At 44.2% G+C, this 144,179-nt stretch overlaps 2 protein-coding genes and 1 pseudogene across 2 annotated transcripts; 1 reads left to right on the top strand and 2 right to left on the bottom strand.

The window, feature by feature from the left end:
- Window positions 1-60,051: 60,051 nt before the first annotated feature.
- Window positions 60,052-67,429, bottom strand: Mmp7 (matrix metallopeptidase 7). Its single transcript, XM_036193376.1, has 6 exons — window positions 67,313-67,429; window positions 64,413-64,639; window positions 64,182-64,330; window positions 63,635-63,763; window positions 62,091-62,252; window positions 60,052-60,231 (listed from the first exon to the last, which is right to left on the bottom strand). The coding sequence occupies exons 1-6, from the start codon at window positions 67,427-67,429 to the stop codon at window positions 60,203-60,205; spliced, it is 813 nt and encodes a 270-aa protein (XP_036049269.1). The 3' UTR covers window positions 60,052-60,202.
- Window positions 67,430-70,220: 2,791 nt separating this feature from the next.
- Window positions 70,221-78,108, top strand: LOC118586916 (annotated as a pseudogene).
- An 11,202-nt stretch (window positions 78,109-89,310) lies between these two features.
- Mmp20 (matrix metallopeptidase 20) lies at window positions 89,311-130,143 on the bottom strand. The gene is made up of 10 exons (XM_036194368.1): window positions 130,021-130,143; window positions 119,485-119,732; window positions 115,579-115,727; window positions 113,294-113,419; window positions 112,014-112,175; window positions 110,669-110,810; window positions 104,428-104,564; window positions 103,439-103,595; window positions 90,753-90,856; window positions 89,311-89,411 (listed from the first exon to the last, which is right to left on the bottom strand). Exons 1-10 carry the CDS (start codon window positions 130,141-130,143, stop codon window positions 89,311-89,313), a joined length of 1,449 nt encoding a protein of 482 aa, XP_036050261.1.
- Window positions 130,144-144,179: the final 14,036 nt, after the last annotated feature.

The raw sequence follows: 144,179 nt of genomic DNA, 5'->3' as shown, positions 1-144,179 counted from the left end.
CAGCTTATAGCCTCAGACAAGTCTTCCAAAAGGATCGGTTTACAGTCTGCCTACTGGCAGATCTTCCAAAAGCTGTCCTTTAGCCACCAATCATCAGGAAAAAATTCAGGACACAGAGTAAAATCTGTCTCTTGTTCCTGGCTAAAAGTTAAGTATCTGGAGAGCAAGGCTCCTGACCCCACGGGCAAAAGAGTCATCTGTGGCGTTTAAGGTGTGCCAGGGAAGAGATAAAAGCCTGAAAACAAAATTGCCAAGTGCTGGCACTCGCTGACTCCCGAAAGCTGTTGGGTCCCTGTTTTAAGTGAAAAAGGCCATGGGCTAGCACATCAACAGCCTTGTCCTTGTGCTGCCTAGAAAGACAACCAGTCAGCTGACTGCCCCCAGGCACCAAGACACATGGGTACAGCAAGCTAAGACCTCCAGCAAACCTAGGTTTGGCTACAGACACAGCAGGGAACCCAGAACCCAGCAGGGAAGCGATCAGTTTCATTCCTTCTGGACATCAGAGCCATTGACTCAGTCCTGGGAGTTTTAGGATGTCACTTCTCCTTTCTATTGTCGGGAACAGAGGACAGACAGCCTTATTTACCTCACCAGATTTAATTGTACTTTCAGAGTTACTTAATGAGAAGGATTTCCAACTAAGATAAGAGCTCATTGTCTCACTTTAAAGTTACCGCCTGTGTTTCTCATGTGCATACAGACAGGGCCATGATCTTTGCCTTGTCCCTAATTCAAAAAAATAAGTTCTCTTCCACTCTCAAGCTCCAGAGGACACCAGGATCCACTGTCTTGTCACCAATTCCAGAGGAATAAGGTATCACCCCTTCCTTTCCCAACTAGGGCCACACAGGGCCGGAGGCAAAAGGGACCATCAAAATATCCAGGCAATAAGGATATAACAATCTATCACTGTTCAATACTCAGCAACTGATCCCCTGTGTTTCCTAAATGCTAAACTAACAAAACAATCAGGTGCCTTAAATAAACTACCTCGAATAAGGCTTGTCTCAGGTAAAAATCAAGCAGAGTACTAGAATATCACAACCATCTTTTTAACATGTCTCCATCCAGACAGGCCAGATCTACCTCAGATAAATGTCAACTCCAAAAAATAAAATAATAATGAGTCTTTTCTCTAAGCTTTTATGTCACCAGTGTCTTGTCAGACAGAAAGTTCCCAGCCGCACCATGAAGGATAGACACAGCTGCAGGACTTCATCCCAGGACTTTAGGAGCCAGCTTCCCCATTTCCCAAGAACCAATAGACACCCACCATTCAGCCTGAAGCAGTCTTTGAGAGAAATGGCGCTCCATATCCACTCATCCACATTTTTTTCTTTTTCTTTTTTATATAGAAAAACAAGTCAGGAATGATAGGAAGTCACAACATGCCCACACGGTTGGGCTTGCCTAGTGGACCGCTTAGTTATTTCTGGTTTAAAATAGCCATTTCCAGGTTAAAACATCTTATGTGACTAGGACTCTGTGGCTTTGCATGGTTGAGTAAAGCATGCACGGCCATGTAATCCACGCGCATGCATGGAGTAGCCACATGTGTTCCTGTATGCATGCACAGCCCACTCTTTAAAAAGCCGGCGACATTTTGCACAGGTCTCTTCTCTTCTCTTCTTCTCCTCTCTTCCTTTTCTCTTGACCACGTGTGTGTTTCCCACAGGCCTGTCATGTCTCTTCTATCCTATATTAATAAACAGCTCTTCTGTGGATTTGTCGTGTTTGGGACGTGTTTCTCGCACGCGTGCAGGGGGGGTGGATAAGAGCCCCAAAATAACTAACACAGAGTGTCTACAAAGTATGATAAAATTTCCATCAGTATCTGAAAGAAAAGGAGAAAGAAAGAAAGAAAAGGGAAAAGGGAAGTCATGTTTTTCTGAGCAACCCTGTAAAGTAGATGGAGGCTCTGCCAGTGCTGCCCAGGAGACAGGCCATAGTGTTGCACAGGAGAGGGGCCACAGTGTTGCACAGGAGATGGACCACAGTGTTGCACGGGAGAGGGCCCACAGTGTTGCACGGGAGAGGGGCCACAGTGTTGCACGGGAGATGGACCACAGTGTTGCACGGGAGAGGGGCCACAGTGCTGTGATGGAAGTTCTGCCAGTGTTGCCCAGGAGGGGTTTCTGGGAAGGATATGTGCACTATCTCATTAAGGAGATAATTATTCCTCCCCATATCCTTAGCATGGTGAATCAGTCTTCCTGAGGAGTAGTCTTCTGGCCAAGGAATGGGAGGGGCCTGGATAGAATAACTCTTAATGGAGCAAACAAATATTTAATATTCTCATCTTGGTGCAGATCACCCAAGGCCAGAGGTAGCTTTCACTTATTTGACCCCTCCCTGAATGGGAGTCAGCAGGGCCATAATATCCATCTTCAAGTGCTACTATATTGTGTACTTCCAAAGCCTCTGTAACAATACCACCTCCTGAGATGTAATTATTTTCATCTGCATGCATCAAGGGAGAGCTAAGGAGCCCAGGTTTTTCCCTTAAAATCTCTATTTCTAATATTGTCACAATGTCAGAAAAATAGACATGTTTGTCTTCTTCTTTCTTACCTTAAAAAATTATGATTTATTTATTTTTATTTTATTTTATATGCATTGGTGTTTTGCCTGATTTATGTCTTTGTGAGGGTGTCAGGTTCCCTGGAACTGGAGTTACAGACAGGTATTAGCTGCCATGTGTGTGCTGGTAATTGAACCCAGATCCTCTGGAAGGGCAGCCAGTGCTCTTAACCACTGAGTCATCTCTCTAGACCCTTGTGCATTTATTTCTGCAATGTCAGAATTTATTGAATTACAATAAATTCATAAGCTATGTCCATTTCACTGGCTACAAATTGCCAAGTAGTCTTGACTTCTATTGAGAGCTGGTGTGTGTGGTGGTTTGAATAGGAATGACCCCCATAGGCCCCTATATATTTGCATGCTTGCTCTCCAGTTGATGAGCTGTCAGAGAAGAAGTAGGAGGTGTGGCTTTATTGGAGTAGTTGTGGCCTTGTTGGAGGAAGTGTGTCACTGAAAGTGGGCTTTGAGGTTTCGAAAGCCCAAGCAAGGTCCAGTCTCTCTCTCTCTCTCTTTCTCTCTCTTCCTCTCCCCTCTCCTCCTCTTCCCTGCTCTCCTCCTCTTTCCTCTCTGCCTGTGGACCAGGGTATAAAGATCTCAGATACTGATCCAATGCCTGTCTGCATGCTGTCATGCTCTCCACCATGATGGTAATGGACTAAGACTCTGAAGCTGGAAGCAAGCCCCCAATTAATGCTTCCTTTTATGAGAGTTGCCTTGGTCCTGCTGTCTTCACAGGAACAGAATAGTGACTAAGACAGTTGGTAAGGGTAAATATAGTTTTTTTGTTTATTCTGATCTTAATTACTAATACCAACTCTCAGATTGTGCATTATATACCACACAGTGTGTTTATTATAGATAATCTTAGTTTCTTTTCAAGTTGCTGTGATAAGATACCTGACAAAAACCACTTAAGGGAGAAAGTGTTTATTATGGCCCACAGTTCAAAAGTAAAGTTCACTATGGAGGTGAGGTCAAGGTCAATAGCTTGAAGCAGTTGGTAACAGCACACAATCAGGAAGCAGAGGGAAAAATGCAGATGCCTGCTCCGTTAGAGTTCTGGCCTTATATAGTCCAGGACTGCCTCCACTGCACAGTGCCACAGAGAGTGGGTGGGGCTTCTTACCCCAGTCAGTGTGCCCCTGCACATCCCCCTGGGGCCTGGAGAACTGAATTCATCTTGGTGCAGGTGTCTTTACCCACTGAGCTGTCTCCCAGACCTCAAATGACTTTTTCAAGATTTATTTTTATTTTTACGTGTGTGTGTGTGTGCGTGTGTGTAGGTCTTTATGTGTATGCAAGTGTGTGCAAATTTCTGCAGAGGCCAGAAGAGGATGTCAGATATCCTGGAGTTCCAGGTGATTGTGAGCCACCTGATGTGGGAGCTGGGAATTAAACGAGGGTCCTTTGGAAGAGCAATGACATGTTCTTAACTACTGAGCCATCTCTGTGCCCCTCAAATGACTTTTAAGTTATTTTTGCTTTCTGAACCAAGTTTATCTTCTTTCTTTCTTTTTTAAAAATAAATTATTTAGAGTATGTGAGTGTATGTAAGTGTGCACAAATGTGCACATTTGTTTGAATCTATAGCGCACCTGTGTGAAGGCGAGAGGACAACTTTCCCTATTAGTTCTGCCCACCTCACTGTAGGTGCTAGGATTACAAAGGTGTGCACTGTATCAAGTTTTTTACATGGGTTCTGGGGATGGAGCTCAGGCTAGCAGGCTTGCACAGCTGGTGTTTTGAGCCACTTGGCCGTCTGCCTGGCCCTGAATCATGTTTCTTGGAAACTGAAACTGTCTGAGACCCAGCTCCCCAGGCTCTGTGGCAAGAAGTCAGGAAAACTATCTTGAAGTTCTTTGCTCAGCACTTACTGTCCATGCTCCTGTCTGATTGTCAACTTGACACAAACTGAAGAGGACTCTCAACTGAGGATATGCCTCCATCAGATTGGCCTGTAGCCAAGTCTCAGGGGCATTTTCTTGATTAGTGATTGATGTGGTGGGACCCACCCATTGTGGGTGGTGTCTGGGCAGGTGTCCTGGCCTGTATAAGGAAGCAGGCTGAGAGATGGAGAGATGGCTTAGCTCTTAAATAGGCTCACAACCAAGAAGAAAGCAAGCTAAGCAAGCCAGTGAGCAGCCTTCATCACAGAATCTGCTCCAGCTCCTGATTTGGGTTCTTTCCTGGGTTTTGCTTCAGAGGCTGTAACCTGGAGCCAGGCAAACTCTGTGTTGTGTCCTGTGTCATGCAGCCCACCCCCATGCCCACCGTCACTTTCTGTCATCAACAGAGAGCAAACTAGGATGCTAGGACACTGTGCAGCACCAAAGGAGCAGGGAAGAAGAAACGGGACAGAATTATGAGTAGCCTGCTCTTGAAGCTCTCATGTTTAGATAGACAATGTATTTTCCACAGACAGTCAAACACAGCATCACAAGGGATTGCCACAAGACAAGTGCTCTAGGTAGACGAGAGGGAGAATTAGATGTCTGTGTGCCTTTCTAGGACTCGTCCTTGGCATCAGGGTGAGTGAATTCTGGAGGACCTGACCACTCCCAGGTATGGCAGAGGAAAAGGGTTTTGTTGTAGAGGCATCTGGGAGAGTCCAGTCCATGTGAGGTGGAGGAGAGGGGAGAGCACAGGGCACCTGCCAGAGAAGGGCACGCCCCCATGATGAGGCCCCACCGGCAGTCACACTGCTCCTACGCCCTGTTGGGGGAACTATTGATGATGGGGCTGGAGGAGACATGCCTGCCCTCCAATACTGGCCATTTTCTTCCTCAGATTTATATAATTGGAAGAATAATAACCCACCCTTTTCTGAAGACCCCTCCCGCCTAACTGGACTCCTAGAGTCCATCATGTTTTCCCACCAGCCTACGTGGGACGATTGCCAGCAGCTTCTGGGGGTCCTTTTCACCACAGAAGAAAGGGAACGCATCCTCCTGGAAGCTAGGAAGTTGGTCCCCGGACTGGATGGGCGGCCAACTCAGCTCCCCAATCTCATTGATGAGCGCTTTCCCCTGTGGCGCCCAACGTGGAATCCGAACACTCCGGAAGGTAGGGAGCATCTGTCCCTCTATCGCCAGACTCTAATGGCAGGTCTCCATGCGGCGGCCAGAAGGCCCACTAATTTGGCTAAGGTAGGCGAGGTTCTTCAAGGGCCTGAAGAGACCCCCTCTGCCTTTCTTGAGAGACTCATGGAAGCACATAGAAGGTATACACCCTTTGACCCACAGTCAGAGGAATTGAGGGGAGCAGTGAGCATGGCCTTTATAGGGCAGTCTGCCACAGATATACGGTGGAAGTTGCAAAGATTAGATGGGTTACAAGGGCTGAGCCTGAGGGACCTGGTTAAAGAGGCAGAAAAAGTCTATTATAAGCAGGAGACCACAGAAGAAAAAGAGGCTCGGTTAGAAAAACAAAGAGAGGAAAAAGAAAAAGAGCAGCGAAAACGCCAAAATCAGGATCTAACACGGATTCTTGCAGCCGCGGTAAGAGACGGGCCAGGGCCACGGGGGCGAGGAGGAGGAGGAGGTCGGGGAGGCCGTCCTCCTTTGGGACCAAATCAATGCGCCTACTGCAAAGAGGAAGGTCATTGGATCAGAGAATGCCCGAAGAAGCAGAAAGGGCGGGGCCAGCAGGTCCTCGCCCTTGGGGACTGAGGGAGTCAGGGTTCGGACCCCCTCCCCGAATTCCGGGTAACGTTTGAAGTGGAGGGGACCCCAGTGGACTTTGAGGTGGACACAGGGGCAGTCTATTCAGCCATCAAGCATGCACTAGGCCCTCTGTCTACCCGAAAGTCACTGGTCCAAGGAGCAAATGGAAGCAGAGAGAGACCCTGGACCACCCAGAGAACAGTTAACTTGGGAAAAGGTACTGTGCAACATTCTTTTCTGGTCTTACCTGACTGTCCAGCACCCATATTAGGTAGAGACCTCCTGACAAAACTGGGAGCTCAGATCTCCTTTACCTCTCGGGGCCCAGAATTAAAATTTGCCCACCCAAAAGTAGGGGACCTCCATCTCCTCACGCTAGAACTCCCAGCTGCTGAGGAATACTGGTTGTATGGAGTGGTGGCAAAAGCCTCTGTAGCCACTGTTTCACCGTACAATGAGGAGTGGATTCATAGGTTCCCAAACGCGTGGGCAGAGACAGGGGGCCTCGGACTGGCTAAGGAGCAACCCCCGGTGGTGGTCACCCTCAAACCCACCGTGGTACCTGTGCGAGTAAGACAATACCCACTTAGTCGAGAAGCCTGAGAAGGCATAAAACCCCACATCAAGAGGTTTCTGGAACTGGGCATACTGAAACCATGTCAATCAGAGTGGAATACTCCGCTCCTGCCGGTAAGGAAGCCAGGAACAGATGACTACAGACCAGTCCAGGACCTGAGAGAAGTAAACTCCCGGGTAATAGACATTCACCCTACAGTGCCCAACCCTTACAACCTCTTGAGTACCTTACCTCCAGAGCGCAACTGGTATACTGTACTGGATTTAAAGGATGCCTTTTTTTGCCTCCCCCTCCACCCTGATTCTCAAAAGCTCTTTGCCTTTGAATGGTCAGACCCTGAGGGAGGGGGGACAGGGCAACTGACATGGACCAGACTTCCACAAGGATTTAAGAACTCTCCAACTATCTTCAATGAGGCCCTACACCGAGACCTTCGGGAGTATTGAGAGACCACCCCTGATGTCACCCTCCTCCAGTATGTAGATGATCTACTCCTGGCAGCTGAGACTCGGGACGCCTGCAAACAAGGGACTGAGAAACTTCTGGATACCCTGGCCAGCCTGGGGTACAGGGCATCTGCCAAGAAGGCGCAGATCTGCCAAAACAAAGTCATCTTCCTCGGTTACTCCTTGGAGGGAGGGAGGAGGTGGCTCACCGACGCTCGTAAGCGAACCGTGGCCAGCATACCTGCTCCAACGGACCGCCGGCAGTTACGTGAATTCCTGGGCGCAGCTGGGTACTGCCGGCTTTGGATTCCAGGGTTCGCTGCCATCACAGAGCCCTTCTCTCCCTTGTTAAAAGAAAAGACCCCCTTTGTCTGGCAGGAAGAACACCAGGCTGCATTCGAAAAGTTAAAGAGGGCGCTCTTATCCGCTCCGGCACTAGCTCTCCCAGATGTGAGTAAACCCTTCACTTTGTACTTGCATGAGAAGGGTGGGGTGGCAGTTGGCATCCTAGTACAAGCCCTCGGTCCGTGGAAAAGACCAACTGCTTACCTATCCAAGCGGCTAGATCCTGTGGCCAGGGGATGGCCAATCTGTCTAAGGGCGGTGGCCGCGGCAGCCATGCTGGTGCGGGACGCAGACAAATTAACTTTGGGACAGCATCTGACTGTTATAGCTCCCCATGCATTGGAGAGCATTGTCCGCCAGCCGCCTGACTGATGGCTTAGCAATGCTTGGGCCACATATTATCAGATGACTCTTCTGGACCGGGACCGCATCACCTTTGGGCCCCCAGCTATCTTAAACCCTGCCACGCTCCTCCCAATTGCTGAACAAGGAGAGGAGGGAGTGCCGGTTCATGACTGTGGTGCCATTCTGGTGGAAGAAACCGGGGTCTGGACAGATTTAACGGACCAACCGCTGGCCAACCCTGACCTGATATGGTATACAGATGGCAGCAGTTTCCTAAATGAGGGCCAGCGGAGAGCGGGAGCGGCAGTAGTGGACAAAAATAAGGTCATCTGGTCTAGCAGCCTCCCAGAGGAAACCTCGGCTCAAAAAGCCTAATTGATTGCGCTCACCCAAGCACTTACCATGGCAGCCGGTAAACGGGCTACCATCTACACAGACAGCCGGTATGCATTTGCAACCGTGCATGTGCATGGGGCCATATACAGGGAGAGGGGACTGTTAACTTCAGCCAGAAAAGAAATTAAAAATAAAAGAGAAATTGAGGCCCTATTGGAGGCTGTAATGTTGCCCCGAGAGCTGGCTATCGTACACTGCCCTGGGCACCAAAAAGGGGACTCCCCAGTGGCTGCGGGAAACAGGAAGGCCGATCAAGAGACAAAGGAGGCTGACCTCCAGGATCCAAGGAGCCTGGCCTTTCACGCCTCGACTCCGGAGGATCCAGCCCCTGAAGAGGCTCCACCCCCGGAACTTCTGAAAGACACTCTGGAAAGGATCCACAAATTAACCCATCTGGGCAGCAAAAAATTGATCCAGCTGACTACAGAAGATAAGACTCTCTCCCCATCTGAGAAGAAACAAATGGCAGAGAAGGTGGTAGCTGCTTGCCGGGCCTGCCAGCAGGTAAATGCATATCCTGGGAAACTGGCCCCCGGAAAAAGACTATGAGGAACCCGCCCTGGCCAGCATTGGGAAGTAGACTTCACCGAGGTAAAGCCAGCTAAGTATGGCCTAAAGTACCTGCTAGTGTTTGTAGATACCTTTACAGGATGGGTAGAAGCCTACCCCACCAAAAAGGAGACTGCAGCAATAGTCGCTAAGAAAATCCTGGAAGAAATCTTCCCAAGATTTGAACTGCCTCAGGTAATTGGGTCAGATAATGGCCCAGCGTTCGTGGCCCGGGTAAGGCAGGGACTGACAAAAATACTGGGGATGGACTGGAAGCTGCATTGTGCATACAGACCCCAAAGTTCTGGACAGGTAGAAAGAACCAAAAGAACCATTAAGGAGACCTTAACCAAATTGACCATGGAGACTGGCTCTAGAGATTGGATGATGCTCCTACTGTATGCCCTCTTTAGAGCTATAAATACCCCTTCCTTCATGGGTCTTACCCCCTTTGAACTGCTCTTTGGGTGTGCACCCCCAGTTAAGAACCTAACCCCCCAGCAAGGAGAAATCATGCCTTCCCCTCTGTCTGACAGGCTGCAAGCTTTAGCATCTGTCCAACATACACTGTGGAAGCAGCTGTCTGCGGCATACCAACCCGGCGGGGACAGCGCTGCCCATCAGTTCCATGTGGGGGACTTCGTATACGTCCACAGACACCAGCATCAGACTTTGGAACCCCGGTGGAAGGGACCATACCAAGTCCTGCTGACCACCCCGACGGCAGTCAAGGTGGACGGGATTGCTGCCTGGATTCATGGCTCTCATCTCAAACCTGCCCCTGTCCCTGACCTGGAGGCTGATCTGGACTGGACTGTGGAGCAGACTGAGCATCCCCTCAAGCTCTGCATTAGGTGCCGAAGCCGGCCAGACAAACCCCCACCGGCCACAACCACAAACTTGGCAAGTGATATCTGGGACGGGAAATGTGGTATGGACAGTGTCTAGCTCAAGCCTCCCTTTGGGAGCTTGATGGCCAACTCTCCAACCTGACATTTGCCAATTGGCAGCTGGACTAGATACCTGGGACCTACCAGAACAGGAACCTGGTAGCGTCCTTCCCCTAACAGTTAGAGGGGGAATGTTTAATGATTTGCTGACCAGGGGAAGGATTCAGGGATGTGCCACCCCCCTGAGGAGGTGTCTCCTTAACTATTTACCTTTCTATGTATGCCCCCGAGATGGCAGAAAAAGAGGGGAGATTCATAGGTGCGGGGGACCAGAATCCCTATACTGTAAGGCTTGGGGGTGTGAAACCACTGGAACCACATACTGGAAACCTAGCTCTAGTTGGGATTGGATCTGGGTAGGCCGAAATGTCACTCATCCTGAACCAGCTAGCAGCCCTTTTGGCCCCCACAATCCCTGCCCCCCTGGGAACCTTGAATCGCAGGGTAGACATGTCACTGGATGCCAGAGCACCCCTTTATGCAATGTGCTAAACATAACTTTCACCGCTGAAGGGAAAAAGTCCACATCCTTAGCCGACTGGTATAGGGGCCGAACCTGGGGTCTGAGATTCTATGCCCATGGAGATGATTTTGGGCTCCTCTTTAAGATAAGGTTAAATAAGGATAGTATGCTAACACGCACAGCCGTTGACCCAAACACAGTCCTTATGGACAAAAAGGGATTCCCACCTAAGGTCTATCAACAAATGGTCCGACCTCACACCCCTCCGTCCCAGACCCTCCAACCCGAGGTCCACCCCTCACCACAGGATATCCCAGACCCTCTGGTGAATCTCTCACCCCCGGGGTCAGGAGAGAGACTCGTGGACTTAATAAGAGGAGGATACCAGGCTTTAAATTCGACCTACCCCAATCTCACTAAGTCCTGTTGGCTCTGTCTTCAAGCTAGCCCCCCTTACTATGAGGGAATGGCTATAGGTGCAAAATTCACTTACAATACCTCGAGTAGCTGTAATTGGGGGGCAAAACACATGTTAACTGAAGTGACTGGCTTGGGAACTTGTCTGGGACACCCCACTGCTTCGGAGAGAAATCTCTGCGCCCAAACAGAAAGCATCACCTCCACAGATCAGTCTCTTTTCCTTGTCCCAGCCCCTGGTCTTTACTGGGCATGCAACACAGGACTCACCCCATGTGTCTCGGTTGCTAATTTCAACCAGTCCCGAGACTTTTGCGTCCTTGTCCGAGTCTATCCAAGGCTAGTCTATTACCCAGCTGAAGAGTTCGAGGAACATTTTGCGGGTAGGACTCGGTTCCCCAGAGAACCTGTTAGTGTCACCCTAGCCGTGTTGCTAGGAGCAGGAGCGCTAGCCGGGGTAGGAACCAGAGCAGCAGCATTAATTGAAGGCCCTAGGCAGTTGGGGATCCTAGAAGCGGCAGTCCAACAAGACCTCAGAGCAATCGAGACCTCTGTTACTGCCCTAGAAAAGTCTTTAACTTCGCTATCGGAAGTGGTCCTGCAAAATAGACAAGGACTGGACTTACTGTTCTTAAAGGAAGGTGGTCTGTGCGCTGCCCTGAAGGAAAACTGTTGCTTCTACATGGATCATACAGGTGTGGTAAGGGAATCGATGACCAAACTTAGAGAAAGATTAGATGCCAGAGAAAAGAACTTACTAGGCTCTCAAAGCTGGCTTGAGGGATGGTATAATCAATCCCCATGGCTAACTACATTATTGTCAGCCCTCACAGGACCACTTGTTGTATTAATTCTTATCCTCATGATTGGACCATGTATCCTCAATCGAATCTCGGCTTTCGTACAATCCCAGGTAAATGGGGTTAAGATGATGGTCCTGAGGCAACGGTACCAGCCAGTATCTGGCAGTGGCCTTTAGGATTAAAGGCCGGCACAAGAGAAAGGGAGGAATGAAAGGCCATTGTAAGGGAAACAAGGCCCCCCCCCTACTAGCTCTGCTAATTGCAGATTCAGTGGGAAATACTGCACTCTGCCCCCACGCCCCATATCAGAAAAGTTAGCCCACCATGCTGTGCTAACAGGATGCTTGCCAATTAACCCCTGGGGTTGTGTTTGCAAGATAAATTGCTTGGGAAGAATGCTTGCCAAATAACCCCTTGCTAGATAATCTTGGAATTTGTTTACCTACCCAGACTCTGAGAAAAGACCGTGGAGACATCTGGCGTCGAGGTGTCTACACTCTGGGTGACCCCACTCCCCTGCCCTGGTAGAACTGCCTCATAAAAGGCCTGTGAGCCTCAAACTCGGGGTCACCAGCTACTCCTCGCGCTGGTGTCCCACAAGCTCGTGCCTAAAAAAATAAAGCTTCATTTGTGACCTGATATCGGAGTGAAGCTCTCTGTTTTGTACGCCGACCCTAACAAAGGTATTAAAACAGTGTGTCCTCCAGAGCAGGAAAAAGGCAAACCGTCACATGGTCTAACATGTCTGTTATGGGGGCCAGGGGGAGAGGTCAGCAAATCTGAGTTTGATCTCCAGAAGCCATGGAGGAGAGAACTGAAAACTGACTCCACAAAGTTGTTCTCTGACCTCCACACACATGCTGTGCCATGCATGTGTGTGCTTAGACACACATAGACACACATACAGAGACAGACAGACACACAAATACACACATACTGAGAGACAGACAGACACACAGAGATAGACAGACACACAGATACATTCTGAGAGAGACAGACAGACAGACAAACAGACAAACACACACACACACACACACACACACACACACACACACACACACACACACAGGCAGAGAGGTAGAGTTAAAAAGCATACCTGAAGCCCACACAGGGATGCATGCCTTTAATCCCAGCTCTTGGGTACAGAATACCCAGAGGTCCTAGGGATTTAGCTACATCTGGCGTGGGATATCTGAGAGAGAAAAAAATCTACGTACACTATGTTCTTATGTCTGTTAACTTTATTCCTCTAAGACAAAATTCTATTAACACAGCTACGGCTCCATCAGGCATTCAGGGCAGGAATAACTCTAGACACACTGACATACCAAGCTCTTTATCTGTCTACTTTATTTCTGTGGTCTGAAATTGTTGCTGTAGCGCCCGCTACCACCACCTGTTTACCATGTCCGAGCGAGGGGCTGTGGATCAAAAAACAGAGACAAAAGACAGTGGGTCATTCGTGCTAGGGGGATGCCGAATGCTGTTTATTGAAGAAGGGAGGGAACCTTAAAAACAGGCTTACAGCACAATGGAGGAACCCTGGAGGGCAGAAGTTAGCTACTGAATATTCTACATTTTAGCACCTAAGCTGTTTACACCAAATGCAGGAAACACAAACAAGGAACTTCCCTTAAGCATTCAGGAAGGTGGAGACTGGCAGGGAATCAGTATAGGGAGGACATCAAGGTCAAGGTCAGGCAAGCAGGGCGGCAGTTACCCAGCTTGGGAGTTCCAGGGCCCTACACGAAATCTTGTTTCCACAGCTTCAGTTCTGTCCAGTTCCCCAGCTCATAGACCTGCTAACGATTAAACTCCTATGCTTCCAGCCTCATCTTTGTGCTCTGTTTTCTCAGTCTCCATTTTTACTACTCTCTACTCTTCACACTCAGAAAACTCCACCGAGATCTGCTTACACTCTATAGAACCTCTGTCTCCCTCTCTTCTCTCTCGCCTTGCCGTTTTGTCTCTATAGAAAACGCCCGCCCTTTCTTTCCCTGGGCACATGGTCATCTGCCTCCTCAGGAATGTTGTTCCAACATACACCTTGATATGTAAAAACCTCTTTTGTTCTCAGTCAATTGCTCTGGAGAGGCACTAGGCCTCAAGGTGAGGCCATGGTCTGAGTTTCATTTGCACAAGAAGCAAAGCTATGAGTCTCCTAGGCTGGGGGTGGGGGAGGTTAGTAATCTAGGATTTCAGCAAATCTGGAAATATTTGGGCACTCAAGAATTTCATAGCAGAAGACAGCTGAAGTATTTGTGTCTGTTTTCAGGCAGGCATTGTACAGATTGAGATACATCCCCAGGCCATGTGTCTGTTTTTCTATTATTTCATCTGTAGTATTTGCTATGATATCATGTGCTATAAGCTTAGCACATGGAAGGCAGACAGAAGAGTCAGTTTGAGCACTCACACACACTTGTACACATGACACCCTTCCCCTCACTGCTGAATGAGCCCTTATTTATTTATTTTCTTATTTATTCTTTATTTGGTATCTTGCAGTAGGTCTCAGAACTGCCTACGTCACTGAGGAACTCTACCACCTCCATCCCAAGTGCTGGGATTACAAACTGACACAAGGCCAGTTTGAGCTACTTTGTAAGTTTGAGGCCAGTCTGGGCTTCATGAGATCCTGCCTAACAAAACAAAAACAAAAGTTCTTTTGTTTAGGAGACCAAGGATCTGAGAGGGGCCCAGTGTCCTGTTGACCAAAGGGCTAATGGAATGCATGGGAACTGGATAGTTCCAAATATTCATAATAAATGGCTTGCCTCTTGACAGACCTTTGGCCAGTCAAAGTACAGCTTTAATACACAACTGAATCTCTATCATATATTCTTGCAGCCTGCAAGACTCAGGAGGCAGAGCCAGGCGTGTGAGCTTGAGGCCAGCCTGGTCTACAGAGCGAGATCTAGGATAGGCACCAAAACTACACAGAGAAACCTATCTTGAAAAGTCAAAAAACAAAAGTAATAACAACAACAAAAACCAAAAAAACATGCCTGCAGTGGAAATGAAAGTCCCGAAACTCACTGATGGATTCCAGCTTGATGGTTTCTTCTCTACTTGATTTCTGCAAGATGTTATAAGGACTCAATTTGATGATATTGTCTTTGTTTTCTCACTATGTAAGGCTACTTCAGTCATCTCTGCTTGTGGTTTAAGCGCTTGATTTGATGTTTTTCTATTGCTCTGCTGCTTCTATCTGCTACCTGCTATCTGTTTTTTACTTTTGCTTGCTATGTGCTTAATAAACTGAATGCACAGCTATAGTATCCTTCTAGACTGTATAGAACAAAATTACAAGGGCTTGGGGGTGGGCAAGGGATTGGAAGTTAAAACATAACAGGTAAAAAGCCTTTGTTAGAGCCATGAAAGTTTTTTGGGAATAGAGCTATTGGCGATGGTCAAACACACTGTGACTGTAATTAATTTTATTGAATTAAACTTAAAATAGGCTAAAATGGCAAAATATAATTTCTAATATTTAAAAACAATAAACTGAATAGATTTAATTAGGTACTAAGATATTCTCAAATACCATGAGCAAGGGAGAATGAACATTAGTGAGGAAGGAAGTGGGCAGAAAGACCCTGTGCACTCCTCTATTTCCCAGACACCATCTGGAACATAACATCACCATGTTGACCACTTCCAGCATAAAGAGCCAGCCATACTCCATGTAGATGGCATGGGTGGTGATCGGTCACACCCTTTACAGGCCACACTGTCAGTAGTCAGGAGCACCCTGTAAAGACAGAAACAGGGTTCTACATCAGACCAGAGTGGGGATCTCCTGTGAGAGGAAGTCATGCTTTACAACTGAATAAGTATGGAATGCCACAGTGAAAAACAAGCGGCGCACACCTGAGCATAGAATGAGGAAGTGGAAGGAACAGCTGCCCCACGAGATACACACTCACACACACTTGTACACATGACACCCTTCCCCCACTGCTGAATGAGCCCTTATTTATTTATTTTCTTATTTATTTATTCTTTATTTGGTATCTTGCAGTAGGTCTCAGAACTGCCTACGTCACTGAGGAACTCTCCCACCTCCATCCCAAGTGCTGGGATTACAAACTGACACAAGGCCAGTTTGAACTACTTTGTAAGTTTGAGGCCAGTCTGGGCTTCATGAGATCCTGCCTAAACAAAACAAAAACAAAAATTCTTTTGTTTAGGAGACCAAGGATCTGAGAGGGGCCCAGTGTCTTGTTGACCAAAGGGCTAATGGAATGCATGGGAACTGGCTCAGGTCGGAAGGGTATGTTAGTATTTCTACCCAAGCTCTGTGAATACCCAGTGATATGCTCTATTTGGCTTTGCTCATCAATAGAACAGTTTGGATACTGAAAAATTAGTTGGAACATTAATTCAGAAATCTAAATGTCAGTTACTTTTGGAATTGAAAGATTAGATGGTGCTGGGACTTTGGCACAAGCTTTTGTGTTTTTTTTTTCCCTCTTTTTTCTATTGCAGCATTGGGAAGTCTGAGCCTCATACTTGCAGGTAGGTGTTCTCCCATCAAGCCATACCCCACCCATAGCCCTCTTTTCTCATTACTGTGTAACTTGGCTGTCCTGGAACTCAATCTGTAGACCATGTTGGCTTCAAACTCCTGCCTCTGCCTCCAAGTACTGGGATTAAAGATGTGCATCTTCTTACTGTTTGAAAATGTAATATTTTATGTTTACTCCTTGAGAATTGTATACATGTATGCAGTGTATCTCAATCATATCCGTTCCCTACCTCCAACTCTTCCTAAATCCCCCTCTTATGTGCTCGTGCCAACTTCATGTTTTTTTTTTTTTTTTTTTTAATAACCCACTGAGTCCAATTGATGCTGCCCACATGTGCATTCGGTGGAGCATGGGCAGCTCTATGGACCACACCCCTAAAGAAAGTTGATCCCCCACCCTTCCCAGCCATCTATTACTTACTCTCCATTACCTCATTTATTCTGAAGTTGTATTTGAATTTGCAAGCCCTGTATAGAACTATGATCAGGTAGCTTGCTTCTGAAAGCCTTACTCCTGGCTTCTCAATTGCTTTAATATGCTAGCCACCTCACCCCGAAAAGTTTCTTTCTTACCTCATTTGTAACATGAAAATAATAGTTGCTGCACCAGGGCTCTGAGATTTCTGTGTAACTGGTATGGCCACCTGTGAACAATTTTGTTAGCCCGATGTTCTAAGGAAATCTGAGAGATCCTTCATGCATGCAGTTCCTGAAGATTGCTCTCCATTTTTGGTACTCTGTAAACATTTATATCTACTTTAGTTTTTTCATTCCAAAAGAGTCAAAACTATTATCTTAGTGTTAAAATTTTAAGCATGATACAGAAATATGAAAATTAAATTTTAAAAAGTGCTCTGTGTTTTTCCTCATCATGGTTAGTATTTAGGTGATTTTCTTTGCAAACCTTTTGAAAGACCATTGTAAGAGAAATAAGGAGACCCCCCCCCACTAGCTCTGCTAATTGTAGATTCAGTGGAAAATACTGCACTCTGCCCCCACACCCCATACCAGAAAGTTAGCCTATCATGCTGTGCTAACAGGATGCTTGCAGGATAACCACCTGCGGTTGTGTTTGCAAGATAAATTGCTTGAGAAGAATGCTTGCCAAATAACCCCTTGATAGATAAGCTTGGAATTCGTTTACTCACCCAGACTCTGAGAAAGACCACAGAGACATCTGGCGTCCAGATGTCTGCACTCTGGATGACCCCGCTCCCCTGCCCTGATGGAACCGCCTCATAAAAGGCCTGCGAGCCTTAGACTTCGGGGGTCACCAGCTACTTCTCATGCTGGTGTCCCACGAGCTCGTGCTAATAAAGCTTCTTTTGTGACCCGATATTGGAGTGAAGCTCTCTGTTTTGGACGCCGACCCTAACACTTTCTGTTCCATGTTCCTTGTGCTTACAATTATGTAGGTAGTTGACACTAGAGCTTACAGATGCTTGTGCCTGCTAGCACAATCCCCAGGTCAACCCTAGCACCCCCCTCTAAATGATTATGGTATAGAATCATAGGACACATATGTTCTTTCCCAATACAAAAATTATCTGCCCTTGCTGCCTGGCAAACTCTAAAAACAGAATATCTTGGGCTGGAGAGATGGCTCAGTGGTTAAGAGCACTGGCTTCTCTTCCCAAGGTCCTAGGAGCAGTTCTCAGCACCAACTAAGGCAGCTTACAAATGTCTGCCACTCCAGGTCCAGGAGACCTGATGCCCTCTTCTTGCCTCTGTGGGCACTACACACATGTGGTGCCCAGACATACATGGAGGAAAAATGTGTATACACATGAATTATTTAAAAATAAGAGTATTTTTTATTTATTCTTATTTCACACTTGTAAACTGTGTATCTTGATCATATGTACTCCAACTCCCCAGGAATCCTGACTCTTCCCTCTCTCCCAATGTCCCCAGGCATCCAATTGTTGTAGCCGCATTGTGAGATCCCCAAGCAAGACCATCACAGAGCCAATATTCAATGCAAAACACACAGGGATTTATTGATAGCAAGCAAGTCCAGGCTTGGTCCATGTCCAACTTACTGGCTAGCTAGGTGAAGGAGGACATCCCTGAGCTCTCAGGGTGAGAATTTTTTAAAGGGGAAAACCACAAGCAAGGTGGTACAAGTCTTGGTGTCATATGATTGGGTGAGGGTGTGTAACCTTTGAATTTACTGGTTGGGGGTTATAGTTATCATTTTTGGGCAGGCCTGGACAAGTCTCAGACTTTGTCCTTGAGCTGTCATGGGGACTGGCTGGTCTTGCACGTACTGACTCTGGGGGCTGACTCAGTGGCCCAGGTTCTGTCCTTGAGCTACCATGGAGACTGGCTAGCCTCACATATTCACATTGACCCATGCACGTAGCTCTAAGTTGGTGAGTGGTCCCAGATGGTAAACAACTGGCTGAACCTTGAGCAGTCAGAGTATGTGCAGAAAGGGAGCTACTGCAAGGACTAAGTCATGGCCTTCCCAGAAACTACTTGCTCAAGTCTCAGGAAACTGAAATTGAGGCCTGATCTCTGAGAGAAGACTGAGCAGCCTGTTATGGCATCTACTTGGTCCTTTCACTCCACACTTGAGTTGCATATCATCTCCAATATTGGAGATGTTTCTTTTTGGTTAAAGACTTTATCACCAGGGTAGTAGATTATTTTGGATACTAGTTGGATCAGGACTTAAGAGTTTTCCCATTATCAACGGCAAAACAAGCTTTCCCTTATTCAGTTTTTGACATCTGCAAGTGTGTCATGGGTGTAATTTAGGGGCTGATATTGGGATTCTGGCATCCCCAGTTTAGTGGTACCCAGAGAAGGACCATCATTTAGTTAAGGCATCAGTGACATAAGAGCCAACAGTAATTAGCAGAAGCAGAAGGGTCAAAAGCCCTGTGATGGCTGACAGAGTTCCTAATCCTGAAGGAACTTGGAAATGAGAATGGAGACCAGTTATTACTTTATCTCAGGTTCCCTATGACAAGAAATTCCCTTTTGATCTAACATTCCAGGGGTGGGGGAAAACAAGGGTGATGTTTTGGCTTCTGTAATTACTTCCTGCTGACATTGGGATATTGTTGTCAGGGTCCTATAAAGCCAGAATGTTAGTTAAAGGCAAGGAGGGAATTTTTATTGACCAGCTGAAGAGATGGCATTTATATCTGCTGGATTGGTCCATATCAGCTTTCAGCAAGTTCAGGGCTCATCAGCAAATGATGCTTGGATGTGTCTGTCAGCCAACTAGAAACCTGTTGAGACAGATATAAACTAGGAATAGGAGTTAAATTTATGAACTTATTAGGAACTTTCAGACTCATAGTCTCAGTAATTGTAGTATTATCAATTTGTCTTGAAATCCATACTATGTTTTCTACCTAGAGAGCCAGGTATAGATTGGACTGAAATGTCTTTGGCCCTATGAAAATCATCTCCAAGTCTATATTCAGAACCTATTTCTCTCTCTCTCTCTTTTAAGAAACTTAGTAGCTTTAATTAATTAATGCATTGATCAATCAATTAATAAGGTGGCTGCAACTTTGTGAAAGACTCTGGTTGACTGATGTTACTAAGCTGACAAAGCTATAGCTAGTCCAGTCATCAATGCCAACAAAGATCTGAGAAGGATAAATTTTATCTGAATGCAGACTTTCAAATCTATTAAAAATGACAGAGACTGCCATCATCCCAGGCTCCTGTAGTCTTCATAACATTGGCAGGACAGGTGTCAAGACAGCATCAGTCTTGGCTGCCAGGCCCATAACTTGAAATATTCTCTGTGGAGGAACAACTTGGGAATAACTGATCTTATTTTGTCAGTGTCTCCATTCTGGGACAGATCCCTGGCAGCAGGTGTTGAGTTGGGGCATCTTGCCCAGCGGCCGGTGTTGTCTGCAATTCAGGTGGTGTCTTCTTGTCATTCCATATCTTCTTTGGAGACCTTGGGAGTTAATGCTGGGAGCTGGGAGTCTCTGTTTGTTATAGTAAAGCTAGTAAGCTTTTGATTAAATAATTTAAATGCCATATTAATCAGATCTTTGAAGGGGTTGAGGACCATTATCTATTAAATATATCTGAGCCAAACAAATCTAGGCCTGATCTTGAAAACAACTTTAAGTTCGGTAACAATAACCAGGCCAATTTGTTATCCTTTAGATATATTAGTCAAATAGACCTCTCAGGTTCTGTTTTTTTCTTCTTATTCAAATAGCTTATAATTAAATAAGAGTTAACAGTTTATGCTTTAAACTAGTATCTGGATAGCCAGATGACTAGCATTAACTTGTATTCCTTCACACAGAGGACATGCAAACTTAGACATTCAAAACCAAACACATATTTGGCCACATTTTCATCCATACCTACAGAGCAGACAGACATTTTTAAAACTATGAACCTTTGGAGTCTCAATGTAACAGCAGAATAACAAGAAAAAGGAAATATGAAGCATGTTTTATTCTTTTATACACCTCAAGTCAATTATTTTTATTACTACTTAAGCCTTTTAATCCTCAGGTCTTTATAACTTGCTTTTACACATTCCAATAACTTACATTTTACATACTTTCCTTCTTCCCAAAACATTCTTTTTATATTTTCATACCTAAAACCTTTACATATTAGACGCTATATAAACTTTGTTTATACTCAAACCTCATACCTTATTTAAACTTTAAAGTACTTAAAGTTCCACATTTTTATACCTCAAACTACTTCCTCAGACCCAAAATATCACATACTCAAACCCTCACAACATGCTTAAGCCTTCAAATTTTTACATCTTAAACTGTTTTCTCAAACTGAAAAATCATTTATTCAAACTTTCATCCTCATTTCTCAGGCCTTCATATTCTTATAAAAACACCACTTACTAAAACATCTTTTTTTTCTATTCAATTCATTGCCCTGTCCTCTACTTGAAATTTGATATGGCTTTTTTTTTTCTCTTTATCTTAACCAACAATAATTGTAACCAGTTCTCTTAAATGATGGCAAGTATTTGTAACGCACTGAACTCAAAATGATCAAAACCTATGTATCTTTGACTGTTAATTCAATATTTTTCTTTTCAAGCAATAGCAGGGCAGAGAAGGGTTAACAAGGATAGCTTCCGGTCAGGAGACCTTGAAGTTAGCATTGTGAAGAACTTGGCTTAGGAAGGAAGGGAGGAGGAGCAGTGGGCATAGAGTGTGTCCTTGAATGCCAGTGTTGCTGAAAGAAAGTTTTTGTTAACTCCTCTGACTAAAATCAGATTCTCTGTTCAGTGTTCACACAGTCTTTGTCAATTACAAGCAGTCCCCATCGCCCTGCCCAGAGCTCCCGTCTCTGCCTGCCTGTACCGAGAGCACGCCACCCTCTGAGAGCTGCTGGTGGCTGCAGGCCTCTTCTGTAGACTAATGCCAGCCCCACCCATGCTGCAGGCCTGACAGCAAGAGAGCTAGGGAGGGAGGGAGGTGGCTCTTGCTGAGCCTCTCTCTCCTCCTCTTCCAGGAAAATAAGGGAGGTTAGTAGACAGAAACAAATAACATTGACACAAGCAACCCAAGTACTGGCACATTAGCACTGAGATGACGGCCTCGCTCGCAGCTAGCAGATGGCCCTTCTTACAGTACACAAGCCCCACCTGGCAGGAGCTACCTGCTTATCCCAGTTTAGTCAGGGGGACCCAGTCCCCTCTATTGTGGGACTCGCACATCCTTCCAGTTGGCTAGGCAAAGGTCTAGGAGAGAAGAGGGGGACTGTCCCATAAAGTCCATCATAGTCAACAATGAGAACAGTTAACACGCTACACACAAGACCAAAGGCACAATCGCACCAAAACCATACAGACTCACGGATCTCCACATCCCCATCAATCAGACAGGCATAGGGGGCTTCCACATTCCCATCTCCAGAGCCTGGAATGTCTCAGGAAACTGAAATTGAGGCCTGTTTTCTGAGAGAAGACTGAGCAGCCTGTTATGGCGTCTGCTTGGTCCTTTCACAATCCTACATTCTCCTTTTCAGGTTGATAGCCCACTGAGTCCAGTTAGTGCCTCCTGTTGGAATGCTGTTGGACCTTATTGCTCATGGGTGCAGTGGCCATGTCGTATCCCAAAGACAGAATTTCACAGCACTTCTTCCCATCTTCTGCCTCTTGCATTCTTTCTACTGTTCTTCCAAGATGACCTCTGAACCTTGGTGAAGGGCAGGGTGGATAGAGATGTCTCATTTTGGGCTTAGTACTCAATAGACATTTATTTTTAGCACTTTGAGTTACAAGTCTCTGGCCTTAACTGCTGGCCACTGCAGAGAGAAGTTTCTTTGGCCAAGGTGGAGGCTAGCACTCCTCTGTGGAAGTAAGCATAAATATTTGGAAGGCAGTTTGTCAACATGTGGTTTAGCCAAACAAAGTACGTTTGTCAGCTATGGACTTTTGACCAACTTTACAGTACCAGGTCTGAGTTCCCTCGTAAGGAGCAGGCTTCAAATGCAATGCAAAGCAGCTGGTCATCCCTATAACCTTTATGCCTCAGGTGCACAGTGTGCATATCTATGCCTTACAAACTCTTTATGAGGAAATCTATCACAGCCACTTTCCTGTGTTTTACAGATGGAGTTTTTCATTGTTATGGTTAACCACCATTCACAGTATAGATGTAATGGACTTAGAACTCCTCCTTTTGGCAACTACTTAGGTTATCTCTGATTTCTACAACATAAATTTAATAGTACTGTAGGCATGTGAGAGTCAGAAGGCATACTGCTGAAGAGGAGATTTCTAGGAAAGGGACAGTTCATTCCAGGAACATATGCTTTAAAGTTTAATTTGGCTAGGTACGATGGCTTGTGCCTGTGTGCCCAGGACTTGGCAGGCTGATACAGATTAACATTAGCTCAAGGTCAACCTGGACTACATAGTGAGTTACAGGATAGCCTGGGCTACAGAATAAGACCCTGACTCAAAAGCATTTGGATTCTTATAACAAAGTGTCCATTAAAATTCATACCCTTCTTCCTCTTGCTGACCATGCTGGGCATCTGCCTTTGCCCCTGCCATGGTGACTGCATTGTCTTGTTTAGCAGACAATGTCTCCATTCTTTTTAACTTCGATGGCATGCTCTGTCTGTGTCCCTTGGCCATCTGAATCTCCTCTTCCAAGAGTCACCTGTTTATATTCTCAGTTGTTTGAACTTTCACACTGAGCATGGACATGAAAAGATGTGGTCAGGAGAGCTGTGTGTCTTCAGACTAAGAGAGGTTTCAGCTCTGCCTCCTGTGTTGGAGGGCATGGTTTTGCTCCCAAGTGTGTAAATCTCCTCTTCTTTGGCCCAGCTTAGGCTCAGACTCTCTGTGTAACAAGGATGGATGGACCTAAGCTTCCTATCCTTTTCCCTCTATGCGTGAGTTCATGCATCACTATGCAGTGCTGGGACTCAGGCTTTGTACATGCTAGGAAGGCACTCTCCAACTGAGCTACACCCTCAGCCCCTCTAAGTTTCCTCTTTTGTGAATAATAGACATCCCAATCATCAGATTGTCACCAGCAACAATGCCACAGACAAGAAATTCAGGAATAACGAGAGGGACACAAAGTGAGTTTATTGATCAAGACAAATCTATACACACTCGAGTTTGGGCATTAAGAGAAAAATCCAGCCAGTGTTTGGCACATGCCTGGGATCCCAGTGCTAAGAAGTCTGATGTGGGGGTTGAAGCAAGTTTAAGGCCAGCCAGAGTGGTGTAGCAAGTATTAGCCATCCAAGGCCTCTCTCCAAACAAAATCAAAAGAAGTCTGCATCCGAGAACCTCAGCAGAGTTGTATAAATGATGTGGGGTTTTTGGAGCCAGCTTACTCTGAGGAGGTCGTCAAAATTAAGGATTCAGGAGAGGAAAAATGCAAGGCTTTGCCATTTCCTCATTGACAGACAGTTAACTTTAAAGACCAGGATTTGGGTGAGTTTGTTATCAGGTGTACCCCAACAAGACAGCAATGCCTGGGTCGGCAAAGGGCCCAGAGATGAACCTCTCTGGAGAACATTTCAGGGAACAGCATCTGCTTTATTGTACATGAACAACTATTTATATAGTGGAAGCCTGTCAACTGTGATTGATTAGCATGACCTCCAATTAGACAGTGAGCACTCATACCACCAGGGTCTCTATGCAGGAGAAGCACATAAAAGGAGGCATGGTGAACAGAGCTGGTCAGTTACTCAAGCTACTTCAGACAGAATTCAGGGTTCTGACTTCTGGAATACTCAGGCGCATTGCGCCATGCTTCTTACTTAGAAGCACAGTGTGCTGGGTGGGCTGGTTGCCAGGTCAGGCCTGCATTTCTCCACTGCTGGGGCTCTCATGTAGCTTTCACTTGCAGTGTAGCTGAGGATAATCTTGAATTTCGGATTGTTCTGCTTCTGTGCTGTATCCTGAGCCTGGGAATACAGGCATGTGCTACCATGTCCAGGTTCTGTGGTGAACCTAGGGCTTGATGCGTTCCAGGCATGTTAGAGAAAGGTGGTGTGGCTCTGCTGGTGGGGACACTACATTGAGATCTAATGGAACACTTTATTTAATTGGCTTTTGTCTTATGGTTACTATCTTTGTGATAAAACACCATGACCAAAGTAACTGGGGAAGGAAAGGGTTTATTTGACTTCAGGATGAAGGAAGCTGGGAAGCCCAGTGGTTAAGCGATGTGGTAAGGGTTGAAAGGAAGGGTTTCTGGTTTCATTTCTTCTTTCTATTTGTGAAGCACCACAAGCATAAGAGCTCCAGTGTTCTCTGAACAACATGGAGGGTTCATCCAAAAAAGTGAGTAATTTACATCCCTGGTAACTACCCAAAATAGTAACACCAACTCCAGATCCAACTCAGCAGACATGGTGTGTGCACCCCAGAGATGCATGGCTTCCCACTTTCCTTCCTTCCTCCCTCCCTCCCTTCCTTCCTTCCTTTCTTCCTTCTTTCCTATAAATGCTCTCTCTGCTGCTGCATAGGCTGACCAGATCTGTAAATCTAAGTAAGCCCCTTAACTTCTTGGAAATTCCATTTTGTCAACTGCAAGATGAAGCCAATAGGTTCCTAGGCTGCAGGGACTCTTGTCTGGCACAGCAGGCATCTGCTAACAGCAGACATCGGGTCAACAGCAGGACTTGTTTGGTTTTGTTTGTTGAGATAAGATCTCACTTAGCTAAGGTTATTCCTAAAATCACAGTCATTCTCCTGTCTCAGCCTCCCAAATGTTAGGAATAGATTGCAAGTGTAAGCTACCACACCATAATAGCTTAATGTGACTTCTTTAAACACACTTCTTAGGTCTAGTTTCCCTCAGGCTCATGGCTTTCACAGAATTTCCTCAGATATAGTGGAACAGCCTCTGTGGTGGTTTGGAAACCAAAGACTTGTTATACCAATCACGAGTGCCAGGTAGAAACTAAGATTTTAACAACTTCATTATCATTATAATTTTAATTATATGAACTCTATACCACTCTTAACCATTGGAGAGGCCTATTCTAAGAGTATTATATAAATATAATATTTACTGCTAAGGAGTATTGTTATTATCACTCCCGTTTTATAGACGAGGAAGGTCAAGGCCCAGGACACAGAGCTAGTAACTGACTATCAGTGGTCGAACCCAGGCAGCATGGACCCCAAATTCCTGCTCCTACCTATTCTGCCTTATTAATCAACTTTTGTTTGTTTGTAGATGTGGGTGTGTGGTACAAAAGTGTGCACCCACATATGGATTTGAAAGGTCTACGTCTGGGGTCCTTCCTTGGATGCTCCACCTCTAGTTTTTAAGACAAGATCTCTCACAGAGCCTGAAGCTCACCCATTGGATGAGGCTGTTGGCCAATGAGCTTCAGGCACCTGCTGTCTCTATCCCATCTCACTCCTCAAGGTTGGAGTTACAGGCACACACCACCCAGTCTTTTTTCTTGGGTTCTGGGAATCCTGACTTAATTCCTCATGTCCTGCAGTAGGCACTTAACCCCTGCCGGTCTCTTGCCCTTACTGAGCACTTACAAGACTTGTATATATTTCTGAGTATGTACTTAACCAGAGCTTTGAGCATTGAAATACTTGGAAACTTTAGAAAAGTAACCACAGGACTTAAGAAAAATCAGATAGCTGGCAGTGGTGCACACCTTTAACCCCAACACTTGGGAGGCAGAGCCTGGGGGATCTCTGTGAGTTTGAGGCCAGCCTGGTCTAGAGTGCAAGATCCAGGACAGGCACCAAAACTACAGGAAGAAACCTTGTCTTGAAAAACTTAAAAAAAAAAAAAAAGAAAGAAAGAAAAGAAAAGAAAAGAAAGAAAAATTAGATAAATGAATACATTTAAATATTTTACAAATGCTGAGTGATAGAACATTTGCCTAGCATACATGAGGTCCTAGGTTTAATTCCCCATAGTCTCCCTCCCGCAGTCCACACAAATGAGAATAGAGAGAAAACATTAAATGAAGGAAACAGTTTAAAGACCACATGGAAAGGGACAGGCAGAGCAGCTGCTCCAGCGCCCAGGAGCACCGTGAACAGGAAAAACTCAGCAATGCTGGTGGAGGAACAAAGACAGTTTGGTAGCAAGACATCAGAAAGGTTGGTGAGGAAGTTGGGATTTTTCAGAGGCAAAAAGCTAAGTGAAAGCAGAAATACAGAAATGTCAGTGAAGTTGACATTCACTGCGGGGACATTTGATGACAGGTCAGCCTTTGGCTTTCATAGTCTTTGTTTTTTTATCATGTTTGTTTTTCTAAGAGTTTTGGGTGGCCCAGGCAGGGCTTAAACTTGATATGAAGCCAAGGATGACTGTGGATTTCTAAGAGATATTTATTTTTCATTTAAAAAAGTTCTTGAAGTGAGTTAGATTCTAACCAAGAGACATTTTATTTATTTACTTTTTAATAGGCATTGTTTTTATTTTTATTTATTCTTCTGTCATATGTTACATCCTGACTGGAATTTCTCCTCCTTCCACTTCTCCTAACCCTTACCCCCACCTCTCCTCTTCCCCCATCCTCTCCCCTCCATTTCCTGTCAGAAAAGAACAGGCTTCTCAGCAATATCAACCAAACACGGCATAGCAAGTTACAATATGAGTAGGCTCAAACCCTCATATCCAGACTGGATCCAGTAGGAGGAAAAGGGTCCTGAGAGCAGGTGAAAAAGTCAGAGACACCCCCACTTCCACTGTTAGGAGGAGTCCCACAGGAAGACCAAGCTACACAACTGTAACATACATGTAGAGGACCTAGTTCCGACCCATGCAGGCTGCATGATTGATGTTGTAGTCTCTGTGAGACCCTATGATCCCTGCTTAGTTGATTCTGTGGGCTGTGTTCTGGTGGTGTTCTTGACCCCTCTGGTTCCTATCTACAATTCTTCTTCCCCTTCTTCTGTCACGGTTCCCCAAGTTCTTAATGTTTGGCTGTGGGTCTCTGCATCTGCTCCCATCAGTTTCTGGATGAGGCCTTTCTGATGACAACTGGACTAGGCTCTAGTCTATGAGTATAGCAGAATGTGGATGAAAGTTTCTGTCCTGCCTGATACTGTGGGCTAGACATAGCAGCCGCTCATAAAATAATCACTCAGGGGCTTAATATTAATTACAAACTGTATGGGCTCATTATTAACTAGCTCTTACAACTTAACTCAACCATTTCTATTAATTTATGTTTTGCCACATGGCTTCATTGTGTTACCTGTGTTCCATTACATCTTGTTCCCCTGGCAATGCTCAGCATCTCCTCTGACTTTGCCTTCTTCTCCCTATATCTTTGCTTAGATTTTCCACATGGCTCTATTCTGCCACAGGCCATAGCAGCTTCTTTATTAACTAATGGAAACAATGAATATTCACAGTGTACAGAAAGACCACTCCACAGCACTTCCCCTTTTCTGTCTAATCAAAAAGGAAGGTTTTCATTTTAATACAGTAAAATTACATATAACAAAACAGTTATCAAGCAAGAACTACAGTTACAATATCTAGTCCATTTGTGCTTGGCAGAACTAAAGAAAATATTCTATCATCTATCCTATATTTGTGAATCTAAAGTTTCATATCTAGTGTATTTTTTACCATGACTAAGGAAAACAATAACTATCTAGTTTTCAACTCCATTAAAGATCCCAGAAGGATATAATATTACCCAAGTAAATAGGAAGTGCTTTGTAAGAAACTTGAAAAATTCCAGAAATGACAGAGCTAATTTTTTTAATTTGAGTCACTCAGATGATAATTTGGGATTGTTTGCACTATGGTAGCTGGATTGTGGTTATGCCATGTTTTCTCCCTCTTAAAATAAAAGAGAATATTTTATTTTTGGTATGACAGAAAGACATTCGAGAGATTTTTTTTTTCCAGACAGGGTTTCTCTGTGTAGCTTTGGTGCCTGTCTTGGAACTCACTTGGTAGCCCAGGCTGGCCTCAAACTCACAGAGATCCACCTGGCTCTGCCTCCCGAGTGCTGGGATTAAAGGTGTGCACCTCTGCCCAGCATAAACTTAAATATAAACTTCTAAATATAAACTTAAACTTCTTATTAGGTCAAAGACATCTCTGCTCAATCTATATCTGGCTCTCTCTCTAAAAAAATGTACATACTTTTTAACCCAAATTTATAATTTTTCTAGGACTCAAAGGTATGAGTCTAGATACCCATTATCTACTTTTCTATGCTTTGGATTTCAATACTGATTGGTAATAGTAATATATTTAAAACTTTTATGTTCTTTTATAAAATAAGAATACAGCTTGAGTTTTTCCCATCTGTCTATTCCTAAGGTTGGTCTTATTCTCTCTGGAACTCCTCTCCTTCCCAATGACTAAATCTATGGGTCTAAAAGTTCCAAATAAGTTCATAAATTTTAATTTCTGTTCCTAGTTTGAACTTGTTTTAACAGGTTTCCACTTGGCTGGTGGACACATCCAAGCATCAGTAGCTGACTGCAACCCACTTCAAATGACCACGAGCTCTGGACTTGCTAAAGGCTGATGTGGACCAGCCCAGCCAACGTTATTGTTCCCTGTCTCCACAGCTAGGTCAGATAACATGCTTCTGACAAACGCCCCATTGCCTAAATTTCCCACTTGCCTTTGACTAGCTTTTCAACCTTTCTGGTCTCTGACCATCTACACCCCATATCAGCTTGAATCAGCTATAGGAGAGATTATATAGTCCCTGCCCCTGAAACAGGCTAAAAAGGCTAAGTCAAAGAGAAACTCCCTGGCATAATGGACAAAATGTCTACCTAAAATGTCCATTACTGTAGTAGGAAACTGGGCTCAGAGCTATTAATTGATAGATTTATTGATTAAAATGGCTCCACAATAAGATAAGACACTTGACCTTCTTTATGCAGAATCAAAGAGGTATTAATAAGAAATTATTATTTGCAAGGTGGTGGTGGCACATGCCTTTAATCCCAGCACTTGGGAGGCAGAGGCAGGTGGATCTCTGTGAGTTTGAGGCCAGCCTGGGCTACAGAGCAAGTTCCAGGAAAGGCGCAAAGCTATACAGAGAAACCCTGTCTTGAAAAACCAAAAAAAAAAAAATTATTATTTTTATATAAAACATTTAGGATTATAATCTGGGTATATTCAACAATCAGAACTACAGGACTTTAAGAGTGGCAGTAGATGCAGATGTTGCTGCCCTAGAAAAATCTGTTACACATTTAGAGGAATTGGTCTCCTCTCTAGCTAAAATAGTTCTCCAGGATAGAAAGGGCCTTGACCTAAAATTTGTTCAGTTGATCCTCCTTGTTATCATTCCTTCAACAAGGGGGCCTAAGCCAGGCCTTAGGAGAGCAATGCTGTTTGTACATTAACTGCTCAGGGATCATTAGAAACTCCATGGCCTTGCTGAAAAAGCAGATCCATGACAGAGAAAGGCAGTAGCAACAAGGAAACCACCCCTTAAGGATCTCGCTTCTTTTGAACCTTTTTACAGGGGTAGTCTAGGACCACCTGCATGTCAGATGTTTTTACAGGGGTAGTCTAGGACCACCTGCATGTCAGATGTTTTTACAGGGGTAGTCTAGGACCACCTGCATGTCAGATGTTTATACAGGGGTAGCCTAGGACCACCTGCATGTCTGATGTTTTTACAGGGGCGGCCTAGGACCACCTGCATGTCAGATGTTTTTACAGGGGTAGCCTAGGACCACCTGCATGTCAGATGTTTTTACAGGGGTAGCCTAGGACCACCTGCATGTCTGATGTTTTTACAGGGGTAGTCTAGGACCACCTGCATGTCAGATGTTTTTACAGGGGTAGTCTAGGACCACCTGCATGTCTGATGTTTTTACAGGGGCGGCCTAGGACCACCTGCATGTCAGATATTTTTACAGGGGCGGCCTAGGACCACCTGCATGTCTGATGTTTTTACAGGGTAGTCTAGGACCACCTGCATGTCAGATGTTTTTACAGGGGTAGCCTAGGACCACCTGCATGTCAGATGTTTTTACAGGGGTAGCCTAGGACCACCTGCATGTCTGATGTTTTTACAGGGGTGGTCTAGGACCACCTGCACGTCAGATGTTTGCATTGAGATTGACAGTAATGACAAAACTGTAGTTATGAAATAGTAACAAGTCTCAGATATTTTGGATTGGTTTGGACTCTTTGTATGATGGTAGAACTATAAAGCTATATTTGATTCAACTCTGGTTTATAATATACTCTATATGATAATAGAAATTGAAGTTTATAAAGATCTATTCAGATTAACAACAGCTATCTTAGAGATTCACACCTATGTTTTTGCCAAATGTTTAACACCAAGTCTCTAGAAAATTTCAATAAATGATGTTATATGTTTGATAAATAATAAACAAGATATATATTCTATGATGGAGTTTCTGGTCCCTGAGAGAGTCCTTTCTCAGAATTGGGCCATCCCAGCTCACAAGCCCCTCTTCTCCTGTTCCCATTTGGCCCTGTATCTTTCCCTGTCTCTCTTCTTTGCCTTCTTAGGAGACAGTGAGTCCTAGTATCATGAAAGCTGCTAAGACATTGGAGACTTAGAGAATACTAGGTAAAGTCAGTAATTCATACCTACTGGCCAGACAGTCCACAGATGCTCAGAGATCTGCATAATATGGCATTTAAAATGTTTAATTAAAAAGCTTTTCGTGGCTGGGCGGTGGTGGCGCACGCCTTTAATCCCAGCACTCGGGAGGCAGAGGCAGGCAGATCTCTGTGAGTTCAAGGCCAGCCTGGGCTACCAAGTGAGTTCCAGGAAAGGCGCAAAGCTACCCAGAGAAACCCTGTCTCGAAAAACAACAACAACAACAACAACAACAAAAAAAAAAAAAAAAAAAAAAGGAAAGGAAGAAAAAAGCTTTTTGTGATAGAGAGACATGCTGGCTCCTGGCAGCGCTTTTGTTTCCTTCAAAGAAGATGAATCGGCACAGAAGATCCTCCACTCAGAACCTGCTCCAGAGTGGCAGCACCAGCCACTGAGCAAACCTGCCTTTCACCTCAGATATTGCCTTTTGCCTTGACTGTTGCCAGGGTCTTCTTCAGATCATGGACAACAGGACTCTGGGGAATCCATTGCCTCACTTTTGCCTAGACAAGGTAGGCTGTTCCTCCCCACAAGTCCCTACCGTACAACTGTCAGATCTTCTGAGGTCTGGTAGGCCTTGGCCTGGCAGCCTAAGACTGATGCTGTTGCTCTGAGACCTCTGCCCTCAATGACCATGGAGGACCTGGGGGTGGTTGTCTGGGTAGCCAGCAGGTAAGTCTGTCACTTTCAATCTCTAACTCAGGTAAAATTTATCCTTCTCAGATAAATTTTGATGACTGGGCTTTATCAGTTCAACAGCAGGAACCAAGGCTTCAGCTGACTTTTCAATTGCTTATGTAAAATTCACAGTCCTCACTCTCTTAGAGCTAATACTAAGTCTAGACACAGCTCACCTTGTCACCAGACTCAGAAAAGGCATAGACTCACTTTGCAATGACAGCTCTCAGCATCTCCTGGTGAATTAGACAAAAGAAGATACTTTAAGGTTCGTTTATGTGAAGACAGGAAAGCTATCTCTCTTCTGTTCATTTACTTACCCTTCTCAGATCTAATGGTGTTTGATGACCAGGGTATTAATGGATTTTTGCCAATTAACAACTCTCTCCCCTAACCCCAAGGCTACAAGCACTTTTGTAGCTCATTAATAAGTCTCCTGTTAAAGGTACAGGCAGATATGCCTCATTCACAGACTCCATGGTGCAGAATAAAACTGGTTTCAGATGTGACTTTGGAGGTTCAAAGTTTTAGCATTGATAAATGTGTTTTGATCAACTGATGAGCACTGACTACAGACAATCTTGGGAGTCCTTAAATTTCTGTGGCCTTTACTGGTCCCAGCTTTTAAGATGTTGGAGAGGGTAGGGAAACCTCCCTCCTTCTTCTCCACTCACTCAACCACTTCCATTTACCAAATTTCTTCTGGTTATAGATTTAAAGATATATTTCATTGGGCTGAAACCAGGCCCTAGAGAGTGTTCCATAGCCTTTTGCTATGACACCAAGATGTAAGTCTGTTTCAGTTGTTTTACAAACACAGGTTCCTGCACAGATCCACCCCTCCTGCCAGACTCATGCCAAGGCCAAACCCTCAAAGACCCTCCAGATACACCACCAGCCACTGCACCAACCAAAGACACCAACTGGGTGAACACTGTCAGGTTAACTTCACCCACATGCCCACTCATCAAAACTCTGTTATCTTCTAACTTGTTAATACTTTTACAGGATGGATAGGGCATTTCCTACCTCCATTGAAACAGCAGATGTGATGGCTCCTGTACTCCTAAAGAACACATTATCCCTCAATTCACTCCACCTCTCCAGGCTCAAGTGGGCATCTGCCCAGCAACCAGAACCTGGTTTTCCAAGATGTCCAACGAAGGACATATCTGCTCTTTCGTTTGGCTCATCCACCCTTGCCTCTTCTGCACACCAGGGCATTTCTCCGTCCCATTCTTCCTGGCAGTTATCACTCTTCCCATGGCTAGCCCCGCTCATTGAGCCAATGATATCAATATTTTCTTTTCCTAGCAACCTGCTTTCTCAGCTCCCTCAAGGGGTCTCCAGGATGACAGCTAACTGAATGCTTCTTCACTCACACCTCCTGCTGTGCATGACTCCCAACTTCCCCCTCCCCACTTCACCCCAAAACAGCAGGAAGCAGTCCTGAGAATTTGGTGCCATCATCTCCCCCACTGCTATCCATAACTCACCTTTTTATGATAATCAAAAGGGAGGAATGTTAGGACCTGCTCAGCATCTTTACATCTTATGTAAAGTCCCTTTAAGAGGAAAACATCCCCCCTCCTCTTCTTCCTCTCTCCTTCCCTCTCTTCATGAGGCTGTGCACATCTCTACTTTACTTTCTCTCCTTTTCTGTCTCTTTCCTTCTCATTCTCTCTCTCCTCCTTTAATAAAACTTTCCACGTGGATGCCATGCCTGCATGGTGTGAGTAACTTTCCACCCTGCCCTCTTGGCCGCTGCCCACATGATGTGTCTCCTTGGCTCAAACCCACCAAGACTGCTGCACTCTGTTTTACAACACAGAGCCTATCTGAAAAAATGCAGCTACCAAGAAGCTGCGTTTGACTCCCATTTTTGTGGGTCTAGAAGCCCTCTTTTTTTTTTTTTAATATAAGCTTTTTAGGCTTTATGTGTGTGTATGTGCACCACATGGGTGCCAAATGTAGCCAGATAAATTTTTCTCATCCTCCGGTACCTGACTAACCAGTCAATGGTTTAATAAGTCTATGGCTCAGGCTCATTATTATTTAGCTCTTACAACTTAACTCATTTCTATTAATCTATGTTTTACTACGTGGCTTTGTGGTATTATCTGTGTTCCATTACGTCTTGCTCCCCTGGCAGTACTCAGTGTCTTCTTTGACTCTGCCTTCTTCTCCCTGTCTCTTTGCTTGGATTTTCCACCTTGTCCTATTCTGCCTTGCCACAGGCCATAGCACCTTTTTTACTAATCAATGGTAACAACACATATTCACAGTGTACAGAAAGACCATCCCACAGTAGCAGGACATTATTAGGAATCATTTCATTGACTTCCCTTCTCCTTTTTTTTTTTTTTTTTTTTGAGACAGGGTTTCTCTGTGTAGCTTTGGAGCCTGTCCTGGAACTCACTCTGTAGACCAGGCTGGCCTTGAACTCATGGAGATCCACTTTTCTCTTAGCACCGCTTTCATTGTGTCCCATAAGTTTGGGTGTGTTGTGCATTTTCATTGAATTCTAGGAAGTCTTTAATTTTTTTATTTCTTCCTTGACTCAGTGGTAATTTGGTAGAGAGTTGTTCAGTTTATATGAGTTTGTAGGCTTTGTGTTATTTCTCTTGTTGAAATCTAGCCATGCTGGTCTGATAAAATACAGGGGGTTCTTTCAATTTTTTTGTATCTGTTGAGACTTTCCTTGTGACTGAGTATGTGGTCAGTTTTGGAGAAAGTTCCATGGGTGCTGAGAAGAAGGAATATTCTTTTGTGTTTGGGTGAAATGTTCTGTAGATATCTGTTGGATTTTATGATGTCCGTTAGCTCTATTATTTCTCTGTTTAGTTTTTGTCTAAATGACCAGTCTATTGGTGAGAGTGGGGTTTTGAAGCCTCCTGCTATTAATGTGTGAGGGTCAGTATATAATTTAAGCTTTAGTAAGGCTTCTTTTACAAACATGGGTGCTCTTGCATTTGGAGCATACATGTTAAAAACTGAATGTCATCTTGGTGGATTTTTCCTTGATTAGTATGAAGTGTCCTTCCTCATCTCTTTTGATTAATTTTGGTTTGAAGTCTATTTTGTTAGATTTTAGAATGGCTATACCAGCTTGCTTCTTAGGTCCATTTGCTTGGCAAATCTTTTTCCAGCCCTTTACTCTGAGGTAATGTCTATCTTTGATATTGAGGTGTGTTTCTTGTATGCATCAAAGGATGAATTCTGGTTTTGAATCCATTCTATTAGTTTGTATCTTTTTATGGGGAATTGAATCCATTGATATTGAGAAATATCAATGACCTATGATGGTTAATTCCTGTTATTTTTGTTGTTGTTGGTAATCATGTGTGTGTGTGTGTGTGTGTGTGTGTGTGTGTGTGTGTGTTTCCTTTTTTTTTTTTTTTTTGCTGGAATGAGATTATTTATTTCCTGTGTTTTCATGGGTGTAGTTAACCACCTTGGGTTGGCATTTTCTTTTTAGTATCTCTGTAGGGATCGATAGATAAATATTGTTTGTATTGTTTGAATTTGACTTTATCATAGAATACCTTGTTTTCCCCATCTATGGTGATTGAAAGTTTTTTTGGGCATAGTACTCTGAGCTATGTTCTCTTAGTGTTTGCAGAACATCTGTCCAGGCTCTTCTGGCTTTTAGAGTCTCCATTGAGATGTTGGGTGTAATTCTATTTTTATTTTTTTGGTTTTTAGAGACAGGGTTTCTCTGTGTAGCTTTGCACCTTTCCTGGAACTCACTCTGTAGTCCAGGCTGGCCTCAAACTCACAAAGATCCACCTGGCTCTGCCTCCTGAGTGCTGGGATTAAAGGCGTGCGCCACCACCGACCAGCTGGGTGTAATTCTAATAGGTCTGCCTTTGTATGTTATTTGGCCCTTTTCCTTTGCAATGTTTTAGTAGTCTTCCTTTTTTCTGTGTGTTTAGTGTTTTGATTATTATGTGATGAGTGACTTTTTTTATAAATATTTTTATTTTATAATTAATTTAATTTTACATATCAGCCATGGATTACCCTGTCTTTCCTTCTCCCATCCCCCAGCCTTCCCTCCCTAATCCATCCCCCATTCCCACCTTCTCCAAGGCAAGGTCTCCCCTGGAGAGTCAGCCCAGCCTGGTAGATTCAGTTGAGGCAGGTCCAGTCCTCTCCTGCCTGCACCAAGGCTGAGGAAAGTAAGTGTCTCAGCATAAACCCTAGGTTCCAAAAAGCCAGCTCATGCACCAAGGACAGGTCTGGGTCCCACTGCCTGGGGGCCTCCTAAACAGTTCAGTCTCATCAACTGTCTCATTTATCCAGAGGGCCTGGTCCAATTTCATGGGGGCTCCTCAGTTATTGGTTCACAGTTCACGTGTTTCTGCTAGTTTGGCTATTTGTCCCTGTGCTTTTTCTAATCATGGTCTTGATATCTCTTGCTCATATAATCCCTCCCCTCTCTCACCAGTTGGGCTCCTGGAGGTCCACTTGTGGTTTGGTCATGGATCTCTGCATGTGATGAGAGATTTTTATTTTCTCATTCAATCTATTTGGTGTTCTGTATGCTTCTTGTACTGTAACCTTCTTTAGGTTAGGAAAATTTTCTTCTATGATTTTGTTGAAAATATTTTATGGGCCTTTGAGCTGGGATTTTTCTCCTTCTTTGATTCCTATTATTCTTAGGTTTGGTCTTTTCATAGTGTCCCAGATTTCCTGGATGTTTTATGTCAGGAATTTTTTTCTTTGACTAATATATCTATTTCTTCTATGGTATCTTCAATAACTGAGTTCTCTCTTCCATCTCTTGTATCCTGTTGGTGATACTTCTGTCTGTAGTTCTTGTTCACTTACCTAGATTTTTCATTTCTATAATTCCCTCAGTTCATTTTTCATTTGTTGCTTCTATTTCCATTTTCAGGTCTTGAACAGTTTATTTGTTTCCTCTGCTGTTTTCTTGGCTTTCTTGAAGGGATTTATTAATTTTTCCCCTTTTTTGTATGTTTTTTCCTCACTTTCTTTAAGTGATTTGTTTACTTCTTTAAGGATCTCTATCATATTCATAATGTTGATTTTAAGGTTTTTTTCTTGTGCTTCAGCTGTTTTGGAATACTCAGAGCTTGCTGTAGTAGGATAACTGGGTTCTGGTGGTGACACATTATCTTGGCTGTTGTAGATTGGATCTTACTCTGACATCTAGGCATCTGGGTTTGGGATGATTATAGGTCTAGGTGATAATTTCTGAGTTTGTCTTTGTTGAATGGGTGTTTTGTTCCTTGGCTTCTGTTTGCTCTCTGGTCTTTGGGCCTGTGTGTCCTATGGTTACACATGTCCTATGGTTACCCAAGCTGGTGGCTGGACTTCTGGTGACTGGCATGGCCTCTGGTCCAGCAGAGAGTATTCACCTGAGTTGGGGACTGGGAGCTGGAACAATGTGAAGAGGAGGGGAAGGGGGATCGGGGATAGAGGGGCACACTGAAAGAGTGGAATAGATCTGTGGGCTGGTGGCCTGTCTGGAGTTCTGGCAGCTTCTGGTCCAGCAGGGAGTCTCTGCTGGCACTCACCACTTGTCTACTAGCTGGTGTGGCCTGCACTTGAGCAGGTGACTTCTACCTGAGTTGGGGTTGGGGACAAGGTGGTGGGATTGGAAATGGAGGGATGGTGGAGGATTGTGTCTGTGGGAACTGTGGGAACCAAGGAAATAGGAGAGCTCCAAAGGCAGGTGGCCTACCTACCTACCTATTCTTCTGGCTGACATGGCCTGCCTTTTCTGTTATTTTTAAAGGTTTATTTTTTAAGTGTTTATGTGTGGGTTTGTTGTGCCCTTGGAGGCCAGAAGAGGGTGTCAGACCCCTAGAGCTGGAGCTATAGGCAGTTATAGATGATGGGAACCCAGGTTCTCTGGAAGAACAGCAAGTATGCTTAATCTCTGAGTCACCTCTCTAGTCCCAATATTATTTATTTTCAAACTTTATTTGTGTGTGTTTGTGAGGGTGCACACTAGCACACATGTGCCATGCACATTCATGGAGGTCAGAAGACTGTTTCTGTTGGCTCTTGCCTTCAACTGTGGGTTTTGGATATTGAACTTCATGCTCTGTTCTGAACCTCTGATCCTCCTGCCTCCATTTCCCCAATGCTAGGGTCATCATGATCCAGTGCTGGGGATAATAACCATGGCTGATGCATGCTAGGCAGGTACTCTACAAACTAAGCTACAGCCTCAGCCTTCAATTTCAAATACTTGAGGGGATGAGGGTGCATAATGCTAGGCTCACTCTAGATAAGGGACTAAAGAGTCGAGTTCCATCAAATCCGGAAGACTCAAAGACTAGAAATGTTGACATCCTTCTTAGAGGTCATTACCTCCTCTAAAAGCCAATTATTTACATTGATTCATCTGTTTTCCATGTAACTGTTGCTCAGGAATGTAACCCTTGAAAGCTCTTGACTTTGTTGAGAGTGACCCATAGCAGTTAACAGTTCTTCCTCTAACCAGTCAGTGACTTACAGTCCCTCTCCGTATTCACTCTTGTCTCCCTCTGCCATTTTAGATGGATGGACTCACCTGTGTCTCTTGGACTGAGATTCCATGGTGCATGTGCCCTGACTGTGATGGCCACAATACACCTTCAGGTTCCCCTAGACACCACCTCTTCCACAATACTTCCTCTTACTTCAATTGTTTATCCTTCTTTGTTTGTAGTTTTGAGACAGGAACTTGCTCTGTAGCCCAGCTAACCTCTGTGACACTAAAGCCTGCAACATCATTGAATTGTTAAGTACTGTGCTATTGTTAACAAGGATTGTGGTCAGAGCCTGGGCCTTCCGCAGCCAGACAAGCTAAGCTCAGTCACCCATCCTCAGTGTGCCAATTAAAGAGTCAAGTAATAGGGAAAAGCAGAGAAGGGTAAGAGGCATGTGAAGCTGAAGAGTCCTTCCTGGTCAAGGTGTGGGCCTGCTTGCCTGTCCTGCAAGGTGACCTGAGCAGTAAGAAGAGTGTGAGATCACTTCCTGTTTGTCCTGCAAGGTGACCTGAACAGTAAGAAGGGTGAGGTCACTTCCTGTTTGTCCTGCAATGTAAACTGACCTGTGAGAAGGGTGTGAGGTCACTTCCCAGAGACAATTTCCTCCTCTGGCTGGTGCCAGGCCACAACCTTCCCCTACTCCCAACATGATACTCTGGACAGACAGATGCTTGGTGAATTAATTCTCTTTTCCCAAGAAGAACAAAGAGCTATGGCACCTCCTCACTGAACACTCAGGTCTGTAGCTCACACTGCTCACTGTTCTACCACAGCAGAAGGGCAGCAGGTGGAAGAATGATCCTATTTCCACCCAGCGCTGAGCAAGACAGAGCTCTGCCACAATCTCAACCAGGGAGTCTTAGGGCAAGAAGAGTTTTCAGAGGAGAACAGGGGATGCGGTTGGATAATGGGTAGGAGGTCTTTACCTGCAACTGTTAAATGTTGAGGAAATAATGGGAAGATATTTCCTGCCCTTCTAACACTTGATTGTTTCTATCCCATTTCCAAACAGGTCAGTGATGCTGAGAGGCCAGGTAACTACCAGTCACACTACTACATTCTCTGAAACAGACTCTGCTTCAGCCTTCAGCCCTTGCTGGACCACTTTACAATGCTTAGTCAATATTTGGATCAGCTTTGGGTTGCATGAGATAAAAAAATGGAATTCCAGTGGGCACCTCTCACGGAGCTAAATATTACCCAAAGAACAAATGTTAGTGTTTAGTGCAATGCCTTGTACCAATACTTAATAAAAAGGTCACACCCTGATTTTCAATTACTATCTTCAGCACAGACATATATGCAGTCAAACATTTCACACACCTTAAATCTTTAAAAAACAACAGAGTTCTCGTAGTATCTATCTTTAAAACTCCACTCTTCTTACTTCTTCCCTCCCCCGTCTTTCCTTCTCTTTCTTTTCCTTCTGTCTTGTTTTTCTTATTCCCTTCCCTTGTTATCAGGTCATTCATAAGATACAGTTAGGAAAAACCAGAAAACGAAATTAGAAAAGCTGGCTTCCAACACTGTGTTCTGGGGGAAGACTTGGACCCCTTGGGTTCGGTGTTCCTAGAAGGTTATCTAGAAGTGGGGTATGGTAGCACAGGCTTTGAACAGGACAGCCCTTTGACTGATGAGGACTCTCGGCCCTGAAAGGGGAGAAGGTCATGGTTGGACCCTCTAAACTGTAGCGACCTTTTTCTATTAAGTCAGAAAATAATTTAGACTCTGAGGGTGATATATGGCTAGTCTTCTTTGTTTGTTTGTTTGTTTGTTTGTTTGTTTTTTTGGGTTCCCTTTAAAAATTCAAATAAAGTCTATTCTTAGTTCCAGGGTGATATAAAATTAGGCTGCAGTCCAGACAGGGGGAGGGGCTGGTTTGCAGATCTTTGTATACTGAGTGAGGAGAGCAGAGGCAGTCACTAAAGAGTGTTCAAGGGGAGTGACAGTCACTTTGTGTTTATGAAGATCACTGTAGTCCAGGGGAGTGTATCGGAACTGGACAAGTTCAGGGGCTGATTAGGGAAGCCAGGTGACTAGAGGTCGAGAAGAACATTTTACAGGGATTGGTGGCCTTCGGCATTGAGTCACCAGAAGGCATCTAGCACAGGAGCTGGCTTGTGCTTTCGGCATCTGGAACTTGTGCACAGGTCGTGTGAAAGCATATTTAGTAGGCTGTCCTGTGTGTGAGCTGCAACTGAATCCTGAGAGTATGGCTGGAGCATCCTAAGCAGATAATTGATGGCTTCTCTGTGAATGTTAGTTTGCTTCCTGTTGCTCTGACAAAATGCCTTGACAAAGGCAAGTTTAAGGGAGAAAGGGCTTAGTTGGCCCACAGCTTGCAGTTACAGTCCATCATTGCAGAGAAGTCAAGGCAGGGATTTTAAGCAGCTTGTTACATCCACTGTCACCAGCAGAGAGAACAAATGCACATGTGCTCGCGCTCAGCCCCCATTCTCCTTTGTACAGTCCAGGACCCAAACCAAGGAAAAGATGCTGCCCATTTTTAGGCTCACATCAATGAACAGAATCAAGATGACCCCCCACAGACCAACCTGATCTCTCCTTAGGACTGTCTCCCCAGGAGAATCCAGATTTTTGTCAAGATGACCAATAAAATTCTCCATCACACTGTGCCATTTGAAAGGAAATTAGAGAGGAGAAAGTTTTTGCATCCTCCTGGCAGCTTTGTTCTGAGAATGACTGCATCCAGGTAGGGCAGGAGAGGCAGTCTGGAGTCTAGTCCTGGGAACCTGGCCAGGTCTTTTCTCCAGCACTGATCATCCACTAGATCTAAATCCCATCTGTCTTAGTCAATGTCTTTCTTTCTTTTTTTCTTTCTTTCTTTTGAAGTATTTTTGGTTTTTTTTTTATATACAGAATACAGGGAAGTTTCTGGAAAGTCTAAAACATTACAATTACTATGTACATTGGTACTAGTTGTGGAGAGGAGGAGGGAAGGAGCTGGGCTGAGCAGTGGCAAGAACAGAAAAGGACACACAACAGGCTTACAACAAAAATGCCTTCGCTACAATAGACATTTGAGAAAAACACTCTACTACATGTACTGTACAGCTTTAAAAACATTGAAAAAATGACATTACTAGATGTATTTACAAAAAATCCAATACATTTTTCCTTATTTGAAATAAAATAGATGGACAGCCAGAAAAGGAAATCATTTCTTATTTGTCCATATACACAGTAGCTACCTGTAGTGAAACTTGTAGGGTGGGAGCTGTGGAGGGGTGGGTAGCCATCTTTATATTAAATAAAACAATGATATTGTATAGATTTTGCTGTATGAAAACTATTTTTTCTTTTAATATAAAACTGTTGTCACTGCCACAAAACAGAACAAATTTCTGATTATTTTATAACAACAGGCAGGTGGTCGAGGAGGAGGGAGCAGGAGGCGGGTGAGAGGTTGTGCTGGAAGTGTCCAGACCAGGGTCTTCCTCTCCCTGCCCATGCTGTTCCTCAGCTCAGATCTGCTGCTTTCCCATGAAATGTTGAGTACAAATATATGTGCCAATGCCCCCTAGAACTTGAGAAAAGAAAAAAAGTCTTAAAAAAACAGTCGAAAGGTTTTCTTCATTTCATGCAAAGATTGTAGTTGAAGGGTTTCTGATATAGAAAACGCCCGGGCTTGGTTCGTGTACATTTTTGCATTGCCGGAGTCTTGGATGGGTGTCCAGGCCAATGGCCTAGGGAATGGAGTTGGAACACAGCACAGGGCCCTGATGGGGCTTGAGAGCTTCTTGGTCAAAACCCCATCCTGCAGCAGGCTGGCATCACCTGTGGGCTGTTTAGTTGCAAACTCAGTGATGCTAAAGACGAACTGCAGGCAGCCCAGCTTGATGTAGCTGCCATGGTGCAGTGAGGCTGTGCCCTCCCAGCCAGCCCCACTGCCCCCGATCAAGCTTGAGCTGCTGGCTTTGCAATTGCAGGGTCTCCGCTGTGGCCTCTGGGCCTGGGAACTCATCATGGCTGCCTCCTCACTTGGCTCTTCATCTTAGTCAGGGTTTCTATTGCTGTGGTGAAACACCATGACCAAAAGCAGCTTGGGGAGGAGAGGGTTCATTTGGCTTATACTTCCACATGGTAGTCCATTATTGAGGGAAGCCAGGACAGGAACAGAAACAGGACAGGAACCTGGAGGCAGGAGCTGATGCAGAGGTCATGGAGGGGTGCTGCTTATTGGCTTGCTCAGCCTGCTTTCTTATAGAACCCAGGACCACCAGCCCAGGGATGGTACCACTCACAATGGTCTGGCCCCTCCCCCATCAATACCTAATTGAGAAAATGCCTTACATCAGGATCTTATGGAGGCACTTTCTAAATTAAGTGTTCATCCTTTTAAATAACTCTAGTTTGGGTGTCAAGTTGACATAAGACTAGCCAGCACACCAAGCCAGTAATCTACCATGTTATAACAGGTTTGTTTTGTTTGTTTGTTTTTTGCTTTTGGTATCTATATTTGTTAATGATGTGTACACATATGTGTTTGTACATATAGAGGAATCATGCATCTTCTCAAGGACCCATCGACCTTGTTTGAGACAGGGTCTCTCATTGGCCTGTAGCTCTCCCATTAGGCCAGGCTTGCTGGCCAGAGTCCCCAAGATTCCTCTGTCTCTGGCTTCTCCACTCTGAGACTATAAGAAGGTGCCACCAGCTCAGCTCCTTTACTAGGATTTTGAAGACATGTCCTTTATAAGTCCTGTCAAGTTCTTTATTGGCTGAATCATTTCTCCAGCTCCAAGTTCAAGCCTGCCAGAGACATCACTTTTCTTTGTCGTGATCCACCTCATTTTGACTCCCAGCTGCCAATCGACTGGGGAGGAAGACCTATGACTGAAGCCCTACCCTAGTCACAAGCTTTGCCTGTATCACACTCACAGCCATCTCTCCACCAAGGGGCTGCTGCTCTGCCCACTGTCAGAATCTGCACCATCCTGTCAGATTGGCAGCTCCTAGCAGTTTCCATGACACGTTAAGTTACACGTTTAGTGTGCCAAATACACCAGAGTATTTGGTAAAGCCTGAAACCCAGTGCCCAGATGACCCCAGTACCTCTGTTTGAAGTCTTACTGATTGCCTGGTAAACATGGGGAGCAGAGCTCGGCTCCCTCCCTTTCTAGCTTCTCAGATCTTGTCCTCAACACGTGCCTCTAGTCTGGGCAAGCATTTCTCCCTCTTGCTCTTTCACCCCATGTTTTCTGGGGTTCCTCAGATCCATAACCTGAAAAACATGTTCCTCTTTGCTCCAGGGACGGGAGGGCTAAGTCTTCAAAGAGGAGGTTGCTGTGGATATCGCTCTGGGTAAATAAAGTTCTGATTGGCCAGTGGCCAGGCAGGAAGTATAGGCGGGACAAGAGAGAAGAGAATTCTGGGAAGTGGAAGGCTGGAGAGAGACACTGCCAGCCGCCGCCATGAAAAGCAGCATGTAAAGACACTGGTAAGCCACAAGCCATATGGCAAAGTATAGACTAACAGAAATGGGTTAATTTAAGATAGAAGAAGTAGATAAGAAGAAGCCTGCCATGGCCATACAGTTTCTAAACAATGTAAGTTTCTGTGTGCTTTCTTGATTGGGTCTGAGTGACTGTGGGACTGGTGTGTAAGAGAGATTTGTCCTAACTGGGCCAGGCAGGAAAACTCTAACTACAGGAGGCAGGCGTTTGCACTTCGTTTCCTAGCTCATCAAAGAAAGGAGGTGGAATGGAAAGTCTTGAATTCCTACTGAAATGGCATGAGAATTTGTGCTCTGCTACACAGTGATGGAAAGGAAGATGGATAACAGGATGGAAAAACCAGTGACCAATAGTAGGACATGCAATGGGGATGAGCAGTGGCCTCATTGGACTTGGGCTTCCCTGATTTTCTGTGTAGAGCATGGAGTCCGGAACACCTCCAGCTGCCTTGTAGACAGAAGGGACTGAGGGGTGAAAAGGGCTGGGGACTGGGCACTTGTGGACTAGCCTCATGTGTGTATATGTATATATTATATATATGCATACACACACACAGACACACACACACATATATATGGTGATATTTTGTGTTGAAATGTGATTTATTTGTATGTTAATAAATAAATTGCCTGGAGATCAGAGGTAAAAGTGAGCCATTAATCAGAAGTCGGCGGTGGTAGCACACACCCTTAATCCGATCAAATGGCAGGCAAAGTCTCTGTGTGGTCAAGGACACAGCCAAACATGGTGACCCGAATCTTTAATCCCAGTGCCAACCATAGAGACCAGGAGGTCTGTATAGACACGCAGTGACGAGGAAGTCATGTGGCTGGGCTTAGAGCCAATGAGAAGGCAGAACAGGAAAGCAATAAAGCACACACACAGGAAGAAGGTCTCTCTCAGGGGAAGGACAGCAGTGAGTGGTAAGCTAAAGGTAGTCTTGGCTTTTCGCTAATGCACTGATCTCTTGGGCTTTTAACTCCGTATTTGGCTCTGTGTTTCTTATTTAATAAGACCATTTAGAATTTTGTTTACATATATATTTACCTCCAGTCGCCTTGCAGACAGAAGGGATTGAGGGCTGAAAGGGGTTGAGGACTGGGCATTTGTGGTCTAGCCTCATGTATACTTTTCTGCCTCTAATTAAGATGACTTTGTGGTTCTGCTGGGCTTGAAAATGGGTGCCAAGATCTTTGCTCTCATTTATGAGTTGCTGAGGTTGGTTGTCAGTTCTAGTCTTTAATAGAATTTAAGTTTTTTCTATTTCATTTGTTCTTTAAACTAAGGCAGAGAAGTAAATGATAAGATTTCCATTCTGTTCTTGGGGAACTGGAAGCTCAGAGAGGCCAAGTGACTTTACTACAGAATACAACTAGTACATGACACTAAACCCATGTGAGTTGTACAGGTTCACCAAGGTGGATCATTTAGTGTTCAATGGTGACATTTAAGAATGATTGAGCTAGCTTAGTGGGTGAAGGCACTTGATGACCTACACACTAGTACATGTTGTGGCCTTCATGTACCTGTACTCATTCCCAACAAATAAACAAAATGTAATAAAATAAATTAAAAATAGTGAAAGGGGCTACTATTGGTAGGTGTGGATCCTACCATGTGGACAACCCATTACTTTTATATTTTTAATGAATTTTTAATTTCAGTTAAGACTTTCATTTATTCATTTTTTAATACTCTGGAGTAGGAAGCTGCTATGATTTCTGTTTTACTTTATTCTTTGGTGCTGAGAGTTGAACCTAGGACTTCACATATGCATGCTAAGCCTGGGGGTTTCCCTAGGACATCATATATACTAAGCCTGTGTGTTGAATCTAGGACATCATATATACATGCTAAGCCTGAGGGTTGCTCTAGGACATCATACATACATGCTAAGCCTGGGGGTTGCTCTAGGACATCATACATACATGCTAAGCCTGGGGGTTGCTCTAGGACATCATATGTACATGCTAAGCCTGGGGGTTGCTCTAGGACATCATATATGCATGTTAAGCTTGGGGGTTGCTCAAGGACATCATGTGTACATGCTAAGCCTGGGGGTTGCTCTAGGACATCATACATACATGCTAAGCCTGGGGGTTGCTCTAGGACATCATACATACATGCTAAGCAGGTGTCCTGCCCTTGAGTCATGCCCTAGTCCCTTATCTTCATTGAATTTTTAAGGAATAGTTTCTAATTTTGGTAAGCATTATTTTAAAAAAATTCCCTATTTTGCTGATTGGAAACTTCAATTTTATTACTTCCTTCCTTGAAGAAAGATAAGCCAGATAGGCAGCCTCATTTTATGATGTCAATATAATCCTCATCAAGCCTTGATAAGAGAAAGTGCAATAATAGATCATTACAGACTAGTCGAAGCTGTGAGAGTGGATGTCAGAATCCTACTGTGTATTAGGTTTAAAGAGCAAAAAGTGGGGTGTGGAACAACTAAGAACCTAACATATCGTGACCAATTCCAGTTCAAAGACTGCCAGGGGAGAATTCTACTTCAAAAAACTCCAGTGTTATATTAAAAAATGAAAGGAAAAAATATAATAAAGTCTTATGTTTATTTATTTTTCCACATTTATGTTAGTGGAAAAATTAGAATATAAAGGAAGGGACAGTCCCCTCCAGTTGTGTCCCACTGGCATATCAGAACCATAGACAACTTTATTTGAGGGGACTGAACCCGTGGCCTTGTCTGAGGAGTAAGCAATCATTGAGCCACATCCCTGCCCAGAAAAGAACTTCTTTGATGTGGTAGAAAAACATTTGTTTTTCACCTGGAAAAACTTGAGTATCATTTATTTACTTGTTGTGAACAATACAATAATATTTACTAGCATGAGATTCTATATCACATTTAGAAAGTTCAGTTCTACATAACATGTCAGAAAGAGAATGAGAATGAAGAATGACCCAGAATTGTCATCTGTGAGTGTTATGATCATTTATGAACATAAAGAAGCAGGAAGCCCTTAGAGGTAATAAGACAGTTCTGAGTGTTTGTTTATTGCAAGATCAATGTACAAAAATCAGTAGCATTTCTCAATTTCAGCCATAAAGAAACAATCAAGACCCCTGCCCCACATTGTCTGGCCCCCTTCATTGAGTTTATCGGCCTCAGATGAAGTGCTACCAGCATGTCTTGGTAAATTGCCGTGCAAAGTTGCAGACATCGGACTGGCTGCCTAGGGACTAAAGGTCCTGGACATAGCCAAAAATGAGATACCAGGTTTGATGTGCATTTGGAAGATGGACTTGGTCTTTAGATCTGTGTGCTTGGTTTCTCAGTCTGGGACCTGAGAAGGAGCTTTGCCAGAGGGCAGAGGCCACTGGAGTCAGAGGGTCCTCAGAGCTTGGCTTCTTTGCTCTTGGGCCATCTCTTCAATCTTAGAATGCGGAACTTGGTACTTTTGCTCCCTATTTCACAGGGGTAAGAGTAGATTAAGAGATAATCAGGAAAGGACAAGTGGCAGCTAGAGATTGAAAGGGCCAGGAAAACAAATAATTGATGGTTCCTATCATAAGCCTGGGTCACAAAGAGATTCATTGGGTTTCTAATGCTTATATAATGTTTAGAATGTCAACAAAGGATCATGGATTACATAAAATTTCTGAGAGGGAGAGAGAGAGAGAGAGAGAAACAATCACAAAGCCCAAAGGTGCTACCCAAAAGAACAACCTAAAGCTGCAAGACGGTAAGGGTGCAGTGTAGAAACCCCCAGACCATCACAGACATTCTGAAACTACCAAAGGGCACCGAGAGAAAGCTGGTAGGTAATAATAGCTAAGTTTCCTTTATCATTGAGGAAGTAAAACTTACTCTGTTCCCAGTGTAGACATCCAGTATCTCACAACCACTGTGACTCCAGCTCCAGTGGGACCTTATGCCCTTTCTGGCCTCTGTGGGCACCTGTGTACATGTGGCATACATATATGATACATATAAGTGAAACAAACAAACAAATAAACAAATATAAAAAAAGCCCAAACCGATAACCATTCTCCTTTAATTTACTGTCTACTTAGAATTTGTTGTGTGTAAGTGTGCTATACACCATGGCACATGTGCAGAGTGGTCAGTGAAGAACATTTGGGAGTTGGCTTTCTCCTTCTATACCATGTCAGTTCCCAGGATTGAACTCAGATGGTCAGGTTTGGCAGTAAACACCTTTGCTGAGTTGCCTTTCTGGACCTCCCTCCAAAGTCAATGCAGCTCTAACTACAGAATTGGGAAGGTTTGAATGGATCTTATCTTGAATAAGTATGGCAAAAGGCCCTGCCTCCTTCTGTGGATGTGGGAGAGGGGCCAGAACTTCTGACCCTCTAAAAGGGAAGATAATGGACAAAATCTATTCTCTGTGGTTTTACTTTCTTGTGGTTAAATGTTGTCTAAAAATATTAAATGGAAAATTCTGGAAAGGAAGAATGTCTAAGTTAAATGACTTCTATTACAACATTTTGTTACAGTCATTCTACTTTAAGACTTACTGTTCTTTTAAAAAAGATTATTTCTTTTTAATGATGTGTATGATTGTGTCTCTGAGTATGTGTGGATGAGTGCAGAAATCCATGGACACCAGAAGAATTGGATCCCCTTGGAGTTGGAGTTATAGGCAATTGTGCACCCTGATGTAGGTACTTAGGATTCAACTTGTTTCTGTATAAGAGCTATATGTGCTTCCAACTGCCAACCTATCTCTCTAGCTCCAACTTCTGCTTTAAAACATGCTGGGGACCAAATCCAGGGCCCTAGACATGGTAACAGCCATTTTGTCTCTGGAGCCATGCCCTCAACCTATTAATGTCTTACTGAGCCTGATTTTTAAATTTAATGTTACTATGGGATATGTGTGTGTGTGTGTGTGTGTGTGTGTGTGTGTGTGTGTAAAATTACAGTATATGCTAGAGTTTAGTGCTATGTGCAGCTTAAGCTGTTCCGAGAGGATTAGAAGGTGACAAATTTGATCTCTTTTAAAAATATTTATTATTTTTGTATGTGTTTATTATCTTGTGTGTATGATGTATGTGTCAGAGGGGACATGCACGTGGAGGTCAGAGGACACCTTTCCATACTTGACTAACATTCCTCCTGTTTATTCCTCAAGTCTTGCCATAGAAGGGCTGGGATTACAGACATGCACCACTAGTCTGGCTTCTGTAGATTCCAGGGTGGGGACTCAGGTTGTCAGGGTTACAGGACAGGCATGTGCTTTTGTACACGGAGTCATCTTCCCGGGTCATGTGTGATCCCAACCCAGACATAAAATTCTCCTGTGCAGGACTCTGGGTGTAGGCACAGTACGTGGTATATGGGGACAGTTCGGAAGAATTCCCTACAGGGCAGTGTCACCCACACAGACACCCAAGCTGCCTCTCTGCACTGCAGCCTAGCTGTGGTTCTGTTACCAGGTTCCCCTCTGGACCACAGATTCTGAGCACGCTTTTCTGCTTTTCTGATTCTGTAAATTCTCTGGTACATTTTCTAAGAAATTTCACTCCTTCTTTAGGTTAGAATCTTGTTGCTGTTGTTGGTTGATTTTTCTACTCTTTTGGGGGGCCCACCACCCAACTCCCAAATAAATCACACACAGAGGCTTATTCTTACTTATGAATGCCCAGCCTTAACCTGGCTTGTTGCTAGCTAGCTTTTCTTAATTTAAATCACCCCATCTACCTTTTATTAATCCCCTTTTGTGCTGGGAATCAAACCCATGGCCTCATAGTGCAGGCAAATACTTTACCATCAAACTATATTTTCAGCTGTTGCTGATTCTTTCCCTGTGGGGGATGTAAACAAACATGTCTGTTTCTCCTCCTGAAGCCAACAAGCTGAGGTGGGGTTCCACCAAAGCTCACCCTGGGGAACCTTACAGAGCAACAAGAGGGAGAGAGGCAGGAGCATGGGCGGCCTAAAAGCAGCTCTTGTGGAAGGTCTGCACGCAGCACGGATGATGGCTCCCCAACACCGAGTAGACGTAGCCCCTCCCTTAGTGCTTCCTCTCCGATTTAATTTAGTTCCTCCCTGAGGCCATGTGCAAACAGATCAGAATTGCACACCACTGGCTGTGGGGGAAGGCTGGATGCTCAGGTGAGGGTGCCATGATCCTTTCTGTCTCTTCTTTCTATAAGGGAATTGTTAAGAGTCAGCCTACCTGAGATGGTTGCTTTAGAGGAGGCACACCTGAACTCCTGAAGATGGCATGGCGGCAGTTTGGCTGGGAGAACAGTCCTGTGTAACACCAGCCTGTAACTCCATGTCTCTTCCTCACCAGCTGAAGTTTCAGAAGGTACCAGCCAACCACTGCTGACCCTTAGATGGAGGTCAGGCCAGAGTGCCATTCTCCTTCCTCACTGTACTTGCTGATACCTGGAAGAGTTGCTGTTTCACACACTCGGAATGATCAGCAACTCTGTGGCCAGGGGTCATGTCCCATGACAGCCTTCTGCACTTGTAGAAAAATAAAAAATGTACCACCATCAAGACCGCACTATCTCCCTTCATGAGGGTTGTGGCATAGAGTCTTATCGGGACATCCACATCAGCACCAAATCCCTGTCCTTTTTGGCACTGACAGCTGGGTCACAAAGATAAAGTGAAATGCCCCCCCCCCCCCCCCCCCCCCCCCCCCCCGTCTCAGTAACTTAGCCTAAGAAACGGCCTTGAGAGAGATAATTGGGAAAGTAACCTTGAGTCAAAGCAGGAGATATCAAACACCCAGTCTTGGGAGGAACAAACCTTGAGTCAGAACAAGGTATCTATAATTGGCCACCTGGCCTTGGAGAACAAACAGCTGCACATTTCTGAAAATTAAAGATAGCCCCCAAGTTCACCCTGGCCTTATTTGAATTTACCAATGGGAACCCTGTAACTATGCTTCTCGCTTCTGTAACCATGCTTCTGCCCCCAGGACTCTATAAGAAGTTCCCCTTCCCCTAGGAAGGCGCGCAAGTCCTCCGAGAGACTTGTCGCCCCAGGTACCTGTGAATTCAAATAAACCCTCTTGCTCTTTGCATCTGATCCGTGGTCTCGGTGTGTTCCTTGGGTTTGGGGTCTCTCCTGAGGGAAGATCTCCACTGGGGGTCTTTCAAAAGAAGGGTACAAACTAGAATACACAGGTGGGGTCTGCCCAGCAGGTTTGTTGTGACCAGTGAGTGTGCTTTGGTTAGAAGCTTGTTTACGTGGCAGGTGTTTTTTGTTTTGGGAGGGTGACCCCGTGTGGCTGTTTAGAGCATCACTGTGAATTCCTTGGCTTTTCCCTTTTCAAACTGGGAAATGTGGACCCCCTCCCTTTAATTCTGGATGTGTCTGTTTCTTTTACCATCAGAGTATGGCAGGAATGGTGATATATGAAGGCAAAGGCACATCCAACGAGATACTAAAGTTAAGTCCTGGATGCTGGGGCTGGAGAGCCAGTTGACGATCCTCACCGGTTGCACTTGCGGAGAAGCTAGGTTCAGTTGTTGGCACTCACATGCTTGGCTCACAATCATCTCTAACTCCAGTTACATGTGATCTGACTCCCTCTACATCCATGGATATCAGGAACACATGTGGTGCATAAACATACTTTCAGGCCAAACATTCATACACATAAACAAACAATGAATTTTTGAAAAGGATTGCACGTCAGAGATGCCACACAGAGGCACTATGGTTGGCAGTCCCAGCTGAACTCAGCTTTGCGGTCTCCGTACTAGCTCAGCAGACATGTGAGTGAAGTTCACAAATCTTCCAAAACAAGTCATCTGCTTTACTGAACAGCAGGATCATCCAATGGGCCTGAGCTCCCAAACCTCAGAATCTTGGGACATAATGCACAATTGTCCTCAGGAGCCACTCTTGAGGGTCATTTTCATACAGTAATAGAGAACTGGACACGTCTGGTGTCAGCTCTGGTCTTCTAACATGGACACCAAGATAGGATTAGACACGTGAGATCTTGGAGGAGGGCTGGCAAGATGGTGTTGCCAACCCTGACGGCCTGCCTGAGCTTGATCCCCAGGACTTTCTGCTCACTCTGTTTTTCTCTTTTCTGAGATGTTTTCCCCCAAATCTCTTCAAAATTTGTATTACAGTGTGTGTATGTGTGTGTGTGTGTGTGTGTGTGTGTGTGTGTGTGTGTGTGTATTGGTGAAATTATTAAGGCCACTCCATGTAGTTAAAAGGGAGGTTTATTTTGTGGGGTAACATACAAATGAAGGGATAGGTTGTAGGGTCTGGCAAAGGGATGGCGCAGTCCGGCGGTGTTCTCTGGAGAACTCTGCTCGGTCTACCTCCAGCGTCCAGAGTCCCAGAACCAAGAGAGACCTCTGCTCTGGATCCTGGGTCTTCAGCTTCCTCCGTCAGCCCCGCCTTGTGGGAGTGACCATTACTGAAGCCTCAATGGGGGTTGGAACTTCCAGGCCAATGCTGGGATGGCTACCCACTACCGGGGAAGGTAAGCAGGGCATGATGGTGCAAATCTGAAACTTCATTATGGAGGCAGGCAGGAGGCAGCATGTACAGACTAATGAGTTTGAGGTCAGTCTGGAATACATAGCAGGACCTTGTCTCAAAAATTAATACAAAACAAGTAACAAAATAAAAAAGGGTGATCCCAAATTAAAGAGAAAATTGGGGAATCTCAGGTCTTCCTTAAAGTGTAGAGCATGGGCGGTATTCAAACAGAAGTTAAGGCACAATTGTTTTCTTTCTGTTCCAAATGTTACTTTTGCATAATAACAGTACCATAAGGGCAGCCATAGTTTGCACCTCACTGGGCACAGAGAGAGCAATGGACTCACCGTGTATCACACCAACCACTTGATCTGGTCCTTGTTCTATATTTTTGGGCTCTATTTTTCTGGAAAGATTCAGACAAGAATGGTACATGAAGCTAATGAGGGATGAAGATGTCAGTGACAAAGCTGGAGGAATCACTTAGGAGACACACCTCTGGCCATTTCTAGAGAGGTTTAACTATGTGGGAAGATCCAGCCTCAAAGGGGTGGCATCTTCCAATGGGTTTCTCGGATACAGCGAGTTCCGAGGAAAGAGCTGAATGTATCTAGCCATCCTTACAGCCTCTCCCTGGGTGAGTGTGCCCATCGCTTCAGCCACTGCGATCCCTGGCTGACAGCACACTCCAGTTTCTTTGGCCTTAACTTAGACTACACACCTATGACACTCCATCAAGCCTCCACCACCAAACTGGGACAGCAGAGACATCCAGCTTCAGAGGCTCCCAAGTGTGCAGATAGCCACTGTTGAACTACCCGGCCCTTCCTGGTTCTGTTGTTGCTCCAGAGAACCTTGCCCAGTGTTGCCTTTTCTTTTTATTTTTTTCTCCTTTTTTATTTATTATATTTTGTGTTTTAATTTTACATATCAGCTATGGGCTCCCCTGTCCTCCCTCCTCCCGCCCCCACCACCACCTTTCCCCAGCCCCTCCCCTCCATTCCCATCTCCTCCAGGGACAAGACTCCCCTGGGGATTCATTTAAACCTGGTGGATTCAGTACAGGCAGGTCCAGTCCCCTCCTTCCAGGCTGAGCAAAGTGTCCCTGTGTAAGCCCAAGGTTCCAAACAGCCAGCTCATGCACTAAGGACAGATCCGGGTCCCACTGCCGGTTGTGGTGGCCTTTTCTTTTACAGGAGAAATCAAGTCCTAGTGTAGCCAAAAGGGAATTTATTGGAGAGACACATCAAATTTTAGGAAGTTCGAAAGACACTGAGCAAGATGATGTTGGGGAAAGTCCCACAGTACTTCTGGGATCCTTGTGGTGATATATTGTGTCCCCAATAAATTGTGTACCCTAATAAAACTTATCTGAGGGTCAGAGAAGAGAACAGCCACTAGATTATACATAGAGGCCAGAAAATGGTGGTACACACACCTTTGATCCTATCACTTGGGAGGTAGAGATCCATCTGGATCTTTGTGAGTTCAAGGCCACACTGGAAACAGCCAGGCATGGTGACACATGCCTTTAATCCCAGGAAGTGATGGCAGGAAGCAGAAAGGTATATAAGCATGAGGACCAGGAACTAGAGGCTTTTAACCTTTTAGGCTTTTGAGCAATTTAGCTGAGATCCATTTAGATGAGGACTCAGGCTTCCAGTTTGAGGAAACAGGATTGGCTGAGAAGTTGGAGAGGTGAGGTAGCTGTGGCTTGTTCTGCTTCTCTGATCTTTCAGAATTCACCCCAATATTTGGCTCCTGGTTTGTTTTTATTAATAAGACCATTTAAGATTCCTTGGCAGCCACACCTCATGGTCCTCCCCAGTAGAACCTCGTCACGGAAAACCCTCAGCTCCGAGTTCCCATTCCCACACCCACTGATGTGGTGCATGGTGCTTCAGTCCATTTGCTCTCTCCAGGGCTGTCACTTCACTGTTGGGGTGAGTTTTTCCAGTCCATGTGCACACAAGACTTCTTTGTTTGGGAATCACACCCTCAAGGTTAAAACAGTGCTGGAGCACAGAAAACAATACACATCGAATACATGAGTAAAAAACGTGTATTCTCCTGAAGGTGCCTGGCTGTCTATGCCTGGGGCAGGTGTCTGTTCCTTTTTTCAAGTAACTATAGCAGGAGGTAGGATAGGATATACTTGGCCACCGAGGTCTGCTGAAGGTCACTTCTCAGAGAAGAAAGACATGAGAAGAAAGGTCTGATGACCCAAAAGTGAGTTACTTATTTTTGCCCTTAAAAGACTGACAGGCAATTGGCTTTTCTGGAGAACTGACATTTAAAACAGAATTCACTGCGCCAAGTTCAGTCTTGTTTGTACTGTGTCTGGTGTTCTGCCCAGCATGCCTGAGTGAGTTGAGATGTCATCTACTATGGGAGGAATTATTTTTCTCTTTTTTAAAAGATGCAGTTTATTTGTAATTACCTCATGTGTGTGTCTCTGTGTGGCAGTATGTGCACATGTGTGCAGTTCCTGTGGAGACCAAATAGGGCATCAGGTCCCTGGAGTTCCTGGTGGTTGTGAGCAGGAATCCTGTATGAGGTGCTTCTTTCCCCTACTGTGTGCATTTTAGGGACTGGACTGAAAGCCATCAGGTGTGACATGGATATCTCACTCTATTCTTGGAGCTGAGGTGAGTGTGGTCAGAGACTCATCATTCAGCCTCTGCTTTCTGTGTTGCCTTCTGCCTTGAAACCTCGGCTGGATCTCAAGGCTTCTGCAGACTTGCACCTCAGCAGCCGCCCTACCGTTGGCCGTGGCGTTTCAAGCCTTGCTACCAGTTGCCTGAGGTCTTCCAGAAATTCCTTCTATCCTTTGTCTATTGCAGGCTTCTTCCCTTTCTAGTTTATTCCTTCGTCACTGTGAAGAGGGGATGTCTCAGGGAGGGCAAAGTGTGTGCTTAGACCTTTTCCTTTCTCTCAGCTCCCAGCCTCCTGCTTTTTCCTCTTTCTCTCTTTTCCACCCTTCTATGGGTCAAGTGACCTGAGTGCCCCAGCTTCCCAAGTGTTCCAGGAACAATTACTTCAGGGGTGTGCATTCTAGTGCCAGATTCTTAGAACTCTTCTCAAATCACAGTTTGCTGACTTGAAGAAGTAGTGGCAGCAGCAGAGGATGAGGAGGAGAAAGAGGAGTAGAACACACACACACACACACACACACACACACACACACTCACACACTTACAAAAAGTAAGTCTTATGACATTCATACAAACACAATATCTTGGTGCAGGAGTACAGGTTACTTCATTCCCTGAGTTTCAAAAGTGGCCAGTGTTACCTTAATGTGGTTTCCCTTTCAATGGGATGATATAGGATTAATGACAGGTAGTTCTTGTCTTAGGGTTACTATTGCTATAATGAAACACCACAACCCAAAGCAACTTGGGGAGGAGAGGGCTTATTTCACTCACACTTCCATACAAGCAGCTCATCACCAAAAGCAGTGGGGACAGGAACTCACACAGGGCAGGAACCTGGAGGCAGGAACTGATGCAGAGGCCATGGAGGGGTGCTGCTTACTGGCTTGCTCATCATGGCTTGCTCAGTCAGCTTTTTTTTTTGTTTTGTTTTTGAGCTGAGGATTGAACCCAGGCCTTTGAGCTTGCTAGGCAAGAGCTCTACCACTGAGCTAAATCCCCAACCCTCAGCCAGCTTACCCACAATGGGCTGTGTTCTCCCCATCAATCACGGATTAAGAAAACACCTACAGCCCCATCTTATGGAGGCATTTTCTCAATTGAGGTTCTCCTTTTCCAGATGACTCTAGCCTGTGTCAAGTTGTCATAAAACTAGCCAGCATAGCCCTGGACGAAAAGAAGGGTACAGGAGACACAACATATAAGCCATTAAGAATTAATATTCTTTAATGGTTTTTGGTGGTTTCTTTCAGTGATTTAAAAATCAGTGGCTCTTAAATGGGAGGTTACTTCTCCCTTTAGGAGACATTGGGCAATGTCAGAGTATTTCTGACTGCCAGAACTGAGGATGCTCTAGTGGCTTGTAGGAGAGGTCAGAGACTACTGCTAAACAAACCACAACACACAGTCAAAGATGCCCGCAGAGGGCTGGAGAGAAGGCTCAGAGGTTAAGAGCACAGTTGCTCGCACAGGACTGGGGTTTGGTTCTTAGTACCCACATGGTGGCTCATAACCAGCTGTACCTTCAGTTCAGTTTTCTGGGATCTGATGTTCATACATGCAGGCAAACCACTCATACACACACAATAAAAATATTTAAATCTTTAGAAAAATGCCCACAGTGCTGAGGCCGGGAAGCTTGTTTCTTCTGGGGCTGTAGCTGAGTTATCAGGATGTTTCCCTAGCATACAAAAGTCTCTGGGTTCTAGCACCAGCACTCTGTGAACCAGGCATGGTGGCACACACCTGTACATCACTGGGGAGGTGGGTGCAGGGGGTGCAGAAGTTGAAAGTCATTCTTGGTTACATAGAGAGTTCTAGGCTAGCCTGGGATACAGAAACCCTGTCTCAAAAATATTATTTTACTTAACAATATAAACATATCCAATAGTACTAAACTGTGTACTTTATAGTTAACATATAAGCTATAATGTGATGTGCCTTTCATCACAATTAAAACAGAACCCAGGTCTCTATTTACTAAGGAATGTTCTGTTTGCAAGTGGTCTTTATGACATTTCCACTGCAGGTCTCTAGGCTCAGTCAAGAGTGGCTCCATTGTTAAGACCCAGGTAAAGGGTGAAACTTGCTTCAAGTTAAGCTGCTCTTGTAGGTCACTCCAGCCCTGCATTCCCCTCCCAGCTGGGACAACTTAGCATCCTGGCATTTGGAAGTGTGGAGGGAAGACTGGATAAGGAAAGAACAGGTAGCTACGCCAGCTGCAAAAGAGGTATAGTCTCCTCTTGCTTAAGACAGAATGCAAGTGTTAAGTCAGAAAAAAAAAAAAAAGCTTGGTGCATGGCTGCATTTGCTTATGGTGAATCCTATGGGCTGCCTTGTTGTCTACAGAATCGGGAACTTGAGTTCACCAGCTTATAACTTCCCGCTTCCCATTACAGATGTGACCGTTCTATTTAAGTGTCTTTGGTCTCCGGTCTATATGTCCTTTAGTGTGGATTATGGCTTCACCTCTGTAATGCATCTCTAATGGCTGTGCCGGTGTTTCTTAGTTTTAGAGCACTGAGAAAAGCCTCTAAGTGAAACTGAAAAGAAGGATGCCACTCTTTAGAGTGCATGATGTAGGCATAATCTGTATCAGCAAAACTAAATGTATGTCTGTTTTCTACTTCACAGGGAGAACTGTGCGTGCGTGAGTGTGAGGAAGAGGGAGGGAATGGGTCAAGCCTTTGGCAGCTGAATCCTAATTCCCCAGAGACTGCTTCCCAGAGAAGCTTGTTAGTGAATCTCAGAGCATGAAATGAAACACAGGACAGCAGGAAACTGAGTTTGAGCAGAAGCCTAGCTTCACAAGGGTCTGAAGGCCAGAGCGAAGTGGAAAGCTGCAGGCAGGAAGCCAGAGAGAAATGGTTGATGTAGGTTAAGTGAAGGACTCAAAGGCAATAGGTATACCCATTATAATTGCACCCCTACCCTCGTGTGTGTGTGTGTGTGTGTGTGTGTGTGTGTGTGTGTGTGTGTGTGGTGTATGCATTGGTGTGCATTCACAGAGGCCAGAGGAGGATAGTCAGTGCCCTACTCTATCACTCTCCAACTTACATTTTACGACAGAGTCTCTCACTGAGTCTGGAGCTAGAGTAGCAATCAACAAGCCCCAGCCATCCTCCTGTCTCCACCCTATTCCCCACCACTACTTTCTTGTTTTATGGGTTGTAGGTTGGAAAAAAAGGTGATTCTAACATCTGGACTGGTAGAGGGCAGGAAGAGGGGACCTAAGATCAGCCACACCGGGGAGACATGGCGGCAGGAGCTCAGAGCTGGTGGTGACCATGAAGCTGTATGGCCTCTGGAGCTCAGGCATCCCATGGGAAGAACATGGCATCACAGCAGACGCAGAGAGGGCTGAAGCCAAAAGGATAAGGAAGTGTCATAGCTTGGCTATACCAAGGACTAATGAAGAGGTGGCATGCCCACCTGCTCCATTTGGTGAGGATGTACCTGAAGAACCTCAAATAATATGGCTGAATTCGCTTTTGACCTTGTCTTTGATTTCTCTTCCTTTGTCACTGAAAAAAATTTTCTCAAGTAGGAGTAATTTCACCACAGAATAGCAATGGGGTTATTTGTCATGTTACATTTATTGCTGTCTATCAGCATCATGTCACCCGAGACTAGTCAGAACTACCCAGTAAAGAAGACCCTCAGAGGGACATGCACAAGCCACCCACAGAACAATGGAGCAAGTGCCACACGAAGTTCAGTGCTGCAAGCACAGGAAAACATAATGGAATCCAGCTACTATCACAAAAGCTACTACTTGGAAAAGTCAAGGACTTCTCCAAAGGTCAAGCCATGGCTTAAGAAGTCTTGGTGATATTTTAGCTTTTATATATATATATATACATATATATATATATATATATATATATATATATATATATATATAAATAAGCTGGTTAACACCTGTCTCCTAGGTCAGGCAGATAGCTTTATTTCTTGTACAATTTAGGGTGAGACCCTCCTTTCTTACACAACCTTACTAATAGATCCCTAACTTCTTACCTAACCACTTCTCAGAATGCTGACTGAGCACATATACTAAGCAGTCATTAGCACTCAGCTGACCTCCTCTTTAACCACTCCCATTTTGGATTGTAAAATAAAGCCTTGTGGTCACTGCCTGAGGAAAAATCTTATCTGCCTTTATGACCCCATATAATTCAAGCCTGGTGACCTTGCTTGACCAGGGGATTGGTATTGCTTGGGTTTATAACTGGATTCCAGAGAGACTTAGGGGGAACGCGGAGAACTTAGAGATGGAGAACAGAGAGGGATAAGGAAGGTTTTGACCGGAAAGAATGTGTAGATGAGATTGAAGATGAGGAAGAGTCAGATGGGGAAGTACTAGCTGGGTAAGAACAAAATGAAAAGAACCTAGTGCTATGCCCAAAACACCCCCAGAGAGACCACCAAAGACCAAGGATGTCCAGAATGGGAAAGCAAGGTTTATTTCCGTTTCAAGCCACGGCAGGGACTCGTCCCAAGCACTCACTTGTGGCAGCACAGCGAGGCAGGGCGGAGGTGCTCTTTCTTTGTGATGCTGCTTGCTTTTTAAAGGCAAAAAAAAGTCCCTCCAGGCTGTGGGGATGTTAGTATGGGTACAATTCTAATCGGCTAAATCTCCCCCGGCCTCCGTGTTATTTTAGTTTGTCTGTTTGTTCTGTTAGAACTTTTACAGCTGTCTCCAGAGTTGAGATGTGCCATCTCCGGCACTGGGACATCCCTGGTTAATCAGACACCACCAAATGGCCTGGCTTTTGTCCAGCATTTGGGGCACTCTTTTGTTAATTATTGCTACCAGATGGCTCTTCTTGACTTTGTGCTTTTAAGTTCCTGGGGCTGGCACTGTCTGTCATTTCTGGGAGCTTGAAACTGGCCTGGGTCTATCTATATTAAGATATCTTTGTCTAAGTCTCCTCTTCATCTTAGAGAATAGAGTGAGGGTCTCACACTAGATGAGGCAGAATTAAGATGATAGAACTTACAGGGAGCAGTAGATGAATACAGAGAGAAATCAGGCAAGAAAGACGCTAAAAGAGAATAGAAGCTTGTAGATAGAAAACTGACTCAGAATAATAAAGTGTATGGACTAAGGAGTTCCATGTACATAGATTCATTTCTTTTCATCAAAGATTAATTATCAGCTGGTTGTAGATTCTTCCCAGACCCTGGGAGGGGACTATTGAAGGGCTGGACCCCCCAAGTCCCCGGTAGTTCAGGAGGGCGTTTGCTCATTCTGATTGGGAATGCAATAGAGAATCCAATGAATGCACAGTTAGCCTATTTGAAATGTCTACATCTTCCACAAATCATCCCTCTTTCCTGTTAAGGAAGAAAATAAGAACATTAAGATGTGTCATAAATCACATAGCAAAATTCTACATCTGTACAAACACAGACAATGTCCCAGGTTCAATTCCCAGCTCAAACAAAACAAAACAAAACAAAAACAAAAAGCCATCTGCATTAGCTGGATGAGGAGTGTGAGGCACACGCTTCTAATTCTAGCAACAGAGAGGCAGAGGCAGTGGGGTCACTGTGGATACTTTATATACTAGTCCTTTAGTGTGGATTATGGCTTCACCTCTGTAATGCATCTCTAATGGCTGTGCTGGTGTTTCTTAGTTTTAGAGCACTGAGAAAAGCCTCTAAGTGAAACTGAAAAGAAGGATGCCACTCTTTAGAGTGCATGATGTAGGCATAATCTGTATCAGCAAAACTAAATGTATGTCTGTTTTCTACTTCACAGGGAGAACTGTGCGTGCGTGAGTGTGAGGAAGAGGGAGGGAATGGTCCTTCAAGGTCATACAGCAAGGACAGCTATGTGTGTGTGTATATTCATTGTCTACAGAGCAAGTCCAGGACAGCAAGGACAACACAGAACATGTCTCAAAAACCACTATCATTTAGAAAGACTTGCATGAACACGTGCTCAGCACTCGAGCACAGCAGTTTGTACTATTAACATTACACTGCTGTGGTAACCTCCTTTGCAATGTGTTGTCCTAGAAACACAGTTTGGGAAATGTTGACCTGCAGTGAATTCTAGGTTTGGCAGATGCTTGCATCCATTTCTTTCCCTGTGGAAATAATCTCTATTTTGATTATTCAAGGACTCTGATCTTTTCACAGTGTATTCTCATTCTTCCTTTATGTGTGAAGTAGGTTTTGATGCGTATGTAATTCCAGATTCTTGTGTCTCTTTAAGAAGGTGAAGGTACAGAAATACATAACAACACCTGAAGTCAGGAGAGCTGACTTGTCACCCGGAAGCCACATACCTCTGCAGGAGTCATTTTTCCTTGAACCTTCTTCTCATCTTTATTTAGGGACATGGGTTTTTACCATGCCGTTCATCTGTCTCCCAAACCCTATTTCTAATGAGCTTCACCAAGCAAATGCTGACTGACTTTTGCTTTTTGATACATTTGATTTTGGAATTTGATCAAAACAAAGGAGAGGCTAGGACACACACCTTTAGAGGCTTCACGGGCGGTGGTTCCTATCATAGCTGACTGTGGGTGACCATTTTCCCTCCACGTTTATAAAAACTGGGAGACTTGAGTCACTTTTGACCATGTAGGGCAACTCCTTGGCAGTGGGCAGTTATGAACGGTATTTGGGCTGGGGGCTCTCTTACGCATCTGAGCTCAGCAAGGAAGGATGATAACATTTACATCTCAGAGTGGACTTCCAAAGCTTAAAGTGTGAAATGTCAGCTGTGGTGAGATGGCTTAGTGAATAAGGGCTCATATGCCTCGTCGGATGAACAAGTTTTACCCTTGGGACCCACATAGCACAAGAGAAATGACTCTTGTAAATTCTCCTCTGACTTCTACATATGTATTGTATTTTGTGAGCTTACACACACACACACACACACACACATGCATAAAAATCAACTAAAAATAAAATGAGTATCTCATTACACGCACAGTATAGAACAACCACTTCAGGAATGTAAGGCTGTTGCTTCACCTCAGAGGGGCTTTGTTTCTATTTGTTTGAAGTGTTGAGGAATAAACTCGGGGCCTCACACAGGCTAGCCTCCCAGTGCACTGGCCTACTACACAGGTTTTCAGGTTTAAATCCCACTGTGGATCTCCAGGCCATTCTCCATTTCCTGAGATCTTTCTTAGGAATCTTTCTTACATTTTCTTCTCGAAAGCCATAACTCTTACCATATAACTTCTGAATGCCTTCAATGTCATCCTCTGTAAGTCTGAAGTCTTCTGGGTTGCTGTTTCCATAGGTAGGGTACATTACAGCACTGGGGTCAGAAGAGTGGCCCAGACCCAGAGAGTGGCCAAATTCGTGGGTGGCAGCATGCAGGAAGTTCACTCCTATAGCCAGGGAAGTGTATGTTAAATATTAAAATCACCATATGAAGACCTGTACTATATCACATCGTAATGAAGAACAGTATCCATCCCCCAGCCGTCCTTAGTTGCTTGTTTCCACTCCTTCAAAAGGGAGGCGGTTTAGAAGGAGATGCACCACTGACTTTTCTGTTGCTGTGATAAAACATCTTGTCCAAAACCAACTCAAGGAAGAAAGGGTTTGTTTTGGCCTTTGGTCCCAGAGGGATAGGATCCATGATGTCAGGGAAGTCATGGAAACAGCAGGTGACAGGGAAAGGAATCTGTAGCTCACGTTTCATCTACACACAGGAAGGAGAGCAACACGCGCACACACACACACACACACACACACACACACACACACACACACACACACACACACACACACACACAAACACACACAGAGAGAGAGAGAGAGAGAGAGAGAGAGAGAGAGAGAGAGAGAGAACCTGAGGAGGGTGCTATAAGCCATCAAAGCTTGCCGTCAGTGACATGCTTCCCCTAGCAAGTGCCACCGCCTAAAGATTCTAGAACCTTTCTAAACGGTGCCACCTACTGGGGACCAAGTGTTCAAATACTCACAGGGACATTTCACATTCAAATCAGAACAATAGTAAGAGCCTCGGTCCTTCAGTGAAGTGGCCAGAGGCTAAGAACACCTGCCCTAAACCTGCCTCCCAGATCAGGAGCCAAAAGGAGAGCAGAAGAAAGTCTATGGCCAAGGAAACCAGAGTTCAGGTAAAGAATAATATGCTTTTCTGGAAGGCACGATGGGGGGAACTGGGAAAATGGCAAAGATTCAGTCCCTTCATATCTTCATGTGTTGAAGATTTAATGGTGAAGGCCTGACAAGTGTGTCTTGGGAGCCTTGGGTGTGGAAACTGTACCTACCTCCTTGGGCTACCAAGGAAGAAATAATGAGTCTACTGCACGTTATTACTGTTGGTTTTAACTTTGTAGTCAGGTAGAAGCTGTTCTGTGTGGCTCCAAACTCTGAGATAGCTAACTGCATTGTTATCAAGAATCCACCTTTTAGCTCTTCCAGGAAAGTGCAGCTAACTGCTCTGACTGCTCTCAGTTTACTCTTTACGTTTGTGACCTCTTCTGTGTGTGTGCGTGCATGCATGCTTATGCCACATCACATGTATGGAGGTCAGAGGCTAACCTGTGAGAATCAGTTCTCCCCTACCATGTGGGTTTCAACATACATCACACACACAAATTAAAAAAAAAAGAAGATATTAACGAAGATTAAGCTGGCACTTACATGACTCTAATTGTAATTAAAGCAATGGTGAAGTTTAAAGTAAGTGTGAGTCTGGGTTTCTAAAAAGATGAAGTCGAAGAGGCGTAGGATCCTCTACCTGTGCCATCACCATCAGCCCAGTGTTCATCCTTGTCAAAGTGAGCGTCTCCTCCTAGGCCTGGCCCAGGCACAAAGGCATGAGCTAGTGTGTTTCCTGGCCCATCAAACGGCAGGCTGTCTCCATGATCTGCAAGATAGTGCAGTGATGTCTGTTAGTTCTTTTCCGGTTACCTCATCTCTCCAGATCATACAGTTATGAAGGTTGGAGAGAGAAGCTGTTCTAGTTCGTTGACCTCCTGGCACCAAGAGCCAATTTCACACACACAGGATGAGCTGTGGATTTGGTCCAGGCACCTTCCTGTCATTAGACCCACTGCTCAGCATTGGTGACCACCATATGGTGAAGGCTCACTAGAGTCAAGTTCTTAAACCAGTGTGTGATGCTGAGGATTGAAACCAAGGCCTCTCCTATGTTTAACATATCTTTCACCAACACGAGCCCTCTCTAGTGCTCATGAAAAGGTTTAAGTCTTGAAAGGAGAGCACTGATATAAATAGCAATCAGGTGAAACAGACCAGGCCTAGACTGCAGGGACCACCCTTACCTCCCTTTGCGAAGTCAATCATGATGTCTGCAGTCCCCCACCTCACCCTTCTGAACTTCAGTGGGATCTGCTTGCTCCACATTCTGAGAGCTTTTGCCACGATTTGATCCACCTTGAGCTGCGGTAAGTCTGAAGTATAGGACATGATTCTGACAGCACACAAGAAAACTGTTTAGTTCCCAGGAAAAAGGTTTCATTGCCTCCCTCAGAATGAGCCAAAGTGAGCCTCACCTGTAGGTGACTTCTCTGGAATGCCATTTTGGATTGTCTGGCATTAGGGAATATTTTGCGACATCTGGCACCCCGCATCTTGGTTTCTGCATTATTTTCACCATCTGGGGGGACAGCTTTCCAGTCACGGGCAGGCCAAAGAACTTCTGCATTTCCTTGAGTTTCACCACCAGGCTGTTGACCTCCTTTGTTTTAGAGTCAGGAAGGTAAAATTTCCTGAGATAATCCTGGCAGACAGAGAACAAATAATCTTTTATACGAAAATCTGCATCTCTTTTACCTGTTGATTTGCATAGCTATTTGAAGACAGAATTGTTAAACAGTTATGGAGTAGAGTATGTATTTACTGGTGAGGGGAAATGGGATATTTGACAAAGTACTGGCCAGCTGCTGCATAAGATGAAGAGAGGAATCCCTTAGGAGCAGTGTGTTCTCATGCTTAGAGGACAAACGCACCACCCACTTTTTAAACCATGAACTTATGTTTAGAGCAGTAGGAAGAGTCAGTGTGTCTTCAGGGAGCACACAAAGGCCTGGAAAAGATTCAGTCAGAGAAAAGATTCAGCTTGCCTCAAAAACTTGAGGGCCTGAGTTTGATCCCCAGACCGTGTGAAAAACTGGGTGCTTCTATACCTCCGGCGCCAGGGAGGAAGAAATAGGAAGATCACTAAAGACTTTCAATATCAACCTCTAGCCCCCCAGACCCCCACACTTATGCACACTCTCTCACACATACATGCATACACATATACATACATACACATGCATACACACACATGCATGTACACAATACACACACACACACACACAGAGAGAGAGAGAGAGAGAGAGAGAGAGAGAGAGAGAGAGAGAGAGAGAGAGAGCACATTTGAGCATATAGAAAGACTCTTGGGCATCACAGACCCTATGGGGAGATCTGAGGTTCATTATTCAGGTAAGGGTCTGGCTGTTTACACTTCAGTAGGAAAGAGGAAATCAGGTGATTGTTAGTTTAGTCTGAATTAATCATCCAGGAAGAAAGCCCAGCCAACAGCATCTGAATGCTTTGCTCAGGTTCACAAGTTGAGTTAGTGGCAGACCTGGTCTGAAATCTCCTTGTGTGCAGTCCCCATTTCCCTTTCTCTTTCTCCCCTCAGTCTTTTCTGCTGGTGGCACCGTTAGGAGGGGTGGAATAAAACAGCTCCCTCCAAGACCTTCCCTGCACATCTGGATGTCTGAAAGTGTCCAGGTGTCTGGGGATGCAGTGGAGACCATCAGCCAGAATGTGAAGAGGTCAGAGACGTCACTGGCAGTTCTCAAAGGCATTGGACACCTTTCCTAGAGCCAGGCACGCATTTACTTCACACTTACTTCAATGACGGCTTATAACCACCCAGGAAAGCAGGGATGGAACTGTTGCCTCTGTTTTATGTAAAGACACACGGCTTAGAGAGTGAAGCAGCTGGTGGAGATTGTTTGTTTCCAAAGAAGCTTCCTTAGGAAAGCTACAGGCTCAAGGAGGGTGCAGCAGGAGGATTGCTGAATAGCTTACCATCTGCGGAGGGACTTGCTGTCAGTATTGGAGTAACTAGATATCTACGAAAACCTCCCACGACTTTGCATTTTACCAAAGTAAACTGGCCAACATCATGCCCTCCTACCTGTTGCCAGTGATGGGGTTTCATTCAATATAACAAATTCTTTTTGTTCACTCAGAATGGTCATGAACAACTTCTCTGAAACAAATAACCAACACTGTATTCCTCCCGGAGTGGGCACTTCATGAAGACATTCTCCGGAAGACATGTTTGCATTCTTTTCTCCACCTCTACTTCTGATTAGACATAGAGTCTTGCTCTGTAGCACAGGCTATCCTGTAACTCACTGTGTAGCTCAGGCTAGCCTCAAATACATAGTGATCCCCATTCTCTTAGACAATCTGTATGCTAAGCAAACAAACAACAACAACAACAAAAAACCCCAAAACTGGCTTAAAACTCCTAAAAATGCTATTTGGTAAGGTAAAAACCAGTTAAATATTGGTGACTTTATGTGGTTGAATCTAGTTTATCAATTGAGTCTTTTAAAAAGTCAAACTGAACGTGAAGTACAGTTCTATTTTTCTTATGCTTGGAGCTTATCAGTTGTTATCCAGTTTTACCAAATGACATTTTATACTTATTAATTATTTTACTTATTCAGCAATATGCATGAAGAAACACAATTTCTGAGCTAGGGAAGCTTGTCCTGATTCCTCTCTCTATTGGCAGCAAGAATATGAATCAAGGTGACCTTGAGTGATCAAATGGCATGCTGTATATGGAGTTACTCGTGGTCTGTAACCACCACACACATGTGAGTTCTGTCATTTGTCTGATAGACTAGTCCTGTGGGTAGAACACAGCCAGTGCTCTACCTTCTAGTGCATATGCAAGAAAGCCACATCTTCTCCTGGTGCTTTCTGACTGTAGTCTCTTCCCTGGGAGGCCTCGTCTTTAGTGGTACAGTCCAGTCCAGTTCATGAAAAGAATTTCAAGTTGCAATAAATAATAATAACACTTTTTCCTGAACACAAATTGTATTTCAAGTACTATATTAAATGTCTTATACTAGCTTCACTTGCTGACATCACTATTATACTTCTCCAGTTTCTGAATTGGAAAATTTAAGGTCAGAAATGAAATGACATTCTCAAGTCCTCCTAGATAGCAGATAAAGGAGCTGGCACTCAGTCAGAGTTCAGGAAGGACCTGGAAGCCAGCTTGCATGGCTCCTCATAGAAAGCATGCTCTGCTTTTCTAGATAAGAACTTTACACATGAATATTCACTGCCACACTAACAACGAAGGACAGATCATTCAGAAACACACTTGGTGTGCAGATGGTGAGGCCAAAGAACCCCAAGTGAGAGGACTAGATACCTGAGCCTGTTCCCACTGCAGCGCACTCACATCGGCAGCCTCCCAGGACAGTGGCAGGGCTAGGTGGCCAGGCAACAGACACACAGTCCAGAACAGGGTGAGCTGCATAGCCGTCATCTGAGAACAAAAGGCGATTGTTCTCAGACCAACCCGTTGCTTTGATGTCTTATGACGGGAGCTGGAGAAATTTATATGACTTCTCAGCCCTGAATGTGGAAATAGGTGACTCATTTGCAGGCTTTCCTTCTTTTTAGAATGCATGTGTTATTTTCCGTTAGCAGCAATGAGGAAGTATTGCGTCCTTTATTGGCAGGAGGAACATATGGCTTTTATCTTTTAGAGGACCCCCCCCCCATGCTGAATCCACAAGAAAACTTGTTTTATTTGTTGGAATCAAATCACTACTCTCCCAAGTCTCTCACTGACAAAGCAGTTCTGGACCCACCATTGTATTCTGTATCGTACAAGGATTTTTCTAAAAATTTGTAATATGTGGAATAGTGCATAAATTAGAAGTAACATTACCGATCAGGTCCTGCAACAAAACCAATGCCAAGAAAGAATAAAACACCAAGGGTGATGAAACACACCTGGAATCCAGAATTCAGGAGGCTGCTAAGGCAGGAGGATTGCAAGTCTGAGGCCACATAGTGGCTGTATAGCTAGACCATTGGCTACATAGTGAGACAGTAATTAAAATAAGAAAGAAAGAAGGAAAGGAAGGAAGGGAGGACAGAGGAAGGAGGAACTGGAGCATTGCTGGTATCCCATAATGCTTCAGAAAGGAGGGGCACAGGTGTGACAGGTGCAGGTTCTGTGTCAGTGGCTGCCGCAGAGCTAGCCTCCAGCCTTTCCTCTCACAGCTGGGCGTCTCAGTCATGCAGTGCGAAGCCCCTTTAAGCAGTGGCTTCTTCTCTTAATGCTATTCCGAATTTCCTTCAGTCAGACACCCCAGTAAATCTCCAGGGAGAGCCCTGTATCACATGTCTGTATAATGTATGGATATTTATAAGCGTGACCTGTATCAGATAACCATAATGCTATGAGATATTCATTGATCCTTGTTTTGGAGTAAAATCATGGATCTTTTCTTATCTTAGAGAATAAGACAAGCCACAGACTGGGAGGAAATATTGCAAAAAAAAAAAACAAAAACAAAAAACAAAACAACCCATATCCAGTGAAGAACTATTGCTGTGGGATGATCCTTCTGTATGCTGTGAATATGTACTACTCTTATTGGTTAATAATAAAGCTGTTTGGCCTATAGCAAGGCAGGATAAAGTCAGGCAGGACAGTCGAACTGAAGATGAAGATGAAGAAGGGTGGAGTCAAGAGAGACTTGAGTGAGCCACCCAAGAAGCAGGAAGCCAGAGGACCGGTAAAGCCATGGGGCAGGTGGCAACACATAGATTAATAGAAATGGGTTGATTTAAAAGTAAGAGCTACTTAGTAATAAGCCTAAGCTGTTGACCAATTATTTTGTACTTAACATAAGCTTTTATGTGTTTATTTAGGACCGGGTGGTCGGGACAGAAAAACTCTGCCTCCGTTTACAGACTATTATCTAAATTGTATAAAGAACTCTTAAAACCCAACAACAAGAACACAAATAATTTGATTAAAAAAATACACCAAGGATCCAAACAATAATTCACCTAAAGAGACACACAGATTTGAAGTAAACATGAAAAGATGTTCCCCTTTGCAGTTACCAGGGAAATGTGAATTAAAATAACAACAAGCCAATTAAAACCCATTAAAATGATTCAAATCCAGAACATGGGCAAAACTAAGGCAAGGCATGCTGGGAATACAAAGGGTATGGCCTCTTAGGAATACAGTTTGGGCATGTCCAAAACTAAACCTCCTTTTACCACATGATCCAGCAAGCGTACTCCTTCCCAGCAAAAGAAGAAATGAAAATCCATGCCTATATAAAACATGCTTAGCACACTTTTATTCATACTCTTCAAAACTTGGGAATACTCAAGATGTCTTTCAGTGGGGGAATGGCTGGATAGACTGGTAAGCCACACAAAGGAATATTTATTATTCAGAACCAAAAATAAAAGAGCTACCAATGATGAAAAGACATGGAAGAGCCTTATATGAGTGCTACTGTGTGAATGGAGCTAATAGGAAAGGGTTAAATCTGTGATTCCAACTAGATGCCATTCAGTAAAAGGAAGCAGCAGGCTGATCAGTGGTACAGGTTGGGGGTTGGGAAAGGATGGCTGGGGCAGGAGAGTACAGAGGGTGTTGAAAACAATGAAACACTCCAGTATTTAACAATGAATGCATGTCATCACACCTTTGTCTAAAACCTTAGAATGTACAATATCAAGAGTGAGCCTAATGCAAGCTATGGATGGGGAAGAGAGGCAGGCAGTGCGTTTGTGATGAGGCAGTGAGCTGGCTGGAGTAAAGTCATCGGCAGTCAGCCTTGGGCGCAAGGAGTTGTGACTTCATCCTAAGGCTCAAAGCAATGTTTGAAAGAAGAAAGTATTGTGGCTGGGTTAGAACTGTGAGAAAATGCTAGCGCTTGCTCTGAAGACTAATTGTGGATGGAAGGATGACTCTCTGTTAAGGCCCTTAGAAAGAGATAAGCAGAGGCTACTACAAGAGCCAGGGTGAGGTAGGGAGACTAACGAGGGTAGAGGAAGATGATCCAAGACATGCCAAGAAACCAGAATTTAGCTCTAGCCCTGCCTGTCCCTTTGCAGGATGGAGGCAGCGATCTGAGCCCAGGGCAGGCCAGGGCAGGGCAGGTGAGTTCCTCTTGGGGACTAGATAGCTGAGAGCTGAGAGTTAGGATCCTGCCCAGATGTCCTCTCTCACCATGCTGCCCACACATCGGGCATCACGCCCAGACCTGACACTGGAGCACAGAGGCAGCAAGACCTTCAGTATGGAGAAGATGATAACGGCTAAGGTCAGGAAAACACCAGTTCAGACACAGCACAAATGGGGCATGAAGCCCAAGACATTCTGGTTTATGGATGTGGAAGCTCCAGTGTGCAAACAGATGTGCTTTCGCCTCCAGAGTGACCGTGAACTTGCACAGGTGATGGAAGGCGCAGAAAGAAGCTGGCAAAGCCCAGGATCAGAGACTGCCACCGACATCGGAAAGCCAGGGCAAGTGTTTGCTTTGCAGTTCCTGATCCCTTAGTGCCCAATCCATCTAATCTGCCACAGAACCCGCTTAATTCAATTGGCTCCTTCCAGGAATTGGCTACTCATGGTGGCTGGTGACTTCTGGAAGATAGCCTTTCCCAGGAAGAAAGACCTGCTCATAGCATGTACCTGTTTGCAGGCTAGACTCATTTATGGAAACTGGAAAGGGAGATTTAAAAAACAAGCAAACAACAACAACAGCATCAGCAGCAACAAAATGAGACAAGAGAGATGCTGCTGAGACGTTTCTTACCAAATCTAGTGATATTTCTCCAGAGAACAACATTTCTCTAACAAACATTGTGAGATATTCCTTAGACTGCACTTGGCATTCCTTGAAGAATTCCCTTGGTAAAAAGATCGACCTACTGAAAAGAAGCCACCTACATCAAGCTGCTTAGTAAGATTGCCAAGGAGCAAGGTTTTAGCATAACATTCGGATACAGAGTGCTAATGGACAGTGTCAGTGTCTCTCAGGACTGCCCACCAGCCCCAATTCCATGTCATGGCTCAGGCATCTCCAGTGGCAATGCACAGAGTCACACTACCCACAATGCTCTGCAGTATTTAAAGATAAGACCAGAAAGAAAGCAGGCTTGGAGCAGCTTAAGGAACCCTGTAGTGCATAAGAAGTTCCCCTTGCACCTCTACCAGAGTAAACATTTGCTGTCATGTGTGTCTGTGTGTCCATATCTCTTCAGATTCTCAAAATTGGTCTCCTGGTAGTAGTTATTAAGCTCTTTTTAATGGCTGCAACTTTGTGTTGGTAAATTACATTTATAAACTTTATAGCCCTTACTTTATAGGACAGGCACATGGTAAGGAGAATTTGCATATCTGACTATGACATGATGAAATAAAGCCACTGTTAGCAACCGTCTTACTGCTGCTTAGAACTCCTTTTGAGCAAGGCTTTATGAAGTGAAGTCTACGGAAACCCATTAGAACTACAGTGGGACGCTTGTGTTGAATGCCACTGCTACATTTCAGAGAACATGGCTACTCTGCCATGCATTTTAAACCATGGAATAAAGAACTATTGTTTAAAAAGAAAGAAAGAAAGGACAAGTAAACAAATAAACCAGGATTTAGAGCAAAGCAAAACAAAACAAAAAACCAGAACAAAAACTTGGGAGCCAGTTGCAGGGCTGAAGAAGAAAGAATCAGAGATCTGAGCTTAATGAATGGGTCTACTGTTGGGACAAGGCTTATAGATGAAGGGGTGGCCATTTGAGGGTTCAGCTGGTAAATCACGTTCAGAACTCATGAGAGTGATGTAGTATGCAGACACAGGCTGTAAGTGACTCATTGTTGGAGTGAAATCAGACGTGTGTGTGTGTGTGTGTGTGTGTGTGTGTGTGTGTGTGTGTTGGGGGTGTATAGAATAGACATAATGTAAAATTTGCCCTTTCAATTTTAAAAAGTTTTATTTTTATTTCATGTGTATGAATGATTTGCCTGCCTGTATGTCTGAGTACAACGTATGAGCTTGGAGCTCGTGGAGGCCAGAAATAGGTATTGGATGTCTTAGAACTGGAGTTAGATGATTGTGAGTCATTGTGTAGGAGCTGGGAACTAAACCTCAATACACTTCAAGAGCAGCCAGTGCCCATAACCACTGAGCCATCTTTCTAGGAGTTGGTTCTACCGTGTAGGTCCTGGGGACTGAACTCGGGTGGTCAGATTGACATCTTTACCCATTGAGCCATCTTGCCAGCCTTGTTTTGCCATTTCTAAATCCAGTTCAATGACACTAACATGTTACCATGTTCTTCAACTGTCAATGTATTCATTTCCAGAACTTTCCATCATTTCACATTACTGTCCTCCATTCTCTTCATAATCTCCATTCTCCTTCCTGTCTCCATGATTCTGACTATTCCAGAAACTTCATCTAAATGCAGCCATTATAATACATACCATTTTGTGTGTGATTATGTCCTTCCTCGATATTTTCAATATTTACTGATGTTATAGCCTGTATCATACCTCCACGCCCTTTTTATAGATAAATAATACTTTGTCATTTGGATATAACAAATTTTGTTTATCCTTCATCCCCAAACAGACATTTGGGTAACTTGTGCAATGATCACAAATGTAAAGACATTTAAAAAAATTTGGTTCCAATTATTTATGTATGTAATCAAGAGTGAATTTTCTGGGTCTTAACAGTAAGCTTACATTCAAATTTGGATCGGAGATACTGCCAAACTATTATTTACAAAATAGTCACCATCTTCTATTCTTTTTCAAAAAGATTTTGTTTTTAATTATGTGAGTATGTGTATGTACACATGTGAATGCAGGCACCTGCAGAGTCCAGAAGAAGTTGGAGCTGGAGTCACAGGTGGTTGTGAGCTGCCTGACGTGAGTGTTGGGAACCCAACCTGGGTACTGTAAAGAGCAGTATGTGTTTCTCACTCCTGAGCCATCTCTCCTGCCTGCTTCTGTCATTTTGCATTTGTAATTGCAATATTCCAGGATCTCAATTTCTCCAAATCCTCATCAATACTTTTTATTTCCTGTTTTTTCATATTATTGTGATGTTAGCTGCTTACACTTGGATCACTGACTCATATGCTCTCTGTTTTGTACTAGGAATCTTAAAAGTTCTTATTAATAAAAACAAACCTGAGGCCAGTTATTGGGGTGAATGCTGGAAGATCAGAGACACAGAACAAGCCACAGTTTCCTCACCTCAACATTTCCTCAGCTGGTCTTGTTTCCTCAGACTGCAAGCTTCTGAGTCCTCATCCAGAATGAATCTCAGCTGAACTGTGCTACTCCAAAGCCTAAAAGCTTAACTAGCCAAATGCTTAACTAACTTAGTTCCTGGTCCTCATGCCTTATATATCTTTCTGCTTTCTGCTATCACTCCCTGGGATTAAAGGCTGAATTTCTGGGATTAAAGGCATGTGTCACCATGCCTTGCTATTTCTAAAGTGGCCTTGAACTCAGAGATCCGGCTAGCTCTGCCTCCCAAGTGCTGGGATTAAAGGCGTGCAACACCAACACCGTCCAACTTCTGCTATGGCTTGCTCTGACCCATTTTCTAGCCATCATTTTTGGCTTTGTTCTAGTGGCTGTCTGTTCTCTGACCCCAGATAAATTTATTAGGGTGCACAATATTGTGGGGAACACAATACCACCAACAATGTTTGATATTTTCTTGCCCATTTCTTTGAGTGTGTATTTGTGGTACATGTCTTCATGTGTGTGCATGTACATGCTTGTACTTGGGAGGGCAGAAGTCAATGTCGAGTGTCTCCCTTAGTTCCTCTCTATCTTGATTTTTTTTCTAGATAGGGTCCCTCACCAAACGTGAAATTCACAGACTGGCTAGGATGACTGGTGCTAATCCCACCAGTTGAGAGTAAGACCACTACCACAGTTTAAAGTCAAATTTAAAGCAAGCTGTCATTAAATACTGGTCTGGTGGATGGGCTCTGGCCAGGTCCATACCTGGGTTCCCAGGAAATGGCCCCAAGTCACAGTTTACAGGGGCTTAAAAAGGCAAAACCCACAATTCACCGTACTTTCCATCAGGTCCAATCTGGGGCATACATTCTGATGTATTTACTAGCCATGAACCTCCTGCCCACATGTGATCATTCACAAACAGTACAGATGGTGTCAAACACACGTGTTTAGGGGAGTGGAGACATGTAGCTTGTTATCTCCCATAAACTATAGCCTCCAACATTTCAGGAACTATCTGTCCTCGGGCAAGGGTCTTGCCGATCAGAGACATTTTTGCCTCATGGATCTCTTAGGCATAGTGATTAAAACTTCAAATTTAACTTTGGCTCTTACATTGTTTAGTGAGCTCCAGGGACCTGCTTCCCCAGACTGGGAGTACAAGGGTGTGCCAGTCTGTTTATACAGTTGTGGATGTGTGAACTTAGATCTTCAAGCTTATGTACTAAGTAAGCATTTTACAACTTCTTAGCCACAGTCTCTTTTTGTACGGTAGGTTTTCTTTTGTCTTAGTGTGAGTTTCTGCTTTGCTAGTCAGCCAGATTCACCTGGTTATTACGTTAAAAGGGAGTAATTTACTTTCCTTCTGTTTCACAGTGACACAATGTATGTAGATTCCTTACCTGAAAAATGAAGGTAATTTTTTTTTTTCCTTAGGGCTAATGAGGAGACCAAGTTTATAAAAGACTGAGTGTTCTGGGAACCTAGTAAGAGGCCAGTAAACGCTAGCTGAGTATCAATGTTGTTATTATTCTGGGAGCTGAGCCGTGTGTGTGTGTGTGTGTGTGTGTGTGTGTGTGTGTGTGTGTGTGTGAGAGAGAGAGAGAGAGAGAGAGAGAGAGAGAGAGAGAGAGAGAGAGATTGATTTGTGGGCATGCATATCTGTGCATACGTCATGTATATGAAGTGTCCTCAAAGTCCAGAAGAGTGGGTGCTGGATCCCCTGGGACTGGAGTTACAGATGGCCATGAGTTGCCATGTGGGTGCTAGAAATTGAACCCAGGTCTTTTGGAAGAGTAGCCAGCACTTGTAACTGTGAGCCATCTCCCCTTTTCTGGGAGTTATGTGTTGTATTTCACATCTCTGAACCTAGTGTCGAAATATGACAAATACAGAAGAAGAATAGGAGGTTGAAATGGCTGTCCCAATACTCTCTATTGAAATTGTTAATGCTGATGCTCTCAGACAGCAGGAAGTATCTGCTTTAAATATTACAGTATGATGTGTAATGATAGCTAGCAAAGGAGTCTCTTGTCTGTTCCCTCTGTAAACAAGGAGAGTACAGTCCTTATCAGGAAGCTGTCTGGGTACACAGTGTGGACAACAGAACAGAGGAAAACAGGACTGAAACCAGGTCAAGGGCACAAGCCAAGTTCTCAGTGCCTAGAAATGTCCCACCTCAGGAAGCTTGAGGAAGGCAGGAAGGCAGGAAGGCAGTAGGATTCGTCTGGAGTCAGTGGCCCTTGCATGAGAGACCCTGGACAAAGTAGCAACACAGAAGCTCCTTACCAAAGAGGTATGAGCTGTTCCATCCACCATGCCTCTCAGTGCAGCCACCATTGTCCTGAGGCTCATGGGTAAGCCACCACTGCCCCCAAGGCTCAAGGTACAGCCACCACTGCCCCCGAGGCTCATGGTGCAGCCACCACTGCCCCTGAGGCTCATGGGTAAGCCACCACTGCCCTGAAGCTCTAGGCTCATGCATCAGCAGATGCTAAGTTCCAGAATGGGAAACTGCAGGAGAAAGGAACAGAAATGGGAAGTGAGAGGAAACTGAGGGAAAGGATGGTTTGCCTGCCCAGAGCTCTGGCTCAGAATCCCTCTGCTGGGGCACTTTCTCCACTGTCACAGGAAGAAGGCAAAACAACACTCCTTTCCACCCAAACCTGTCAAAAATTTGGACCTGTTATAACCAAGCATAGCTCCACTCAAGGGGAGGGCAGAATGGCTTCTGAGTGGAGCTGACCATTTGCCCTGTCAGTTCAGGTTTTCCAGGTTGTCCTCCAGGAGGAAAGGATGGCTGCCCTTGTCCCAGTCCAAACTCTGAAGCTGAACACAACTTGGTATGTCTGGCCTCTTCCACGTGAACTCACAAGAAGCAGCCCTGTGGGACAGTATGGATTTTATGGGAGGATAGTGAGCATTGGAACGTAGTTGATGACCCCATATGGCAAACAAATTTTAAAAATTCATAATCAATACTCAGCTCTAAGTAAATGAGCGTTTCAATGATTAGATCTGCATCCTGCCTTGTTGCTTGGATTTTCCTACATCTGTTTGCTTACAGCCTTAAACTTCTATTCATTGAAAAAAAAAGTAGGCAGCCAGGTGGCAGTGGCACACCCCTTTAATCCTAGTACTCAGGAGGCAGCTTAGTCTTCAGAGCAAGTCCAGGACAGCCAGAGCTACACAGAGAAACCCTGTCTCAGGGGAAAAAAAGCAGAGGCTGATTCATTCATGGCCTCTGCCATGTCTTCCAGTCATGTGATTTAACCAGACCTGAGACCTGCGGCTCAGACTCCCTAGCTATGTAAGTCAATGAAGGTCTCCTGATTGCTGTTAGCCAAGCTAGTGTGGATTGAGTTTGAGGACACTTCCAGCCAGCTAAGGTCCTGTGTGATATGGGAAGGTATTGTTTCATCTTCCAAACCCCAGAGGGCTGGGATTTGAATCCAGGCTGGATTATCTGTGAATCCCACCCTTTCTGTAGTATTCCAGACTGTCAATCACTCATTAATTAGATAGCTCATTCAGTGATTCTGCAATCATGTATGGTGTGTGTTATGTCGGCCATGGCGCTAGGTGTTAGAACTAGACAGACATGTGGCAGACCTCTGGTTCTCTCTCTCTCTCTCTCTCTTTCTCTTTGGAATTGTAGTGCTCCTGGGTAATGGATAGATAATTGTACAGTTTCATCAGCAGAATTACTGCTTGTTCCAATTTTTCCTGTAACCAGAGTCGAGTAGGTTGGCATCTGTTCTTAGTTACTATGACCCAGCATGCCGTGGGGGACAAGGACAGGAGAGTATGGGAAGCAACTGCCACTGTCCAACTGATGGTTCTTAACATCCCTTCTCTGAGTGTCTGCATGACTTTTAGAATCATTCACATACTGACCAAACATCCATAAAGCACATGCCAGGTCATCTGGTCCTGTAGAAGACCTGAGCAAGGCAAAGAGTAAGACATAGACTCTTTCTCCAGCAGACAGTTTGGGGCTGGAGAGATGGCTCTGTGGTTAAGCGTGCTCACTGGCCTTCTGAAGGAGTTGAGTTCCCAGCACCCATGTGGATCGCTCACAACCATTTATAACTGTAGCTCTAGCTCCAGGGGATCCAGTGCCCTCTTCTGGCCCCTGAGGGTACACACATGCACTTGGTACACACACACACACACACACACACACACACACACACACACACTCATGCACTCAGGCACACACACACATCTTTAAAAGGCAGCTGGCAGTTTGGCTGGAGCAGACACAGAATGAGGATGCAATGCAGTCTGTGTAAGGGAGTTTCAGGTGAAGATTTAAGCATCTGGCTCAGCGGCTGACACTCTGAGGGCAGAGAAAGCAACGGCACACTTAGGAAGCCTGTCAGCCCTAATCAACATGGATGTCTGCCCCAAGGTGACTTGGCTTTCCTGATGGGTGGTGCCTTGTTTAAGGACTCAGTCCTTACAAATCAGACCCGCACGTCACTGCCACCATCATTGTCATCATCAGGCATGTCGACTGTTGTGTGGGGCTCATGCCTTCTCCAGGGCTGCGTTGTTTAGTGGATGTGTCACGTTCATGGGTGAGGTCAGAGGCTGGCTACCTCAGGGCTCGATCCTCAACAGGTGGTCTGGGGGCACTGAGGTGAAGCAGAGAGATTTAAGTTCACTCTGTCACTTTTCCGGAAATCTTAGCCTTTGATCTCACAACTTGCTAATTATCCAGATCCCAGAGCCTGCAGTTGTGTGTATTCTTACCTGTGACCGCTTCACTTCCCCTCCAGACCAAGGTGGTGGCTTCAGGGTTTAGAGCACCTGGCTGGGGCTGCCAGTGTGCTGCCTTCCTAAGCCTCCTTTACTCCTCCTACCTCTCAGAGTGTGCCCTGCGTGAGGCTAGAGGGCAGCAGGCCTATTGTTAGAGGCCATCCAGGCACGAACTCTTTTCTCCTGGTGGGTGAAAGGGTAGCAGAATCACCATGCTCTTTGTCATCACAGTATCCCATGCTCATCTCCATCATTATGTTACAGACAAGGAAGATGAAAGTAACCGATTCGAAAGCGGTTGAGATCAATTGTAAGCTTGGTCTGAAACCTAATGTGTGTGTGTACATGTGTTTCTGTGTGGAGCACACATATGTGTGCCCATGTACATAGCGGGCAGAGGTCAATGTCTCCTGTCTTTCTCACTTACCTCCTGAGACAAGGCTCCTCACTAACCTGGAGCTAATTGATTTAGCTGGACTGGCAAGCCCAGAGAGGCCCAGGGATCCTCTGTTCTGCCTTCCAAGCATTAGGATTACAGGTGCATGCTGGCTAGCCTAGCTTTTAAAGTGGGTGCTGGGATCTGAACTCAGGTCCTCATGCTTACACAAGAAACACTTTATCCACTGAACCCCTCAGCTCCCAAACCCATGTTCTTAATTATTCAGACTACTTTCTCATCTCTCTAGTATTATTTAAAATTTAGGTACATGTATATGTACATGAAAATTATAGCTTTTGGGGGGACATAACATTCCCAAATATGGCTGTGGGAGACCAGAAGATACCTCCTAATTTGATCTCATTAGCATATGGACTAATTTGAGCTGATGATTTAGGGGACAGTAGACTCTTGAGAAACTGAAAGTGAGAATTTACCCAATTTACCCAGCTGTAAGTCAACATCTGTCTTTAGAGGAAATCTTTATCTGTAAAGTTGGTCCTGTGTCTGCACCAGAAAGAGAAGGATCTTTACAACATTGAAAATTCTTATCAATGGGGGAAGAAAGAGGGCAGACCTGCTGTATAGTCCTCACTCATCTACCATGCTCCCCCAGGACCTTCCCCTCCTTTGCCAGCCAGGGTACAAAACCAACTGCAGTAGACTCACTTAGTCCGTGACAACCCCACTCTCCACCCTACCCCCCCTCTCCACCCTAACCCCCACTCCCCACCCTAACCCCCCCTCTCCACCCTAACCCCTCCCCACCCTACCCCCGCCCCACCCTAACCCCCACTCCCCACCCTAACCCCCCCTCCCCACCCTAACCCCCACTCCCTACCCTAACCCCCCTCCCCACCCTAACCCCCCTCCCCACCCTAACCCCCCTCTCCACCCTAACCCCCACTCCCCACCCTAACCCCCACTCTCCACCCTAACCCCCACTCCCCACCCTAACCCCCTCCCCACCCTAACCCCCCTCTCCACCCTACCCCCCTCCCACCCTAACTCCCCCTCCACCCTAACCCCCCCTCTCCACCCTAACCCCCACTCTCCACCCTACCCCCCCTCCCCACCCTAACCCCCCCTCTCCACCCTAACCCCCCCTCTCCACCCTAACCCCCACTCTCCACCCTACCCCCCTCCCTACCCTAACCCCCCCTCTCCACCCTACCCCCCCTCCACCCTAACCTCCCCCTCTCCACCCTAACCCCCACTCCCCACCCTAACCCCCCTCCACCCTAACCCCCCCTCTCCACCCTACCCCCCTCCACCCTAACCCCCCTCTCCACCCTAACCCCCCCTCTCCACCCTAACCCCCCCTCCCCACCCTAACCCCCACTCCCCACCCTAACCCCCCTCCCCACCCTAACCCCCACTCCCCACCCTAACCCCCCCTCTCCACCCTAACCCCCACTCCCCACCCTAACCCCCACTCTCCACCCTACCCCCCTCCCCACCTTAACCCCACTCCCCACCCTAACCCCCCCTCCACCCTAACCCCCACTCTCCACCATAACCCCCCTCCCCACCCTAACCCCCCTCCCCACCCTAACCCCCACTCCACCCTAACACCCCCTCTCCACCCTAACCCCCACTCCCCACCCTAACTCCCCTCTCCACCCTACCCCCACTCTCCACCCTAACCCCCACTCCCCAACCTAACCCCCACTCCCCACCCTAACCCCCACTCTCCACCCTAACCCCCACTCCCCACCCTAACCCCCCACTCCCCACCCTAACCCCCATTCTCCACCCTACCCCCCTCCCCACCCTAACCCCCACTCCCCACCCTAAACCCCCATTCTCCACCCTAATCCCCCCTCTCCACCCTAACCCCCATTCTCCACCCTACCCCCCCTCCCCACCCTAACTCCCCTCTCCACCCTAAACCCCCACTCCCCACCCTAACCCCCACTCCCCACCCTAAACCCCCACTCTCCACCCTAACCTCCACTCTCCACCCTAACCCCACTCCCCACCCTAACCCCCCTTCCACCCTAATCCCCACTCTCCACCCTAACCCCCACTCCCCACCCTAACCCCCCTCCCCACCCTAACCCCCACTCTCCAACCTAACCCCCACTCCCCACCCTAACCCCCACTCCCCACCCTAACCCCCCCTCCACCCTAACCCCCACTCCCCACCCTAACCCTCACTCCCCACCCTAACCCCCACTCCCCACCCTAACCCCCCCTCTCCACCCTAACCCCCTCCCCATCCTAACCCCCACTCTCCAACCTAACCCCCACTCCCCACCCTAACCCCCACTCTCCACCCTACCCCCACTCCCCACTCTAACCCCCACTCACTACCCTAACCCCCACTCCCCACCCTAGCCCCCACTCCCCACCCTAACCCCCCACTCCCCACCCTAGCCCCCACTCCCCACCCTAACCCCCACTCCCACCCTAGCCCCACTCCCCACCCTAACCCCCACTCCCCACCCTAGCCCCACTCCCCACCCTAACCCCCCACTCCCCACCCTAACCCCCACTCCCCACCCTAACCCCCACTCCCCACCCTAACCCCCACTCCCTACCCTAACCCCCACTCCCTACCCTAACCCCCTCCGCACTCTCCACCAGGTGCACACAAGAGGTACTGTAATCAGCCTTTTTGGTTTTCTCTAGTTAATCTATTCTTTGCTAAGTGGGTCTGCCCCAAGGAAGCACTGTGAAAGGGAGTAAGGAAATCATATTTTCTCCTTCTGTAAGTACAAATATTTACATGCCTTTAAGAAAATTTAAAAAATGTGGCTAAAAACATAAAAGAAAAATAACTGATTTTTTCTACAACTGTGATATGTGTAATTTCCAAGAAAGCCTAGCAGATATTAATTCTATTTTTATAAAATAGGTTTATTGAAATATATTTAACACCATAAATATCTATTAGCAGTTGGTTTTGGTTTTTATAGCTCTTTTGTTTATTTTTTTTTTTTGAAATAAGTTTTCTCTATGTAGACAAGGCTGCCCTGGAAATTATTATGTAGACCAGGCTGGCCTCAAACTCAGAGATTCATTTGCCTCTGCCTCCTGAGTGCTGGGGTTAAAGGAATGCACCATCATGCTGGGAGTTTTCATGGCTGTTGAGACAGGCTGGCCTTGTATTTGCTATATAGCTGAGAACCTTGACTTCCTGATTTTTCTGCCATTGATTCCTACATGCTAGGGTTATAGATGTGGCACCATGGCCAACTATTTGGTTTATTTTGTTTTACACACACACACACACACACACACACACACACACACACACACACACACGGTGTACATGTGTATGTATATTTATATAATTGAATTCAGGGTCTCATACATGCTAGGAAATGATCTACATTCCTAGGCCTCAGCTAATTTAAAAAGAGTTTAGTTTTATCACATAAAACTCTTCAGACTTTCTAGGGTATTTATCTCATGTCAATTTTTTGGTTAAATAAGCTCACCTATAACTATTCAATCCCCTTTTAGAGGAGAAGACCTTGGGGGAATGAAGCTAGGCGTGTGAGGCCCTGACTACCCTTGAATGTAATAGCAAGGGCTTTTTGGTAATTCCCAATTGGTTACTTTTGGCCTTTAAAAATGCATGTGTGTGTGTTTCTGCGTGTGTATACCACGTGAGGCTGGTGCCTGGGAAGGCCGGAGGAGGATGTAGCATCTCCAGGAACTGGAATTGCAGGTGGTTGTGAGCTGCCTGATGTGATACTGAGAAACTCAGGTTCTCTGGAAGACCAGTCAGCACTCTTGACCACTGAGCCATCTCTCTGACTTCCACTCTTGACCTTTCGCACTCCTGATGTAAATCATTTTCCATTAGCAGCATTTCATGGTTTTCATTTGCGCGTCTGATAACAGAGTCAGTCCTTTGGCTATTAGGATTTTCTCTGCCCTTTTCTCTCCTCCTCCTCCCCTCTTCTCCTCTGCCTTCTTCCCCCTCCTCTTCCTCTTCCTCCTCCTTGGTCTTCCCCTGACAGGGTTTCACTGTGCAGCCTAGGCATGCTGACCTTGTCACCCGCCTCCTCCAGCCTCCTAACTGTGGGTGTTACAGGCTGCCACCACCATATCTGGCTTCTTTATTTTTTTTCTCTAGATCTTTGATTTGAAGAAATTTCATTCAGTTGTAAAGAAAGAACCCCTCCCCCATTTATTCAACTCCTTTGGAATAGTCACGGTATCGAGTCTCCTTCTAGTCGTTCTTGCCTGAGGATTTTCCACGGTACTTTGCGCAGTCCCTGTGGCCTTCCCTGTGGTGGCCATGAAACTACACTGCTTCTTCTTTCCTGAGAAGCACATTGCTGCCTGGACTTCCCCACCTCCATGCTCCACCCTCGTCCACACTGGCCTGAAGTGACATCCTGGATCTGTACATTAGCAAGGCTAACTGTGTAGGCACAGAATTTTTCTTTAGGGCTTGAGTTTGGTGACTACATAGGGAAGACAGACCCAAGTCCCTTGAGGGAGTGCCAGGTCTAACCTTAGTTTGTGCTGGTAACCAGTTCTGCCAAGATCCATGTTATCTGAAGGACTGTAGCCATAATCCAGTGTTGACACCGGGAACTACTTTGGGTTTCTAGGTTTGCTGTGCCCAACTGTTGGCTGACATGCAGAAGACAACAGTGAGATGCAGCAGGACCATGGACTTGGACTCTGGTCTTATTTTGTCACATGGGCAGGTCTCATTTCTGAAACAGGTTAATAGACAGGTTCTTGGACTTCCCTGTCTCAGGACCCTGGACCCAAGCCTGCCCTCCCCCACCATTTAGTTGTCTCAAAGTTAAGTGTACATGTTCCAGCCTTTGTCTCATGGCTTTCTACAAATTGTAAGATGGCCATAGGCACAGTGGACAGGAAATTAGATGTTCATCCCATTTGTCCAAACTGTAAATAGCTGTTCCACAATTTATAAATATAAATTTCAAAATATAGAGGATTTATACTGTGGAGGATTTATACTTATTTATGCATCCATGTGCTTGGTAACACTTGGCAAAGGCCTGCAGCAGGCTGTTACAGCATGGCAGGCATGCATGAGAGAGAAAACCACTGATACTGTAAGTCAGGAAGCAGAGAGGAGAAGAGGGTCTTGTAAACTGTATCTAGAGAAACCTCCATCTAATGTCTTGAATCTAAAACAAAACAGAACAGCAGTAAAAACCACCTGACTACATCTCCCATTCCCTCTCAAGGGGGAAAATGTGGATCATTTTTGCCCTGGAACATTCTAGCTGTGCATTGTGGAAAGCTGGGAAATTGCCTCAGAGGCTCAGGGCATTCTGCCCAGGGTGTACTGTAAGTTTGCAGGCAAGGTTCAGTAAAGAGACTGAGGGAATTTTAAGAGGAATTCCCAGCAGTGTGGTGATCTCAGCCCAAGCAGAAGGAGGAAAAGAGGCAGAAAAACAGCACCAAAGAACAAAGGCCTGAGGAGGGGTCAGTAAATAACTGAGGAGAGGTACCCAGGGAAAGATTAGGGTAGCAGGTATTTGGTTCTGTCCACATGCTTCTCAGACAGTTCTAGAAGAACCAGATGACTCACTGGCAAAGACATCCCCTGTTTAAGGTGCCAATGCTGAGGGCAGGGTAGGAGCAGGCTCTCGGCTCCACTGTGCATCCTTACTGATGAGTCTTGCCTTACCAGCCCGATACCCCCCCCCCCCCCACATCTCCCTGTTTGTTCACCCTAAGTAAGCTCCAGTGTAGAGCTGAGAGCTGATGTGCGCACAGAACAAAACACCACTCTTCCTTTAGTGTTCTATGAGGGACACATGCATCTGCTCTGAGTGTGGCAGATCTCACAGGGTCTCAGGAGGTCTAAGAGTGTTGGGCTTGGGTTCCACTCACAGCTCTGACAGCTTAAGTTCACTTAACTTGGAAATGGAGAAAGAGAAACACTCATCTTGCTTAATGTGGAGATAAGCAACCTGCATAACTCAACAGTGTCTGACACACAAGAGTGCTCTATAGAAAGATCATTTAATAAAACTCAGTGAAAATACTCACACACTATGGTTGGAAATGTACAATAGTATAATTACAATCACTTTGAAAATGATTTAGTGGTACATATTAAAACTCAATCCATTCACAGATTATGACCCAACAATTCTGTTCTTAGATATTTTCCCAGATAAATATTCTCTCAAAAGCATAAGTGGTAGTTACCTATGAATGTGCAGCAGACTCACATAAAGAAATGTGTCCACAATTTAACCTCAGGATAATGTTATAATTTAATTATTAATGTTTAACATTGTATTATTGCCTTGAGATAGTCCAAGAATAAACAAGTTGTTATTTCATACCAACACATGGTTTTCCCTACTGTGAACAACCTGAGAGGGAGTTCCGTGTTCTGTGTTCTCTTGTGATTTTTCTCATTGGCACCTGTACAACTGTCTTTTGAGCTATCCTCCAACTCTGGCCAGAACAACTGCCTTGTGCAAGAAAAGTTTAATTTTATCCTCAAATGTGTTAAATGACATATTAGATTAGAGAGAGAAATGGTAGATTGAGACCAGATTACAATAAAGACATATTCACTTGAAAAACAAGCTAATGTGTCCCTGAAAGTGATTTACTAATTTCAAACTAAAATTTATTTACCAGAAGATTTTTCAGTTCTGCTCCTGTTTCAATTCCAAGAGTCTAGGTAATGATTCCATAATGGGATTATAATATCAGGGGCAAAAGATGCCTTTTGATCTGACCACATCATCAAGTCACTCTGAGATGGGATCAACACCAAAGACACGCTCGGCAGGTATGAAACAATCCAACCGCTCTGTATCTTCCTTTGTTCAGGCCCGTGGGGGGGGGTGCAGAGTATCTTTTCCCATATAGTCTTCTAGAAACTGCACCCCACAGGGCGGTACTGTACAATTTCTCTCAATGGTCCTTTACTGGGTATTGTAATTGTAAATATTCACAAAGACCCTTTGATACTATTATAGAAAATGATGAAAACAGAAATAAGGACAAAACATGGATGTGTCTAAATGAAAACACATTGGAGACCTTCTGAGAACTCAGAAATATATGTTCAGAATTCTAAATAAAACCTAGTTGGTTTAGCCTCTGCTTTGTGACACAGAGACCCATTGCTGGCTTCTGATACTTCCCAGCTGACTTTGGGCCACCATTTTGGATGAGGTTAAGTGAAGATCATCTGATCCCAGTCACAGAACATTGAAGGGATCCTAGGGAAGCACCCTGGAGAAGCCTTTCTGGGGCTTTCAGAGGGCTCTGCCCATAGTCCCCACTGAGGTCACCAGAGAGTGGACTGTCAGTTTCCCTGAAGCTGAGTGAGAGCAGTGTCCCTCGGATCCTGATTCCATGGATACCAATGTCTAGGAATGCACAAGTTCCCCCTGTAAAAGGTAAGCTGTACGCACGCTCACATGCAGTTTAGTCATCTCTATGTTACTTAGAGTATCTAAAGCAATGTAAATGATATGCAGATAGCAGAATGGTATCATTTTAATGAATAAAAAATACATATACTCAATACAGAGGCAACTGTTTGTCATTATATTTTATCCCTGTTTGGCAAATCTTGGGGTAGGAAGTCCTCAGATATGGAAATCTCACTGTGTATGTTATAAGTTATTTTTTAGTACTTCATGCATCAGATAGGGTCAGTGCCGTACGTAATGACACAAAAACTGTCTCTTACGCTTTAGAGCCAGAATCTTCCTGGATGCCTCTGACTCAACAAAAAAAATGATGGCAATTTGAGAGGTTTTTTTTTGGGGGGGGGCATGGAGTTAACCACAGCAAATTTTCTAGTTTTTGACTTAATCTGAAATTTAAAGTGGAAAAATTCCAAGTTACCAAGTGTCAATTCATATGCTGTTACAGGTCACCAGATCTTGTGAAATCTCAAGGGGAGTCTGAATTCTCCACAATGTCTCAGAACAAAATTAGCTAATCCTCTTAAGAATAACAACTAGTAAACCCTTCAGACTGTAAGGAACTGCTATAAGAACTTTGTGTGATCTGAGTCATATTTTAAGTCTCTAAATGTCCCAGGAGGTCAAAAGCTATTCCGATTTTTCTTGCAAAGGAGGAAATCAAGAAGAGATAGGAGATTGTGAACACCACACAGCTGAAAACAAATCCTTGGCTTTGGAATGCAGTCAGCCTGTCCCAGAGCACATGCTCTGTTGCTTTCCAGGACATCCCTCTGCACATTGAACACCGGCAGTCCTTCTGTGGAGTGCTGGACAGAAAGAAGGTACCCACTGGCTGCTCAGTACCAAATGTCTCCAGTCCAATGCTTCATTGCTCTGCGTTTCTCGCCACAGTTCCGAAGTTGCAGGAATTTCATGGATCACTACACCACTTTAATCTCCTTGCTTATTTATGTTTTTATAACAACTTGATCAAGAGAGAATTTATAAATACACAATTCACTTATTTAAAATGTGCAGTTTGGTGGCTTTTGTACCACACAGAGTTGTACAGCCACCACAACCCTCAGTTCAAGAACATTCCCAACCACCCAGTAAGGAAATTCTACACCTGTCCCCTCCTGCTTCGTTCCCTGCTGCCTGACAAGCACTGGCATTTATGTCTTTGTATTTTTTTTTATCATCAGCCTTTCATAATAATTGAATCATATAGCATGTGATCTTTTGCATCCATCTTCTTACTTAGTATGATGTTTTCAGACTTCATCCATATTATAGCATGTCTCTGCACGTCACTTCTTTTATGGTTTTCTAAATCCATTGTCTGAATCCACCGCATTTTATTCACACATACATCATGTGATGGACATATTTCCTCTCTAGGATATTGTGAATAATGCTGCCATGAACATCGATGTACAAGTTTTTGTGTTTTAATTTCTCATATATATATACACAGTAGTGTAGTTGCTGTGCTTCTGTTTAACGTTGTGAGGGCTTGCCACACTACTTTGGTCTTTGCTTGTTTTTTAAACAATTTATTTTATTTTTATTTATGAGAATGTGTGTCAGTATGCACACATATGTCTATGTGTATCAGTATGCACACGTATGTTCAGGTGCCCAAGGAGGTGGCAGAGGGGATCAGCTCTCCTGAAACTGGAGCTAAGAGATGGTTGTAAGTTGCCCACATGGGTGCTGGAGGCTGAACTCAGGTCATCTGCAAGGACAGCAAGTATTTCTAACCTCTGAGTCATACCTCTAGCCTCTGTTTTTTTTTTTTTTTTTTTTTTGCTTATTGATAGAAAGATGTTTCCCTCCTGCAATGAAAACAAAATGGTTCTGCTTAATAGGAGCACCTTGACCTTAGCAAAGACACCAGATGTTGTCTTCAATAGTCAACATCTGGTTGGCTATGCACCATGACTTTCCATATTAGAAACCTAGTAGAATGCTTGCGGTAACTGTCATTAAGGCTTTTAATGAATACACAAAGCAAATTTAATGAACGATGCAAGTAACAACAGGTTATAGCTGTTATAACTGCAGCTCTTCTAAGTAGCCTATGAAGTAAAATATTATTCAGTTTCAAAACTCCTAAAATGTTGTAGAGTTTCTTTAGATTAATTATAGATTTCTAGAGGCTAACATTTTAAAAACTATAAGACTGATAGCCATAATTATGTCTGTGTTATTAACTGGGAAGAAGAGCTAGGAAGAAAAGGTGCTGTGGATATTGCTCTGTATAAATAAAATGCTGATTGGCCAGTAGCCAGGCAGGAAGTATAGGCAGGACAAGCAGAGAAGAGAATTCTGGGAAGTGGAAGGCTGAGGCAGGGAGACACTGCCAGCTGCCATCATGAGAAGCAATGAACATGTTAAGATACACGAACCATGTGGCAACTTATAGATTAATAGAAATGGGTTAATTTAAGATATAAGAGCATTTAGCAAGAAGCCTGTCATGGCCATACAGTTTATAAGTAATATAAGTGTCTGTGTGTTTACTTGATTGGGTCTGAGCGGCTGTGGGACTGTCGGGTGAGAGAGATTTGTCCTGACCGTGGGCCAGGCAGGAAAACTCTAGCTACAGAAAAGGTTTAGTTTGAACAAAATACAACAAAACAAACAGAAAACACTAACTAAAACAACAAAAACTTCCCTAAGTAGAAAATCATTCAGAAGAAACTGAGGTGGATCAAAGATGTCCCCATTGGGGGTGCCACCAGGAAGAAGGAAATAGGTCAGGCTGTGTTATTTTTCCTGGCTCTGTGTACTTATGACACTATTGTTTACATTTTCTACAGGTACACAGAATTTGTTTCCAGATAAAGTGTGATATGGGCTAGTAAATATTAACAGAAAAGAGAAATGAGGAACTGTTCTAACACAACATTTTTATTGGGTTTTCTTAAAAAGGTTCCCTGTTGCAGAGAGCCCAGCTGTTGGTGAGCATGGAAATGAATTTGACTGTCTACCACCCCACCTCAGAGACCAGTAGTGGGGACACAGGGAACAACCCAAACCAAGAGACAGACCTGGGGCTGCCTTTTGTTAGTGTTATCTTCAAAGCACAAATAGGTACATTTATACTCATCATAATAAATGATGGCCATTGTTTTTTAATGATAATTATAGTTTGTATGGTAATGACCTTCCTTAATGAAAGAGTTGCGTGTGTGTTTCTGTGTGTGCATGTGTGTGCACGTGTATGCAGTCTTTTTTCCTATAAATAGAAACCAAACTGATCAATTTGCTTTAGTATAGTAAGTTTAAAAAATGCTTAACCAAAGGATGTGTTATATGATTCTGAGTAAGGTGGCTTACTTTCTTATTTGGATTAAAGTTGTGAAAGAATTATTAGGAACACAATGGAATTGTTATAATTTTCAAGGAACCCTCCCGGCTGAAGGCTGGGAAGAGCGTCCTGCGCTATCTGCCTAGCCCCTCAAGTCCAGTCATCAGTTGCTCACAATGGTCTTCATCCCTGTGGAGAGACTAACCCTGTAGATTTAGCAACCAACCCAGGAGCTGGATTTTACCACACTGATCACGTCTTCCTTCTCTGTGTCATACTTGAACGTTTTGGGTCCTGAAAAGAAGTAAATGTAGCCTAGAAGAGATAAAATTGAAATTGTGGTTACTAGAGATGACATGTGGATCCCTAAGGGATAAGGTTGCTGCTTTCTGATGTGCTATCAATGAGGAACTGGGGGCTATTAGAAGGCAGCGAGCTTGTCTTCTGCACAGCTCTGGCAACCTATCACCTCTAACTTCTCAGGACATCCCTCACCCCATCCTTTGCATCAGCAGGGTAAGGTCTTCACTTTGGGTCATGCGATAAGGTGCCCTCATCATGCTTTAGGATGTTTCTAGCCCTTTCTCCTTTTTATAGATGTCAAACGTCTGACTGGCCTTCAGAACCAGCTCATGTCTCATCAGGACCTAGCCAACTGCTACGTTTGGCCCCGCTGTCTCAGATCAATGACTTCTTGAAGTCATTGTGAAGCCTATTAACACCAGTCAATATTAGAGCACAGACTGTCTTATCTTCCAATAGGCATTTCCCAAGGATGCTCAACATTCCATGAGAACAGATGCCACATTTGGAATATCATTTACACTTCTGAATACTGTCTGTCTCTGTGCTACACACTCAAGAAGGAATTAAATTGATTTGATTTGTATATAACACTCACTTCATATGACCTCCTCAGCTATGTGCCAGATTTCAGGAGCTGGGTAATGAAAAGGTAGAAGATACTGGGAAGGCTCAGACTACAACTACTGGACTAAAGCTACATTGTGGTACTGTTTTTGAGAAAGATTCTCACTCTGTAGCCCAGGCTGACCTCAAACTCTTCATCTATGAGCTTCAGCCTCTTGAATGCTGGATTATAGGTCAGAGCTGAACTTCTTGTGTGTTCACTTGAGAAAGGGTCTCACACATCCCAGGCTGTCTTTAGACTTGCTATGTAGCTGAGGATGATTTTGAACTTCCCTTTCCCAAGTGCTTGGGATTACAAACCACATGCCTAGTTTTATTGTGCTGGGAATTGATCCCAGGGCTGTGCACAATAATTAGGTCAGGGTCAGGGTCAGGGTCAGCTACATCCCAAACTTAAAGCTATACTTTTAAACATACCTACTAGTAAAAGGAGAACCACCATTTTATTTTTATTTACTTGTTTTTTCTTTGAAATTTTTTTGAGCTGAGGATCGAACCCAGGGCCTTGAGCTAAATCCCCAAGCCTTACTTATTTTTTTAAATAGAGGATTTTTAAAAAATAATTCCTCTTTCTAGTATGTAACCTGGCTATTTAATTTTACAAAATGACTTAGGAGCAAAATAAGAAACAGTGACTCCCACTGAAACCCATTTTCTATCAAGCTAAAGCAGAGTTCAGATTTCTTGTTGTGATTTCCCAGGGATCGTTTCTGTGGAGACACTCACCATTTAATTCCACAGCGGCGTCTACCTGGCCACTCACTCCTGAAAATTCTTCTTCAGTGTTCTTTGGATAGTCTTTTTCCATTTTCTTTTTTCTTTCATCATAGCTGGAGGAAATATTATTTCACAACTAAGTTACTGTTGAATATAGGTGACATCAAGGTGGTCAGGAATATAATTAGCCAGCTCTGATTTTGAACATATTTGAGATCTCTCTTTGTCTCTGTCTCTCTTAAATGAACAATTGAATGTGTGAATATTCAGTACATTAGAACAGAGCAAATCTGTAATAACAGCCTTTAAGTCTTAAAAAATGGCTTTTGTTGCATTTGTTCTTCGACAGTTTCAAACATGCACATTTTACATTCTGGGTACTAGGACCCTGCACCTTCTCTCATTCTTCCCATGCTTTTGAGTTATCCCACCTTGCAGAACCGAGGTGGATTCTGGGGGATAGGCAGTCATTGTCTTTAGTTGTATACCCACTGAAGAGCCCACCAGGCTCTAAAGGACAGTTCCACATGATTGTCACATAGGAGCCTTTTATCTTTGAAATCAGGTCACTTTAATCCCACTGCTCTTTCCTGGAAAGAGATTAGGATTCCAGCTCTGAAAATGGTCAGTGTGTCTCTTTGCTGTAAGAGGCTGTGAGTCAGCAGTACTGTATGAGCTCAGCATAGGTGGAGATGACTCCTCAGCAAGACTCTGTCTAAAGTATGAGAAAGTCCCTTCTTTAGGAGCACAGAGCTAAAGCTGGGGCATTCCCATGTGCGGACCTCACTGTAGGTCTGATAATTTTTTTCTCTGGGCTATCAGGTAGTTTCCAATGGCAGATTATGCCCACTATCCCCTGAAATGTGCCTCTGCCTCATGGGACAGAGGAAAACAGCTGTTGAGATCTGAGGAGAAACGAAGCCTTCACAAAGAAGTGTTCAGGCTGGTGGAACTGAGGCGTGCTGTTCTCTAGAGTGCAATGGGCAGGGGAGAAGATAATGCTCCCAACATATCAACAGATCGACTATTATGTACTAGTATTCCACTGAGACCTTTGATGTAGGACCAGGGTTCTGTGTCACTGACACAAAGTTATCTGATTTTTGTTTTTGCTGAGTAAAAACGTAATCATCAAGTTTCTGGTTACTGCCTATTTCCATCATCGTTTCACAAAGAAGGAAGCTGGCTCTCACCGAGAAAGGCAGAAAGATATAAGTTGGGAATAGAAGATGGTTCTTGCCAATGACCTTCCCGGTGCTGTCATGCTCCCCCTTTATGCAAAAACTTGGTGATGGTCTTGCCCTTTGTGGACAGATATTTGGGGATTTCAGTGACAGAGCAGAGAGCATCATATCTATAGGTAAACGACTTTGGGCTTGGCTTTTCAACTTTTTATCTACTCAAGTGTAATTGAAGGAATATGAGAATATCTCTGAGCTGTAAGCCTTCCTTTGGAAAAGAGACCCCGTGAGAATAAGACAGCTCACACACATGCACAAACATACTCCCATATGCCACTCTCCAGAGCCTCAGGTGGGAGGGCCAGACAAACTCCAGTTGTAGACCTTGTGGTTTATTTTGATCCCAAGAATGACTGATTCTGGGTTTTTAGTATGACATCTAGCAGATTCTATAATTTGATCTGAGATAGTGTACACCTCCTGTCACCTGATAAGCCATCAAAATGACTATTAGCTGATACAGAAAATATTTTTGTAGATAATCAGTATGTGCTATAATATGTTAAAATTGCTGCTTTATTTTCTCATTGCTAAAGTCTTGTCTATGACACCTGATACCAAATTACAAATAATTCTCTGTAAGTATGGCCATTTCATTCATAAACATTTGCCCCATCATTTAATGTGGATTAAAGGATATAGCTGTGAATTGTTTCCAGTGACTTAGTGATATCACAGTACGGAGATATCCTGTGTAGATTTTCAGGTGGACCTTCCTCTCCACATTTGTAGTTGAAGACTAATGTTGGCAAGGGCCTGCACTTTTGTTTAACTGAATCTAACACTGTACTTACAATGTAGGTTTGTCAAGCACCTCTGTTGGCATGGCCTTGTTCTTCTGAGACAAGGTCTTCCCAGGCTGGCCTTGAACTGGTCATGTAGCAGAACTCCTGATCCTCCTGCTTCCTCTGCTCAGTACTGAGGCATGTGTCACAACATTCCGCTATTTCTGGTATGTGTACTGCCAGCTTCTGTATACTTCAGTATACTCTTCTGAGAGTCACATGTAGTGTCCATACTTACTTCAGTTTTATGGCCACATAATATTCAATTGAAAATTGATCACATTTTATCTACCAGTTCAACACATAAAGGTAATTTGGATTGTTTCTATGATTTGATCCTTACAAGATGTTGCCATAAATACTTGTATATAGCTCTCATTTCCTTTTTGAACATGCCTGTGAGTATAATTTGAATCTGATGGAGTTCTATTGACCTTTCTCTGGTATGGAAGATAGTCTTCCATTGTGGCCCCATTAACTCCCCACCCTATCAGTACTTGTATGAAGGTCCTGACTCACCTACATTCCCAACAATACTTGAAAGGATTTGGCTTTTTGATTAGAGTTTCTAATATGTATGAAGTGACATCTTGTGGTTTGGTTCATCTTTATCCAATGACATTGATGCCAGCCACCTGTCCATGTGTTATTTGAGCATTTGAACACATTTTTTTGAGAAATGTCTAGTTAGATCCTTTTGTCATATTTTAACTGGATTGTGTGTCTTTCTAGTAATTGAGCTATACGACACAAGTCATTTGTGAGGTCTGACTTACATTTTCCACTCCCTATGCATTATTACACTTTCTTGTAGTGTCCTTTGAGCAGAAAACTTCTTAATTTAATAAGGTCCAGTTGGCCTGATTTCAGTATGTGTGTGTGTGTGTGTGTGTGTGTGTGTGTGTGTGTGTGTGTGTTTATATCTAAGCACATGGTGTCAAATCCAAAGTAAGGGAACTTATATTTTTCTCTAAAGTTTTTTTTTCTCATTTTAGCATTTATCTGTAAGGTATTTAACCACTTTTGACTTAATTTTATTCACGCTGTGAAGAGTCCAGTCCCATGCTTTTGTGTGTGGCTCTTCACTTGCACCAATGGAGTTAGTTGATATGTATTGCCACCCCACTGAATGTCCTCAGAAGCTTGTGAGCCAACTTACCATAGACATATGGGTCAAATTCTAGACTCCAAATTTTATTCCACTGATGTATATGTCTGTCCTTATGGTGGTCACACTTCTCTGTTTGCTGCTCCTTTGTAGTGGGTCTTGAAATCAGGAAGAATGGACTGTGTGTATACATTTTCCTCATTCCTTCTTCTTCCCCCAATGTTTGAACTATTCGAGGGCCCATGAATTCTCATGTGAAGTTCATCCTGTCACTTTCTACAAAGCAGCAAGTGATACTCTGAAACTGTGCTCAAGCTGCAGATCGGGTTGGGAAGTAATGGTGTCTTCAAACTATGAGGGCTTGCAGCCCATGGACAGGTAGCACATTTCCATTTGGAGCTCATGTGTAATCTCTTCCATTGAGAGTTCAGTTTTTGAGAGCATGTTTTTCAATTTCTTTTTAGTTTACTTTTTAAAATATTTTAGTCTCTTCGATGCTATATTATGTAGTCATTTATTTTATTTTCATTCGTTCAGACTTGTTGAGTGCATTTGTTAGTTCTAATAGTTTTGAGTCTTAATTACGTCTTTCTTTGGAAAGATTAAATCATGCACAGGAGAAACAGTTTGACTTTCTCATCTAGATAGCTTCCATGTCACTTGTTCCTGCTCCACTGCCCTGCTTGGCACTTCCTGGAAACACTGAAGAGTGGAGAGTGGGGTGATTCTCTTCTCCAGTTCAGGAAGTTTCTCTCTATTCTATTCTATTCTATTCTATTCTATTCTATTCTATTCTATTCTATTCTATTCTATTCTATTCTATTTCTGTCATGTTTTCTTTTTATCATAAAATAGTGCTGGGTTTTACCAAACATCCTTTCTGCATCCAGGAAGACAATCCCATGGTTTTTCTTATGCTATCAGCACAAAACATGACCCTGTTTGATTTCTAGATATTAATATATTCTTACATTTCCATAAAAATCCCTTCTTCATCTTTGTGTATAATTATTTTAAATACTTGCTGTATTTCTAGACAGTACTTTTGGAGCACTTTTGGTTTTATATTTACAAATGAATTTCTTTATTTCTTCATAATGACTTTGCCCAGTTTTGGCGTCAAGGAATTGCTGGCTCATACAGCCTGCCGGGTGTTGCTTTCGTCTATGTTTTAGACAAGTTTGTGAAAATTTGGTATTAATTCTTCTTTAAATGTTTTGGTATAAATCACTGGTGAATAAACCCTTCCAGAGAATTTCTAATGTAAAATCATTTGTTCAGTATTATTTCAATTTGAAATATTTAGCATAAATTTTATTTTATAATAATTTGTAATATTGTTCTTTAAAGATTTATTTTATCTTAATAAGCATATGTGTGTGTGTGTGTGTGTGTGTGTGCATGTGTGTACACAAATGTGTATGCATGCATGTGTGTGCTCACAGGTACCAAGGAACATTTTTAAGGAACAGTTGATCACGACAAAAACTGTCAATTATTTTTATAAGGTTAAAGGAACTTGGCCAAACACAGGCACTGACAGGGTGTCCAAATGCACACAGTCTGCACAGATCTTGTGTGGCAGCAACCATCAGGCATGGCTAGTGATCTCTTAAGATGCAGTGGCAAGTGTGGGCAAAGGGAGCAGAGTATAGGAGGTACTAAACCGAGAAACAGGATGGTTGGTCTGGAATTATCAGGAATTCTAAAATAGGGACATGTTTTTGCTTTCAACTAAATGTCTTCTTATTTAAATAAAATACTGTTGGGCATGATGGCACATGCTTGTAGTTCTAGCACTCAGGAGGCTGAGGCAGGAGGATTGCTGAGTGAGGCTAATGTGATCTGCATAGAGAGATATTGTCTAAAAAGACACACCCACCTCCTATAAACAAAAAACAAAATACTGTGTCCATAAGCCACTTATCAGAAAATAAAGCAAGTATAAAAGCGATATGCTGTGATTTCCTATCCAGAGGACCTGGGTTTCATTCCCAGTACCCACATAGTGGCTTGTAACCACCTGTGACTCCAGTCCCAGTGAATCCAGCGTCCTCTTCTGGCCTCCACAGACACTGTATGCACAGACATACAAACAGGCAAACCCACCATATACATAAAATAAAAATAAATCAATCTTAAAAAGAGAAAAAGAAGGAAGTAGCCCGGAGTAGTGGCAAATACTTGCAGTAGCTCCTCTATCAAGCTGGCTCAGCAGGGGAAGGCACTCGCCTCCAGCCGACAAGCTGAGCTCCGTCAGCAGGACCCATGTGTGAGAAGAGAAAGGTGACTCCTGAAAATTGTCCTCTGACCTGAACATGCACATGATGAAATGCAAATCTCCCCTCCAACAATTAAACCGATAAAAATAAAAACAAACAAATAAATCTGTCATTGGTAGACATCATGTAATTGGATTCTATTTATTTTTAAATCTAATCTGATAATCACTGCTATGCTGTGTATTACTGATGAAGTTAGATTTGTGCTTGCAGTCTCATCTATACAACATATACATTTTTCTCTGTCCCTCCTTGATGTTGTCTTTGTATTACTGAAAACTTTCTAAGGTAGCATTTTAACTTTTTAATATTTTCTTAAGTTATTTCATTAGTGGCTATTCATGGGCTTACCATGTATATCTTTTTGTTGTTGAGTTTATTTTATTTTATTTTATTTTATTTTTTTACAGAGTCTCATGTAGGCCAGGCCAGCCTCATATTCACTGTGCCACTGTGGGTGGCCATAACCACTTTCCATGTGCTGAGATCACAGGCACACTCTACGCCCAATGCCTCATCCATGTACACCTTCACTTCAAACACTCAGCTTCCAGGGCTCAGCTGGTCAAATGCTTGCCTTGCAAGCCTGGGCATCCAAATTCACTGCACAGCACCCATCTGAACAGCTGGGCACTGTGGCACATGCTTATTGTCCCAGTGCTGGGAAGGCAGAGACAAAAGGTCCTGGGGCTCACAGGCCAGCAAAGCCAACTTAGCAAGTCCCAAGCCTGTAAGACTTAAGAAAAAAGAAAAGGTAGATAGTCTGAACAACACCCAAGACTGTCCTCTGGCCTCCACACACACAGACACACTGTGTATCTGTCCTGAACAAATGCACACACACATATACATATGCACTCAAAACTCGAATCAAGACCTCAAACAGAGCCTCAGTTGTGTAGTATCTTAATTCCAGTAAGATAGAGATTTACCCCTAAATAGCTCTATTTTATTCCCATCCTTTTTGAGATTTTGTAACATACAAGCTGTAAATAATTTTTAAAACTATAATTTTAAATAATTGCATGTTTTGTAATAATGCTGAGGGACAAGAATGCAAGTATCTATCTGCATTTTTCTTGTTACATCAGCCTTCTTGTTTAATTAACACTATCTGCGAATGTGTGTTATCATTTGGCGTCACTTCCATAGCTCAAAAAAGTTTTTCTTCTACACAAGCAGTGGTAATTACATGTGTGTATCTATATCACAGCCCACAGTATGAGTGTATGCGCATGTATATATGTCAGTTAAATAGATTTTGACGTCCGTTAAGAGATGAGAGAAGAGAAAGCACATTTACATCTTTCTGTTATCACACAATTACAGTTTCTGGTGCTGTGTGCATGTGTGAGTATGTCTGTGTGTATTATTTAGGACCACTTGCCTTCAGCATAAATAACTTCAGTATTTCTTGAAAGGCAAGTCAATAAGCCACAAATTCTCCCAGATTTTGTTTCCTTGAGAATATTCTGTTTCTTTTTATTTATCTATCTTCCATCCCATATATATTTTAAACATGCTCTCACTATGTAGCTCTGGCTGGCCTGGAACCCACTTTGTAGACCAGGCTGACCTTGAACTCACAGAGATCCTTCTGCCTGTGCCTCCCAAAGCTGGGACCAAAGTCTTGCACCACCATGCCCAGTCTCTCTTTGTGTTTAAATGATGGTTTTGCTGCATGAAGCATATCTGGCTGGGTTACTCCTCTGAACACTTTGAATAGGATTTCTGTGGTTTGTGGTCTCACCCTTTGACTTCCAGTCATTCACATTGCTGACAGAGAGCTATTTCTACGTCACAAAACATGTTCAGTTAATCTCTTATTTAAGATATTTAACAATACTTCCTTCTATAGAGTCTATGCGGGTCTTTGTAGAAAGTCATGGGTCCTCCCCATCTGTTCTGCCCTGCTTGTCTTGGACCAGGTCGCCTTGAAGGAATCACCTGCGGTTTTCCCCACACTAGCAGCCTATTCTTCTTGGGGCTTTTACTGAAACTGTTGCCTCTGCCTGGAAGCCGCGGCCCCGCCCACCTCTGCCTGGGGTTCCCCAGGCAGCTCTCAGGAGGCAGCTGTCGCTTCTCTGGGGACTCTTTCCTTTGCTATCACCTGTTTCCTCTTTGATCTGGCTCCCTGAAAGCCACACCGTACCTCATGAGGATGCTCTTGCACTTGAACTCTGTTCATCATTTATCTATAGACTTGTAGGATGATTAATGAGGATATATCAGGTGACAAGCAGCACACTTTTTTTTTTTTTTTTTTTTCTCTTTCAGTTCGGTAACTCTGTAAAGTGAGCACAGTTTCTGCTTCTATTTTGCAAATAAAGAAATAGAGAGATTTCCTGATTGCTGCTGGTCAACTTGATGTGGATACTAGGGCGCCCTTGTTCCTGCTGGTCAACTTGATGTGGACACTAGGGTGCCCTTGTTCCTGCTCACACCTCTTGTTTGTCTTGTGTTTTCGACACTGGGGGTTAAACTCAAGACCTCAACCTTGCTATGAGAGTGTTGGGGATTGAACTGAGGTCCTCACACTTGCAGGGGAGTGCAGAGGATTGCAGTCAAGGTTCAAACTTGGTGCAGTTGTGCACTCCTGAGCTATGTCCTCAGCCCTGCTGCACACGCTTAGCTGGAAGCTACGCCTCCTTTTGAGTATCAAGATTCCAGTATCGAACTTAGGATGTACTCACACCCAATAACTAGGTTTAAATCAGGTGATTTCACAATGAGTTGTTTTAAGAGTTCACAAGTAACTTTATACTTTACTATTCCTGCTTTTTCCACTTATATTTCTCTATTGTAACTAACTATGCAATCTTTAAGTGAAAATATCTTCTAGTATTACAGAGGCATCCATAAAGGAGAATGTGGAAATGTGTCCTTTATGCAGTGAGGCCTCAGCCCACCATATAGACAGCCTGTATTCTCACTGCCAGTGTGAGGGTGGGGCCTGTGGACTTGTAAATCACTCCACACGAATTCAGAAACCATTGATCATAACAAAGAATGATGGAGACATTGGCACTCCCACCCCACGGAACCCCTTGACACCATCTTCCTGTTGGCAGATAAAGGAGAGCACTGAAGGGGAGGAATTAGCCATCAATAATGGAAGAAGAACAAAGAGAGAAACGTTGGCTGGCTCAGTAGGGCCTATTAGAGAGAAGGGAAAGAGAAAAGGAACAGGTGTGTGGGAAACAGCCTTGCTCAGCTGTGCTTAGTGAGTTAGGCATCAACTTCTTCAAGAGTTCTTCGGGATGTCCCCCAAGCACTATGTGTACTACTTCCCTGTAAGTTGTGACTGGGTGACACGTGGTCCCTCTTAAGGCCTAACCTAAGCTGCCCCAAGCTAACCGCAGACCCTTATGGCGGAAACCTTCATTCTCCTGTACTTCATTCACTAAGTCTGACCCAAATCCCAGGGACTCAGGGAGTACTTTCCCCACTCAGAAGCATAATTTAACTTTAATTTTGTATCACAACCTGAATTAGCCTGGAGACTGAAACAGAGCCTAACAAATGACTAAGGCGAGGAGGTTGTGACCCATGCTCTGTGGATACTCGTGAGACCCTCACTCCCTGACTTGAAGCGTGTGGCGTATTTTCGTGTGGTCTTCTGGGTATTTTAGTGTGGCCCTATGCTTGGCCTGAAACTTCATTTGTTTCTTTTGCCTTCTCCAAATTTTTCTTTTTAGAAGAAAGAAGTATTGAATAAACTCCCACCAGCCATCCAAATCCTGAGGCAACCCCAAGAATGAAAGCCTCATGTTAAGAAGATGATGGCTCAGTGTGTAAAGGCGCTTGCTGCTGAACCTAGCACTTTGAGCCCAGTTCCCAGGACCCCATGGTGGAAGGAAAGAACTGACCCCCACAGGCTCTGATCTTTGACCTCTGACCTCCACATGTGCACTGTGGCCTGCATCCTCCCCTTTGTAGAAAATAAACAAAAATGTAACAAAATAAAACATATAAGGACAAAATGTCTGAAGAAACTTGGATCCCAGTGACCATGGAGTCACTAGCCCTCAGGAGATCTGCTCAGCTGTTTGATGTATATGGGGGAAAAAAAAAGCCTTAAGTATCGAAGCCACAGTGATTTGGGGCAGGATGGGGGCATCCCTGTTACCTGGAGCTGACCATACTTTCCAAGCAGCATAAGGGTTAGTGTGACAATTGCAATGCTGTACATGAGGCTTTGCAAAGCTTTACCCACAGGGCTGTTAGTAGGTTTTATCCTGGACTTCTCAGCTGGAGGTCAGTTGTCTTTAAATCTGCACACAGCAGAGCACAAAGGAGCAGATTCCTGTCATGCATATGCGCGTCTACGCTTTGGCAACTGTGGTAATTTCAGTCTGATGTCTGGCTTCCAGCAGTTCAAAAGGAAGCTCCTTTGATCTGTTCTTTGACTTCCTTGCTGCCCAGGGGGATACCGAGGTTAAATTAATGATTTGTTAATGACCACAGGTTTAAAGGTGACTACTTGTCAGTTGTGATGGGGTTACTGTCACTGAAGACTTTCACTTTCTGAGCTCATTAACACTTAAATCAGTGTCCCAGATCAACTTGGTAAGGGATTCTCTCTCTCTCTCTCTCTCTCTCTCTCTCTCTCTCTCTCTCTCGCTCTCTCTTTTCTGGTTTTTCTGGTTTTCCTACACAGGGTTTCTCTGTAGCTCAGTAACTCACTCTGTAGCCCAGGCTGGCCGGGGATTCTCTTAATCTAGATTCCTGAAGACTCTTTCCTGGGCTGTTGAGATGGCTCAGCAGAGAGAAACATCCGCTATCACAACTGACTAGAATTAAGTCCCTAGTGCTCCCATGGTGGAAGGGGAGAAGTGAATCTGGTGAGCTGTCCTTTGACCTCCACATGGTGCTATGACATGTGTGCTTCCCAGTAAATACAAACAGTAAGTAAGTAAGTAAGTAAAGAAAGGGAGGGAGGGAGGGAGGGAAGGAGGGAGGGAGGGAGGAAGGAAGGAAGGAAGGAAGGAAGGAAGGAAGGAAGGAAGAAAGGTTCTTCCTTCATAGATGGTCATGGAGATCCAGCTCAATGCTGCGATGCTATTTCCACTGAGAGCATTAGAGATCATGAAACCAGAGACGCTTTCCTTCCCTAATCCCTAATTCAGAGAGAATTTGAGACTTCTGCCCTTACCAAACTTCCATTCAGCATACTTTACCGAGGGTTGTGGTCATAGACTAACATGAGGAGAGACTATGATATTGCAGGTAAGTCCTCCAGTGAGATCAGACCCTGAGCACTGAGAAACAGATTGAACAGTCCTCATGTGTACTCCCTGAACCCCTGCTCAGACAAGCATCTACCCATCTGGTTAATGGAAAATACATCATGGAAACTGGGTTACTTACCCATCAGCCCACTGACCTTGTCAGCACAGTGTTGATTTTAGAGAAATCCTGAAGAGCATACGCTAACATGAAGATACTGATCAGTCCTTTGATGAACTTCAGGAGTATGTTTCAGATAGAAAGTTCTGAGAGAAAAGGAGCTGCAGAGTGGTTTATGTTGTCCCTGCAGCCACAGTTCTCTTAGGAAGTACACATGCTTTGAGCAATGCTTCCAGGGCTCCAAGTGTCTCAGAAGAGTCAGTAGGGTCAACGTTTGTTTGGATTTTCATAAAATTAATAATAATAATAATAATAATAATAATAACAAATCCTCGTGAGATATGTGTGTGCTCTGTGTTACTTTCTTTTGTCCAGATTGAGAAGGAAAGTATCAGTCAGATGGGAAAATATAAGAAAGAGGGGTTTTTTCTTATCAATTTCTTCTGAAAATGGTTAAGAGAACTAACATAAAATGATGCCAGGTAGAAAGGCATACACCTTTAATCCAGCACTTGGGAGGCAGAGGCAGGAGGTTAACTGAGTTGAAGGCCAGTCTGGTCTGCAGAATGAGTCTCAGGACAACCAGGGCTACACACAAAAACCCTGTCTCAAAAAACCAAAGAAAACTAAATGATAGATATATGGTAGATAGATAGACAGATAGATGATAGATGATAGAGAGATAGATAGATTATAGATGATAGATAATAGATAGACAGATAGATGATAGATGATAGATAATAGACAGATAGATGATAGATAGACAGATACATGATAGATAGGTAGAAAGATAGAGAACGTAAAATGAGACAAAAGTTCTCTCTAAAAAGCTGGGTGCTCTGCTGCCCTGATTTCCTTCAGAGCCTCACATGGGCACATGGTGGTTGTCTGTCACAGCCACCTGCCTAGAACCTGGTTTTGTTTCTTGTTTGATGTTCATGGAAATGAGCAACAGCAAGGAGAGAATGGAAGCAGGGTGGCCGTGTGGGTGATCTTTGAGGTGCTTGGCAGAGAGTCTCAATCAGTTCCCAGTACCAGTCAATTAAAGGCAGAACCTTGGCAGGTAGCTGTGGTGTGGCCCCATGTGCAGTGACGGGACGCTGGGTCAGACCTCAGACAGATTACAGACCCTGCAGGCCAGCTATGGAGTTAGACACAGACCCTCCCCGGAGACTTCTTTATGTTCTAATGTGGGTAGAAGACTTCTCAGCAGGCCCTTCCTTTAAGCAGAGCTCTCTTCCAGAGCCACATAGTGACTTCCTCCACTGTGACCCCCACTGTAACCCCACTGTGACCCCCACTGTGACCTCCACTGTGACCTCCTCACTGTGACCTCACTGTGACCTCCTCTCTGTGACCTCCACTGTGACCTCCTCTGTGACCTCCTCACTGTGACCTCACTGAGACCTCCTCCACTGTGACCTCCTCCACTGTGACCCCCACTGTGACCTCCTCCACTGTGACCTCCTCACGGTGACCTCCTCACTGTGACCTCCACTGTGACCCCCACTGTGACCTCCACTGTGACCTCCTCCACTGTGACCCCCCACTGTGACCTCCTCTCTGTGACCTCCACTGTGACCCCACTGTGACCTCCTCCACCTTTGCCTCTGATCACAAAGATTCCTCTGATCTCATGCAATGGTGGAATCTGTCCCCACTCAGGTATCTCTGTCTGGTAGTGGTGAACCAGGAAGCACTGTCAATGCTCTTTCAGGCCACTGGGGCCATGTTAATGAAGTCACTGAATTGTTAAGATGCTGGTCCTAAAGACAATCAGATGGTTGACTATAGCTCTGTATCTTAAAGACCGCCCCGTGGCTGACAAGTCAGCAGCCTGCTGTCAAGTCGCCTGCCCTAGTTTTTGCAAAAGATTTTCTTCTTCCTTCCCATCAATTGCATGTGAAGAAATGAAGGGGTAAGACCGCACCTGTAGTATTCCTCTCCCACAAAGAAAAGCGTCTTCTGAGGCTTCTTGAGGTACACCGCAGCATCTATTCGCTGCACACGCCTTGGGAACCCAAAGTCATAAATTGTCCGGGGAGGACCTTGCATCTGGAATCCTCGTGTGATCCAGTAGTGGGGACCTGGAAGCAAAGGCTAGAGTCCACGGCAATTCTGTAACCCTCATCAAGTCATTCCCTCACGAAGACACTCTATTATGGATGGTAAATGGGGCTAGTTCATGTGGATATAGATATCTAGTCACTCAATTGAAATTGTAATAGACTTCAAACTTCCCTGGAGGAAAGGCTGTATTTACACCCTGAGAAAGCAGCAACATTGATACATTTGTGTCTTCTTAAGCTTAACATCTTTTTGTTTTCAATGTAACTTTTGTTTGTAACCTTCTCTAACCTTCACATACACACAAGGAAGAGGGATAAGTGACATCTAATGATGTAACTCACTTAAGTTGACAACAGTCTTAGGTATCAGTGAAGCCTGGCAGTAGGTGTGTTCTGGGTGGCTTTGCTTGGCTATCTGTTGCTGAGATTGGTGTTATTCCAATCACTTTGCAGATGAGAAATAAAATCTCATGGCAGTTGGATAATATCTTAACATTATTTAAATAATGAAAGGCTGAAGCCAGAGGTTGAATTTTTGTGTCTCCCGAAATCACAGGAGTTTGTGTCCCACTAGCTGCTCTGTAGCAAGAATTTCAATTAATTCTAAAGGACCTCACTAGAGTGTGTCATGCTGTTCCGAACAGAGAGGCCAGGGACTGGGTATAAACTTCTTACCCCTGGCCGTGTAGTGCCTGCTAAACTCAAAGGCTGGTCCTGAGGACAGCCGTTCCTTCCATGGCTACAACAGTCTTGAGTGGCATTTAGTACCTAATCTGCCCCAAGACCACCAAGTAACACAGGTATGGCACCAAGGCTCTGCTGTATGTGTCTTTGAGGGATCTGCAGATACCTTTGAAGAAGAAAGCAAGGCCCCGCTCTGCCACTTCATAAGCTGCATCCACATTGGACATGAGCTGGGGGAAGGAGCTGGTGATGGTGCTGGGCCGAATCCCTGCTGCCAAGTGCACCTGCCTTCTCCAGAAAATCCTATTGGGTGGGCCAGAAGAAATCAACATCAAGGATTGGTTGATGATACTATAAGCCACATGGCAGAGAACATTGTGAAGTCCCCCATGCCCTTTGCCGTGTTTTAGAGAGTAACACGTTATATTGCTACTACTGTTATCACTATTATTATTATTTTTGAGATAGTGTCTCATGAATCCCAGGCTGGCCTCAAATTCATTAAGGATGACTAAATTTCTGGTGCTCCTGTGGGCTGGGTTCCTGGTGTGCTGTCATGTCTGGTTTTCATCTTTTAACCTTATACACCATTTCTTCCTCTTTCTCATTGTATTAGCACCTCTGAGACTTCATTTATGTGAAGATGTTCAAAACAGAGATGGTGGAGCAGTGGGATATTCATTAAACATGCATCCTTTACTCCCAAAGACCACTACATACAAAATTCTCTTTTGTATTCTATTTTAGTGTTTCCAGGACTAAAATCTCCAAAAGAAATTGCAAAATGAACAAGGAACTAGGCAAAAATTAAAGTTTCTTGTCATCTGAAGTAGTGGGACGTAGATGGGCAACTGTGGTACACAGCAGGATAGTGTTAAGAGGGCAGGCAGCCCAAACATGGCTCTGAAGCTTTTCCCAGGTGTTATTAGAATCACAATTTTCACACCAAGTCTGTCTTGATTTAGCTGTTGCAGATATTGTGAGGACTAACCTGAAGCAGAGCAGTCATCTAATTCAAATGTTTGTGCCTCTGGAGACACAGAACTTGATAAGGTCTGGTGGTAACTTTGGTTGTCCTACCTAAGGCTGAGAAGTACTCTCAGAATTAGGAGCAGCCAATGTAAGAAGAGACTTACCATGACTCACAATATCAGTAATCCCCAAGATAGGAAACTCTGTTTTACACAGTTCAGCTACAATGTGCATGTTTCGTGCAGTGCTGTATTCTTTATAGTGTTATCTACTACCTATGTAAACTATCACAAAAACTTCCTCATAAGCTAATGGGTGAAGAAAACTCACGTTTGGTAGGTAATAAAACAACAGATTCAGCATATTAAAGCAAAAGATGAATTAAAATTGAACAGAGAATTTAAAATGAAACTTTTTCCAATCTAGAGACTTGTTGGTCAAAGACAGGTTAGGACATACAGGAACTATGTAATAGAGCACATGGATGTCAACAGTCCATAATCTAATCTTTGATGAGGAAGGAAAAACAGTAGAACTTGATATCACCAACCAGCTGATATTTATTGCCACGATTTATCTTTGTGCACCTGGTAGCTAACATAATCAAGATTCAATAAATATTTGTCAGCTGATGCCAGAGGGTTGAGCAGAATACATTTGATCAATGAATTTCAGTTTATGAAATGTACATATCCTGTTTCTACAACTAATTCATTAAATTTGATATTAACTTACTGATAACCTCCTGGCCTTTGCTCTGTGCCTATTCTGGAACGCCGGGGGCAGGCAGGACCATGTCTTGCTCATCTTTTTATCCTGGGGCTTACCATAGTGCCTGGCACATCTGACCTGTCTTGTTTGACTTTTGTTCTTTTTTTCTGGGAATTGAATTCTGGATCCTGCTAAGTCATAGAGCTACCCCCCAGGCTGAATGTCTTTCTTAAAATTTCCCTCATTTCCCCCATGTATGGCCCTTTTACTTCTGATAAAGATTTAGGCAATCTAGATATATAGGCATATAAAATAACTATACAAATTAACAATTTACTGATGATAAATCACAAAGAATTTCAACTTTTTTTTTTTTTTTCGAGACAGGGTTTCTCTGTGTAGCTTTGCACCTTTTCCTGGAACTCATTTGTTAGCCCAGGCTGGCCTCAAACTCACAGAGATCCACCTGGCTCTGCCTCCCAAGTGCTGGGATTAAAGGTGTGCGCCACCACTGCCCGGCTTTTTTTTTTTTTTAAGTTATTTATTTATTCATTCATTTATCTATCTATCTATCTATCTATTTATTTATTTATTTCGCCACCACTGCCCGGCTTTTTTTAAAGCTATTTATTTATTTATTTATTTATTTATTTATTTATTTATTTATTTATTATGTATACAGTGTTCTGCCTACATGTCTGCATGCATCCCTGCAGGTCAGAAGAGGGCACCAGATCTCATTACAGATGGTCGTGAGCTACCATGTGGTTGGTGGGAATTGAACTCAGGACCTCTGGAAGAGTAGCCGGTGCTCTTAACCTCTGAGCCATCTCTCCAGCCCGAATTTCATCTTAATTTGTTTGGCATACACATAAATTTTTGTCTTATCACTTATTAATGATAAAAAACAAATGTGCCCTCCAATGAGATGTTTGATTAGCTAACATAGGACAGTTCAAAGATACGTTAATTTGATACTTCCATAGGAGAGATGACTCTAGGAACATATTATAAATCATTGTTTTCTATAAACTTTTATAAGAGCAGAAAATGTATGTAGCATAATAACACAGAAATTCAACAGTCTAAATTTGAGTGGCGGTATTGGGCGGGGTCCATTGGCATAACATGCTGAGATACTATGCCCCATGCAAGCTGTGCAGACTGCATGTTCAGAACCAAGGCTGTGGTAAAATCACACACTTCAACATGGGTGAGGTCTGCCAGTCACACCTGAGATTCATTACACGTTTGATTTTTAACTAAATTTTTGGTCACTGCCTATTCAGAAACTTTTTACGGTTGACAAGCTTTGCTTCCTCTACATTTAGCTCCCTCCAATTGGAGTTGTACCTCTCAGTTCAGAACACTGTGATCATCTTTTCCCTAAACCTGCCTAGGCAGATCCATGTCTGTCTTTCCCTTTCAGGAGATGTTTTCACAGACAGTCACCGCAGTCCTGCTCAAGCTGCACCAGAGCTCTTGTCTCCTTCCATATTAGCCCCACACCCTCCTGAGTCTGCTTCTCTGGTATCCTTTTCCTACATTCAGGGGGGAAGAGGTGTCTTTCTCCTCTTTTGGATGCTCCTAGTTGCTGACTATTCTTTTGGGGACAGGCAGTGTGGTACAAAGAGAGAAACAGGATGCAGAAGACATGCAGACATGGCCTGCCAGCATTCCTGGGAATAGTTAGGTAACAGGTATCAGAGGAGACAAGTGATGGCTAAAAAAAATCTCTAGTTTCAATAACAAAGCAAACCAGCAAACTTAGCAGAGCAGAAAAGGAGAAAGTTCAGACTCTATCCTGGAAGCATGGTGTACTTTGGGGAGTTCTCACAGCTGCTTGCCAGACTGGAGCCATGGCCTAAGACCTTTGAAAATCTGCAGTGTGTTCCAGTAACAGACACTTTAAAGAGAAAAAAACCAAGGAGAAGGAGGTTAAATGTTATGCACTGACAGAGGAAGAGGGGGTGCCAGGGAGACCCCTCTTTTTGGCATTCAACCAGAGCAGATAAAAGATGCCATTTAAAATGGTGGCCTAGCCACCTGAGAGGAAACAGACCCTCCTGGAACCATACATCCTTGGGACCCAGAGCAATTGCCATGGGAGTGTATGAGAACCCTGGCCAGCTGAATACTTCTAGACAATGAGGAAGACAGTTTGAGTGAATGAAAGCCATATGAAATTGAGTGAGGTGGAGGTCTGGACAGAGCTGAGGTGTGACCAGTACTCAAAACCCATTGTGGGAAGGACTGCCCAGGGATGGGACCAGCGTTCTCAGCCAGACTTGAGAAGGCTGCATGAGCAGTACCGAGAAGCCTGAGAGCTGGGAGGATTGTAGGCTGTCCAGATGTATTTCCGTACCTCTTTTTCTTTCCATTCCACCTCTAGCCAGGGCTGCCTCACCTTCCCGACCTTGCCTTACTGTCCTTCTGCTCTCTTCTTTACCACCTGCACACAAATTGCCAACCCACACTGCCTTTTCCCTATCTACTCTCTAATTAATTTCTCAGCACACACAGTATTGTTGATTGCTCCTTTACTTCTTAAAATAATTGATGTTGAAGGAGCAGCTGCATTTTAATTGGCATTTACTGTATTTTCAAAGACAGGCTATCCTTTGATTATGACTTTTTGCACACAGCAGTTCACCCTTAGGGCAGTCCTGGGACTGAGGCTTTTGTGCAGAGTGCATGGGCTGAAGGTCTAGCTACTGAGCTACACACTCACCTAGCAGAGGAAAGTGATAACTTCAACTCTATTATAACTAGCCCCTCTTGAACATTGCAAACATGTCCCCTAAAAGAATAAGGGGGATTTTAAAAAAGAAACTGCTTTATAAACCCTGATAGGCACTTATTATGTATAAAAATTTTAAAGACATATTTTATTCTACAATAAATTGACGCTATGTAAAATTTAAAAGATTTACATGATCTGAAGAACCAGAGTATTACTATGTAAGTTTTAAGTACGGTGTTTACCAGACAGGTAAGGTTCCTTTGAAACTTGTTCCTGAAAACTTTGAATTATATACCATCACATCTGTGGGTGAGAAGGCATTCATTTTGGGGTTCACTAATCAGATTACTTCAGAGGCCCAAAAATCAACCATGCATTGTCTAGTTCACTGAAGCCTTGAAAGCGGAGCTTATAAAGTCAGGTGTGGTTTAAGAAGTCAAGTGTATGCACCAGAACCCTAACAGTTTACACCCCTGTGAGGAGCAGGAGCATGCATAAGCCATGACTCATGACTGAGAAGGATGCATCCTTACTCAGCAGTGACAGAATCAGCGGCCTTGGCTCACCATCTGTCTTTTTGTCTGGATTCCTTTTTTTAATTTTCCTGACACAAGGGTTCTGTCTGTCCTGGCTCTTGCTCTGTAGACCAGGCTGACCTTGAACTCACAGAGATCTGCCTGGTTCTGCCTCCTGAGTGCTCGGATTAAAGGCATGGGCCGCCGCCGCTGCCGCCGCCGCCGCCTCCACCACCCCCCAGCTTTCTTAATACATCAAAACTAGTCTAAGCTAGCACCCCATTCACCACCTGCTTTAGCACATCCCCCCTCCTGCACACAGCTCTGTCTCCTGAGCACGTCCTCACTCCTGCACACAGCTCTGTTTCCTGAGCTTCTGTCTTGGATTGATGAAAAAAACTGAGAGTTTCCAATAGCCTAGGCTGGCCTCAAAACTCATTATATAGCTAAGGATAACCTTGGATTTCTGATCCTCCTAACTGTACCTCCCAGGGCTGGAACTACAGGTTTGTACCACACTGCTGAGTTTACAAGGTACCAGGGATTAAACTTGGTAGGCAAATACTCTACAGCCTATGCTACATCCTTGCCCTTGATTTTTGAATGTTTCCTCTCATGAGGTGTGCCAGGGCACATCTTCTTCTGTAACTTTTGAGAGTACGATAGTTCTTGGTACCCAGTGTGGACTCGATGGACACTCTGAGTACTTGGAAACTTTTTCCAATGAAGAAAAAATTACACACATATTCCTGGGGTCCTACGTCTATTCTGGTTCTACTAGATCTCCTCTGAAGTAAAGGTGAGAATATGGGTGAATATTGCTGTCTCTATTTTCCTCCATGGAGTCACAGTGGTATCATGAAGACAACATGAGACTCTGTCAGAAGCCAGAGCACGGGGACAGAAGCTACCTATGATGACAGCTGACTGACACTGAAATACCTGGAGGCCTTGAAAACGAGTTTAGAAAGAGCTTTTCACTAGAATTACCTATCTATGCATGTATCCATTTGATCACCTGTCCATCCACCCACCCATCCATCCATCATCTTTTCACGCATATTTGCATGCATTCACACATCTACTCATCTTCACCAAATACTGATGAGCCTTTACTGTTCCTTTCACTAGGCACATAACACCAAACAGTAGCCAATACACTTGGGCTGATGCCTAGGGAAGCCAAGCTGCTGCCTTTCAACTTCTGTCTTCACCTGTACATTGGGGGTTCTAATCTCTACCATGAAAGCAGTTAGAACAAATACTGCAGCTCTTAGGAAAGCACTCAGAAGAGCACCTGACCACAGCAGATCCTCCATCCATAGTTGTTTGTGCAGTCATGTATTTCCTAAGACTGCGCTGTCTGCCCTGTGTCCAGTCAAGGGAGCATTTCTGCACACTCTTCAGCTATCAAGACAATGATGTTGGTTAGTGTGGGCTGAGGCTTGGGGAAGTCTTGGGCTCACCTATCCTTGAAGAGCAGAAGCTCCTTTCCCAGCATTGTTACTGCATCAAAGGATGAGCTGGAGTCGCAGAGGTCAGGGATGGATGGCTTGTGAGGTGGAATATGGGGCACAGTGGGTTTTCCTGGGAATGTCTTCCGGGGTCCTAGGATTCAAAGTGTAAAATGATGCCAGTAACTCAGAGCATGGACACTTCTACTCTTGAGAACACTAGAAGTCTGCATTCATTCCCTCTGCAAATGGCTGTGTCTTAAGTAAATGGCTTCCAATGGCAGGCAGACCTAGGCTTGAATATCGGCTTCCCTAGGTGTTAGTTGTGTGATATAAAAAAAAAATTTATTAAGGCCATGGCTACATCAATTGTAATTTGGGAGTGGTACTAGTAGGACCTATCTGTGAATATTGTGTGAAACTTAAATAATACCTGAAAAACCATTAAAAGTTGACTACGGAAAAGTCAGTTTTGTCTATGAGTGTGGGCTTTAGTAGGTCAAATATGCTCCAGTATACAGACAGTACAATTTGTACTTGGTGGGTTGTAAAAAAAAAAGATGGCATAGAGTTGGGAGGAGGCTTTGGGAGTCCTGTGAATAGGAAGATAGGGGTGGTGTGGGAAATAAGTATGATCAGAAGGCATTGTATACACATGTGAAATTCTCAAAGAATTAGTGAAAATATTATATAAGAAGTAGTTGCTATTTTTTACTGTTACACATAACCAATCTGGTAGCTAAAAACGTCTTAGGATCCCTACTGTCTTTAACCTTCAAAACTCTCAGCTGTGAAATAAGAATTCATACACCCTTGGCATGGATGACAAGTGTGAGCAGGTGTCATAAGCAACAGATTGTCAAGTGCTAGAGTGAGCTGAGACCACTTATCTGTAAGTGTGTGTGAGTGTGTGTGTGTGTGTGTGTGTGTGTGTGTGTGTGTGTGTGTGTGAGTGTGCAGTCCTCCCTGTGTGTGTGTGTGTGAGTGTGTGTGAGTGTGTGTGAGTGTGTGTGTGTGAGTGTGTGTGAGAGTGTGTGTGTGCAGTCCTCCCCATGTGTGTGTGTGAGTGTGTGTGAGTGTGTGTGAGTGTGTGTGAGTGTGTGTGTGTGTGTGTGAGTGTGTGTGTGTGTGTGTGTGTGTGTGTGTGTGTGTGCCTTCCATCTTCCAATGCATAAATTTTATAATTTCTGGAGGAAAGAAAAGACAGCAACGCTTTCAACTGGTGCACATACTCCTCACAGGATGTGTCGCTCTAGCTTCATTTCCATCTAAGAAGGGAACTCTGGGAAAATGCACTTTCTCTAACCTGGAGGGGATGCCTGTCATTTTTGTGTTAGAAATAGTGAGAAAATCGTACCGTATAATGCTTGAATCCCTTTCACGTCATCCTTGGGGAGATGAAACCTATAGGGGTTCTGGTACTTGTAAGTTGGGTACATCAGTGCTGATGGGTCTGTGGAGTGGCCCAGGCCCAGAGCATGGCCAAACTCATGAGCAGCGACAGTGAATAAGTTGAACCCTAGACAGCAGCAGCAGGGAGAAAGCATCAACACAGTTTGCTTTTGTCATTTTGTCTGACAGGAGAGTGTGCCTATGTCACAGTTAGCTCTCCTTCTCATACCCGGATTCAAAGGCTGGTCTAGCACGTCTAGCACTTGGCTTTCCCGTCTTTAGTCTCTTTGGTTCCTTCACCCTTTGGGGGGATGGGGCAGAGGGAAACGCAAAACAATCCATTCTCTCATTGTCGTCGATGTGTGATAGAGGGTTTTGCAGCTAGTAATGGTAATGAAATTTATAATGCATAGATTTGGATCCTGAATACCTGAGTCACGTTCTGCTTTTACAGCCTACTCCATTTTGATACTATAAATTGGTTATGTGAAAAAAATCACTGAATAGAAATTGAATGTAGTACAATGCAATCAAATTATCTTCTGCTATAGGCAAATTAAGGGCTTACACATAAAGCTGAATTCAGTTATGAGAAGATTAAAGAAGGCTTTAAAATAAATCTGTTTTCATACAACTCGGTATTATACACATTTAACATTTTAATCAATGCTATGAGGAACTAAGTTCAGAGACTTGAAATAATTTACCCATGGTTACAGTTAGCAATTGGTGGAGCCAGGAATTGAGATTCTAATTTAAATGACATCAAAGCTTGAGTTCTAATGACTATACCTAAGTGTGTGAGGTGTACCAGTTTCCTTTTTCATTCATGTTTTACGTTTCTGATGATCCATATGGCATTCTGGGAACTTTATACCCTCTCCCATCACACTCCTCAGGGGAGTACTAATTCATTTCCTGTGGTCATTTTGAAATATAGTCCATTTCCACATACAGGTAAAGAGCCATAAACCTTGTACACCTGATTAAGAAGTAAGCTGTGCATTGGGATGGGATTGGTTCTATAGATTAAATGCCAAGAAACAGAGAGCAGGCTAGTCTATAGCATCAGTGTGGGAAGGTCTTCCCCTGTGTATTCCCTTCTGGATTTTTGGCTTACTTGTTTTTCATAGCCAGCCCCCCTAGTTAAAGGGTGGCTTGGAACGTTGAACCTCAAGGTTTCATGATGGAGGCCCAGAAGAAGGTACAATAGTTTCCAGGTTATGGTGAATTGTGCATATATACCATTCATTCCCATAGTCCACTTCTCAGCATTGTCGAAATGGGTGTCTCCTCCCAGGCCTTCTCCAGGTGCAAATGCATGGGCCAGAGTCCCTCGAGGCCCATCAAATGGGTAGGAATCTCCGTGATCTAAGTAGGAAACACCAGTCGGATTAAGGCATAGTAATTCTTGGGGTCACAGAAAGTGGGCAACATTCTCAACAACATTGACCCTTAGATTCACTTTTCAATATTCATCTTAAAGATCTATATTTTATTAAGTGTATGTGTGCGTGTCCCTGTAGGAGTATGTGCATATGAGTGCAGTGCCCAGGGAGGCCAGAAGAGGGCATCAGATTTCCCTGGAGTTGGAGCTACAGCACAAGTGCTCTTAACTGCCACATTGCTTCTCTAGTTTAAAAGTAAAATGATTGTTTTGTACTTCAAAGGAGAAATGCAAACAGATAAGACTGTTGTAATGGTTTTTATCACCACTCACAGCACATGGTATATAGTCACACAGCACAGATCACAGGGGAAAGAACTGAGGGACATTTGATAGCAACCAGGCCCACTGACTGATCACAATATGAAAGAGCTTTCAAAATCTGATTCCCCTGAGAGGGTTTTAGTAAACTGAATGCCTGCTTTCTGTTTGTTTTGCACAGTATAATTTAAGTGTCAAAAAACCAAAAGAAAATGAATTTCTAACTTTGATACCTGCACATGTAAAGCCTATGAAAGTAAAGGTGGTTAGGAAAATCCAGGCACCCAAAGCCTTGGGTGCTTTTTTCTCTCCTCCGTAGTTAACAGCACTCTGAATTCGACAGGAGAGGAAACCATCTGGAGGATGGAGCAGAAGCTACTCTTCTCAATTTCCCAGGATTTTGGTGACAATGCTCACTTTTTTTTTTTTTTTTTTTGAGATAGAGTTTCTCACAGAGATCCGCCTGCCTCTGCCTCCCGAGTGCTGGGATTAAAGGCATGTGCCTCCACTGCCTGGCTGACAATGCTCATTTTTTTTTGTTCACTTAAAAATTGGTATTTCTTTTTATTAATTAATTCACTAATTTTAAATTTATTTGCTTTGTATGTATGTATGTATGTGAGTGGCTGCACTCACTGTTATGTGGAGATCAAAGGGCAAAGTAAGCTAATTCTCTCCTTCCACCACACAGGTTTCTGGGATCGACCTGGGGCCGTCAGGCTTGGCAGCAAGTGCTTGGCTGAGTCCCCCCTGGCCCTGTCCATTCTTTTTAAAGCTAGCACTCCTAAATTCAGTATGCGATTCCTCAGGTCTCAGGTGATGCAGCTTAATCAGGTCTGTGTGTCTGAGGAGATGCTGCCCGGTCTCTAGTCAGCCCTTGTGCTGGGGACAGAATACCAGTTTGAAAGATAGAGAATCACAAATCAGTTCCATACCCCCGAACTTACCTTGAGTTACAATGTTCTGCCATTTCACCAAGTGCCCTTGATGCCTGGCAGGAATGGGACCTGCCAGGGGCCAGATTCCAAGGCCATTTCATGACTTTCTTGACCTCCTTCCCCACCCCACCCCCCAGCATATTCCCCGTAGCAACATCAGACTGGAACAAGCTCAGGGCTCAGAATGTCTTGAGCACTTAGCAACATTATCTGGGCAGGGGAAGAGGCAGAGACACTCAACTTCACTGTTGGAACTTGAGGTGGGGAGAATTTCAGGGACCTCTTGTTTCATCTATTTCCTGCATGTGTGTCTCTGCAAAGGGCTCAGAGCTTTACCAATAATGTTCAAAGTCATGTTCTACTTGGTATCAGGCTGTGAGAAAATGGAGAAGCAGGCAGGTAGAGGCAAGCTTCACATGTACTTCCCAAAGGTAGTGTTCAAGCATGGGTAAGACCTAAATGCTACTTCTGTAACTATTGCTGGGGGGCCTGGCTACCACAGGGTCCCTGGGGAATTGATTCCTCAGTGGGGACTCCAGGTGGGAGAATATTGGGTAACATGGAACCAGGTACCAGTGATGGACACTGGAGTCAGCCGGCCCCCTAGCCACTGGGAACATGAAAGCTGACAGAACTTGTCCTCTCCTGGGGCAGAGCCACAGTGAGTCTGTCCCACGGTGGAGGCTGCAGATGACAATCAGTGCTAAGATGGTCCCATTCTACCTTCTGGTAAGATGTTTATCTTTGCTGTGGTCTTGGCCTCTGCTTATCCCAATGCTGTGCAATGGAACCCTGTGCTGATGATGCCATAAGTCTGTCAAAGGAGCAAGTTTGGGGCAATTCTCCCTGGCATTAGAGCTAGGACCCAAGAAACAGCACAGTACCTCCGGTTTCAAAAGATATCATGATATCTGCTTCTCCAGAGTTTATTCTGATGAAGTTCAGAGGGACTGCAGTACTCCAGGCACGCAGAGCCATCTCTATGGACTTGTCCACCTCAGCAGGACTCATGGAAGGGGTGTACTTAGAGACTCTGGACAAAGGAAAAGAAGATGTGTGTGCTTTAGTGACAGGGGAGGGAATGCCCAGGCTGCTCACACACTACAGGCCAGGGTCTCCACAACACACACCACAGGCCTGGGTCTCTATGTTACAAGTCTTTCCCTGAATTAGTAGTTCTTACTCTGCTTTGAAACATCTCAAATTGTCTCATATCAAACAGGACACTACAGAGAGACCCAGAAAACAGAGACAACCCTGGGCTTCTGAAAGCTTAGTTTTCATTGTTATTTATTTGAGGGTTTGCTACCTCAATTCTTTATCAAAGGCCAATGAGATTTCCCAGAGTTGGGGAGTGACTTATGAGTGTCAATGTGTGTATGTGTGTGTGTGTCTATCTGTCAGTGTGTATGTGTGAGAGAGAGAGAGACAGAAGCAGAGACAGAGACAGAGACAGAGACAGAGAGATGCAGTTTCTTTAGAAAAATTTAAAATTTACTTTGAAAAATGTTTATTTTTATTTATGTGTATTAGTTTTTGGCCTACATGAATTATCTGTGCACAATGTATGCGAGGCTCATGAAAGCCAGAAGAGGACATCGGTCCCTCTGGAACTGGAGTTAGAGATGATTGTGAGCTGCCTTGTGGGTGCTGGGAATCGAGCCTGGGTCTTCTGTAAAAGCAGTCAGGTTTTCAACCTCGGAGTCATCTCTCCAGCCCCATGTGTGCTTTCCTTGGAGAGGATGTGTTAGCCTAGAACAGAATGCACACTGGGGTGAGAAAAGGGCTGAGCACTTCAGGAAGTTCCGAGTGACAACGTAGGAGAGCATAGTGATTTTTGGACACAGGTGTGTGGAAACAGCTGCCAGATCCTGGGGTTCCTTCTGCTCTGAAGCACATAGGTTGGGGTTCTGCCAGCAGGAAAAGAAGGTGAGAGAGAGAATTTCAGTGGGGACTCTGACTGGGCTGGAATAATGGCTACAGAAGGAGAAGGCAGATGTTTAGACTTCGGCAGCAGATCGGAAGCCTCTCCCTTTTCTAGCTTTGGCTCCAGCGTCTTACACAGATCAGGTATTCGGCAAATGGAGGGACAAAGGCTAGCTCTTTAGGAATGCTCCGGGACTCTCAAACTTTAGGATCCATGACAACTGTTTAGCAAGCTCGTTAAAGGTACTGGTTTAGTCCTGAAACCTGTATTTTAGCAAGTATCTTAGGTTATTCTCATGCAGGTGATATGATTTGAACCAGCATACAAGACCAAAATCCTAGGGTACTCAAAAGAAGGACCAAAAGAGAGGATGAAATTTGCTCAGTTCTGGACTGTTTAATGATTTCAAAATATGGCACACCCCTTTGCCATACAGACCTATGATTTAGGACCAGTTAGACAGCACCTCATCATTCCCTCTTGTTACAGGCAGAGCAACTGTAACAAGAGTTGATGATGTACATTGAGACAGCCAAAATAAAGATGGAGAAAAGAATAAGCCAGAGAAGAGGAGGTGGAGAAAACCTTGACCTGGGGTCTACGGTTTGAAAAAAAACACGAACTGGTGGTAATCATAGGCAATGTTCTTTGAAGACATGCTCTGCACTAGACAGGGTTCTAAGCACTTTTTAAGGTGATGTGTTGTCTAGGCCTCACAGTCCCGAGGCAGTCGTAATGATGGTGATCAAGGCCTGCACTCTGTTAGTAGGAGTCTGGTCCTGCTCTGTCTGCTTTCAAAGCCTGTGCACAGGGGTGCTCTGCTGTGCTTTCCATTGTAATCATCTGGTGTTGTTACAAGATGTGATTCTGACACCCAGGAGCTGTAAAGCATCAAAACAGCCTCTAGGGTCTTGGAGAGGAGTGCTGGTGCCAGGCAGCTTGTCTGGAAGGAAGGATGCCTGGGTATTGAGAGTTGTGTGGAGGAGTTTCAGGGCTGCATTATTTATCACAGACTATTACACATCTCCAAGTGTCAGGCTATCCTGATTCATGTCACTGCTGTTAACTGTGCATAGTCACAGCTTAAAATTATAGGACACAGTTGAAGAAAATTATGAAAAGATGCCATGAATTTACTTTTTTTTTTTTTTTAAGGTCTTAAGTTGTTTCTTAGGACTGTGGTTAATCCCTCACAGATGGCCATGTTGTTTAGATTTCTTTGTTTTAAGTGCCATCTTGTGGACGGAGAGTCCAGTAGCAGCTAACAAAAGTCTCCGCCAAGTTCTCCTTTCCTGTGTCTGATCATAGGGTTTGTCAGAATGGTTTAACAACCTACTTCCACAGGGAACATAACGCGCTGGCCTGCATGGCTTGATGGTTTCTGTATTGTAAATAGTGACCAACTGTCAGGGATGCCACATTGGCAATAGTCAAGAGGCCATTGTGGAGTGTGGAAACTAATCGGGTCAAATAAACGTGGATAAGCTTGTGAATCTAGATGATGGCCAAATGCAAAAAACATTTTGATTATCTTTGTTTTAAAATACAATTTAATTGTAAAGTTACATCATTGAATATAGTCATTTCTTAGCAACAAGGACATGAAGTTCTTGGAAACATAAGAACAGACCCCAGAATTCCTGCTGCTGGAGTTGGCTCCCCATATGGTAAGGAAGGTGCTCTGCTCTAACCTGCTGAAGTTTGCAGCAGCCCAGCCCTTCCTTATCTCCAGATTTCATCCAGGTGGGCTGATCCTGGGAGTGTAAGCTGTCCCAGATCCTGGCCTTCCCGATAGCTAGTTCTTACTGCTCAGACCACCCCCTCCCCACTCTCTCAGCCTCGGTTTTCACCACTCTGTGCTGCACACTCTACTCCAGTTTCAGAACTGTGCTTGGGCATTGGGACTGAACTGTCACTCAGCCCATCTCACTCAACTTGGTGGGTGGGTTTTCTGCTTGGAAATGGCCTAAGTTCTACAAAAATCTGTTGTCGAATCACCCAAAACGACACCCCTGGGGCCTATGTGAGGCCCCAGCATGACAGCGTCACCTGCCTCCTTCAACCCCACAGAGCCTGGGGCTGGGCACCTTGGGTGATGTACTTTGGTCTAACCTGTGAATGAGGTCTAACCTGGAATGGCTCAAGGAAGCTGGAGTGGGAGATTTGCTCTCCATACCCAGAGCCGAAGGAGGAAGGGCAAGCGCCTTGGGGCAGGTCTCCTCAGTCTAAAGAGGAAGATGCCAGATGTGGAGTGGGGCTTGGGGTTGCAACTACCTTCAACTCAGGGACAGGTGTTACTTCTGTATGACAGGCCAGCTTGACAGCTGCCTCTACTGCTGCTCCAGAGCCCACTGAGGCCTGTGAGCAGACCTCTTTCTCCCTGTTCATGTCCCCTAATACTAGAAAGGAGAAAGATGAGTTGTTCACCTTTATATTCCATAAATTGAGTATCTACTGTAGCCAAAGTCATCAGCAAATAATTTGTGGAATCAAAGAATGAATTGTATTAACGAGTCTTTTGCAGTGTATGGGGGCGGGCAGAGGCCAACCTTCAGTGTTGTTTCTCAGGAGACATCCATCTTGTTCTTCTGAGGTGGTCTCTCATTTGACTAGTTCAGCTGGTCAGATTAAAAGGTTATCAATCCTACCATGGGTTACTTAACTTGAAACTATTAGAGTTGTTCCCAGCTGATCAGGTCTGTAAAGGGGAAGGTGGAGAGTTATCCTGAGATTAGAGTTTTCAAACCAACAGCTGTTGTGGATTCTGCCTTTCATACAGATCAAAAGGAAGAGAGCTTGGAAAGAAAAGAAGAAGGTGAGGTGTGTCTTTCTCTTTGAATTGGGAAAGACTCAATCTCATTACCTGTATGTCAAAATATTTTTTTTCCATTTGGGTTCACCTGGGAAGAGGCGGTAGTTAGCCACATCAGGAACTCCACAGCGAGGCCGCTTGATCACATTCACTGTATTCTGGTCCAACTTCCCAGTGACTTGGAGGCCAAAGAAAGATTGTAGCTCTTTAATCTTCCTGACCATGGGCTTGCCTCCTCTGGCCACCATCTCACCAGCATGGGGGCCTCCTCTCTGTGTGTAATACTTGTCAAGATATTCCTGAAATGGAGAGGCAGGCTGATACATCCATGGTGTGGTTGGAGAACACTCCTACTCAGCTAAGATAGGGGACAATGTAAAAGTAGGGTATATATTCTTATTTAAACAACTTAGACATATTTTCATAGATGAAACAGGTATATCCAAAGTTATTAATGGTTAGCTTTGAGTACTGAGGCTTGTAGGCTGTTATCCTGGGTGTGTGTTTGTGGTATACACATGTGTATGTGGGGGTGCACTTGCTTGTGTGGGCTCATGTGGAGACCACAGGTTGATGTTGGCACATCATTCCTAATCACATGGTGTAGAACACATAATGTGTAATGTGAGATAAGTATTTTTCCCCAAGAGGACTTACCCTTCAGCCTCTCATAGACACACAGAGGGCAACTAGTTCTGGTAGGTTGTGGGTGACCTTTGTTTTCATAGGGTGGGTTTCCCGATCAGGTTTGCTATCCACTGAGGCAAAGAAAAGAAGCCATTAGGTACTAGGCTTCTTGCATATGAGGCTCAGGAAACCTTCTGGAACAGGGGTAGAATGACTGGAAGAGCAGCGTCCTTTGGACACACAGGACCACTGACAGTTGTGATTACACAAAATCTGTCCAGTCAATATTCCAGCATGGATGCAGGAACAACACACAAGTCTATAGTGATATTTTATTTGTACTGAAATGTGATTTTATTTGTATGTTAATAAAGTTGCCTTGGGGTCAGAGCAAGCCATAGCAGAAGCTGGCTGGTGGTGGTGCACACCTCTAATCCCAGCACTTGGAAGGCAGAGCTAGGCAGGATCTCTGTGTGTTTAAGGATACAGCCAGCATGGCAACACCCACCTTTAATCTCAATACCAACCATAGAAGACCTGGAGGTCTGTAGACAGGCAGTGATGAGGAGGTCATGTGGCTGGGTTTACAGCCAATGAGAAGGCAGAACAGAAAGTCTATATAAAAGACAGGACACAGGAAGTAGCTCTCTTGCAGAGAGGAAAGACAGAGCAGCAGTGAAGGGTAAGGCTTTCAGCTCTCAGCTATTGCTCTGACCTCTTGGCTATTAACTCTGTATTTGGCTCTGTGTTTCTTATTTAACAAGACAGTTACATCTACAGTGACCAGTGATGGATGCTGAGGGAAGGAGGGCCATTTTCTTTAGAGGTATGACTCCTTGTAGGTTGACCATCTTCCAGTGGATGGCCCTATGCCTCTGTGCATGTGAGTAGTGCCAATTAGATTTGGAGGGTTAAAAAAAAAGGAGAGAGAAAAGAGGACATGAAGTTGGGAGTGAGACTGGGCAAAAATCCAGGAGGGGGCAGAGGGGAGCAGTGGGGGATGAATATGGTCAAAATATATTGCAATCATGTACGAAATCCTCAAAGAAGTAATAAAAAATATTAATCTCCTCCCTAAATGATCAAGTTTCACCCACACATACAGACTTCAAACCCCTTAGGATACCTTGTTCGCCCTGTTGTGGACGTTAGATTAGGGTGGCCTGAACTGCACAGGGCTGTAAAAATGCAAGGTTGAGGCCCATGTTTGGTCCAGGAATTTCCCCTGTCCAATGCAGCTAGAGATTTAGAATCTTATATTTGGTTTAGTTGATTATTGATTATATGTATTATAAAAATGTATGAATAAATAAAATATTTCCACCTTAACCATAGATTTAATTATCCATAATTATACCTAACATATGTATATAGAAGCAAACTTCATGTTTTACAATAGGGGGTGTACTTCTTTTAGTGCTGGGGAGTTAACCCGGAGACTTTGGCTTGCTGTGCCAGTGCTCTGCTGCTGTGTTGCGTCCCACCTACAATATGTGACTTGTTAGGAAGGTTATTATATATCTATGTGACACAAAACTAGGTCCGTACTATGTCTTTGGAAGGTAAGTATTTAATGGCATAGAGAATGCTCTCAACGGAGCAGCGCACACGGAGTAAAACAGAAGAGCAGTCTCTATCAGATCCCAGCAATTTCAGAAGTAAAGTGTGTGCCGTGACAGTGAAGGGGAATGGGGGTGTCTGAGTGCCAGTGTTGGCTGTCTGTGGGCAGGGCAGTTGCAGACTAGTACTTTCTGTTTTGTGCTCTCTATACCCACAAGTTTTCTGTAGTGAAGTTGGCTGTTGTTATGTTCATGCTCTATTTCCACATTCCCATCCTGCCAGTAAGAGGAGGTGACTTTGCTGGCGACCCCCCCCCCCCCAAGAAGTTTAGCTAAGGAGCTAGAGGGAGGGTGCAGCAGTTAAGAGTGCTTGATGTTCTCCCAGAGGACCTGAGTCTGGTTCCCGGCACCCAGGTCAGTGGTTCCCAGCCACCTGTAACTCCAGCTCCAGGAGATCTGACTCTGTCTCTGGGCCTTTGTGAGCACACACATATGTGGCACACACTCATACAAACACATACACATAAATAAAAATAAATCTGAAACGAATTTTTTTAGTTCAGGACTTCCTATAGATGAAGAGCTCTGACACTTGGGGTGATTCTGGCTCAACCCCATCTGTGGCAGCAATTTTATGGGTTTTGTTGTTTGTTTTTTCTTTCTTTTTGAGGATGAAGCTATGTGGAGGCCTTCTGGTTTGTGTACGAACTGACGCTGTGGCAGCTTGAGTGATGTTTCAGTTACACTCCTTGGAGAACAGAGAAGAGCATCTAAGATCAGATGCTCTATTCCTGAAAGGGTTTCAGTTTTTCAGTACCTCCCCCTGCCCCCATGTTTGAGAGTGTGAATGTGCTGTACTCAACATTCTGATGTCTGCTTTATGAGATGTGACCACAGAAGGGGAATATTTATGATAAATTAGGCAAAAGACATACTTACTGCTATTATTAAAGTGCCATAGTCACCAACAAGGGCATAGGGAAGCCAAGTGAGAGGTTTCCAAAGACTCAACAATCAAGAGAAATAACACATTTGTATAAACAAACAACACATTTGTAAAATGGGCACCCCCCCCCAAATCAATACAAAAAGCCCTAAAAAATTCTCAAAATTTTAAGTGCTAGCAGGATCATATTGTGGAGGAGTAAATGATGACCCGAGACTTCCACTCCTGGCATGGGGGTTGTCAGTGTTATCATGGGTGTGGTGCCTGGCAGGTTGGCCTTGTTTCCCAGGATGGCCCCACACCTTTGAATGCATGGGCAGTGCTGAGTGGCTCAGAGGGCCATTTTTAAAAAAAGAGAAAGTGTGAGGTTGGGGTGAGAAATGTTGACAGGATCTGGGAGGAGCTGGAGGGTGGGGTGAATAGGGTTGAAATATATTGTTTGCATGTATAAATTCTCAAAGAATAAATAGAAAGTTAAAAAAAAAACCCAAACCTCAAAACCAAAACCAAGTCCTTGATTGCCTTATCCAAAGCCTTGCACTGAGTAGCAGGAGTTCATCTGAAAGCTATAGACTAAAGTATTAACAGTGCTTGGGCTGGAGAGATGGCTCAGAGGTTAAGAGCACCGACTGCTCTTCCAGAGGTCCTGAGTTGAATTCCCAGCAACCACATGGTGGTTCACAACCATCTGTAATGAGATCTGGCACCATCTTCTGTATACATAATAAATAAATAAATCTTAAAAAAAAACAAAACAGTGCTACATGCTGATTATAGATCCTGGGCATTGCTTTTTCAATTATAGTTTTTTTAAGTTTTCTCCTATGAATCTACACAATGTTTATAATGTTTTCTTTTCCTTTAAAATATGCACAGGTTTCCAAACCTATAGTGTTAAAAGTTTAAGGTTGAACTTAGTAGATGGGAGTAGAGCAGCCAGTTTTAATGAAATAAACTCAGAAGTTATTCCTACTTAATAAAAGGACAAAACCTTGTCACTGAAATGGCATCAAGGAGAAGGTGGTTTAGTGATTTCCTTGGGTAAAGAATGAAACACCGCTTCTGGGGACTGTCCTATGTTTCAAGTTAGGGAAAGCCTAGCACTCTGGGGACTTTCTTGCCAGAGTTGTTGACAAAGGGTTGGCATCCATTCTGGAGTCAAGATTGGGCAGTTAGAGGTACACTTAGAACTGCTCTGTTTTATAGGCAACCACTTTCATGCTGTCCCGTTGACAACTCCCCACTCTCTGCCCCTCCCTGCAGTTAAAGTCACTAAATCTTAGCGTTAGCTTCAAGCAGTCCTCTACCCACGTCTTTTCTAGTGTTTGACAAATGACAAGAACTTTAAGTCCCTGAGAAAAGAAATTGAAGGAGATGTCAGAAAATGGAAAGATCTTCCATGCTCTTGGATAGGCAGGATTAACATAGTAAAAATGGCTATCTTACCAAAAGCAATCTACAGATTCAACACAATCCCCATCAAATTACCAACACAATTCTTCACAGATCTGGAAAGAATAATACTCAACTTCATATGGAAAAACAAAAAACCCAGGATAGCCAAAAGATTCCTGTACAATAAAACAACCTCTGGAGGCATCACAATCCCCGACCTGTAGCTCTACTATAGAGCTACTGTAATAAAAACAGCTTGGTACTGGCATAAAAACTGACATGTGGACCAATGGAATCGAATTGAAGACCCTGACATTAACCCGCACACCTATGAACATATAATTTTTGACAAAGAAGCCAAAAATGTACAGTGGAAAAAAGAAAGCATCTTCAACAAATGGTGCTGGCATAACTGGATGTCAATGTGTAGAAGGCTGCAAATAGATCCATATCTGTCACTGTGCACAAAACTTAAGTCCAAGTGGATCAAAGACCTCAACATAAATCCAGCTACTCTGAACCTGATAGAAGAGAAAGTAGGAAGTACTCTTGAACACATTGGCACTGGAGATCACTTTCTAAATATAACACCAGTAGCACAGACACTGAGAGAAACAATCAATCAACGGGACCTGTTGAAACTGAGAAGCTTTTGTAGAGCAAAGGACATAGTCAACAAGACAAAGTGACAGCCTACAGAATGGGAAAAGGTCTTCACCAACCCCACATCTGACAGAGGGCTGATATCCAGAATATATAAAGAACTCAAGAAATTAGACATCAAAATGCTCAACAGTCCAATTAAGAAATGGGCTATAGAACTAAACAGAGAATTCTCCACAGAGGAAGTTCAAATGGCTGAAAGACATTTAAGGAATTGCTCAACATCCCTAATTATCTGGGAAATGCATATCAAAACGACTCTGAAATACCAACTTACACCTGTCAGAGTGGCTAAGATCAAAAGCACAGAAGACAGCTTATGCTGGAGAGGATGTGGAGCAAGGGGAACTCTCCTCCACTGCTGGTGGGAATGCAAGCTTGTACAGCCACTTTGGAAATCAATATGGGAATCCATCTCCCCCAAGACCCAGCTGTAGCACTCTTGGGCATATACCCAAGGAATGCTCAATCATACCACAAGGGCATTTGCTCAGCTATGTTCATATCAGCATTGTTTGTAATAGCCAGAACCTGGAAACAACCTAGATGCCCTTCAACTGAAGAATGGATAAAGAAAATATGGTACATATACACAATGGAGTACTACTCAGCAGAGAAAACCAATGATATCATGAGGTTTGCAGGCAAATGGATGGATCTAGAAAAAATCATCCTGAGTGAGGTAACCCAGACTCAGAAGGACAAACATGATATGTACTCACTCATAGGAGGATACTAGATGTAAAACAAAGATGACCAGACTGCTACACAACTCCAGGGAGGCTAACTAGAAAACGGGACCCTAGGAAAAACACAGGGGTCACCCAATGACAGAGAAATGGATGAGAGCTACATGAACAACCTGGACGACAGTGGGAGTAATGAAGGGCAAGATTTGAGGGAAAGAAAGCTTAGGGGAGCAGGAGATCCCAACTGGATCAAGAACAGAAAGGGAGAATGAGGAATAACAGACTATGATAAATAAAGACCACATGAGAACAGCAATAGGCAGAGTGCTGGAGAGGTCCCCAGAAATCCACAGTGATACATCCTCTGTAGACTGCTGGCAATGGTCGAGAGAAAGCCTGATCTGACCTAGTCTGGTGATCAGATGACTAAACACTCTAACAGTTGTCTTGGAACTCTCATCTAATAACTGATGGAAGTGGATGCAGAGATCCTCATCCAGGCCCCAGGTGGAGCTCCAGGTGTCCAACTGTCGAGAAAGAGGAGGGTCTGCAAGAGCGTGAATTGTTGGATCCAAGATTGCAAAATGCACAGGGACAAATAGCCAATTGAATGGAAGCACATGAATTATGAACCAACGGCTGTGGAGCCCCCAGCTGGATCAGGCCCTCTGGATAAGTGAGACAATTGAATAGCTTGAACTGTTTGGGAGGCTCCCAGTCTGTGGGACCAGGACCTGTCCTTAGTGCATGAGCTGGCTGTTTGGAACCTTGGGCTTACACAGGGACACATGCTCAGTCTGGAGGGAGGGGACTGGACCTGCCTGTACTGAATCCACCAGGTTTAAATGAATCCCCAGGGGAGTCTTGGCTCTGGAGGAGATGGGAATGGAGGGGAGGGGCTGGGGGGAAGGTGGGGGCGGGAGAGGGGAGGACAGGGGAACCCATGCTGATGTATAAAATTTAAAACACATAATAATAAAGGAAAAAAATTGTCCAATTTGAAAGTGAAAATAAAGAAAAGACAAATGAAAGTAACAGAGGCGGAGGCTTGCTTCTGCTGGCGCCCTGCGACCTCTTAGGACACTTAGAAATAGTCCTCCTTAGTGTCGCTGGTCTGAGGAGTGGCCAGGCTATGCTCTCTCCAACATTCCCTCTATCTCTCAGAGTCACCGAAGGAGATTCGTAAGGACTTTGGTGTTGTCTGAGTGCAGGCTATACACAAACAGCCCAGGGAAATTCTTCGAATTTCTGTACTTTAGCTTTATTTTGCCAGCTTCGGCCTTCCCAACTGTCTTAGCTACTGATCACACCAGTGTGAGGGTAACAATGTGTTTCCTTAACAAAAGAAGTGGGTAAGGAAATGATAGCGTACCTGTATTCAGAAATGATTGTGACTTTTTTGATAATTAAAATATTTTAAATATATATTTTTATTTTATGTGTATGTGTGTGTTCCTGAGTCAATGTATGTGTCATGTGCATGGGGGGGTCTGTAGAGGCGAGAAGAGGGCATCAGATATCCTCAAATTGGAGCTGCAAGGTAATTGTGAGTGACCATGTGGAGGTTGAGAGCTGAACTCTGAGTCAACCCTTTAGTACCTATTTGTAACTCTTTAAAAAAAAAGTTATGGAAATAGTTTAAAAGTCAAAACGTTTTTGTGGCATAATATTCAGTGAGATAAGTAGAAGCCAAAATTTAAAGATAATAACAATTAAAAAATTCTTTATTACAGAAAAGGAAGTGGTACCAATGGTTCCAGAATCTAGGAGTCTCTTTTGGATGGTTTAATTTTTCATAATCATGTGCTAAATGAGAATTTCTACTACTTTTAGAGACACTTTAGAAGCTTGTTTTCAATGTTATGTCAGTACCACTAGGTAGTTTCCATGCTCCAATAGGGTGAGTTAATGAGTGCTGACTTCATGACACTGTGGAGGTGAGGCCTCCTCAGTCCAAGCCACTCTTCAGAACTTTCCTCATAGTCTTTTCCTTGGCTGGCAGTGCGTGGGCAGCCTCTGCCTCTGGATCCTGAGCCATGACCCCAGCTCTGCCCAAGAGTGGCTTCTGATGAGCTGTTGACTCGAGTCCTGGGAAGGTTGTGAAGATTCAACACCACCATAAACCAGGAAACATCTGCACTGTTTTAAAAACAAACCCTAAAATAAATCCTCAACTGTAGGAAGAGGCAGGCATTTGGTCATTATTCCATTTCATAGTTTATTCTCTCTCTCTCTCTCTCTCTCTCTCTCTCTCTCTCTCTCTCTCTGTGTGTGTGTGTGTGTGTGTGTGTGTGTGTGTGCGCGCGCGGGTGTACTGCTGAGGACTGAATGAAGGACCTCAGGCATGTTAGGCAAGTGCTCCACTATTGAGCTATATCCCCAGCTCAGTTCATAGTATATCTACAGTCCCATTCTGTCATTTCAAAGCCCAAATGCAGATTAACAAGCCAGAATTTAAGGATACAACTAGACATTTAAATAAATTAAACAAGATCTATTTAAGCTCTCAAATGCAGATGTTTATGTCTGTGGGTTTGGGGACCCAGGTGTCTGGAGTTATTTCTTAGCTAGCAATTTAGAAAGTAAAGAACAGTGTAGAAGATACTTTCTAGTTGCCCATGACCTAGTGACCTCTTAGTGAGTCTCTTAGCTCTAGTTACACAGTGATTGCATCCCACACTCCTCTATGCTGGACTTCTATACTTGAGGATGCTTTTGCCAGCCTGCTGTGTCTCCAGGATTTTCTAGGGCAAGCTCATTATATAGTTGAGGTTCATCCCAGATGTGGCTTTCCCTGAGAGGCTTCCCTGGACAGCCCCAGTCAGTCAGCCTCTTTCCAGTATCTCTTCCCAGTCTCTGAAACAAGCTCGTGTATTGAGTGGCATGTTTGCCTTCTCACCACACCCTCCTGTCCGTCAGCGCCATGAGAGCAGAGACGGGCTTGTTCTTCTTACCCGTGCTTTGCCCAGAGATGATCGGTAACAACATAAATTCTTTGTTTACATTTGTGATTCTATAAGTGCACAAGGCTGGTGGGTGTTTCTATAAGCTACAAGATGGTACATAAGTTGTTTTTAGTTTAACATAAGAGATCTGTCCTCATCTTTGTGGCCTACTAAAGAAAATGCTCTTTCCATAGCAGATGCCTGGGCTCTCTGCAACAGGAATCTCTGTGTGCCCGGTGATAAGGGATGGGCAAGTTTCATGATCCCGAGGGCATTAGAGAGACTTGCTTAGGGAGAAGAAATAAGGATGTCTAGCAGCCCCAGCCTCAGTCACACTGTTCCTTTGAAATGTGCCCCCACACCCCCACCTGGTCAGATCAGCAAAGATGGCTTCACCAAAACTTTTTGACCTTAGTCCTATTTACAGTGGGACCATCTATTTCTTCGGTAAAGGGCTGATTTTTGGTTCTGCAGACTGTAGTCAGCCATTATAGCCTGTAATCTAATGGTCTGGCCAAGATTGGCTGGTAGGATGACATTTACCTAAATCCTGGACTAGCATCAGAACCTCCCACTGGCTCAGATCTGTTCTGGTTGAACACCACCTACTGTGTGTGCCAGGAAGTGGCTATCACAAAGCTTTATGATTTCTGAACTAGAGCACTAATCTGGAGGGGGAAGGACACTGGAGGGAGAGGACCCACAGAGAGTACCAGTACAACACAATTTACAGTTTCAGTACCTGGAGCTACTTTGAATTGAATTCATCTATACATGGGCTCTAGTCAAAGCAAGTTCAGCTCAAGTGGGCATCTAGTGTTGATATTGGCATCCACTGTTGAGCTGAACTTGCTTATTTACATGCAAGGCTGTTTTTGCAAATGCTCCCTGAATTCTCTCATGTTGTAAGAGAAACTGATCGACTGGGATAGGTGAGAGGTAAACATCTGGTAGGGACAGTCCAGGGTGCACAGGTGACAGGTCTCCAGCCCTTAGCTGACAGGGCAGCAGCCCCAGGCGGAGATGGAATCACGTGCATGCTGTAGTTTCATCTCCCACAAGAGGCCTGGGGGCACATCTACAACACCCTTCACTATAGCTAGCAATCTGTCATAGAAATTCATTCCTACAGGTCAAGAATCACCATTCTCTAACAGACTTTTCTGCATTTACAAAATTCTAATATATAATTGGTTGTTTCAGACCCCTCACACCACAATGGGTTCCTTCATATCACAGTCAGGTGCGGGAGACCACAGTGGGGGGAGATAGAAGTTGGGGGTAAGGGTTGTGGAGAAACACAGCTTAGGGAGGAAAGACTCTCTGATGAGAAGGAAGCTTGGCCTGCCTTCAATTCTGACCAAGGTTACCTTGAGCACAAAAGTCATGTTTCAGAGTGTGAACCTAAGACCCCCTTCCCTTGTGACTGCTGAGCACTCAGCATACAATTCCCAGTCTTTTTATTTCTGATCTTATTTTTCCTCAAATACTTGTTTTTGAATTTTGTATGTTTTATAACCCCACTCCAGTTCTGCATTATGGAATACACCTACACAGACAATTATCCAGTCATTAATGCATCCATGGAACACACACACCTGATAAGCACCAGACAAGAATCTTAGATGGTGCAGTTCATCCGGCTTCTGTGTGAAGATTATAATGATTTTCAAAAAGAACAGATTGTTGTTGACTTTCTCATTGTGCCCTGTCAGATGTTCTGGATTAGGAACGGAAAGGGAATGGGGCAGAGAGTCACAAACCTGTGCCAGGTGGTAGCTGCTCCTGAAGGTCCTAGGGGTGTCTGCAAACAGGGTGGGCACTGCACTGGCAAACTTTAACGCTGTGACAAGGACAGCGAGACCAGAGGCAGGTAAAACCTTCATCTCCTCTTGGACGCTTGGCAATCCTCTCGGCCCAGGGATGGCAGGCCGTGCACATTTGCACCTGGACCGGAGTTCCTTTTATAGACTCACACAGGTCTGGGCCCCACAAGTGATGATTCATGTCTCAAATGGTAATTATACAGCTCATTTCTCTCCCTGATGACAGGGTAACAGCCGTGCACAGGGATCAGGGAAAGCTTCATTCTTTGTGACTGACCAAGCCATACAAGAGAGAAACAGTCACTTTTAATGATGCTTGTTAACTATGTACACAAATTGGGTGAGCTTGAGCTATTTGAATCCTACCCAACTGAAACATTTGGTTAGTCCTACTTTTGGACCCCTTTTTGATTCTGATTATAGAAAAAATAGGGGCCAATGACTCTAGGCCTGATGATCTGGGTCCCCAGGATCCACATGGTGGGAGGAGAGAAATGATTCTTCCAAGTTGTCCTTTGAGATCTACATGCATGTCATGGCACCTTCTGTGTGTACTCCATGAATACATAAATAAACAAATGCAATTTTAAAAATGAGAAATGTTAAATGGTTAACATTTAATAGTTGGATTATAATACAATTGAGCTGTCTACACATTCACGCCAACCTCCAGCATCCTGTATCTGCATCTCTCACGGTGTTTCTCAGGAAAGACTGCGACGGCCGGCCGCTGCTGCTGCTGCTGTTGGTGGTTCTTAGACACACAAGGTCTTGAGTTATCAAGGTGACTTTCCACGATACCATGCCGAAAAGGGTGGAGAGTGATCCCATAACTACCAGAAGGCTTTTCAATGAGATAACACCAGAGTAATGTCTGTTAACGATAACATAAGACAAAACTTCCCATTTTCAGTGCATCCTGGTTAGTTAGGAGTCATATTTGTGTGTGTGTGTTCACATGAGCAGGTTCAGATGTATGTGTGTTCATGGGTACAGGTTCGGATGTCTGTGTATGAGGAGCCCAGAAGACGAGGTTTTTTTGTTTGTTTGTTTTTGTTTTTTGTTTGTTTTTGAAACAAGGTTTCTCACTGTTATGGAGCTTGTAAACAAGCCAGGTGACCCACCCTCAGCTCTGGGTTTGCCAGTGCATGCCACCTTGCTTGGCTTTTCTGTTTGTTTAAGGAGGTTTCAAACCCTTCCTTCAGAGTCTGGCTCAGGGCTGGAGAGGCCCATGTGATCTTTGAGGCCTTCCTGTTGCTAACCAGGCCTGGATTTTTCACTTGGATTCTGTGAGTGGAACTCAGGCTCTTGTGCTTCAGGCAAGTGAGTCACTTAAGCTTGGCAGGAGCTCCTGGGGCCATGTTTTTTAATCTGACTCTGATTTTGAACTAAAGGCGAGCATGGAGAAAGGTTGGCAGGCCAGAAAGACTGGGATTAAATTGTAAGATGTTTCCTAGCAACTTGGTTTTGGATTAATGATTTAATCTCTGGGAGCATTAGTTGTGTGTTTTATATCTGCAGAGACCTACAACACTCTTGGCGTGTGTAAACTCTTTAGTGTTACAGGGCATCACTGGCTACAGAACGGTATCAGTTAGTGTCACCTTGGTTCCTGTGCCCCAGATCTGACAAATGCATGAAGTCACTCTTGTTGGATTCAGAGACAGTGAAAAGCCAGGAAAATATGAGGGAGAGAAACTCACATTTTACTTGTGATCAGAACAGACTTTGGACAATGGCCAACTCAAACATACAGGAGACAAACATGAACTGCGCTAGCCTGTCCTCCACACTCTACCTGAACTGACTCCTCCCCGGCATGTCCTCCACACTCTACCTGAACTGACTCCTCCCCAGCATGTCCTCCACACTCTGCACTGATTTCCTTACTTTTAGCATGATTTAAAGTATCAGCCAAGCAGCTCATGCATGTTTCTCCTTTTTTTTTTCCAACGAAAACTTCTTCCCCCTCCCTCTTGGGTGCAGCACACTGCTGTGGCTTTCCCTGACATGTACACTGGACTGTAACTCTTTCCTTAGCCTTGCATAATTCTATTTCCTTGTAAGTACTTTTCACCCAGGGCTATTATTTATTCATTTTTAAATTTTTATTTATTCATCCTGATGACCCCACGGAAAGCACCACAGGGAGGGGCAGATGACTTAGTTTGCTTTTTGTTGCCATGAAAATTGCAGACCAAAATCAGTTTAGGGGAGGAAAGGATTTGTTTGCTGTACAGCTTACAGCCTGTTGTCGCCACTAGGGCCAGGCTGGGACTCAGGCAGGAGAGGAGGCAGACCACTAAAGTCTCACTAAAGCGCCTGCTCTTCATGGCTTCTCAGTTTGCCTCCAGGCTCGACACCATTCACAGTGGCCACATCAATCGTTAATCAAGAAGAAAATTCTCCACAGACATGCCTGTAGGTCGGTATGATGGGGCACTGCTCAGAGGAGAGCCTGTTGTCTCAGGTGACTATAGCATGTGTCAAGATGACAATAATCAACCAGCAATGCTGTGGAGGGGTGATGTTCTGAACTTCAGAGGACAAGAAATAGTCTCTTCTCTATCATGTGAAAAAGTATGGTAAATTCTACTTCGGTAGGAAAAGTGGAGTAAATAAGTGATCTAGATGCTATTAGAAGGCTCTGATATACACTGTTCTACCTCTTGGTATGTGTGAATGTGTGTGTGTGTGTGTGTGTCCTTCAACATCAGGTGTCTGGGTATGCCTCTGCTGTGTGTGTTGGGTCCATGGAAAAGCATGGAGGTTATGGTTGTCTTTCTTAAGTGAAGGACAAAGGTTTGTTACTTAGATAAACCTAGAACTCAACAACGATCAATCACTGTCCAGATTTGATAACAGTGAGTGCTCTTAAATATCATGCTGTGTAAACCACATTTGGCTCATGTAAGAGAATCTGGGTGGATCAGAAAATTGCCAAGGAGTTGGAGCCCCAATCTGGTAGAACCAGCAAGAACAAGGACAGTGGGGACCAGAGCTGAAGTGTGACCTGGTGGATCCTCATCTTTTACAGGTGGACAGTCTCAGACACACAGATAGGCAGAGCTGCTCTAAGGACTTGCTTGTCTGTCATAATCTTGGCATCTAAAGTCTCACATGTGACAGTTGTTGATGGTCCTGGGTTGAGTGCCCTTTCCCTGATCCAGAGACCGAGAGGAGGACAGCCCTCGACTTGACCTCCCTTTGGAGGAAGGACACCCACCATCGAGACTGTCCATTAGTGTTTTTTAAAAGGGCAAGTGAATTACCCCCAAATAAAAACAAATCAAAACCAACCAAAACCAAACCTAGAAAATATTCTGGGACCTCTCCAGTCTTTCTGTCACCTAGTTCCCCCTGCATACAAGGATTCTGAGAGTATTAACATGACTAATGGATGCAAAGGCTGATGATTGTGTTTCAGAATTGCTTTTTGTCATGATTTGAAAATAATTCCTAGAAATATTGGGATGGATTGATACAAATGAGCATAAGCTATTTTCTTCTAAGACACCATTGGTCATTGACCCAACCATTGATTAAATAACTGTGGGGGAAAGAGGAAGCATTGCATCATTAATTGTTTAAGTTGATGTAAATCACACTGGCAAATTTTCATGTGCTGTTTAAGTGTGCTGAAAGTGGGCTTTGTGGGCAAGAGGTCCCAGAGTCCAGAGGCTCCTTCTACCCCTCTGTGTTGGGTCTGGCTGGCTCTGCTCCCTATAGGAGAACATCAAATGGATGAGGGTGGTAGACATGCTGCATCCTTGAGAAACTGATCCCAGCAGAGAGTGCTTTTGTTTACACTGTAATGGAGAGGAAGCTAGGAGTTAAACCTCAGGGACAGCTCAGCTGGCTACTCCCCTGACTCTGAGCTTCCCTGTCTGCTCTGATGTGAGCTACTAACCACAGCTGGATGCTGTGAGCCTCTGATTTCATAATGTTTTGTTATCTGCCTATTGTGTCTCTAGCTACTTGTTATTCTCTCTTTTACTTTTGCTTGCTACATTGTAGCTGGAGATCTTTTCTCCAGGTGCCACCAAGCCCCCGCGATCCCACAACCCACATATAAAAAATCACTCAGATGCTTATATTACTTGTAAACTGTTATTGCCGTGGCAGGCTTCTTGTTATCTACTTCTTCTATCTTAAATTAACCCATTTCTATTAATCTGTAACTTGACATGGGGCTCGTGGCTTACCTGTACCTTACATCTCGCTTGTCAAGGCGGCGACTGGCAGTTCTCTCTGCCTCAGCCTTCCTGTTCCCAGAATTCTCTTCTCTGCTTGTCCCGCCTATACTTCCTGCCTGGCTACTGGCCAATCAGCATTTTATTTACACATAGTGATGTCCACAGCACTACATACTTAAAAGACCCACCCATTCCAAATCCGGGTCTGGCTCTCCTAGGTCATGCTGACACCTCCGGCAGGCTGCTCATTCTTGATCAACGTCCTTGTTTCACTGCTGTGGTGAAAATCTCTAAACTCAGGACTTTTAACTCTGTCCACAACAGCTCTCTCCAGCCCACAAGTGGCCTCAAACCTCTTCCAGATCCTTTGGTTAATAAGAACTACACTGAATACCAGACTTAAGGGATGCTTAGGGGGTGGGTGAGGTGGCTCAGTGGATAACGGCTCTTGACACAGAACTTGACGAGCTGAGTCCCATTCTTGGAGATGACATAGCAGGAGAAAACTGGCATATACAATGCATGAGCACACGCACAGACTCTAAATGAATAAATAAATGTAAAATTCTGAAAAAAAAAGGAGTGTTTAAATTTTTTTTTTTGTTAAGAACATAGAGTAATAAGGCTGGAGAGATGGGAAAGAAGATGGGTTAGTGGGTAAGAGTACTTGTTAAGCAAGCAAGAGATCTGAGTTCTAATTCCCAGCACCTACAGAAAAACTGAGACAATGGAGTTCCAAGAGCTCCCTAGCTGGCCAGCCTAACTGACATGGGAATGTTTCCTCAGGGTTTGTGAGAGAGTCTTTCTCAAAAAGGGTGGAAAATGAGGTGCAGAGTGATAAAGGAAGACACCCAATGTCCTCCTCTGGCATCCACATGTAATGTGCAGGTGTATACATTCACCATACATATGTGCATGCACCCAACACACACAAATGAGAGAGAGAGAGGGAGGGAGAGAAGAATAGGGCTGGGCATGTGTGAGTATGTGTGTGTGTGTGTGTGTGTGTGTGTGTGTGTGTGTGTGTCCGAGAGAGAGAGAGAGAGAGAGAGAGAGAGAGAGAGAGAGAGAGAGAGAGAGAGAGAATAGGAGGGCTGGGCATGTAGCATGTAACAGAGTGCTTGTCTAGTGTTCATGAAGTGCTGGCTTTGATCAGAACTGAATAAACCAGACATGCTGGCACATCTTTATAATGCCAGTACTTTGGAGGTGGAGGCAGGAGGATCTGAAGTTCAAGGTCATCTTCAAAGCTACCTATTGTGTTCAAAGCCAGTGTAGGGTACAAGACACCCTATCTTTAAAAATGCAGCCAGGTGGTGGTAGTGGTGGTGGTGATGGTGGTGGTGGTGCATGCCTTTAATCCCAGCACTCAGGAGGCAGAGGCAGGCAGATCTCTGTGAGTTCAAGGCCAGCCTGGTCTACAGAGTGAGTTCCAGGACAGCCAGGCCTGTTTCACAGAGAAAGCCTGTCTTGAAAAACAAACAAAAAAATGCAGAATAATATCACCCAATAACCTGAATTCTTAGGTAAACACATGTTGTAGAATTAGAGGGATTAAAAATAAAAGTTTTAAACTGTATTCCAGACCCAAGACTAACATCAAAATCTTACACGGAAAGTCAACAACCAACCTTACCTGCCCTGTGAGGGTGAGACGCTCAGAGGTGGTGGCCTGGCAAAAAATCTAGAAGCCAGGTCCTTTATCATGACTAGGAAGAGGAAGAGGAGGGGAGGCCAGAGAACAGAAGCAATGCTTAGCACAGGAGGTGCTTTTGTGTAGCCTTCTGACCCAGCATTCGTAGTGCTGGAAGAAACTGCTGGAGCAGGTGTGCTCAAGTGTCTCAGGCTGGGAACAGCTTAGTAGCAACACACTTGCCTAGCGTGCCAAGTGTGCGTGAGGCTGTTGAATTCAATGGCCCAGAGCTCAGAAGGAGGGAAAATGGGACAGAAAGCAGAGGGCAAAAAGGACTGGGCTAGATGGGTTCTGCTATCAGCTGTCAGCACACCACCCAGCTCCCTTTCTGCCTGTCTGCTCAGGCGTGGACTGTGTGAACAGACTGATATGGATTCCAAGCTTTATTCATATGTATAATTGACAATTGACTTATATAATTTATTTTATTTATTCATAATAGTTATAATATATATTTTATTTACAATTTTGCCATGGGAAGCCACTGAGGTTTTCTTCTCTAGGAATGAAATGATAATAAAAGTGCTATATTTTTTTTGAGAGAGAGAGGATCTCATTATGTAGCTCTGGTTGGCCTGGAACTCACGGAGATCCAACTGCCTCTGCCTCTTGAGTGCTGGGATTAGAGATGTGCCCACCATACCTGGGAAAATATTTCTTCTTATTCACGTATTCAAAGTATTTATTGAATGCCAATTATTTTTAGACATAACTATGAGACCTGTTTTTGTATCCCAGGAACTCAGTGTTTAGAACCACAGGAGATACCAGGCATGGAGAAAACCTTAGCTAAAAATGGAATTTTTGTGACAAAGCAGTACATTTGCATCCTTCCAATCAACCATACTAAGAACTATAGAGAAACTATATTTGGGTGCTACATTCCACTCAGGAACTTTTGCTAAGACAACAATTAATAAAATGAAAATGTTTATTTTACAGCTAGAGTGAAAACCTGGTAATGACCACAGGGGAGTGGACTCAGTGACCACAACTTTATGATGATGAACAGTCTGTCTTGTAGTAAAAAAATGGTTTTTAACTGAAATGCAGAAGAGTATATAAGATGATTCTAGATCAGCTGAAAAGTGCAGGCAGAGAGCATTTGAAATAAATGGAGCCATGACAAGACTGGCTGGGGGCGCCAAGGTCTCATACCTAATACTTCTGCATTTTCCTTCAGCATAATCCACATATTTTAAGAAGACAGTAAGCGAGTTTTCAAAAGATTGTGAGAGTGAAGTGCTCCACACTTGTATCTGAAAAAAAAAAAAAAAGAATAAATTTAAAACGGACTCATTGGCATAACCCAGCATTGGTTGTTTGTTTGTGCCTGATCCATTTATGCAGTCTGAGACTCTTCTGTATTCTATCTGCCAGCACTGGTGCAGTGTTGGGGACACAAGGTAAAGGTAATTGAATCTCCAATGATCGCAGATTGTCCAGGGAGTGGTACTGGGATATGAACTCAAGGTAGACTTCAGTGTGGTTAGTGCAGCGTCATTTGAAGGGCTAAATGAAGGCAGAGGAGGGGAAGCCCATCTCTACCCAGGCAGTGGATGGTGGGGATGGGAGGGAGAAGAGAGGAGTCAGGGTGGGCCGTCGGAAAGATGGACAGGACAATGGGAGGTGGCGACAGGAGGGGATTGTGGAGTGAGGCAATGTCCAAAATCATCTGTTTTGCAGGAACTGAAGTTATTTCTACACTCATGGTTATGAGGGTGGAGCAGCAGCTGGAGATGAGGTTGGGAAGGAAGGCAGAGGCCTGTTGGGGGCATTTGCTCACCCACAAATCCAGTGGCTGCATCTGTCAGGAAGAGCCCAGAAGTCATCTGTTGGGTGAGCTCTGACCAAAGGCAAAAGCCAGGAGAGGAAGCCTTAGTCCTGGCTGCAGATCCTGTTGGCACAGGGCTGCGATATAGTTGGCAGGCAAAGAAGGCAGCATGTGGACAACATACTAGGGAGCAAGTCTGAGGCAGCCATGGCAGCAGTAAGGGTTCATCTAAAGGAATTGGAGGGAGAGGGTGGTGGCGGACTAAGCCTCATGGTAGCTTTGTGTTCCTTGAAACTAAAGGCGTGTGGTGGGAAACTGCCGGGAGTTCTGGGAATGACGGATGGAGTCTGTATTCACAGAAAGAGTGCTGATAGGAGCCTGCAGCCTGGATTGGGAGAGGGATGAAGGCCAGGGGCAACTGAGTGGCGGGACGATGGGAGGGAGGACCGGTCAGATGGTGGAGGGACCCAAGTGGTTCAGTATAATTAGCATTTTGTTTGTCCTGGTGGAAGCCTTGGACTGTGATGTAGCAGTCACCTCTATGAGTGTTGATGCTGGGTAGGATTCATGCTGAGAGCTGCCTGTGCAGAGCATGCTATGTCAGAAGTCTGAGTAGAGTGCACTCCCTGTTGCCCAAACATTTAGTGAGTCAGTTCAAATTATAGACCTACTTCGGTATGAGAATCAGCAATTTCTGGAAGTTGGTTGTTTGCTCTTCAGCTTCTTTTGAAAGTGTCCCCCAGCCCTGATCTAATCATTGTGAAGCACCTGATGTGTGTCCCTCCATAATCCCCATGTTCCAGGGTGACACTGTTAGGACAGAGGGACTTTGGGAGTTGATTTGGTCACGAGGGCAGAACTGTTTTGAGTGGCATTAGAGATCTTATAAAAGGCACCAAAGGGAAGCTTTTCCTCCTCTACCATGTGAGGGTATATTGGAAAGCTGCAGTCTAGGAATCAAGAAAGGCCTTTTAATTTTAGACTTACTGGGTCTAGGCTGTGAGAAGTGGATTTGTATTGTTGATAAGGCCCCCAGATTATGGTATTTAGTTATAGCATCCTGAATAGACAAACCAATCCCAAAGATCTCATGATGCAAGGTAGGAAGGGGAGTGCTGAGAGAATGGTGCAGGTATGTCTAAGAGACTCACACCAGCTCATCAGAACTCCCCTGGCACAATCTGGGACACTTCAGGCACCAACATATATAATAACATAGGGTTGCAGTCACTGAATAAGATATTAACTTACGAATGTGCGGTTACAGACAGTCAAACAGCAGTGGAAAGAGTTAGCCTTGAAGACAGTCAGTGAGTGAATATTTTCAGAAAGTGGTTTTAGAAAATAAGAATTAAGACACCATCTTAGTAACAGTGGAGTTAGAGAAATGTCAAAAACAGCAGGTAAAAACAGGAGAAAAGGGATTTACATAGTTATAAAGTATAATTCCACAGATACATGAATTACTAAGTGGATGTCACCTTAAGGAATAAATAGACTTTATGGCACCCAATGTGCTAGAAAGAGAAAAAACAAAGGTTTTTTTTTTTTGTCATTTTCTGTACAAAAGCACAAAAGCCATCCTTAATCTTGAGATTACAGCACACAAATCCAAATCAAGAAACATTCTACAGAGTAACTGGGCTATGGTTTTAAAATCATCAAGGTCAAGAATGGAGAATGGAGAGTTGTATGAGCTTGCAAATTCTCAGGAAAAATTACAATGGTCAGAAATACAGTATTACTGTAGATGTCATCCAGGTCTAGGATGTTAAATAATGGATGTGCTACTATGTTGATCATTGAATATCTAGAAAATGTTAGCATTAGATAATAAAAACAAACAAGGGGTGAGTATGTTTAAAAATCTGAGTATGGTTGCATGTTTGTGTGCAGACATGTGTGTGTGTGTGTGTGTGTGTGTGTGTGTGTGCGTGTTGGGATAAATCCTCTAGTATGAGGTGGCAGCATCCAGACATTATCCCACAGTGTTGACTCCACCTACAAAGTCTATGATCTAGGTGCCTGGGACTCTATTAACACAGGATGAGAGTGAAGATTCATTTCCCAAGACTCCTCCAGGCTCTTAAAGGTTAGAAGGAAATGCACAGGAAGCCAAGGACATGCATTCAACCTTCCACTGAGCTCCAGAGAAGCACAACAGTAATGGCAAAACCCTTCCCTGAGCAGCTAGCTGGACAGAGCCCTCTTCTTCACCTTGAGAGCACCCTGAAGGCAGAGTTCCAGGAGCTACTCATGGAAGTAAAATAAAATCTGGTTGGGCAAGAACACTGGGACAGAAGGGATCTGGGTCAAAAGATGGTATGTGTGAGGGACACCAGAGCTCCAGGAAGTACACACTGTGAACAGAGCAAATTAAAGCACAAGGGCTGAGAAGTAGTCCTGTTGGTAAAGTCCTTGTGTAGCATCTACAGAAGCACACGTTCTATCCCTAGCACTGAATAATCCAGGCATGGTGGAGCACTTGCTCTCTCAGCACTTAGCAAGTGGAGGCAGGAGGAACAGAAGCTCAAGGTCACTCTGCCAGCATGGCCAGCCCGTGCTCCACAAGCCTCAATCTCAACCAGCCAACCAACCAGCCAACCAACCAACCAACCAACCAACCAACCAACCAACCAACCAACCATCCAACCAACCAACCAACCAACCAACCAACCAGCCAATCAAACAAACAACCAGCCAGCCAGCCAACCAACCAACCAACCAACCAACCAACCAACCAACCAACCAACCAACCAGCCAACCAACCAACCAATCAAACAAACAAACAGCCAACCAACCAACCAACCAACCAACCAACCAACCAACCAACCAACCAGCTAGCCAGCCAGTCAGCCAACCAACCAACCAACCAACCAACCAACCAACCAACCAACCAACCAGCCAACCAACCAATCAAACAAACAACCAGCCAACCAAACAACCAAACAACCAAACAACTAACAAAAATAGGAATTCCTGAGATAAATTGAGACTCACTTTTTAGTTTCATTAATTATTCATTAATTCCCATGATTGCATTTTCTGTTTCTGCTCAGAAAAGTAAAAAACAGATTTTCAAAATTGAATTCTGGGAAAGCAATATTTCAAAATTTTAGAATTCAGATACTGGATTTCAGTAAAAATGAGAGGTCAACTAAGTATGGTGGCATGTACTTTTAATTCCTGACCTTGGGAGATGGAGGCCAGACTTCAAAGCCAATGAGTTCAAGGACATTCTGGAGGACATGAGGCCCCATCTCAAAAACTAGAAAGTCAGGCAACATAAACATTTGTATTTCTACATAAGTGTATTCTGAAGTACAATGTGGGTAGTAATGGTTTAAGGGAAGTGTATTTAACCAAAACCTAGTTGCCCCATACCATGTAATCAGAGCCATTCATGAACACATGGTGAGTTAACAATGGAAATTCCTACCCAGTGTTCCAAGCAAAAAAAATGTGTTTTCCATTTATCAAGCTTCTCACACAATTTTAATTTTTATGAGGGTAGAACCATATATCTCCCTAGTCTATAATCAGAAAGTAATCATGTCAATAAATCTCAAGATTCAAACAATGGGTAGCTAAAACTTCAGTCTTGCATTGTAACCTATTTTTTTCTAATAATTTAGAACAAATTTAAAGAAACAAATTCACTAGAATCTAAACTACAGTAATATTCTATTTGGGATAGAAATTATCAGTGTGTCCTTGAGATGTATGTGATGTTTTTGCTCTCAGCAACCCCTTTCTAGAGTGTGTGCATCATGACTGAAGTAGCCTGAGTTACCAATCTTTTGGATTACTTATATCCACAAGAGAAAGAGACACCACAGCTGTGCAATCTCAGATAAGCTGTTTGGCCTTTCTAAACTTTAGTTTCTTTATGAAATGAAGATGCTAAAATCTACTCTACTGAGTCATGTGGATTGCATGAGAATGTGTGTTGAACGCTTAGCATACAGTCTGGAACATAGAAAGTAATGGAGAGATTATTGTGATCATTGTATGAAATTATGTTCATATAACATAAAATTATAGTTTAACACCATATTAATTATTACAACCACAAAGTATGTGTCATCTATGAAGCTTTTCAATGCCTCTCCCTCTTGACCTGAATTGCACCAACTAGGCTGAGATCTAGCAGAAGTGTGTAGAGTTCTGCCTTTTCCCTCAGACTCTTTCCTTTCCTGATCTTTATGATTCTAAACTTATCTCCTCTCCCCAGCACCCAATCGTTCTCATCAAAAGGGCTTCTTGGGGTTTCCTTCCTTTCTCCCTCTCTTCCTTCCTTCTTCCTTTCTTCTTCCTTTCATCCACAAGAGAAACAGACACCGTGCCCACACAATCCCACACGTCACTCATTTCAGACTCCTCACACTCACAAGACTTAATATAAACCACAGAGAGCAATCGACAGATTGCTAGCAAATAAATGATAGCAGTAGTAAAAATGTTGACCTGGAAGCAAAATCGTATTTTGCAATCCTAAGTATTTGCTGCTCCACCCCCACCCCACCAAGAAACCCTAGGATTTTTTGGAAAATGCTTGTTTACAGCTTCAAGCTGTTTAAGTGAAAAATACAAGCAACCTCAGCAAAAGAGACGAAGCAGGCACTTTTAGAGATGATAATTACACGTGAGGCTGCTTTATTATAGCTCTGCAGGTCTAATCATGCTCTTGGTTCCACAAATGTCAGAGAATCAGGACTGGAAAGGGCTCAGATGCCTTTCAGTCAGGATGTCTACGGAGGCGAGAACTGAAGCTTTTGCCAACATGTGCTTACCCTGTAGTTTTCTTTTAAAATACCCAAGAAAGGAAGTGTGTATGTGTCTGTTATTGTGTGAGTGTGTAGTGTGCGTATGTGTAAATATGTTTTTGTGCATGCACATGTGTGGGCGTGGGTACATTTGCATGGAGGTTACAACTTCAGGCATTATTTCCCAGGAACCATTCACCTGGACTGTTTTGTTTGTTTAAGAAAACAGTTTATTAAATATATTGCAACATACCAAGAAGTCATTAGAGTAATGTTTGCAGAACACCTTACTTTTTTAAAATTTTTTTTGAGAACAAGTACATACTGTGCAGTTTTGGCTGGCCTGGAACTTGCTGTGTAGACCAGGTTGGTCTCAAGCTCACAGTCAGTAGTCACCTGCCTCTGTTTTTAGGGTGCTGAGATTAAAGGAGTGTGCTACCACATCCTGCTGGTCCTCCTTGATATTCCTTTTTTTTTTTTTTTTTTTTCTGAAACATGAGCTTTCTGGGGCATACAGCTGGACTAGGCTGTGTGTCTAGCGATTGTCCTCGGCTCTCTCCAGTGGTAGGATTACACATTTATGCCACTACACCTAACTTCTACATGGGTGCTGGCATTCGATCCCACGGACTCGTGCTGCTTATCTCTTCATTTGAGCATGCCCTTGTAGGATGTGGGCAAGTCTCATTCTTGACTAGAATATTAACAAGCATCATGCTTTTGTCCCTAGGCAGCTTGTCAGAGAGTGAGATTTCTCATCAGTACATTTTCATACACTCTTTCACTGTAGTATTTTCCAGACACACAATCCAAACTTTGTTTTCTTTCTCTCTAGTGCTCTGTTCAGGCCAGCACCTATCATCTAAGTTTAGACCTAGAACTGATTGTAGGGTTCTAAAAAAAGGAAGGCCAGTCTGGATTGTAGCATTCATGGGTTTCTTGAGCTGCCTGGTGCCATTTGCTGTGCTTGGTCGTTGGTATGAGCATTACCACAGCATTGTGTTGAAGACCTTGTCTTCCCTTCACACTTTTAGATTTCTACCTTAGCCGTTCTGTTCTGCTTATGGCTATTCTTCGGTGCTTGACTCTTTAGGGCTGAAGGATTCTGGGGCTTAGAATAGTGTATGTGGTGGCTGTCTCGCTGATTCTCATTGGTCAGGTAGAGATTATATGAGTTTTGTTAATTTTGATAATTTGGGGGGTGTTTTCCACTTTTTGTCACCATAAGGTTTTTTTGATAATTGTGGCAGAAGAACCCTGTGAGGCTCAGGGAACAGTATGGGAGGGATGGTTAGATGACTCAGACAGGGCAGGAGATGAGGATGACAAGGGAGAGAAGGGTTTCCAGAATAAAGTACTATGTGCGAAGACCTGGAGGTGGGGAGAAGGTGGTGGTGTTTGGCTAAGCAAGGGCTGGGTGAATGGAGGAGGAGGAAGCAGGGTGAAGATTGTGTATGTTAGTTATTTTTTTTTTCCATGTTATAATGAAGTACCTGAAAAAGCAACTTAAGGGAAGGAAGGTTTGTTTAACTCTGGTTTTGCAGATACAGTCCATGTAGCCCAGAAGGATTGGTAGCAGGACCTTGAGGAAGCTGCCCACATCCAGTCAAGCAGAAAGAATCACAGTCCATGGGGTTGTGCCTTCCTTCCTGCTACACCTCTCTGGA

The sequence above is a fragment of the Onychomys torridus genome, chromosome 7, assembly GCF_903995425.1.
Source record: "Onychomys torridus chromosome 7, mOncTor1.1, whole genome shotgun sequence".
NCBI lineage: Eukaryota > Metazoa > Chordata > Mammalia > Rodentia > Cricetidae > Onychomys > Onychomys torridus.
The sequence above is the reverse complement of the archived record's forward strand: the minus strand, read 5'-3'. Positions and strand labels throughout refer to the sequence as shown.

Excerpts from the sequence above, each read along its gene's own strand:
- Mmp20 (XM_036194368.1), bottom strand. The coding sequence starts at position 130,143 with ATGAAGGTTTTACCTGCCTCTGGTCTCGCTGTCCTTGTCACAGCGTTA. Across the intron at positions 113,420-115,578 it reads GATATCTTTTGAAACCGGAG|ATCACGGAGATTCCTACCCA; the intron begins GTACTGTGCTGT and ends TTTCCTACTTAG. Across the intron at positions 112,176-113,293 it reads GTGGACTATGGGAATGAATG|GGTTCAACTTATTCACTGTC; the intron begins GTATATATGCAC and ends GCTGCTGTCTAG.
- Mmp7 (XM_036193376.1), bottom strand. The coding sequence starts at position 67,429 with ATGACGGCTATGCAGCTCACCCTGTTCTGGACTGTGTGTCTGTTGCCT. Across the intron at positions 64,331-64,412 it reads TCCAGAGAAGTCACCTACAG|AATCATGTCCTATACTTCAG; the intron begins GTGAGGCTCACT and ends GTGTGCTGTCAG. Across the intron at positions 62,253-63,634 it reads GGCTGATGGTGATGGCACAG|GAGTGAACTTCCTGCATGCT; the intron begins GTAGAGGATCCT and ends CCCTGGCTATAG.